A 109,186-nucleotide genomic window follows, 5' to 3' on the forward strand; every position below is an offset into this window, starting at 1 on the left:
TTTTCGGAGGATCAATTTTTGAAAATAAGGTAAGGTTATAGGCTTAAAAAAATCAAAAAAATTTTCGAAGATTTTTCCCTCTAAAAACAACTTGATTTTCTTCTTATTGATCATGATAAACAAGATATGTGCTCTTCACTGGCATAAAACCCCTTTTTTGAAAAAAGTAATGAGTTTTTTGGAGGAACAATTTTTGAAAATGAGGTAAGGTTATAGGCTTAGAAAAATCGAAAAAATTTTCGAAGATTTTTTCGTCTAAAAGCAACTTGTTTTTCTTCTTATTGATCATGATAAACAAGAATTGTTATCATCATTGGCATAAAAACCCTTTTTTGAAAAAAGTACCGAGTTTTTTGAAGGAACATTCTTTAAAAATAATGTAAGGTTATAGGCTTAAAAAATCAAAAAAATTTTCGAAGATTTTTCCCTCTAAAAACAACTTGATTTTCTTCTTATTGATCATGATAAACAAGATATGTGCTCTTCACTGGCATAAAACCCCTTTTTTGAAAAAGTAACGAGTTTTTTGAAGGAACAATTTTTGAAAATAAGGTAAGGTTATAGGCTTAGAAAAATCGAAAAAATTTTCGAAGATTTTTTCGTCTAAAAGCAACTTGTTTTTCTTCTTATTGATCATGATGAACAAGAATTGTTTTCATCATTGGCATAAAAACCCTTTTTTGAAAAAAGTACCGAGTTTTTTGAAGGAACATTCTTTGAAAATAAGGTAAGGCTATAGGCTTAGAAAAATTGAAAAAATTTTCGAAGATTTTTCCCTCTAAAAACAACTTGATTTTCTTCTTATTGATCATGATAAACAAGATATGTGCTCTTCACTGGCATAAAACCCCTTTTTTGAAAAAAGTAATGAGTTTTTTGGAGGAACAATTTTTGAAAATGAGGTAAGGTTATAGGCTTAGAAAAATCGAAAAAATTTTCGAAGATTTTTTCGTCTAAAAGCAACTTGTTTTTCATCTTATTGATCATGATAAACAAGAATTGTTTTCATCACTGGCATAAATACCCTTTTTTGAGAAAGTAACGAGTTTTTTGGAGGATCAATTTTTGAAAATAAGGTAAGGTTATAGGCTTAGAAAAATCGAAAAAATGTTCGAAGATTTTTTCGTCTAAAAGCAACTTGTTTTTCTTCTTATTGATCATGATAAACAAGAATTGTTATCATCATTGGCATAAAAACCCTTTTTTGAAAAAAGTACCGAGTTTTTTGAAGGAACATTCTTTGAAAATAAGGTAAGGTTATAGGCTTAAAAAAATCAAAAAAATTTTCGAAGATTTTTCCCTCTAAAAACAACTTGATTTTCTTCTTATTGATCATGATAAACAAGATATGTGCTTTTCACTGGCATAAAACCCCTTTTTTGAAAAAAGTAATGAGTTCTTTTAAGGAACAATCTTTGAAAATAAGGTAAGGTTATAGGCTTAGAAAGATCGATAAAATTTTCGAAGATTTTTTTTGTCTAAAAGCAACTTGTTTTTTTTCTTATTGATCATGATAAACAAGATATGTGCTCTTCACTGGCATAAAACCCCTTTTTTGAAAAAAGTAATGAGTTTTTTGGAGGAACAATTTTTGAAAATGAGGTAAGGTTATAGGCTTAGAAAAATCGAAAATATTTTCGAAGATTTTTTCGTCTAAAAGCAACTTGTTTTTCTTCTTATTGATCATGATAAACAAGAATTGTTATCATCATTGGCATAAAAACCCTTTTTTGAAAAAAGTACCGAGTTTTTTGAAGGAACATTCTTTGAAAATAATGTAAGGTTATAGGCTTAAAAAATCAAAAAAATTTTCGAAGATTTTTCCCTCTAAAAACAACTTGATTTTCTTCTTATTGATCATGATAAACAAGATATGTGCTCTTCACTGGCATAAAACCCCTTTTTTGAAAAAGTAACGAGTTTTTTGAAGGAACAATTTTTGAAAATAAGGTAAGGTTATAGGCTTAGAAAAATCGAAAAAATTTTCGAAGATTTTTTCGTCTAAAAGCAACTTGTTTTTCTTCTTATTGATCATGATGAACAAGAATTGTTTTCATCATTGGCATAAAAACCCTTTTTTGAAAAAAGTACCGAGTTTTTTGAAGGAACATTCTTTGAAAATAAGGTAAGGCTATAGGCTTAGAAAAATTGAAAAAATTTTCGAAGATTTTTCCCTCTAAAAACAACTTGATTTTCTTCTTATTGATCATGATAAACAAGATATGTGCTCTTCACTGGCATAAAACCCCTTTTTTGAAAAAAGTAATGAGTTTTTTGGAGGAACAATTTTTGAAAATGAGGTAAGGTTATAGGCTTAGAAAAATCGAAAAAATTTTCGAAGATTTTTTCGTCTAAAAGCAACTTGTTTTTCTTCTTATTGATCATGATAAACAAGAATTGTTTTCATCACTGGCATAAATACCCTTTTTTGAGAAAGTAACGAGTTTTTTGGAGGATCAATTTTTGAAAATAAGGTAAGGTTATAGGCTTAGAAAAATCGAAAAAATGTTCGAAGATTTTTTCGTCTAAAAGCAACTTGTTTTTCTTCTTATTGATCATGATAAACAAGAATTGTTATCATCATTGGCATAAAAACCCTTTTTTGAAAAAAGTACCGAGTTTTTTGAAGGAACATTCTTTGAAAATAAGGTAAGGTTATAGGCTTAAAAAAATCAAAAAAATTTTCGAAGATTTTTCCCTCTAAAAACAACTTGATTTTCTTCTTATTGATCATGATAAACAAGATATGTGCTTTTCACTGGCATAAAACCCCTTTTTTGAAAAAAGTAATGAGTTCTTTTAAGGAACAATCTTTGAAAATAAGGTAAGGTTATAGGCTTAGAAAGATCGATAAAATTTTCGAAGATTTTTTTTGTCTAAAAGCAACTTGTTTTTTTTCTTATTGATCATGATAAACAAGAATTGTTATCATCATTGGCATAAAAACCCTTTTTTGAAAAAAGTACCGAGTTTTTTGAAGGAACATTCTTTGAAAATAAGGTAAGGCTATAGGCTTAGAAAAATCGATAAAATTTTCGAAGATTTTTTTGTCTAAAAGCAACTTGTTTTTCTCTATATTGATCATGATAAACAAGAATTGTTTTCATCACTGGCATAAAAAGCCCTTTTTGAAAAAAGTACCGAGTTTTTTGAAGGAACATTCTCTGAAAATAAGGTAAGGCTATAGGCTTAGAAAAATCGAAAAAATTTTCGAAGATTTTTCAGTCTAAAAGCAACTTGATTTTCTTCTTATTGATCATGATAAACAAGAATTGTTTTCATCACTGGCATAAAAACCCTTTTTTGAAAAAAGTACCGAGTTTTTTGAAGGAACATTCTTTGAAAATAAGGTAAGGCTGTAGGCTTAGAAAAATTGAAAAAATTTTCGAAGATTTTTTCGTCTAAAAGCAACTTGTTTTTCTTCCTATTGATCATGATAAACAAGAATTGTTTTCATTACTGGCATAAATACCCTTTTTTGAAAAAGTAACGAGTTTTTTGAAGGAACAATTTTTGAAAATAAGGTAAGGTTATAGGCTTAGAAAAATAGAAAAAATTTTCGAAGATTTTTTCGTCTAAAAGCAACTTGTTTTTCTTCTTATTGGTCATGATAAACAAGAATTGTTATCATCATTGGCATAAAACCCTTTTTTGAAAAAAGTACCGAGTTTTTTGAAGGAACATTCTTTGAAAATAAGGTAAGGTTATAGGCTTAAAAAAATCAAAAAAAATTTCGAAGATTTTTCCCTCTAAAAACAACTTGATTGTTTTCTTATTGATCATGATAAACAAGATATGTGCTCTTCACTGGCATAAAACCCCTTTTTTGAAAAAAGTAATGAGTTCTTTTAAGGAACAATCTTTAAAAATAAGGTAAGGTTATAGGCTTAGAAAGATCGATAAAATTTTCGAAGATTTTTTTTGTCTAAAAGCAACTTGTTTTTTTTCTTATTGATCATGATAAACAAGAATTGCTATCATCATTGGCATAAAAACCCTTTTTTGAAAAAAGTACCGAGTTTTTTGAAGGCACATTCTTTGAAAATAAGGTAAGGCTATAGGCTTAGAAAAATCGAAAAAATTTTCGAAGATTTTTCAGTCTAAAAGCAACTTGATTTTCTTCTAATTGATCATAATAAACAAGATATGTCCTCTTCACTGGCATAAAACCCCTTTTTTGAAAAAAGTAACGAGTTTTTGGAAGGAACAATTTTTGAAAATAAGGTAAGGTTATAGGCTTAAAAAAATCAAAAAAATTTTCGAAGATTTTTCCCTCTAAAAACAACTTGATTTTCTTCTTATTGATCATGATAAACAAGATATGTGCTCTTCACTGGCATAAAACCCCTTTTTTGAAAAAAGTAATGAGTTCTTTGAAGGAACAATCTTTGAAAATAAGGTAAGGTTATAGGCTTAGAAAGATCGATAAAATTTTCGAAGATTTTTTTGTCTAAAAGCAACTTGTTTTTCTTCTTATTGATCATGATAAACAAGAATTGTTTTCATCACTGGCATAAATACCCTTTTTGAAAAAGTACCGAGTTTTTTGGAGGATCAATTTTTGAAAATAAGGTAAGGTTATAGGCTTAAAAAAATCAAAAAAATTTTCGAAGATTTTTCCCTCTAAAAACAACTTGATTTTTTCTTATTGATCATAATAAACAAGATATGTGCTCTTCACTGGCATAAAACCCCTTTTTTGAAGAAAGTAATGAGTTCTTTGAAGGAACAATCTTTGAAAATAAGGTAAGGTTATAGGCTTAGAAAGATCGATAAAATTTTCGAAGATTTTTTTGTCTAAAAGCAACTTGTTTTTCTTCTTATTGATCATGATAAACAAGAATTGTTTTCATCACTGGCATAAATACCCTTTTTTGAAAAAGTACCGAGTTTTTTGGAGGATCAATCTTTGAAAATAAGGTAAGGTTATAGGCTTAGAAAAATCGAAAAAATTTTCGAAGATTTTTCAGTCTAAAAGCAACTTGATTTTCTTCTAATTGATCATAATAAACAAGATATGTGCTCTTCACTGGCATAAAACCCCTTTTTTTTGAAAAAAGTAACGAGTTTTTTGAAGGAGCAATTTTTGAAAATAAGGTAAGGTTATGGGCTTAGAAAAATCGAAAAAATTTTCGAAGATTTTTTCGTCTAAAAGCAACTTGTTTTTCTTCTTATTGATCATGATAAACAAGAATTGTTTTCATCATTGGCATAAAAACCCTTTTTTGAAAAAAGTACCGAGTTTTTTGAAGGAACATTCTTTGAAAATAAGGTAAGGCTATAGGCTTAGAAAAATCGAAAAAATTTTCGAAGATTTTTCATTCTAAAAGCAACTTGATTTTCTTCTAATTGATCATGATAAACAAGAATTGTTTTCATTACTGGCATAAATACCCTTTTTTGAAAAAGTACCGAGTTTTTTGGAGGAGCAATTTTTGAAAATAAGGTAAGGTCATAGGCTTAAAAAAATCAACAAAATTTTCGAAGACTTTTCCCTCTAAAAACAAGTTGATTTTCTTTTTATTGATCATGATAAACAAGATATGTGCTCTTAACTGGCATAAAACCTCTTTTTTTGAAACAAGTAGCGAGTTCTTTGAAGGAATAATCTTTGAAAATAAGGTAAGGTTATACGCTTAGAAAAATCGAAAAAAATTTCAAAGATTTTTCCCTCTAAAAGCAACTTGATTTTCTTTTTATTGATCATGATTAACAAGAATTATTCTCATCACTGGCATAAACCCCTTTTTTCGAAAAAGTACCGAGTTCTTTTCTGGAACAATTTTTGAAAATAAAGTAAGGTTATAGGCTTAGAAAAATCGAAAAAATTTTCGAAGATTTTTCAGTCTAAAAGCAACTTGATTTTCTTCTAATTGATCATGATAAACAAGAATTGTTTTCATTACTGGCATAAATACCCTTTTTTGAAAAAGTACCGAGTTTTTTGGAGGAGCAATTTTTGAAAATAAGGTAAGGTCATAGGCTTAAAAAAATCAACAAAATTTTCGAAGACTTTTCCCTCTAAAAACAAGTTGATTTTCTTTTTATTGATCATGATAAACAAGATATGTGCTCTTAACTGGCATAAAACCTCTTTTTTTGAAACAAGTAGCGAGTTCTTTGAAGGAATAATCTTTGAAAATAAGGTAAGGTTATACGCTTAGAAAAATCGAAAAAAATTTCAAAGATTTTTCCCTCTAAAAGCAACTTGATTTTCTTTTTATTGATCATGATTAACAAGAATTATTCTCATCACTGGCATAAACCCCTTTTTTCGAAAAAGTACCGAGTTCTTTTCTGGAACAATTTTTGAAAATAAAGTAAGGTTATAGGCTTAGAAAAATCGAAAAAATTTTCGAAGATTTTTTCGTCTAAAAGCAACTTGTTTTTCTTCTTATTGATCATGATAAACAAGAATTGTTTCCATCACTGGCATAAAAACCCATTTTTGAAAAAAGTACCGAGTTTTTTGAAGGAACAATCTTTGAAAATAAGGTAAGGTTATAGGCTTAGAAAATCGAAAAAATTTCAAAGATTTTTCCCTCTAAAACCAACTTGATTTTTTTCTTATTGATTATGATTAACAAGAATTATTCTCATAACTGGCATAAAACCCCTTTTTCGAAAAAAGTACCGAGTTCTTTTGTGCAAAATTTTTGAAAATAAGGTAAGGTTATAGGCTTAGAAAAATCGAAAAAATTTTCGAAGATTTTTCCCTCTAAAAGCAACTTGATTTTCTTCTAATTGATCATAATAAACAAGATATGTGCTCATCACTGTCATAATACCTCTTTTTTTGAAAAAAGTAACGAGTTTTTTGAAGGAACAATTTTTGAAAATAAGGTATGGTTATAGGCTTTGAAAAATCAACAAAATTTTCGAAGATTTTTCCCTCTAAAAGCAACTTGACTCTCTTCTTATTGATTATGATAAACAAGGATTGTTGTCATTACTGAAATAAAAACATTATTTTTGAAGATATATCGACTTTTTAGAAGGAACAATTTTTCATAAAAAGAGAAGGTTATAGGCTTAGAAAAATCGAAAAAAATTTCAAAGATTTTTCCCTCTAAAAGCAACTTGATTTTCTTCTTATTGATCATGATTAACAAGAAGTATTCTCATCACTGGCATAAAAACCCTATTTTTGAAAAAGTGCCGAGTTTTTGAAGGAACAATTTTTGAAAATAAGGTAAGGTTATAGGCTTAGAAAAATCCAGAAAATTTTCAAAGATTGTTTCTGGTTAAAGAAACTTGATTTTCTTGTTATTGTTTATGATAAACAAGGATTGTGCTCATCACTGGAATAAAAACATTATTTTTGAAGATATACCGACTTTTTAGAAGGAACAATTTTTGATAATAAGAGAAGGTTTTAGGCTTAGAAAAATCGAGAAAATTTTAGCTACCTTACAGTAACTGAATAATAGAGCTCTGAATGAACGAATGGTCAACATTGTTTGAAAAGTTCAAGAAAACAAAAGTTTCAACGATGCTTGACATTGTCACCACTTTTCCTTTCAGACGTTATTTAATCTCGAGCAGATTTGGAAAGACAATAATTCAGATGGAAGATGAATCCTAGTTGTTGCAATCTAGGTGAAAGAAGACCGAAGATCAATCGCAATGACAATCTCGAAAAGCTAAAACAAGGTCCAATTCAACCAATTTTGTCATGGTAATTGAAAGGGAAGCTTCTTTTTGAATAGAACAAATAAAATTCTCTTTGTGTCATGCACTAAAACGCAGATGTAGCTTAGAGTAGAAAACTTTGATGAATGGAAAGTCGAGGGAAATCTAAGCCTGGAAAACTAGAAAGATATTTTCTTCCAAAAGCTATAAAGAAGGATTAGAAGCTAGAAATATCATACCAACAAAAAATGAAAGCTTGAAGTATTCCTGACATTGCCTTTAATTTCATGAAGAACCTGATATCAAAGACGAATATATTAATAAAACTTGTGTAATCAGTGGAACTGAGCATCATTTAGGCTTAAAAAGCTTCAAGGCAGTGATTCATAGTTTCCAGCAGATGAGAGGAGACCAGGAACGTGTTAAATACAAAAGTGAAGCAAGATATGATGATAAATAGGATGCACAAGGTTGAAATTGAAGCACAGTTGTAAGGAAATAACATATTATACCACGAACAGTGCTATGCCAAATTGATTTCAGACTAAAAGGCACAGCTCAGCTGCAGTTTATATTGTGTTAAATAAAGAGTTTCTATAAGCTGTTGATTTGAAGATGAAAGCTCTGGAACACGATTCAAAAGGTGTGTTTGAAAGCTTCTGAGCAAGATCAGATCTGAGCAAACCTATTCAAGATTTTTTAGTTGTCACTGAATACAGCACAGAGCACAATATCCTTCCCTTTTCTGTTTAATTCATGCAACTTTTTGTGCCAGCACCCATCAAGCAGCATCAAATTAATGCACCTTTCACAGCTAAGACAGATATTAAAGGCTGATGCACAACATAATTGGCTGCTACTTGTAAAACTATTTAATACTTTATTCACATTCTATAGGTTGCTTAAATAACGAGTCATAAGCATCGTAGTAAAGTTGCAAGAGTCTAATCCATTACTATTGGGATCAAACGAAAGCAAATGAAATCGTTTTTAGAAGGAAATATTTTTGAATGTTTTGACGATCTTTAAAAGCCTCAACCTTACAAAAATTTGTTTCTTTCTCTTTTTTGCGGTTGCACACTGTACGATACAGATCTGCGTATTTTTAAAACTGTATTTATAGAACAAACAGCTGTGTCCGTGATAATTCTTTTTAAAACAGTACAGAGAGAAAGCTTTGATAAATGGCAAACGACGTGAAATACCTTAAAACCACAAGGACAAAATCTTGCCGTTTTGGGCATTAAATAATGAATACTCTATGTCATTTTTATTGAAACGCTTCCCAGCACGGTTTCTTTGAAAATATGAACAAAATCAAATAGATCACATCTTATTGATGATTTTGTGGTATTGATTTTGTGGCAAGGCATACATATTGAATGTTCACCTTGTCGTACAAAATGATAGACAAGACAGACTGACATCACCAGTCTTTGTTTTGTCTAAGGAGGTGCGATTAAATCTGTACTTACTGGTTCATATTCTGATGCATTCTCCATTCTTAGTAGATCTTTAATCGACTCTTCTCTTCTTCAGTTAACTAGCTGGAGAAGTGGGTGAGCTTTCGGCTTCCTGTATAACAAAGTAACAGTATAACAAGTAAGCAAAGAAAGTACGAGACTCAGCTCGAGATGAATTCTGCTAACCCAGTTACGATAGACCAGCTGATTAAACTCAGGAAATTTGAACATATTGGCAAAAAGTATCTGGTAAGTTACGTTATCGTATGTTCTATGTATGCTCGTTTATACTCCAAGACATAGCGACATGCATCACTATGAAAATTTTCAATAAAAACGCGAAAACATAGTTTTTCTTCAAAATTTAAGTGTATCGTAATATAATTCATACATTCTTAATTGTAGACTAGTAAAGCTGCATTTTTAGATAGAGCTATATCTTTATAAAATATATCTTTAATTTCGAAGTACCAATAACTCAACACGGGACATTGATTTCCTTAGTCAGTATAAATAATATTGTTGGAACCACCAGAGTTGTCAGTTAATAAGAGATTTCGAGTCAATAACAAAATACAGTGATGTGTTGATTTATAACCACTCCTACTGCAATTCGCAGATGTTTATTGTTCTCATAGAAGCAGCGTTTGATCAGCGTTTTCTTTCTTAGGCAGAAGACGAATTTAATGCATCAGAATGGGACGACCGTGAAAAAGAACAGAAAACATTTAAGTTCTATCTGCAGCATCCAAGTGCGAGATTAGTGACTGTTTCAACCTTGATTATTCTCGATTTTTATCTTATTGCACAAAACCCAATTAGCTATAGTGGAGCTGACTGCAAAATTGATGTCATTGGAAACATCTACTCGTTCATCTTTCTTAAGTAAGTTTCCTGTATCTAATGCGTGATATTGTTTATTTTTGGTATGTTAAAACGATAAAATTAGTTAGAATATTACCAAGTGATATTAACATTCTTTAACTACATAGGTATGATATACTTGCTCTTCTAAACTCTAGCTTAGAAAGAAATCAATTACAAAAAACCACATGTGATGTAATGGTATCACAAATATGTTGTACGATGTCAACAAAAATTGCAATGAATTAGAAAATAATAATTTATACTTACAATAATGATAAGACGAACTTTTATCCTATGTTATATCCCGATCTGTTGGTTCCCTAGAAACAACATTTAAAACTGAATTTTGCCTATTACATGTCATTTCACTGACACAAATGCTAAAAAATCAATTTAATTAAATCTTATTGCCAGTATTTCGTACTTTGTTGTTTTAACAGATAAAGCAGTGCCCACATACAAAATCCAGAACATTTTGATTCTTCTGTAAAGTAGATTTTTTAAAACCCACCATGTTTCATTATCTATGTATTGTCCAAAAAACTGTCAAGCAATTTAAAAAGATTGACCTGCGCCTTCGGGTACTTTTTAGGTATCCCAATGGTGGTTTTGCTGGCTTGAAAGTTCTGCTCTGGATGTCTGGTGTATTGCTTGGCCTTATCATAGGCAGAGTGGTGATTCATAAGTGGATCCTATGCACAAAGCTTAAATCGCGATTTTTCGCCAGGGATAGTCAAGGAGCATGGATTATAATGTTTTTAACATCTATACTATCACTTTATGGATTCAGCTTACTGTATAATGTAATCCTGGACGCCTGTGGTGGATACATACTTTCTTATAAATGTGATAACAGTTTCAAAATAGAAAATAAATGTCTAATGAAAGCAATTGCTGCGTTTATTTGGATTGGAAATATCTTCACAATGTGGACTATTATTGACATGATGCTACAGGTAAGATACTTCCTAGGAAAATGGAAATGCTTTCGTAGAAAGATTAAAATCCTTTCGGAGGTACCTGTGAAAATTTTAAGGATAATTTTGTGTTGACGGTTACACAAGCTGTGCAGTGGGGCTCAAACAGAAATCCTGAAAATTCAAATGCACATTTGTAGCTTATAAAATACCAAGTGCAACTAAATCATTTCTTAAAAAAATTAATCGAGCAACAAACATCCTAACAGCTGACGCTACTTTGTAGAAAACAAATAAATTTTAAAGATAGGAGGAAATTGAATATCACGAAAGTGCAAGTCCAACACAGTGTTCCAAAAGTTTGAGCATTAGTTCTAGGTAGAGAGACATTTTCCAACATGTTTGAAAAAATAGCCCATTCCTGAGCTTCAGTTTTGCGTTTAAAATGATTGTCAATTGAATTCTAAATCGACTTCAGTGCGTCATTTAAAGCAAGGGTGTGAGACTTATGCCCTGGAAACTGTGATGTTTCAGCTAAATTTGAACAAGCGACAGCTACAGAACTTTTTGCATGCAATAGCCTAAACCTTATTCCTCATACTTTTTGTACCATCTTGTATATACTATCATAAAGTTGCATTAATCTCAATTGTACTTGCAATGATTGGATGCTTACCAAATCTTCTTGAATGTTCTTTTTGAGAAAGGCATTCATTGGATTTTAAATCGACCATGAAACGATTCTTTCGGTTAAGTGTGAAGTTTTATAGAAGATTGTGAATTTCAAACTTTACTTTTAGTAGGGATTATTGAATATCAAATATTCTTCTTCAATTTCAGGAGAAGAAGTATACCAACATGTTTGTACGTCTTCGAGCTTTTTGGTGCAAAGGTAATAAGAGATTGGTCATATTCTGGTTGATGACATTGGGTTCAACAATTTTAATTGTAACTGCAATCACAACAGACTTCATTCATTGGGATCAACTTCATAAACATTTTATAACAACGGATGAGTTCTCTAGAGCATGCCTAGCTTCAGCTGTTATCTTTCTGGAAATTTTAGTACTTATTCAGGTAAAATTATTACGATATTACTTGGTCAAAATTTGATAGGAACTTGATTGTTTTGAAGATATCAGACTCTTAACACTAAATGCATCACTGGCCAGAGAAAGCTCCATTTAACTTTTAAGTTCACGACTAAGTCTGAATAAAAATGGGGATTCTTCACTATTCAGTTTTAGTTTGTACTAAATATTGACTGCTTTAGCAGTTACGAAGTAACGAAAAGATATGTTGTATCATAAACTAACTTGTCAGATATCTGATGTCTTCTCAATATAACGAGAAGGATAATATGAATTTCAGACCTCTATTACCATCATCAAATGAGCCTTATTACCTGATAAAATCCTTTCCTTCAGAAGTACATTTAGACGATAAATACACTTGATTCTGTAGCGTCGCCACGGGGTGGACTGAGGTAGACATGTCCAACCTAGTTTTGCCAGAAGTGGATTTTCTAACTTCTCGAAATCCGTTGAAAAACCTTTTTTTTGGGGGGGGGGGCGGGGGTTGGTGAGGAGTTGGGCTAATCACATCGATTTCGATTTTCGCACTGGCAAAAAAACAAAAAATTTCAAAATGGATAAAAAATACTAAATAATGGTTTTTTAGATTCTGAAGGGCGTGGTAGAGAAAATTTGTTTTTGTCCACCCCAGTTTTTTCGAGCTGGCGACGCCACTGCTTTGATTTGCTCTTATGGATTTCTAACTAAATGAACGCAATATACGGCAGCCATTTTATTCATCTAATTCATCTGACACAAGAATTTAGAGATACATTCTCTGCATCAAATCTAGCGGGGCAAAACTTGTTTAATGTTAAAAGTTACTTTATCATTGAATAGGATTGGGATTTTTCACACTTTGCAAATAATGGGGCTGCAAAACTACCTGGATTCGGTTTTCCGTATTTGAGAAGCTCTGTGCCTTGTTGTTGTACACGATCGAAATGCAGCATCATAATTTCTGGAAAGTGGTTCAGCTATGGGACTATTGTCTTGGTCATCATTTTACAGTTTGTAATGTGGACAAGACAGATACATTACACGCCTACTGAATATGGTCAATTTACAGATAACGAAGGTTTGTAATTAATTTTGGCAAACTAATCATTCAATGTAGTGCTTTGGGACACAGATTTAATGTGCATATACCTAAAGTCCGAACTCTAGCAGACTGTCCAAATTTATGCAGAGCAGATCAATACTTAGGAGTTCATTTTACACAATACGCATTGGGAAAATTAACAGTTAATACACTTCACAATTGTTCGTGTGACATAGGGATACATTTTTAGTTGCAGCTGACATCGGCTTTTATCTTTTGTTTTGTCTTGTTTCTTCATAGCATGTGAAGGTAGTTTTCAGGACACTGAGCAGTGTCCCGGTCCTTTCTCTAGATTTGGCCACACCTCGTGATTCCTACGCCTGAAATTGCAGAGAGCTGGCGTTTTCGCTCACTCTGGGTTGAAGTTTATTTTTGTCTTGTTATCTGTAGCCTCACGACCCTAACTACTGATCCTTTCTGCCATTATAGATACAAACTCAAGCTTTCACATCTCGAACGATATTCCACTTTCTATCAGAGTTTAAAATGTGCAAGTTCTTAATCTTTGTTTTAGGTACAATTCACAACATTTTGGAAAAAGGATTTATCAAAGTACCCATACCTGGTACAGCTGCACACCAACTGGCATTGAACCATACAGTTAATGGTTACAATGAAACTTATTTGGCGCCATTCAATAATAAACGTATCTCAGTAACATACAAAGGGTATTCAATGAGACTAAAAGGTTACTTGCTCTCTACTAATTACATTCTACTAGTTAGATACAATCTAAGTTAATCTTCATATTGTAAACATCATTGTTTATATAAATGTTACATAATCCGCAAATTAAGTTAATCTCACAACTTACTACTTCTGAAACGTTATAATTCATTCATTTATTCATTCATTTATTTCCGCCATGCTGATTTACCAGTAGACTTGCTCCAGGTCTATTTCGTGCTTGAGAGAGGAGTATTTACTTCCCTCCTGTGGACTTCTGCGAAGGAGGGAAGTAAATACTCTTCTCTCAAGCATGAAATAGATTTGGAGCAAGTCTAATTTACCAGAGACAATACACATTTTTCCTCAGCAGTAGAGAAAAATGGTGGAAAGGTTCATGCAAGTAACTACCGCTTGTTGCTCCTTTACACGTCATACAAGAATGGGAAATCATGGTTGAAAATGATGCTACACTAAGAAAAGTCGCATTCAGTTGAATTCCGTTAGATCCGGCCTAAGGGTGTAAGGAAATGCCCCGACTTACCGAATTTCCGATAATTTTAAATGGCAACTTTTGGCTCGAACAAGGTAGGAAAATCCAGTGGAAATTGAAAATCAATCCGACTTAATTAAAGTTATCCTAGGTACGACTTAACAAGGTTCAACTGTACATGGATTTATGCTGCTTTGAACAAAGCCATTCAAAAACTCACCTTTCTTCTAGCACTGTCATTTGCACCTTGGATGTTTGGCGTATGCCTTTTCTTCTATCTTGCCCACCAGTATGGAAAACATGAAAGTCCTGATGAAAAAATGGTGAGAAAATGGAAACAAGGGAAGATTAAGCGTCGGAAAAGACGTGTCGTGCCAGCTAAAGAGACTTCTTTGGCATTAGATCTCGAAAAGGTAGGAGAATTGAATGCCTTGCCTGATCTTACCCAGCCTAGATCTTGTTAGTGTTAGTCGCAACTCGCGGCTTGATGCAAGAATTAGAAAGACTCAACTTTTAATATTTGATAATTATGCATATAAGAAATAAACGACAGGTTTATCGATGATATTTGAGATCTACTAGGTTCTATCAAGATTATCGATGCAAATGTATGGACATTTGGATGCTTTGACAGAAAATTGTAATTAAAACAAAGGTCCTAACGAGGAACCATCAGCAGTTAGCAACCCCAAATGAGTGATTATGTACGTCAAACAATGTTTTTAATTAGAAATGATAAAAGTTTTGTATCTGATTAATTCTAGTTTTACAGTGAAAAGAAATGCTTTCCTGCATCTCTGTACTGTTAGAAAGAATTCCTAAGACAAATCCATCGAATGACGATTTTGCTTTTTTCAAACAAATATTTCTGAAAATACCATCAAATGATAGGTTGGCTGTTGCAAAAAGATGTAAAAAAGTTCCCTCTCCTACTTGCACTGTATTTCTGTTATGGTGATATTTATATCATTAAGAACAAAATCGTCCACTACTGTTATCAAATTTCAGATTAAGACAGAAGATACACCAAGAGATCTTGGAAGAAAGAAATCTATATCATCAAAAACAAAGAATGCGTTGGAATTGACATCAGAGAAAGTGAATATGTCAAAATATGAGCATACCAACTTTGATTACTATTTCAAGCATCCAAACACAAGATTATTCATTGCATATTTTCTCGTTTTCTTGACTTGGTTGATGTTCGCCCAGGATCCAATTTCATACAGCTCAGCTGACTGCAGAGTGAAAGTTCTTGGTCACGCCTACTCATTCATATTCTTGAGGTTAGGCTAAACATTCTGCAAGCTTTGAGTTAAAAGTTTGAATTGTACTACAATAAATGATTTAAGTAAGACATATAAATAAAAAAAGCTAACACTTAATTAGGCTAACTCTGGTTTATCAATGAAATTTTATTCCCAAAAACTCTGCATTTGTTGTTTAAACAAATTTCTAAAATATCTGCATTTTTACCAATAAATTCCTCAATTTGACTTAGTTCATCGGACAAATATTATGAATCAACATACCTTAGCTTCAAGCAAGTATCTTTACTTTATAAAAAGATCCCATCTTTGTAGTAAATAATTGTTTGTACCCTTGTCTTTTCAAGGTATCCAAGCACGGGATATGCAGCAATGAAATTCTTTTTCTGGCTCAGTGCAATTGTAGCAGGAATGATCCTTGGTAAAACATTTGTACACAAAGTGCTCCTGTGCAGAATACTCCGCTTTAAGATATTTACATCAGACGGTGAAGGATCTTGGGTAATCATGTTTCTCACAACGGTTGTGTCCCTGTTTACATGGACTTTTCTCTACAATGAAACAATAAGAGCTTCCGGCAACCCTCAGTATATGGTTTCCAGTAACATGGAGATGAAATACAAAACGTTCATGAAAGGAGCGTTATCAATTTCCTGCCTTGCTCATTTTTTGACAGCATGGATGGTAACAGATGGCATGTTACAAGTAGGCCTTTTATTGTCTTAAAAAGAGAAGTAACAAGATTCTACATGAATTCATAAGTCTCTGCTCTCTGGCGATATTACCATTTTTCTAAATGAACACACCTAAATAGTTCTTTTGTACCCAAAAATTTCCAGTTACCATGAAAAGTGGATCTTTACTGCAGCATACATAAAATAAATCGCCGGTTGAAGAGCAAACAACGATCCAGGCACCGCGCAGCCATTGGGCTATAGCCCCTCCACTTTTTTTGCGATAATACGTTAGAAAACTTTATGGAAAGTTTACTCTAACATGGTCTAACGCAACATTGAATAGTATACTCCTAAGAAGTAGCAGTTTTTCTTGATTGGGAACCATTTTTGATCATTTTCTAGGCGTTTTTCTTGAGGTTTTATTATCCCCAAGCTAATTTTATCTATTTTTATAGCTATTGATAAGTTCTCTGAACCAGATTGTTTATGAAACCCCAGTAGAAATATACCAGTATTCTTAATAGGGGCGTTTTCCGGCGTTCTAGAGGGCGTGGCCTCAAAAAATTTCGGTCACGCCCTTTTCAGCCCTTCCACATTTAGACTGGAGCGCGGTCCCTGTAACGATCTGGAATTTAAGCCCAGGTGCGGACAAAAAGTGGTGTGAGTGGGTGACTCCTTAATAGGCACATATAAAGTCCTGCTTAAACGTCTGCTACCTTTCTTTCTAGAACGCTCGACATTTCGAAAGAAAGAAATGTCGAGTACGTTTGAAAACCTTCTCTGCACACAGTCGTAACCGTAAATTTTCTATTCAATTGCAATGTCAACAAATAAGTAAAACTTGGATGTACGGAGTTGTAAAGTAAGATGAAGGAGTTTTTGATTGCATGAACGAATAACATGCCCCCCCCCCCCCCCACATTTTGCAAAAAGCTTTTTAAAGAAATAAAAGAATAGAAGAAAAGAAATAGATGAAAAGAAAAGTGCGATAAATCCTAGGCTTGTCCAACGCATGGCCCGTCATGTTGTCTAATGTAGTTGTTGTTGTCTAAATGTGGGTCAAAGTTGATAACGAACTGAATTGTATTTATTAAGGTTGTAAGAGAGAAATTAATTCATATCATTCACGAGATCAAATAAAAGCGCACCCACTCACGCGCACGTACACTTGGCGATTTCAATTTCAACGCAGGGAACCCAACCCCCTATTCTGTGCCCAAATCATGAACACGCCGCGCTTGTTTGCAAAGATTGGTACAAGCCATATTTCTAAACAGCCGTGAAGAGGGAGAGTTAGTGAACCGCAATTTAAAATTATCGCGGACAACCGAATTTTCCGTAGCTCAGTAAAATTACTTTGTTATGTGCTTGATTTGTTTCAAAAAATCAGTGCGAAAGGAATACAACATTGCTAGGCATAATAACACTAAACATTCATGTTATGATAAGCTGGAAGGCCAGTTACATGTTGATAAATTAGAAGTTTCTTGTCAACAATCTCTAAGGAGATCAGGTTTTTCAGTTCGGATTGCGCCACAAAGGGCCACAAAGGTCAGCATGCCGTGGTCTACTTTTCTTTTTGGGAGCACAAACAGATACAAACAAAAATGGTTAAAACTGATGGCAGATGCAGATTAAGACCCGGTTCGCACGGGACGGATTGTGTACTGTTCCAATGACGTTCAAAATTGAACAAACGGGAAATTAACTGTTCAGGCGGGAACGGGACGATCACGTACCAATTGTTTCTTCTCTTCTTGAGGAAAGCCAATCGCTCCATTCTACTTTTTGTGCTAGAATTTCAAGAGTTTACCAATGCTCCTATGAGTATTCCCATATGAACAATGCAAGCATTTAGCCAAATCAGTAATCATTCTGTTTTTCGGACCATTTCACCTGTTCACAAGGGGACGGAACGAATGCACACTGTTCCACTTTTTGTATCACTCAACGGAACGATTCAAAGTGTTCTCACGTGCGCGCAACCCCTGAGTGACTCATTTTTTGGAATGGGGCGATATTTTTTTAAATTGTTGCAAGAAAATCACTGAAAGAAATATTCTGAAATGTTTTAAGCTTGGTTTTAAGTTCTTAAGGGTGTGATTGCAAAAAGTTTTCTCTAAAAATTTTGGGAAACCTCTTTTTACAGGTTTACTTATCGCCTACTACAACTTATCGCCGGTCCGTCCAATGTATCGCTAGCATAACGTTTGCCCCATAAAATCATAGGCATAAAATATCGTGGAGCATTTTAATGCGTTTTTCAAATAATGGTTTTTTTAGTCTAATAAAGCTATCAACTCGAGCCCCCCTTAATTTGAATTTCTTGGCGCCGCCCCTGTTTCTGCCTTTAAGCGCTAGTTTACGTACTTTCGTGACGGTTGTGCTAGATCGCTTGAGCTTTGATGACAAGGGTGCATCATTCTAAATTCTCCTATATAATCTATTTCTAGCAAAAGCGATATCCTCGTTGGGCCAAAGACCTCAGGTACTTCTGGCGCAGTGGCAATTTACGGTTGATTATATTCTGGGTTATTGCCGTGGCAATCACAGTCCTAACCATTTTGGCAGTTTGCTTTGACCTTTTAAGCTGGGACACAATGAACACAAACTTGCTCTCGTCGAATGAAGTATCGCGTTCGTTTCTTGCGTCATTTATCATCGTCTTTGACCTTCTTGTCATTATGCAGGTAAGCCTCTTTTCTTAAAATTCGTTTTCTTTATAGTATGTCTTAGAGCAGCCAAAGTAAGCAGATCTTTGTTTCAAGTTTTTGTTTCAACTTCAAGCCTCTTTTGGAATAATCGCAAAACCAAATGAAACTACAATGGCTTACAGTTTACGGTGTGTAACCTTCATCAAAAGACGCTGCTATTCGACGGACACTCGCAAAACGGACATAGTATACAAAAGCAGATGATCTTGATCTATAGTAACGACTAATTTATTAATTGACTGATTTTGTTAGCTGATTGATTGGCCGACTTACATGACTAAAGAAGGCTGAGTATGACACTTACAGTGTTGCGACAAAGCTTTTTTACAGAAAAGCTCTAATTTCTATGTTCACATTTTCTTTACAAACAACAAACAGCAAAAAACAATAAATCAAAACTTCTTCACTTCGACATTGCCTTGTATCATTAATAAATATCGAGACGGCTGCATTTTAGCGACCAATTTTTTGTACTAATACGAATGCCGATGAATCTAAACCATTGATTACCTTAGAATAATCTTCACCTTAGAAATGTATAATAATTTGGTAGAAAGTCGTACCTAAAATCAAAACATTTGATAACTCTTGATGAAATACTACCACGTTCTGCAGGACTGGCAGTTTCCAAATTTTGATAGAAATTCAAAAATCAAGTTACCTGGATTGAAAAGAAAAAATCTAGACTTCCGAATGTTCTGTGTCAACGTGAAGATAAAAGGCAAGTGGCTTTGTTATGGCTTGGTGGCAATAGTACTGATTATCGACACATGGACTTGGAGCAACCAGTTGTTTTATGAGCCGGCGAAGTACGGTCAGTACGTAACTGGATCACGGCAAGTCTACAGTATAACTGACGCTGCGTTTATTCGAAATGCAAACGAGACAATGGCCTCCTTTAGATACAGATCAAGTTGCTTTGTGAATGGCCGCAGCTTGTTCTCAGATGATTTTGACACCAACACAAAGTATTTTGGGGATAGTTTAGCAAAGAAATCGGCAGCTTTTGTTCCCGCACTTGTGACATTTATATGGTTCGTCGTGAGTGCAATAAAAGCACAAAAGCCAGTTGAAACTTTCGTAGAGAAATAGACCATCAATAGGGAAACTTTACTGAAATAGTTCTTTTAGTTAGGGAAAGCTTGTGGTACTAAGAGCAGACTAAAAAAATTGTTCCCAGTGTTCACGTTTTGTGTCCAGTTGACAATATCGTGAAACCCTTCATGCCTAGCCTACCAATGAAATCAATTTTCAGGAAAAATTAGGTCATACAAAATTTAAAACATGGCTTTAAAAAAACAAATCAGTTTGTGACTCTTCCCTTCCCTAAATACATATACATCCAAATTTGTCAGCAAATCGATTTGCCATGTCTTCGTGATGTGTTATGTGCACACTTTTGATATTGATTTTAGCTTAGCTAGACATATTTTTGACTTACTTATATTTGAACAACATGTATAATTGTAACAATTAGTAGATTTTATTTTCTGGTCACAATTTTTCTGATCCTTGCCTTTGAATTGCAAATGTTACAGATGAAAAACACAAGATAGGCTAATTTCAAACAAAGAAAGACAATCTGTTATGCAAATTTACTTTCTTGCATTTGGTAACAATTACATTACATTTTTGATAGTCTTTAGCTCATTTTAGCTTTCTCGGCTAAACGACGATCTCTTTCTTCTGCAATAGAGAGCCTGATACCTTTTCCACGTGGTAGGGAAATCATTGCCTTTGTGCCACGACCAATGACAAAAATATTTGACAAACGAGTGGCAAATGCATGGCCAGTTCCATCTTTAACATGGACAATATCATGAGAGCCTAGAAAATAATATACAATCCTTCAGTCTTTGTTCACGTAAACAGCTATTTTAACTAAAAAACTAGTCAATAATAAAAGACAAATGAAGACACATTCAATGCCACACACATAGCATTATTAAAGATCAGCCACACCTGACCTAATGTTATCACATTGGGAGATTTGATACTTTATATTTATTTATTTATTTCTTTGTTTATTTATTTATTAATCACATCTGCTTTAGGGTTGACAGCATAAAACTTCAAAACTTTTTATCTATAAAATCTGCTATTAAATAAGCATTGTTACTTAAAAAAGATACAATCAAAAATTCTTATTCTTGTAAAATGTACAATACATTGAAAAAGCATCAGACAGGAATTTCTGCTGGAATTTATTTAGTTCATGAACTTACTTGCATGCCTTTCTCTGTGAGTGATGGTGCCAATTCTTCCTGTGTTACGTCCACCAATAACCATAACAGTGTTTCCTGTGTCAAACTTGATGGAGTCTGTGATCTTACCAGTTTTCAGGTCAATAACAACAGAGTCATTGGCCTTAATGGCTGGGTCTGGATAACGGATGGTTCTTGCATCATGGGTGACACAGTATGGGATTGAGTGCTGTCCAACTGCAACTTTTCTTACCTTTGCAAGTTTGTAGGTTGCCTCCTCTGGTGTAATTGGGTGGCAGATGAATCTACCCTTCACATCATACAGAAGCCTAAAGCATTCTCCTGTCTTTTCAATGGTGACAACATCTAGTTGCAAAGAAAAATCAAATGAAACATAAAACGAAGGGCCTCTCCAACTAAAAATTGCAATTTTTGTTTTGGTAATTGAAAGTAAAACTGATCAAGAGCTTGTTAATTGCTTCAAACTTTCTGTAATTACAAGAACTTCTATTTCAAAAATTAATTCAAGTTTTAAGGGCAGTTATTAGGACACCTAGAAGCTATGCTTATGAAGTTTGTCATGTCAGGCTCTGTAGTTCGAGACCCTTACTACTGAACCATCTTTGGACCTATTATGGTGGACCTAGGCTTAGCAGAGGTTTATGGCCTAAACCAAACTGGTGGGTCTGTAGGATATTTCACAGAGAAATGTTATCAAATGAAATGGGCATGTTGGCTTTACTTGACTGACAACCAAATTGATTGGCCCAAATCAACCGATATCATTTATCTTATAATGCTGGTCTTTTTCATTTTACAATCTCACACTCCTTTTTCTGCAAAATTTAATTGAAATATATTTTGCATTGCAACCCTGAGAAGTTGAGTGAAATTCTTGAAAATATTTCAATACAACACAACAACATAAAATAAATTTTGAAGCCAAACATCCACAGTTCCCTTATTGCCCACAAGTGCATCGGAGTTTTGTTCAGTGTCTGGCCAAACTGTACATTGCTTAACAACACCTCAGTAAACAGAATGTCCACTAAACAGAACAAGGTGGCTCTTTCTCAACATTACATCCAATTTTTCATCTGCTTGGCCATGGCTTTACGGTGAAGCTTTAACCCAGGATTGATATGATCACAACTATGATCAATAACATCAAATCAAATCAGACATGTTTTTATATCTTATATATATAGATTTAAATCAGGTCTCTCCATAAGGCTTTCTGCAAGTTCATTAGTGATAGCGTGCCTCTAAGCAAAACTTTCCATCAAGATGTGCAATCCATAACTTTGGTTCAGTCAGGGAGAAGTGATTTTATCGTACAGCTTTTGCACGCAATCTTGATCAATATGATCAAATCAAATTGTGTGCCCATTTTGTCATGCATCTTCTTCTAAAAAATTATCATGCTAAATTGCTAATGCTGCAATTTAAAAATGATTCCCAGAGCATTTAGACAAAGTTTCTGTTAAAAAGAAATCTTTACAAAATGCAAATGGCTGAGCCATGCTTTATGGCTACTTTTTCAGAAGCAGGTGCATGACAAAACATGCACCTTGTCTCACCTAAGTGTGTGACACCAAATCACATCCCTCAAACTGTGAGGTCACTGGACTCAAATGCAATATAAAGTTCTAAATTGTAATCATAAAAGGTAACAAGGTCAGCAATAAAACAAATGTTTGGCTAATTGCAGCATGCTCACTTAGATTTAAAATGTTTCATCAAATATTCAAGTAATCTGACATACCCATAAAACCAGCAGGATAAGTGACATCAGTTCTGACTTTGCCATCAACTTTAATGAGTCGCTGCTTCAAAATTTTCTTCACTTCAACACCGTTGAGGGCATACTTCAATCTGTTCCTCAAGAAAATAATCAATGGAAGACATTCTCGCAATTTGTGGGGTCCTGCAGATGGGCGTGGTGCCTAAAACAAAAATATATATATACATTATATAACTATTGCAAACCCTGAGAAGTTTGACTTCTGCAAATAGTAAGATTATGTCACATTGATCACAATATCCAGTGCCAAAAACAGCTGACATTTTTGCAAGAAATGTTTTGCAGTCAATGATATATAAATCATCTTTGGCCCCAGGGTGGAATCCATGTAACTTAGGCAAGAGATATCTGTGGATGGTTTGGAGATGATAATTTCCTTGGTGTACTTTAGTATGAAGAACATGTTAATGGCCCACACCAGGCCTTGTGAGGAGAAGCGCTCAATCGAGCACCATCACCTCCACATTCCCCTCGCAAGTTCTAGGCGCTTGATTATATGAGCACCTTCAGCGTTTCAGAAAAACTATTTGCCATTAATATTGGGTATATATTTACAAAAAAAATGGTAAAGTTAGCTGTCAAATTACTTGGATATGTAAAGAAATTTTCATCACTCCAAGTTTTTAAAGAAAACAATGAAGAATTAAAATCGTCTCTTAGTGCGTCACCACAATAACTTGAGCTGTGGTCACGCACTAAGAAACAACTTTTTGGTTCAACCATTACAGCCGCATTGTTCTCTCCAACTTTAATAGATGAGCCTTATTTTCATAGAAGCGTGTGTCTTAGGGAAATGGCGGTTTCGTTAGTACAAATGTGAAATAAACTGTGAAACTCGCAAAGTTTAATAATGGGAAAGGAGGGCGTAATTGGTTTCAAAACCAAAAAAAAAGCGACTGCTACCAAGTCATGAGGAGCTTGAATGAGCCCCTTGATCAGTTTGGGGGCTCATTTATCTGCTCTCCTGTTGTTTGCTCATTACAAGGCCTGGCCTACACTAGATACATAAACAGTAGAGCTGAGGGCAAATTTTGAAACCAGATATTAAATTATATAGTAGAAATATTGATAGTGCTGGGGCAACTACTCCTGAGGTTGGGGCTCTAAGCTGTCTCAAAATTGGGCCAGCATATGACTTATAAACATCTCACTGCACTGTATCATACAACATTTTTGTGGTAGCTTTGAGGTGTAATGCTTTCAGTACAGCTTCATAATTTACAGGCCAGTATCTGGCATGCTATTAACATGGATTCCACATGAATTCTTCTTGGTAGAAATGTTTGCTTACTTGTAGGGAATATTCAAAGTTGAGATGATACTGTACATCATGTTTAAAAGAGGTTGTGTTCTAAAACCCTTAAAATGCACAGAGGTAACAAAGCCAAATTTTCCTGGACAGACAGAACAAAAAATTGAGAGAAAATAATAAAACAAATGAATTTTGGACTGTCAAACAGCAAAGAAACTCGTCCAGAAATGTTTATAAATCTACAACTTAGTGGAGGGTAGCAATATTTGAATGTTAAATGATATTGAATGAGTTACTCTCCATCAAAATTGCTATTTTCGTGCGGTTTTGGCTCTATGCTATGCAAGGTTTTCATATCAATAACATTTTATAAACTAAAGTAAAAAAACATCCACGTTTCCCGGAAAAAATATAACAAAATCTACAGACTATTAGCATCGTCAGTCTGATTTGTATAGGTAAAAAGTTCTTACAAGGGCAGTTAAAAAGCCAATTTTTCAAAATTCATTTTCCTGGCCTCAAAGAGAAGTCAATTTTCAAGTTTATAATTTTTTAGTAGCATTAGGAGAAGCGTAAAACTGGTCAAAACATGTATAAACTAGCCATTATGCATACTAACAGACTGCATGTAAAAATATTCAAAAAAGAGGCTTTGAAATAGAAGAAGCACTTACGAAAGAGCCACTGAGTTTGTCCAACATCCAATGTTTTGGGGCATGGAGCCGCTTGAGATGCTTTTTTGGTCCACGAGGCTACAATTCAAAAGAACAGATATCAAAGACATTTTACAGAGTCAATTTCAGAAAAATTCCTCAGAGATTCGTAAGATTATTCCAGATTTTTCAACGTTGACTTTCGACAACTTTACTCACCATTTTGGCTAGTTTGGGAAAGGCTTGCGGAACGGTGCGCGAGGCTGATCTCGATTTCGATTTGTTGTAAATGAGGCAAAACTGATATGGTTTAACCACTGATCTCAATAAAAGATCAGTACCAAATAACGCAAAATAACGCAAAGGAAGGCAAAACAAAGGGTAGTCAAATTTGTTTAGAAACAAATCAAGTTTATCGCATTATTTATTTTATGCTCGTGCATTAGTCAGAGGCGATCTGAAACTTAAGATTACAAAAGTTCTCAAATGTGAATGACAATGTGTCGAATAAAAGGGTGTGCGGAGGGAGAGTGATGGGACGCCTTCGCTTCGAGAAAAGAACTATGGCGTTGCGTTGGATTTGCTTTTGCAACGGTAACTTGTTCAGATATGCGCAGCCTTTTTCAAATAATCTAGGCCTACAGTATTCATCCCCAAAGTGTGGTCAAAAGTTGGAAAAACACTTCAACTTTTGAATCATAACTATAGAAATATTGAATTCTTACAATTTTCCAATGAATAATAGCAAAATCTGCAAAAGTGTAGTATGGCCTAAAAACGGCAAACTCACACGGCCTTAGAATTTTTTTTAAAAAAATTAAATAGATTCAATTTTTTTAGATTCACATTAATCATAACAAAATAAATGGCAAAGAAAATTGCAAAATCAAAATATTAAGTTTAAAGCAAAGTCTACAGAAAACGTTACAAACAATCTTTTCGTGGTACAAAATTTAAGAATGCAATTTATGAAATTAACAGATTTAGTCGAGCTACTTTTGAAACTCCGTAACACTATAAGGAAAGTCATGGTACTCGTCGGCCAGTAGTAGCTCCAGCCCGGGATAAGTGCGAGGGAAAAAAGGGGGTCCGGGACCATGCCCTTTTGGGTCAGGCCCTTTTTCCAGCGAGAAGCATTTTCTTCCTTAGGAAGCATCCCTTGTCTCCAAAGAACTGTCATTTAATTAATCTTTGGCAATGAACACTATTGCCTGAAACTTAATTCCAGAGTTTTGAAATTAGACATTTTACGTGTGTAGAAATCAAGAAAAGACCTATGATAAAGTGCTACTAGTAAAAACTTTCAAAAGCTACAACTTCATGAAATCTAAGCTAAAACGAGCTGTTCAAGTTACAAATAGTTCACAGAAGTTTTTGAGGGGACACGAAGTTCTAATCGATAAACCAAGTTTTTAGTTGTTTATATTATGGACTATAAGATCAGCTTTCTCGATTTGATGGTAAATTATTTTCAAGGAGTTGATAAGTCAGTTCTGCTGGAAATATCTCCCTCGCTGCTTATTAAAAGAAGATTTTATAGCACTGCAGATTTTATAGCATTTGAAGACACCTGACTTCTGTTTTGGTTTCAGATGGCCTACGTCTTTCCGCATTCTTTTTCTCAAACACTTTTGCCTATTAAACATCAATAAAAATAGGTTGGTAATTATTCATTTCCAGTTTCTCATACACAGGTGAATTCATATTATTCAAAAATTTGAATTTCAAATTGACAAAAACTGGCTTGAAAGTTTCATTGTTCGGCCAATATATTGCAAATAAAAAAATTAGGCAAGCATTTCCTCAAATTGCTGAATTGTCGGCTGCTTATCGGTCTGCTCAACAGCAACAGTTTTAAGTAGATGCACTAGCAGGATCTCCCATGCTCTTGCAAGCTTCGATTGCGACCTTTGAAAGTATTTGAAGAAGTCATCCTGGTCTTATGAATGTAAAATGATATTTCATTTCCGAAAATGATATTGCGAACTACGAACTACAACAAAACGGCGTAGACAACTTGACTAAAGCCGTCAAAGTTTATTGTCCTATTGAATTAAAATATATGACACCTCCCCTTAAAGCTAATAAAGCTAAAATTATTTTATTTCTACTACGTAGTCATCTTGCCAGGATGAAGCTTTTATTGTTCTTTTAGACTTTCGACTTGAGGGCACTGTGTTCTGTCTTTTCCTGTAGATTTTCTTGCGGAGACTCTACTGATTCTGGTTGCATTACAAATGATGAAGGATCTGGATACGGTGGATTAATCTTAACTCTATCACGTGAATTGATTAACATACTTTTGTTCCGTCTGATTGTTTGTTCCTTATGTGTGGTAGCAATATAGCTTCTTGGTGTCCAATGTTGACGTTCTATCTTTGCAAGTACCCACTCTCTTCCACTATCTACTTTTACTCTTACAGAATCTCCACTCAGTGGCGGCGCCAGGGGGTGGTATGGGGGGGGTAATTACCCCCCCCCCCCACTTTTTTCGAAACATGGTCTACATATTTCGTCTAAAAACGGGTTAAAAAGCACTAGGTAGGGGTAGATCATATTTCCTAAGGAAATTTGACCTGGTACAATGCACTGAAACGAGGCGATTAGGGCGTGGTCTCACTGGCCACGCCCATTACCCTCCCTCTCGGCAGTAGCTGGCGCCGCCACTGTCTCCACTTCAAATTCACAACGTGGTTTTGACCCTTTATTATGGTATTCTGCTTGTTTGGTTTGCCTGTAAAGCAACTGTTGCTTGATATTGGAAGCAACTTGAGGCTTTAGTAGACTATTATTGATTGGTAAATTGTCTCTAAGACGTCTGTTGAATAACATTTGAGCTGGACTGCAATTCATACTTGTGATTGGCACATTTCTGTAGCGTAATAATGCTAGGTTTGGATCAGTTCCATCCTCCTTGCATTTGCGCAACATCATCTTCACTATCCCTACGTACTTCCCTGCCTCGCCGTTACTTTTAGGATATCTTGGACTTGACGTAGTGAGTGAAAATTCCATAGTTTTGCAAAATCTCTTAATTCATGCGAATTAAACGGCATATTGTCAGCAACGACTGTCTGTAAAATCGCATGACGTGCAAAGCAATCTTCATTGCTTGAACAACTGAGGATGCACTCTTATTGCGAACATTGGCAATTTCTGGGTACTTAGAGAAATATTCCACAACTAAAAGGTAGTCTTTCCCAGCAAAATTGAAAAAATCTTCCCCAACCTTTTGCCACTCTTCAATATTACTCTTCGAAGCTGGAAAATACATCATTACTGACTGGACATTCAAGTCAAATGAGATATCTTTCGTAGATTCATCTCTAACAAACGCTCTTCTCAGTGTATCTGCGATATGCATCTGGTTTCCAGGCCTGTATACGATGTTTAGCTTATACCCCAGAGGCTTTAGCAACATGCGTTGCAACCTTGGTGAAACTTTATGAAGATCTTTCTTTTGAATAGCTTCTAAAGGTTTTTTATCAGAATGAACAGTGATATCATTACCAAAGACAAAGTAATGGAATTTTTGTGTTGCAAATACAATAGCAAGTAACTCTTTCTCAATCTGTGCACAGCGTTGCTCGGTGTCGGTTAATGATCTAGACGCATACCATATTGGTTGACCATCTTAAAGTAAACAGGCACCTAAGCCAACTTGACTAGCATCTGCTTGAATAACGATAGGTTTTGTTTCATCATAATAGTTTAACATGATTTTAGAACTTAGTACATCCTTAAGAGCGTTCATAGCCTTGCTCTGTGCTTTAATGGCTCTGTAACTTGGGCTTTGTTTGAAATGAAAGGCGACAAGTAGTTAACCATGCCGAAAAGACGCTGAGCATTTTGTTTATTCTTTGGGTCTGGAATTTTCTGAATGGTTTCTGCTTTACTTGGATCAGCCTGTATACCGTCAACTGATAGCTTTGTGCCACAATACACTACTTCCTTTTTCTTAACCTGCAACTCACGTTCATTAAACCTGATATTGTTGAGATTTGCTCGTTCTAGTACAGCCAGCAAACATTCATCATGCTCTTTCTCTGTATCTCCTACGATAAGCATCTCGTCTGCGACGATGTGCATGTTATTGGTGTCACCCAAAATTTGAAACGCTTTCTTTTGAAGTACCTCACTTGCACTCAATATACCAAAAGGCATACGTTTGAATCGGTATCGACCAGAGTTTGTCTGGAACGTAGTTACGTCTCGACAGTCTTCTTCCAGCTCAATTTGCCAAAATGCCGATGATTGATCAATAATTGTTGTAAAAAAACGAAGCTTTCGTAATTTTGCAATTATCTCTTGAAATGTTGGAATCGTAAAATGTTCTCTTTGATATACTTGTTTAGTTCTCTTGGATCTAAACACAATCCTATGGTGCCATCTTTCTTTGCCGTGCACACGATAATGTTTACCCATTCTGTGGGATGTTCTACTTCTTCGATAACCCCTTGCTTTACCATGTCTTTTATTTTCTCCTCTAGTGGTTTGATAAGCTTATGTGCAACTCGTCTTGGAGCATTGATCTTTGGTTGTGCATGCTCTTCAAGTGTCACATCGTCTCGTGTGAAACCCTTGTAGCTCTCTTTGCAAACTGTATCTATTGTAGCGCTTGCATTGCTTCCTCTTTGAACTAGACCCATCTGGACAGCAGTTTTCAACCCAAGAATAGGGCAAGTTTTATCCTCAGTGACAAAGAGCTCACCCTGTACTTTGGTTTTTTTTATTCCAAACTGTATTTGCAAACTATATACACTACCAACATTTCGAAGCTTTACACCATTTAATGTCTGTAATACAGCCATTGAGACCTTAAATGGAATCTTTTGAGGTAGCGTGTCCCATCGACTTTTCGAAATCAAGTTGACCTCAGCGCCCGTATCAACTTTGAACTTGATGGCAAAGTTATTGAGCTTGAATTCTTTCCACCATGTAGACTCAGCATCATCCTTGGATTGTAGCCCGCCTAAAAAGAATATGTCGTCGTAACTTCAGTTTTCCTCATCGCCATGTGTCACCTTGGTAGTACCTGCTGCTTTTTTCTTCATACTGCGACAATATTTGGCGAAATGATTTTTCTTGTGACATCTATGGCATTCTTTTCCATAGGCTGGACAACTTTTGGTTGGGTGTTTGCTACCACAATTTAAGCAATTTTTTGTATCAGCGCCAGATCTGCTCATCTGACTGGTTGTAGAATGAGGATTCTTCTTTTGGTTTTTTACTGCTTCTATTCTTTTCTCCTCCTTCACATCATGTGCCATAAGATTAATTTCATATCTAGTAGTTTCAGCAGCAATGATTTTATCTTTAATACTTTCCAAAGAATGGTTTTCCATTTCGAGAAGCTTTTCTTTCAATTCTTTGTCGGTCATCGAGAAAATTAGTTTGTCCCATATCATTTTTTTTATTTTCAGCAAATTTGCACTGATTTGCCAACTTTTGTAAATTGGTGACAGGGTCGGATCCCGCAAAAAAATCTGACTGCGTTTCTGGCAAAGGCTAGGGTCTTTCAGGTAATGCATTGATAATTGTGCCTAAGACAACATTATTATTCATATTTATGCATTTTGGTACCATTGAGGGGGCTATAATAGCGGTTGCAAAAGCCTCAAAACCGTGCTAAACACAGCAAAAAGCTACAGAAAACAAATTGTCTAATCCGTAGGCCACAGGAGGAAAAAGGGTTGAAGCCGTAAAGTCACAAAGCAATAATAGTCCCAATAATAAACTAATAATTCATCTTAACTCATTGCAAGATTCACAGAACCCGATTCACTAGAATCTTCCTTCTAAAATATTTCTTAGCTTTTTGGGAAAATTTTAATTTAGACATCGGCAACAACAATTCATCGACTGTGAAATTGAACTTTCTGATAAATCACGATTGTTGCAAACAGCAAATGTTTGAATTTTATATTTGAGGGGGATTAAAAGCTTAGTTACATATCTTGATATTATAACAACAGCACTGAAACAAAGACTGTCAATTTTGATGCTTCAACCATCTAATAAAACGAAAAAATACTAAGAAACTTGATAACTTTCTTTTATTGCCCTAAAAAGATAAATTTCAACAATTGGGTTGGTATTCCGTTGATGAAAAATTATGATTAAAAACTGATGTCTATCTCGTGCCATCAAAGCTAAACAACATCTGTTATTTTGTCTCATTATTGAATGTGCAAAGTGAATTTCACATGTGCAATGTTAGATTCTAACCATTCTTCTGACGCAACTGCAGCAGATCCAACAAGGAGATTGCTTTTTCAGAATGCGTTGGAGGTCTCCTGGCAACCTCTATTAATGTACTGAATAACCTTAGTTTACATATTGGGTCTTTTGTTTCAAAGCATTATGGAGCCGGATACAAGAAATGACAACCGAAAGCGTAAAGGTAAACTTGAAAACAAATTGTAGGAAAGATATTGACTTCGGATGCGTGAGCATTCCAAAGGAACTGGCAAAGCTGTGTAAATAGTAAACGAAACTCGTACAAGCGATCTAGGCAATTGCAAGTAAAATTTGAGTGATTGGATAAAAACAAGATGCTTCCTGACAGTTACGAAACTGACAGTTAATTTGTGAAATGATTCTGGTGAGGAGAGGTGCAGATGCTAGTGGTTGGCTAGGAAAGAATATAGTTGCATTTCAAAACAAAATACCTATGATACGATAAAACTATCTAACAAGATAAAACGATGTAACAAGTCTACACAAAGCTGTATACATTTCACGGGAACAAAGCAAGACGATATGACCAAAATGATGATGAAGTTGCTTATACTCATTCTTTCTACGGTTTTCAGTTCAGGTGAGGGAATTATCTGTTTAACGTAAATAGCAAAATAGCGAAATAGCGAAACTTTTAGTAGCTTCAAGAAGGACTTGTTCTTTATATGCTGCAGTCAAGGAAAGTCATGAAGATCTTGGATCTAAATTTTCCGATAAAAGTTTGCAGAGAATTCTGGCCCACTTTAAAGCTTTTTAGCTTGATCTGCACCGTTCTAGCCAGCTAAATCCCTCTTTATCCAACATTAAAAGGATTTCCTGAAAGAAATATTTTATAAAAATAGCTGATATTTACAGCTTTTTCCAATCGTGGAACCTCGGTATGAAGAGCAGAACTTATTCACGATAAGGGTAGAGGTCAGATGATGACGAATTTTAGGATGTTTTCAATAGGATAAAAAATCATTTATATATCCAGATTTCTGCAATATGCTGAAACAAAACTGTGTCTCACGGAACTAGATTTCTGGAAGCTGAATTTTTAGTCTATATTTCTAGGTTCTTTGTCCATAGAAGAATTCTCGCCAAATGTTTTTGAAAACTAATTCTACTCAGTTTCAAAGGCAAATTCATCCATCCTCCTCTCCCTGCAGGAACAATGTTGGTGTACTATAAACAATGAAAAAGATTACGGAGTACACAACAAAATACAGAGAAAAATTGAAAACTTAATCAAATACACCTGTCCTAAAGACAACATTTGTCAAAGATCTGATTAGTTCTTTAATGTGAGTGAAGTCTATTCTTTTGCTTGCACAACAGACTGTACGCACAAAGCGTTTGAATAAATGACTGCATTCAGTGTTTTTCTAACTCTGTTTTTATGGTATCTAAGTTCCAGCGATAGCGATTGAAGTAACAGAAAACTCTCCTTTAGCTAGACTTTGCATAAAGCGTAAATTATTTTGTACCAAATATCTTACTCCTATTGCATAACAATTTATCAATAGAAAGCGTAGAAAAATGAATATCAACACCCTTTTATAAAAATCAATATCAACGCCCTTTTACATCATCAAGATGATTCTTGTAGGTTATAGAACTTTGCTTTTGTTAGGACTACTCCCATGGCAAAGAAAACAAAATGCATTCTATTGGTCAGATAAGAGGCTAAGGCATTTGATATGCATCAATTTATATCCTGATCACTCATTTTGCAATTAATTGGTGATTTTTAGACTATTCATATTTTTTATATTAAATTATCGCTTTTGGTTAACGCTGAAGGGTTTATCATGTGAAAAAAATTGAATATGAGCATGAGCATGAGCATCTTCCACATAATACTCCAGTAGTTTTGTCAAAATGGTCGACCAAATTAAAAGCTGTTTGAATTTGAGAAAAATGTACTCCGGTTTAATTCGAAGCTAACACAACATGCAGGAGAGAAAGGTCTGTTCCTGCTAATAATAGAATTTTCTCCTTAATTCAAATGGGGTTAGTCTAGCAATTTTCAACCAAAGAATGATTAAAAATTTTCTTGACAACAGAAATCAGGGACTAGTTCTAGATAGGAAAGCATATTCTAAGAAGCATTTTTTAACCGGTGTTCCTCAGGGGTCCATTTTCGAGTCTCTTTTTTTTCTTTTCTACATTAATGATCTTGCTGAAGGTGTATACTGTGAAGTGAAACTTTTCCTGACGCATTTATGTTCCAAGTAGTTTCTAACCTTCAATTCACAGCAAATTACGCCAAACTTAGGACGTAATACCAAACTTAGGACACCGATGGAAAATGAGTTTCAACTCTGATCTCACAAAGCAAGCAATGAAAGTAATATTCTCGAAAATGGGCAAAAAGCAAGGACACCTTCTTCTACGTTTTAATAATCATCTAGCTGTTGCCAATTCCAAGTGAAAACAGAATTTGGACGCAAAGGTTTTTACTATCAGGCAGGACAGGAATTTAATGACTTGCCACTAAGTGCCAGAAAGATTGAATCTAGAACTATTTTTAGACGAATTTTAGAAACTCATTTTATTTGATGTAAAATTATTTTATTTTTAGATTGGACTGTATTGAACTCTTGTAATCAGTTTTTAGATCTTTTACCGTTAATTAATTAAGTATTTATTAAGTATCAGGACCCTAATGATAACAGTATATTTTGTACTGATAGGTTATCCTGTTAAAATATTCGATTATTATTATTATTATCATTATTATTATTATTATTATTAGTATTATTAGTAGAACAAACTTCACAAAGCATGTATGGAATCGTGATAATGACCCTTCTTGCCCCTTTTGCCATCAGCACACGGAAAGTGTCGCACATCTGATGAATGGATGTAGAGAGTTTCACAACTTTTATAGTCGACGTCACAATCGAATTGCTGACAAAATATTTGAGGTGATCTCAGGAAGTATAAGTGGTTTCCAGTGTCATGCAAACAAACTTGCAGAATCAATAATAACGGAATATGGTGATGAATTACAGCGTATTACGCATCGTAAACCTGACATCATTATCATTGACAATCAGTCACGTAAATGCATTATCTTAGAGGTGACTGTCTGCTACGATCTGTATTTTGAGCAAGCACTGAACACCAAAGAGAATCTGCTGTGCAGTCTGCTGCAGTCATTAGGTTGGGAGGTGGATCTGAAAGTGCTTTGCTTTGGCTCACTTGGTTGCATAAAAAAGGATGTTTGGACTGTTATGAGGTCATTGTCAGTAGATAAGTTGATTGTAAAGAGCACATTACAGTGGTGCTCGATATCAAATTTGATAATGGCCAACTATATATGGAGACACAGGGTTAAGAAGTTGTTCATGTGAATCTATTTTCTCTCGGCTCTTGCGTATGATCAGATACAATAAGTTCTATATTATATTTTCACATTGGATGACTTCTAAATCTTGTGTCTCACAGTTTATATGAAGTTATTATGTATGTAGTGGATAACACAAGCCTAGTAAACATACCTTTCATGTTAACTGAGCTTTTAGCTCGGACACTAGGGCAAATACGAATATTATTATTATTAGTATTAGTATAATCTAAAAGTACCTTACTGTAGCGGATCTTTCAAAGACGTGGGTTGTCGAGAATCTTGACAACCTCGTATCCAAATACATCTGCCAGTGGCTCGACCTCCCAATAAGTGCTACCTTGAGTAGCATTATTCTTTCTAAAAACCAGTTTGGACTCAGCCTAACTTTACCATCCATCAAATTCCTACAGTGTCAAACAGTTTTACGCAACGCAATGAAATCTTCACCAAACGATAACATTCGCGCTTTATGGAAAAATACCAGCAGTAGCACAAATATACAACATGATATATATAGGAACACGAAAGAAGCATAAAAGGCTGTCCAGCATGAGCATAAAGATCGTCTGTAAAACATCCTAACCTCTAAAGGATCTTTATTATCACATCTCTTTAACCAGAATCTTCCACAAATAAACAAACTTTGGTCCAAGGTGCAAAGTAGCATGCCTCAGAATATTTTCAATTTCACCATAAGGTACCTGAACAATACCCTTGCCACACAGAAAAACCTGAAAAAATGGAACTTGAGCCAGACCTCTGACTGTTCTTTCTGTTTTCTGCCAGAAACCCTCCTTCACGTTGTTGCTGGCTGCAAAACATATCTGGAACAAGGCCGATACACCTGGCGACATAACTCTATCCTAAATTTTCTAGCTACGTCACTCAAAGCTGTCAATGAATCTACCATCTACGCTGATATACCTGGCTTTCTTTCACCATCAATCATAACTAGAGAAAACCTTCGCCCTGATCTTCTCTTGAGGACTAACAACAATTACCTCTACATTTTAGAGCAAACTGTTGGCTTCGAATCCAATCTTAACTCAAATGCTACAAGAAAACACAGCAAGTATGCTCCTCTTTTATCTGGTTTACAGCGGCAGTTCAAATGTATCTCCTTTGTTAATCTTTCTATGAGCTCTCTTGGCATCTTCGGCAATTCCTGCGATTCATTCTTCAAAATGTGTGACTCTCTCTCCATCGATCAGCAACAAAAACGGTATCTCATTTCTAAACTTTCCAACATTGCCATCCGTACTACGTACTACATATTTTGATGCAAAAATAAGCCATGGACAAATTCCGGAATTACATCCTTTTTAACTTTGGTTGTTTCTTTTTCTCAGTTTTTCCTTTTATCTTACGATTGTTATAGTTTTTTCGTGTAAAACCAGGCTAGCCAATTGCAAATTACCTTGTAAAAGTGAGATTTGCAATTGTAGTTTAAGTTGAATTGAAAATGAAATGTTTCTATTATTATTTTTATTATTATTATTATTATTATTATTAATTCCAGTCACGTGTATTTCGAACTAGATTTTGATGAAAATCTTACTTTTGCTAATCATGTGAAAGAAGCAGATGTAAAAGCCCAACGGGAAATTGCAATCATATGTATTTTATCAAGACCACATCCGGTATTGTAATGTCGGCTGTGGAGGCAACTCGATTTCGTCATGATTTTTGCCTTAAGTTCAACAGAAATTAAATATGAGATTTTTTGCTTAGTTTCATTGATAATAGATAAAGAGGCCAATTTTCGTCTCACGCCCTCTTCTTGAAATATTTCTTATTTCAATCCCTTTAGCTATTAAAACATGCAAACTTTTGAAGACTTGTTGTTCTGTTGTTGTTGTTGTTGTTGTTGTTGTTGTTGTTATAAACTTGACGACCTCTTTGCCTTAATAAAAGATTCATCCAGATGCCACTGCTTACTAATTCTTTCTTCCACTGATACAAAATACTCAGCTTTTACATGATATCTTGATGATAATAACTGATCGAATCAGATAGTGTAACATTGATTGCTAATGTAAATGTATACTGCTTTTAGCGTGGTATTATTCACATCAAGATGTAGGAGAAGTGAAGATCGCAGGAATATTCAATGTTCATCTTAAGGGCAATCTTGGAAAAGGCTACTTCAAACGCTGTGGTATCATCGATCCTCAATACGGAATTATGTTTGTCGAAGCCATGCTATTCGCGTTAGACCGTATAAACAATGATACTTCAATACTTCATGGATTGAAACTGCGCACGCGGATTTACGATACGTGCGGGGACAAGCGGTACTTGCGCAATGTTCTAGTGTATGTGGCAAGGTACTCTCCTCAAGGCGTTGTAGGCCCCCAATATTCGGACGATGCAATAACAACCGCAACGGTTATGAACATCTTCGGTAAAAATACCATCAGCTACGCTGCAACAAGCCCGGATTTAGAAAACCGCATCCGGCATGGCTATTTTTACCGCACGGTACCATCAGATTACAACGCTGTAAAGCTTTTGGTGAGTCTGGCGTTGAAATTCAAATGGAATTACATTGCACTTATCAGTTCAGAAGGAAACTATGGTCAAAGATCATCGGATCTTTTTCGAGATTCTGCAACAAAACAAGGAATTTGCATCCCTATAGACATGACGATATCAGAGGATGCCAACACCGGTGACTACGAATACATACTGCAGATGATTAAGAAGCAAAGCGCTATTAAGGTTGTGTATCTGTTGTTGACAGACAACCATCTAAAAATTTTCTTTGAAGTTGCTCAGAAGTTGAAAGAAGATATCGGGTATCTGCAGTTTGTCGCAAGTGACGGGTGGGGAACAAGATCTTTTGTGGCATCAGGAAAAACAGTTGCAAATGGAACAATTACTTTTCAGGTGGATCACAGCGAAGTTAGGGAATTCAGAGAATATTTTCTCAAACTCAAGCCTGCAACAAACAAAAGAAATGTTTGGTTTGAGCAGTTCTGGGAGGAAACGTTTAACTGTACGTTTAAGAACTCAACAGTCCAGAAATCCTGCACTGGTGATGAAGAACTTACGGACGGAGTAGGTTATTACAGCCAGACACCAGTCCTATCAGTTATAAATGCCATGTATGCATATGCTTATGCGTTTAAGAGAGTTATATGGTATGAATGCCTGAAGAAAAACAAAACAGTCGATTACTGCAGCAAGAATAACGCCATGCTACAAAAGCTTACTAGTTACAGAGCAATATTATTCTATGTTCGAAATACGCGATTCAAGGAGCCATTCAGGAACAAAATCTTTAAATTTTCAGCATCAGGGGACTACGATGAAGATTACAAAATCTACAACTTTCAAATGCCAAACAACACAACTCAAGGAATATTTAAAGAAGTAGGGAGGTGGAACAACGTTGACAACAAAACAGTGGTATTTAGAAATACTGTGCAAAACATTCCCCTTCAACCAGAGACGTGGCGCCTGAACATTGATGCTGATAGAATAGGCTGGAAATCTAACGCATTGCCAGTTTCAGTCTGTAGTAGACCATGTGATCCGGGACACGTCCAGCATTTCAGATCAGCCTGCTGCTGGACCTGTGTTGCATGTAAAAGAAATGACGTCATAAGGAACAACACTTGCCTGTCCTGTCATCTGACGGCAGCACCAGACCCCTCCAGGAGATACTGCAACGCATTGCCTGTAAAAACAATTGCTATGTACAAACACATATCGGTAACTATTCTCTCCGTATCAATCCTCGGAATATTTGCTACGTCTGCAGTAGGGGCCTTGTTCTTGAAGAACTTCGACCGGCGCATCGTCAGGGCATCAAGCCGTGAATTATGCCTTCTAATGCTTCTAGGCATAATTTGTGCGTATGCCTCTCCAATCGCTTTCATTATCAAACCCAGTTCAATGGTCTGCAACTTACAACGAGTAATTGTTGGCATTGGTTTAACTTCGTGCTACGCGCCGCTGCTGTTGCGGACGAACAGGATTTATAGAATTTTCAAGAGTGCCAAGACCACAGCCTCTCGTCCGTCCATGATCAGCCCTCGATCTCAAATTGCCATGTCAATGGGGACCTCAGGAATCGGCATTTTGATCGGCCTCGTATCGATTCTTGGGCGTGATTCACAGATAAACACCGCATACCCAAGTCACAGGGAATTCGTCGTTCAGTATTGCGAGTTAAATGCACAGACAATGATCGTAAACTTGTCCTTTAGCTCAGCCTTAATGATTGCTACAACATGGTTTGCCTTCAAAACGAGAAACTTCCCAAAGAACTATAATGAAGCAAAGTACATTGGGTTGACAATGTACGTTACATGCCTTGTTTTGGCAGTTGTATTGCCGCTGTTCCTGTTTATAAATGACGAAGAAGGGAAATCACGTACATTGACTTTATGCTCCCTTTGTTTGATAACAGCGTCAGTCAACTTGCTTGGACTGTTTGGCAATAAAGTGAAACTGCTTGTGTCGAAAAATGCCGTCGAAATAGATACAAACATTGCGACGTTGGAAACCACAAGAACCAATATGCAAAGAATTGGAGTTACGGTCAGTTTTAATGACAAGACTGAATTTAGGGGTGAAACAAGCTGTGATCGGACAACAATTACGCCAACCGCGTAACTGTGCTCGAAATTTCAGAAGAACGATACTGGGCTTAGCATCATTTTGCAATCAGTAACCATCTGTATTAAAACTGAGCCCTAAAAGGACAACAAAATTAGCAAACCATAGTATTTTTCTTTCTCATCCTTATGAAACTGCTCGAAAATCTTTGTTTTAAAGATGGGTTTGAATGATTCTTCTCTGCGATTAGGCACCAATTTTCTATTTTACAAAGATGAACAAAAGAAGTGTTTCTTTTGACTTTGTAGGTGTTCTGCTTCGTGTTGTCTCACATTAAATGTTTATTTCTTAAAAAAATATCTTTTAATGATTTGATATTTAAGGCAACTTTAAGAAACTTTTACACTGAGATTAACAAAAGAAACTGCGAGCTTATCCCGAGTTCAGTTTCTTATAAAAATGAATAACACAGTTAAACATGTCATTGGTTGTTAAGATAGAACTATAGCCTTTTAGCAAACAAGTATTGATGATATGAATGCTGTTCAACCGGCATCTTAGCTTACTTTGTACCAAAATGGTAATGAGCTAATGAGGTATAGGCAGCGATGATCACAAAAACCTTCTTCTCCTCATATATAAGAAGAGGCATATAAAAATACTACTCGGATGTAATTTGATTTTCTTTTTCATTTACGAAATACTTCACATCAATAAACTGCATCTCAAAGATCTTTATCCTGCCATCATTATTAGATAAATATGAAATTTATAAAAAGTCTAACAAGAATATGTTATAGCAATACATGAATAACCAGTAAAAAAATTACCCCAGTGACTGCAAAAAACTGAAACAACACACAAACTTACTGAAAAATCTTCAGTACAGACATCTAAGTCATTTACCAAAAAATACTTTAAAAAGGATGAAATCTTTTAGGAGTGATTTTGGAATGGCTACATTTTATTGCATTTTATCATCAAATCGACAACCTCACTGAAAAGGACTTAATAAGCAATTCAAGTACTTCATAAAGGCATGAAAACTGTTCGAGGCTTATTTAACTCGCTTTATTAAAAACAGGAAACAGAGTTTATAAATCCTTTAGAATTCCATGGAAATAAGCAAGCTGTTTCTTGTATTACACGGGATCTACAACGTCTGTTTGTCCAAAATATATTGTAATATAGGAACTTATTTCATTTTAGGTCAGTCTTGCGTTTATGCTTATATTTGTTCATGCTTATATTAGTCTGTCACGTGTTAGTTTTTCATGTTTTCCGGTAACGTAATATTTTACATGCCCTTTTACCCTACAAAGTTTCCCCGCGATTCTTAATATATCTAACACCTCCTACTAGTTCATTTACCTATTGCACGATAGATACCGACAATAACAGCAGCAATTATTGATGTTAGTTTGCTTTATTGTAATGATGTTATATAAAGTAGAGTAAGGAGAAACAGAGTTAGTTAGAGAGAAGCGTGGTGCTTGCGAAAAGCCACTGCTGTCAAACATGTAGACACTCACTCGCACACACACAAAGAACAGTCATGGATTGAAAGGCTAAGAAAGGGCTGATGACATTCAACCTGAGTGGCTTGTGAAAGCACTCGAGGTTTCGTTTCATATATATATAATTTAATGGCGTAACAGTTCTTGTGAAAGGCTGTTTAGTACCTAAGTTTCAATATTGTATAAAAGGACGTCTTAGCTTTGGATGGAATAAAAGGAATTGATTTTGTGTGTCAAAACGTGTCGTTTATTCGCTCGGTCAATCGCTCATACAACGGATGGTGTCAGAAGTTTTACAATTATGTATCAGTAGCAAATTTTACAATGGTGTCAGAGATGGGATGCACAAATTGTACGAATTGTTCGGGATTCACGGATTGTTCAAATTTTACGAGATCTTTGATTGTGCAACATGTACGAAGCGTTCGAATGGGGCTGGAAACAGACCCGAACCCAAACTTTTGAAGACTCAGCTCGGAGAAGCATTCAGCTCTTCATTTACTAAAAGCGACGTCTATATGTCATGTGAGCATACCAAGGTGAATACCCTAAAACAGCATTTGAAGAATCTGTACGTGAAGAGAGCATGTGTTTTTACGATGGAAGGCAACGAACAACTGTTCATAGAGACGATGGTTCACATACCCTAAATACCATCCAGAGATGCATAGTCAAACCAAACAGTAGCTGGCAACTATTTCAATCACGGGACTTGTCGATTTCTATTTTACGGATACAAAATATTCATTGGACGTTTAATTAATTTTTCATTAGATTCACTTTAAGAATCGAGGACGATTCATTTTCCTTGGTAGGGAGGTATGTAATATAGGTACTTATTTCATTTTAGGTCAGTCTTGCGTTCATGCTGATGTCTATCTCGAGCCTTCTTATTCTGATGTCTATCTCGAGCCTAAAAAGCTTAACAACATTTATTATTTTGTCTTATTATTGAATGTGCAATGAATTTCACAAATGCAAAGTTAGATTCTAGCCGTTCTTTGGAAGTTGCCTGGCAACCTCTATTAAAGTATAGGATAACCTTCGTTTGCAATATTAGGTATTTTCTTTCAAAGCGTTATGGAGTAAGATTAGAGCCGGATACAAGAAATGACAACCGAAAGTGTAAAGGTAAACTTAAAAACAAATTGTAGGAAAGATATTGACTTCGGATGCATGAGCCATTGAATTTTTTAGGGAACTGGCAAAGCTGTGTAAATAGTAAGCGAAAATCATGCAAACGATCTAGGCAGTTGCAAGCAAAATTTGAGTGTGTGGATAAAGACAAGATGTTTTTCTCATACCAAACTGACAGTTAATTCGGTAAATGACTCTGTTGTGGAGAGATGCAGTTACAAATGGTTGGCTAGGAAAGTAATAAGTAGCATCTCAAGACAAACTACTCATGATAAGAGATAACGTTGTAACAACTCTACACATAGCTGTATCCATCTCAAGGTCACGGGAACAAAGCAAAGCAAGACGATATGGCCAAAATGATAATAAAGTTGCTTATACTCGTTCTTTCTACAGTTTTCAGTTCAGGTAAGGGAATTATCTGTTTAACGTAAACAACGAAATCTTTAGTAGCTTCAAAAAGGACTTGTTCTTTATATGTTGCAGTCAAGGGAAGTCCTGAAAATCCTGGATCTAAATTTTCCGATAAATATTGCAGAGAATTCTGGCCCACTTCTAAAGCTTTTTAACTTGATCTGCACCGTTCCAGCCACAGAAATCTCTCTTTGTTCAACACAAAACGGATTTCCTGAAAGAAATATATTATGAGGATTGCCTATATTTACAGCTTTTGTCAATCGTGAAACCTCGGTAAAAGGAGCAGAACTTTTTTATGATAAGGGTAGAAAGAGGACAGATGATAACGATAAAGAATTTTTAGCATGTTTTAAATGGGGAAAATAATCATTCATACATCCAGAATTCTGCAATATGTAGAAACAAAACTTTGTCTCACAGAACTAGATTTCTAGAAGTTGTATTTCTAGTCTATATTGCTAGTATCTTTGTCAATGGTAGAATCCTTGGCAAATGTCTTTGATAACTAACTCTACTCAGTTTCAAAGGCAGATTCAGCCGTCCTCCTGTCCCTCCAGGAACAATATTGATGTACCATAGGAAAACGGAAAAGGATACGGAGTACACAAAAAATATTGAGAGAAATTGAAAACTCAAACATTTTGAAATCAAATACACCTGTCCTAAAGACATCATTTGTAAAAGATCTGATTGGCTCTCTATGTAAGTGAAGTCTATTCTTTTGCTTCCACAACAGCAAAACTTACTGTACGCAAAAAGCGTTTCAATAAGTGACTGCATTTAGTGTTTTTCTACCTCTGCTTTTATGGAATCTAAGTTCCAGCGATAGCGATTGAAGTTACAGAAAACTCACCTTTAGCTAGACTCTGCATAAAGCGTAAAATATTATGTATCAAATATCTTATTCCTATTGCATAACAATGTATCAATAGAAAGCGTAGAAAAATCAATGTTAACATCCGTTTGTGAAAATCAATATTAACACCCTTTTACATCCACAAAATGATTCTCGTAGGTAATAGAACTTTGTTTTTGTTAGGGCTACACAAAGAAAGCATTTTTTAACCGGTGTTCCTCAGGGGTCCATTTTCGGGTCTCTTTTCTTTCTTTTCTACATTAATGATCTTACTGAAGGTGTATACTGTGAATTGAAACTTTACCTGACGCATCTATCTTCCAAGTAGCTCCTAATCTTGAATTCACAGCAGAAGCCCTTATTTATAATCTAGATATTATACAAAACTTAGGACACCGATAGAAAAAGGGGTTTCAATCTCTGATCTCACAAAGCAAGCGAAGAAAGCAATATTCTCGAGTATAGGTAAAAAGCTAGGAAACCTTCTTCTAAGTTCTAATGATGATCCAGCTGTTGCCAATATGTGTCAACACAGATACTGGGTCAGATTTACAAGTTATGCATAAGACCACATCCGGGATTGTGATGTCGGGTGTGGAGGCAGTTTGACATCGTCATGCTTTTTGCCTCCAGCGCAACAGAAATAAAATTTGAGATTTGTTTTTGCCAAGTATCATTGATAATAGATAAAAAAGGCCCATTCTCGTTAGTGTTCGGTCCCATTTTAAATCAAACCCTCTCCTTTAGAAATTTCTTATTCGAATCTCTGAATCTATTAAAACGTGAAAATTTTGTAAGAATATACTTTGATGAAGGCCCGTATGACAGGGCGAAATATTAGTATTCGTTTTGTTTAATCTATTTTGAATTACATTGGATTCTCGTCACCGTTTTGCTTTTTTTCTGAATTTTATCTTCGTATTTATACTCATTGCAATTCACAGAATCCGGCGGACAGCCTATCCTGCTGTTCATACTTCTTACACATTTTGTAAGACTTGTTGGTCTGCAAATCAATATAGAGTTGACGACCTCTAAGCATTAATTTAAGACTCACCCAAAGATAACTGTTTTTTCACTGATACAAAATACTCAGCTTTTACATGATATCTTGATGATAATAACTGATCGAATCAGATAGTGCAACATTGATTGCTAATGTAAATGTATACTGCTTTTAGCGTGGTATTATTCACATCAAGATGTAGGAGAAGTGAAGATCGCAGGAATATTCAATGTTCATCTTAAAGGCAATCTTGGAAAAGGCTACTTCAAACGCTGTGGTATCATCGATCCTCAATACGGAATTATGTTTGTCGAAGCCATGCTATTCGCGTTAGACCGTATAAACAATGATACTTCAATACTTCATGGATTGAAACTGCGCACGCGGATTTACGATACGTGCGGGGACAAGCTCTACTTGCGCAATATTCTAGTGCAAGTGGCAAACTACCATTCTCAAGGCGTTGTAGGCCCCCAATATTCGGGCGATGCAATAACAACCGCAACGGTTATGAACATCTTCGGTAAAAATACCATCAGCTACGCTGCAACAAGCCCGGATTTAGAAAACCGCATCCGGCATGGCTATTTTTACCGTACGGTACCATCAGATTACAACGCTGTGAAGCTTTTGGTGAGTTTGGCGTTGAAATTCAAATGGAATTACATTGCACTTATCAGTTCAGAAGGAAACTATGGTCAAAGATCATCGGATTTGTTTCGAGATTCTGCAACAAAACAAGGAATTTGCATCCCTATAGACATGACGATATCAGAGGATGCCAAAACCGGTGACTACGAATACATACTGCAGACGATTAAGAAGCAAAGCGCTATTAAGGTTGTGTATCTGTTGTTGACAGACAACCATCTAAAAATTTTCTTTGAAGTTGCTCAGAAGTTGAAAGAAGATATCGGGTATCTGCAGTTTGTCGCAAGTGACGGGTGGGGAACAAGATCTTTTGTGGCATCGGGAAAAACAGTTGCAAATGGAACAATTACTTTTCAGGTGGATCACAGCGAAGTTAGGGAATTCAGAGAATATTTTCTCAAACTCAAGCCTGCAACAAACAAAAGAAATGTTTGGTTTAAGCAGTTCTGGGAGGAAACGTTCAACTGTACGTTTAAGAACTCAACAGTCCAGAAATCCTGCACAGGTGATGAAGAGCTTATGGACGGAGTAGGTTATTACAGCCAGACACCAGTCCTATCAGTTATAAATGCCATGTATGCATATGCTTATGCGTTTAAGAGAGTTATATGGTATGAATGCCTGAAGAAAAACAAAACAGTCGATTACTGCAGCAAGAATAACGCCATGCTACAAAAGCTTACTAGTTACAGAGCAATAATATTCTATGTTCGAAATACGCGGTTCAAGGAGCCATTCAGGAACAAAATCTTTAAATTTTCAGCATCAGGGGACTACGATGAAGATTACAAAATCTACAACTTTCAAATGCCAAACAACACAACTCAAGGAATATTTAAAGAAGTAGGGAGGTGGAACAACGTTGACAACAAAACAGTGGTATTTAGAAATACTGTGCAAAACTTTCCCCTTCAACCAGAGACGTGGCGCCTGAACATTGATGCTGATAGAATAGGCTGGAAATCTAACGCATTGCCAGTTTCAGTCTGTAGTAGACCATGTGATCCGGGACACGTCCAGCATTTCAGATCAGTATGCTGCTGGACCTGTATTGCATGTAAAAGAAATGACGTCATAAGGAACAACACTTGCCTGTCCTGTCATCTGACGGCAGTACCAGACCCCTCAAGGAGATACTGCAACGCATTGCCTGTAAAAACAATTGCTATGTACAAACACATATCGGTAACTATTCTCTCCGTTTCAATCCTCGGAATATTTGCTACGTCTGCAGTAGGGGCCTTGTTCTTGAAGAACTTCGACCGGCGCATTGTCAGGGCATCAAGCCGTGAACTTTGCCTTCTAATGCTTCTAGGCATAATTTGTGCGTATGCCTCTCCAATCGCTTTCATTATCAAACCCAGTTCAATGGTCTGCAACTTACAACGCGTAAGTGTTGGCATTGGTTTAACTTCGTGCTACGCGCCGCTGCTGTTGCGGACTAACAGGATTTATAGGATTTTCAAGAGTGCCAAGACCACAGCCTCTCGTCCGTCCATGATCAGCCCTCGATCTCAAATTGCCATGTCAATGGGGACCTCAGGAATCGGCATTTTGATCGGCCTCGTATCGATTCTTGGGCGTGATTCACAGATAAACACCGCATACCCAAGTCACAGGGAATTCGTCGTTCAGTATTGCGAGTTAAATGCACAAACGATGATCGTTAACTTGTCCTTTAGCTCAGCCTTAATGATTGCTACAACATGGTTTGCCTTCAAAACGAGAAACTTCCCAAAGAACTATAATGAAGCAAAGTACATTGGGTTGACAATGTACGTTACATGCCTTGTTTTGGCAGTTGTATTGCCGCTGTTCCTGTTTATAAATGACGAAGAAGGGAAATCACGTACATTGACTTTATGCTCCCTTTGTTTGATAACAGCATCAGTCAACTTGCTTGGACTGTTTGGCAATAAAGTGAAACTGCTTGTGTCGAAAAATGCCGTCGAAATAGATACAAACATTGCGACGTTGGAAACCACAAGAACCAATATGCAAAGAATTGGAGTTACGGTCAGTTTTAATGACAAGACTGAATTTAAGGGTGAAACAAGCTGTGATCGGACAACAATTACGCCAACCGCGTAACTGTGCTCGAAATTTCAGAAGAACGATACTGGGCTTAGTTGAAGCATCATTTTGCAATCAGTAACCATCTATAATAAACTGAGCCCTAAAATGAACACAAAGTTAAGAAACCATAGTACTTATCTCCTCATCCTTAAGAAACTGCTTGAAAATCTTTGTTTTAAAGATGGGTCGGAAATGATTCCTTTATGCGTTTAGATACCAATTTTCTGTTTGACAAAGATAAACAAAAAGAAGTGCTCCTTTTGACTTAGTATTTGTACGAATTTGGTATTTAAGGAACCTTTAAGAAACTTTTAACATTGAAATTAACAAAAGGAACTGCGTGCTTATCCCGAGTTCAGTTTCTTATAAAAATGAATTACACAGTTAAACATGTCATTGGTTGTTAAGATAGAACTATAGCCTTTTAGCAAACAAGTATTGATGATATGAATGCTGTCCACCAGGCATCTTAGCTTACTTTGTACCAAAATGGTAATGAGTTAATGAGGTATAGGCAGCGATGATCACAAAAACCTTCTTCTCCTCATATATAAGAAGAGGCATATAAAAATACTACTCGGATGTAATTTGATTTTCTTATTCATTTACGAAATACTTCACATCAATAAACTGCATCTCAAAGATCTTTATCCTGCCATCATTATTGGATAAAAATGAAATTTCTAAAAATTTTAATAAGAATATGTTATAGCCAGGGGCGGATCCAGGAGATTTTTTGACCTGTGACCAGTTTAAGGGAACACACCCAACAAGTTGACCACGCCTATTTCCGGTGGCGATGTTAAGTAGCGTATTTTTTTCAATGAGCGTCCCTCTCTAATGCACGCCCCCCTTTTGAGCAAAATTTCTCTAATCAACAACCACTCTCCAATGAGCGCTCCCCAAATATTTTAGAAAACATATAGAGACCAGCAAATGTTTACAATAGTAATCAGTTTAAATATATTGAATAAAACCTATGCTGTTTCAATTCGGAAACTCTTCTGCAACTACTGACAGAATTACATAAAAATACATTTGAAGGTATTTAAAATTTAAATATTCAAGATGCCACACCAGTATGTTAAGCAAATCTACTAGGATTTTGACTCGGATGAAATTGAAATCTTGTAATTATGATGGCCATAACAAGTGTGATTGATTTTTCTAAAAACAATCATTGTTTAAATTCCAAAGCTCAATTTTTTATTGGTGGATTTTTATCTTTTTCTCAATAAACCCCACTGTCTAAAGTGGCCAAAAATAGAATAGAATACGGTAAACAAGTGTAGCTATGGAAGCAAGGAAAGTATTGTACAAAATAAGGCAATGTATTTCATGAGAATTTAGAAAATGTTTTACGAAATTCGTTACACTGGTTGAAAGCTATCTTTTGCAGCTTGGAATTGTGTTCTTAAAAAATGAATTTTACTTCTCTTTCATTTATCTATTATGTTAAAACTTTTGTTGATGTTGCAAGAATTTTGACAGGCATTTACACGCCTCTTTGAACTATTCTTCCTTTAGAAAAATCACAAAGGAGGGCTGCGATGCCATTACTCGCGTAAAAAAACAAAGCGAATATCTCAACACTTCAATTAACGCTTTGTCGTAGTATCACAATTACCTCAAGCAAACAGCATTGATTCGCGTTTGCGAAACTCAAATCAACTAATAACAAACATGGCTAATAAAACGCAACCTGGCATGTCACCCTATTCCTCAACCAGATGCATATAATATTTTCTGATGTCTTGCAATTTTTCAAAACGATTGTGTGTTACCACTTACCTGATAGATAGCTATCTTAGGCCGTAGCTTTTCTACACTTCCGGGAAAGAGCTGTGAATCAGTGAACGAGTCGGCGCTTTTGTCGTCCCAATAAAACTCGAAAACTCCACAACGCCCCTTCTCTATCATTTCTTTGACCAGGCTTTTCTTTTGCCATAAATATTAAGGCAACGTTTCTGTTCATGCACCCCGTAATACCAACGAGAGTTGCCGCAAATCCCAAAAGCCGATGCCAGTTCCCTATCCATCAATTTCCCTGAATTTTTATTGGCTATTTCGTCTTGACCGGTGCTCAGATGACGTTGAACACCGGTGAAAAAGCTAATGATTGGATAATGCTAAATCTGAGCACCGGTGAGAAAGGAGTTGATTGGCTGGCTCTGTTCGTGACAATTCTAATTTACGAACCCAGCGGTGCTCGGAATAGCATTGAATAATTGGATTTCTTTGGAGGATGATTTTGTCATCCGCAATCTAATTGGTCAGCATTTGCATTCTACCAGAATTTTGTTCCGGTGAATATGCCACGATTGTAAACATTAACACGACAAAAGAAAATTCTTTAGATAAAAGGATATTTTTCATGCAAAATAGATGAAAACATCGAATCAGTAGAAATCCTCAGCTTTTTTCGGAAACACGCACAGGAACAGGTACCTGAAACAGTACTTTGACAATCTGACCGGTGCTCAAGCACCCTTTGCACCCCCTGGATCCGTCACTGTTAAAGCAATACATCAATAACCAGTAAAAATAATCAGTACAGTACAGACATCTAAGTCATTTACCAAAAAATACTTTTAAAAGGATGAAATCTTTTAGGATTGATTTTGGAATGGCTGCATTTTATTGCATTTTATCACCAAATCGAAAACCTCACTGAAAAGGACTTAATAAGAAATTCAAGTGCGTCATAAAGACATGAAAACTGTTCGAGGCTTATTTAACTCGTTTTATTAAAAACAGAAAACAGAGTTTATAATCCTTTAGAATACCATGGAAATAAGCAAACTATTTCTTTTGAAGAATCTGTACGTGAAGAGAGCATGTGTTTTTACGATGGAAGGCAACGAACAACTGTTCATAGAGACGATGGTTCACATACCCTAAATACCATCCAGAGATGCATAGTCAAACCAAACAGTAGCTGGCAACTATTTCAATCACGGGACTTGTTGATTTCTATTTTACGGACACAAAATATTCATTGGACGTTTAATTAATTTTTCATTAGATTCACTTTAAGAATCGAGGACGACTCATTTTCCTTGATAGGGAGGTATGTAATATAGGTACTTATTTCATTTTAGGTCAGTCTTGCGTTTATGCTGATGTCTATCTCGAGCCTTCTTATTCTGATGTCTATCTCAAGCCTAAAAAGCTTAAGAACATTTATTATTTTGTCTTATTATTGAATGTGCAATGAATTTCACAAATGCAAAGTTAGATCCTAGCCGTTCTTTGGAAGTTGCCTGGCAACCTCTATTAAAGTATTGGATAACCTTCGTTTGCAATATTGGGTATTTCCTTTCAAAGCGTTATGGAGTAAGATTAGAGCCGGATACAAGAAATGACAACCGAAAGTGTAAAGGTAAACTTAAAAACAAATTGTAGGAAAGATATTGACTTCGGATGCATGAGCCATTGAATTTTTTAGGGAACCGGCAAAGCTGTGTAAATAGTAAGCGAAAATCATGCAAACGATCTAGGCAGTTGAAAGCAAAATTTGAGTGTGTGGATAAAGACAAGATGTTTTCCTCATACCAAACTGACAGTTAATCCGGTAAATGACTCTTTTGTGGAGAGATGCAGTTACAAATGGTTGGCTAGGAAAGTAATCAGTAGCATCTCAATATAAACTACTCATGATAAGAGATAACGTTGTAACAACTCTACACATAGCTGTATCCATCTCAAGGTCACGGGAACAAAGCAAAGCAAGACGATATGGCCAAAATGATAATAAAGTTGCTTATACTCGTTCTTTCTACAGTTTTCAGTTCAGGTAGGGGAATTATTTGTTTAACGTAAATCGCAAAATAGCGAAATAGCAAAACTTTTAGTAGCTTCAAAAAGGACTTGTTCTTTATATGCTGCAGTCAAGGGAAGTCCTGAAGATCTTGGATCTAAATTTTCCGATAAAAATTGCAGAGAATTCTGGCCCCTTCTGAAGCTTTTTAACTTGATCTGCACCGTTCCAGCCACAGAAATCACTCTTTGTTCAACACAAAAAGGATTTCCTGAAAGAAATATATTATGAAGATTGCCTATATTTACAGCTTTTGCCAATCGTGAAACCTCGGTAAAAGGAGCAGAACTTATTTATGATAAGGGTAGAAAGAGGACAGATGATAACGATAAAGAATTTTTAGCATGTTTTAAATGGGGAAAATAATCATTCATACATCCAGAGTTCTGCAATATGTTGAAACAAAACTTTGTCTCACAGAACTAGATTTCTAGAAGTTTCTAGAATTTCTTGTCTATGTTTCTAGCATTTTTATCAATGGTAGAATCCTTGGCAAATGTCTTTGAAAATTAACTCTACTCAGTTTCAAAGGCAAATTCAGCCATCCTCCTGTCCCTCCAGGAACAATGTTTGTGTACCATAGGAAAACGAAGAAGGTTACGGAGTACACAAAAAATACAGAGAGATATTGAAAACTCAAACATTTTAAAATCAAATACACCTGTCCTAAAGACATCATTTGTAAAAGATCTGATTGGCTCTCTATGTAAGTGAAGTCTATTATTTTGCTTCCACAACAGCAAAACTTACTGTACGCACAGAGCGTTTGAATAAGTGACTGCATTCGATGTTTTTCTAACTCTGCTTTTATGGTATCTAAGTTCCAGCCATAGAGATTGAAGTAACTGAAAACTTTCCTTTAGCTAGACTTTGCAAAAAGCGTAAACAATTATGTACCAAAAATCTTATTCCTATTGCATAACAATGTATCAATAGAAAGCGTAGAAAAATCAATGTTAACATCCGTTTGTGAAAATCAATATTAACACCCTTTTACATCCACAAAATGATTCTCGTAGGTAATAGAACTTTGTTTTTGTTAGGGCTACACAAAGACAGCATTTTTTAATCGGTGTTCCTCAGGGGTCCATTGTCGGGTCTCTTTTCTTTCTTTTCTACATTAATGATCTTACTGAAGGTGTATACTGTGAATTGAAACTTTACCTGACGCATCTATCTTCCAAGTAGCTCCTAATCTTGAATTCACAGCAGAAGCCCTTATTTATAATCTAGATATTATACAAAACTTAGGACACCGATAGAAAAAGGGGTTTCAATCTCTGATCTCACAAAGCAAGCGAAGAAAGCAATATTCTCGAGTATAGGTAAAAAGCTAGGAAACCTTCTTCTAAGTTCTAATGATGATCCAGCTGTTGCCAATATGTGTCAACACAGATACTGGGTCAGATTTACAAGTTATGCATAAGACCACATCCGGGATTGTGATGTCGGGTGTGGAGGCAGTTTGACATCGTCATGCTTTTTGCCTCCAGCGCAACAGAAATAAAATTTGAGATTTGTTTTTGCCAAGTATCATTGATAATAGATAAAAAAGGCCCATTCTCGTTAGTGTTCGGTCCCATTTTAAATCAAACCCTCTCCTTTAGAAATTTCTTATTCGAATCTCTGAATCTATTAAAACGTGAAAATTTTGTAAGAATATACTTTGATGAAGGCCCGTATGACAGGGCGAAATATTAGTATTCGTTTTGTTTAATCTATTTTGAATTACATTGGATTCTCGTCACCGTTTTGCTTTTTTTTCAGAATTTTATCTTCGTATTTATACTCATTGCAAGATTCACAGAATCCGGCGGACAGCCTATCCTGCTGTTCATACTTCTTACACATTTTGTAAGACTTGCTGGTCTGCAAATCAATTTAGAGTTGACGACCTCTAAGCTTTAATTTAAGACTCACCCAAAGATAACTGTTTTTTCACTGATACAAAATACTCAGCTTTTACATGATATCTTGATGATAATAACTGATCGAATCAGATAGTGTAACATTGATTGCTAATGTAAATGTATACTGCTTTTAGCGTGGTATTATTCACATCAAGATGTAGGAGAAGTGAAGATCGCAGGAATATTCAATGTTCATCTTAAGGGCAATCTTGGAAAACGCTGTGGTATCATCGATCCTCAATACGGAATTATGTTTGTCGAAGCCATGCTATTCGCGTTAGACCGTATAAACAATGATACTTCAATACTTCATGGATTGAAACTGCGCACGCGGATTTACGATACGTGCGGGGACAAGCTCTACTTGCGCAATATTCTAGTGCAAGTGGCAAACTACCATTCTCAAGGCGTTGTAGGCCCCCAATATTCGGACGATGCAATAACAACCGCAACGATTATGAACATCTTCGGTAAAAATACCATCAGCTACGCTGCAACAAGCCCGGATTTAGAAAACCGCATCCGGCATGGCTATTTTTACCGTACGGTACCATCAGATTACAACGCTGTGAAGCTTTTGGTGAGTCTGGCGTTGAAATTCAAATGGAATTACATTGCACTTATCAGTTCAGAAGGAAACTATGGTCAAAGATCATCGGACCTTTTTCGAGATTCTGCAACAAAACAAGGAATTTGCATCCCTATAGACATGACGATATCAGAGGATGCCAAAACCGGTGACTACGAATACATACTGCAGATGATTAAGAAGCAAAGCGCTATTAAGGTTGTGTATCTGTTGTTGACAGACAACCATCTAAAAATTTTCTTTGAAGTTGCTCAGAAGTTGAAAGAAGATATCGGGTATCTGCAGTTTGTCGCAAGTGACGGGTGGGGAACAAGATCTTTTGTGGCATCAGGAAAAACAGTTGCAAATGGAACAATTACTTTTCAGGTGGATCACAGCGAAGTTAGGGAATTCAGAGAATATTTTCTCAAACTCAAGCCTGCAACAAACAAAAGAAATGTTTGGTTTGAGCAGTTCTGGGAGGAAACGTTTAACTGTACGTTTAAGAACTCAACAGTCCAGAAAGCCTGCACAGGTGACGAAGAACTTACGGACGGAGTAGGTTATTACAGCCAGACACCAGTCCTATCAGTTATAAATGCCATGTATGCATATGCCTATGCGTTTAAAAAAGTAATTTGGTATGAATGCCTGATAACAAACAAAACAGTCGATTACTGCAGCAAGAATAAGACCATGCTACAAAAGCTTACTAGTTACAGGGCAATACTATCCCATGTACGAGAAACGCAGTTCAAGGAGCCATTCAGGAACAAAATCTTTAAATTTTCAGCATCAGGGGACTACGATGAAGATTACAAAATCTACAACTTTCAAATGCCAAACAACACAACTCAAGGAATATTTAAAGAAGTAGGGAGGTGGAACAACGTTGACAACAAAACAGTGGTATTTAGAAATACTGTGCAAAACTTTCCCCTTCAACCAGAGACGTGGCGCCTGAACATTGATGCTGATAGAATAGGCTGGAAATCTAACGCATTGCCAGTTTCAGTCTGTAGTAGACCATGTGATCCGGGACACGTCCCTCATTTCAGATCAGCCTGCTGCTGGACCTGTGTTGCATGTAAAAGAAATGACGTCATAAGGAACAACACTTGCCTGTCCTGTCATCTGACGGCAGCACCAGACCCCTCAAGGAGATACTGCAACGCATTGCCTGTAAAAACTATTGCTATGTACAAACACATATCGGTAACTATTCTCTCCGTTTCAATCCTCGGAATATTTGCTACGTCTGCAGTAGGGGCCTTGTTCTTGAAGAACTTCGACCGGCGCATCGTCAGGGCATCAAGCCGTGAATTATGCCTTCTAATGCTTCTAGGCATAATTTGTGCGTATGCCTCTCCAATCGCTTTCATTATCAAACCCAGTTCAATGGTCTGCAACTCACAACGAGTAATTGTTGGCATTGGTTTAACTTCGTGCTACGCGCCGCTGCTGTTGCGGACAAACAGGATTTATAGGATTTTCAAGAGTGCCAAGACCACAGCATCTTGTCCGTCCATGATCAGCCCTCGATCTCAAATTGCCATGTCAATGGGGACCTCAGGAATCGGCCTTTTGATCGGCCTCGTATCGATTCTTGGGCGTGATTCACAGATAAACACTGCATACCCAAGTCACAGGGAATTCGTCGTTCAGTATTGCGAGTTAAATGCACAGACGATGATCGTTAACTTGTCCTTTAGCTCAGCCTTAATGATTGCTACAACATGGTTTGCCTTCAAAACGAGAAACTTCCCAAAGAACTATAATGAAGCAAAGTACATTGGGTTGACAATGTACGTTACATGCCTTGTTTTGGCAGTTGTATTGCCGCTGTTCCTGTTTATAAATGACGAAGAAGGGAAATCACGTACATTGACTTTATGCTCCCTTTGTTTGATAACAGCATCAGTCAACTTGCTTGGACTGTTTGGCAATAAAGTGAAACTGCTTGTGTCGAAAAATGCCGTCGAAATAGATACAAACATTGCGACGTTGGAAACCACAAGAACCAATATGCAAAGAATTGGAGTTACGGTCAGTTTTAATGACAAGACTGAATTTAAGGGTGAAACAAGCTGTGATCGGACAACAATTACGCCAACCGCGTAACTGTGCTCGAAATTTCAGAAGAACGATACTGGGCTTAGTTGAAGCATCATTTTGCAATCAGTAACCATCTATAATAAACTGAGCCTTAAAATGAACAGAAAGTTAAGAAACCATAGTACTTATCTCCTCATCCTTAAGAAACTGCTCGAAAAACTTTGTTTTAAAGATGGGTTTGAATGATTCTTCTCTGCGATTAGGCACCAATTTTCTGTTTGACAAAGATGAACAAAAGAAGTGTTTCTTTTGACTTTGTAGGTGTTCTGCTTCGTTTTGTCTCGCGTTAAATGTTTATTTCTCTATAAAGTATCTCTCAATGATTTGGTATTTAAGGCAACTTTAAGAAACTTTTAACATTGAAATTAACAAAAGGAACTGCGTGCTTATCCCGAGTTCAGTTTCCTATAAAAATGAATTACACAGTTAAACATGTCATTGGTTGTTAAGATAGAACTATAGCCTTTTAGCAAACAAGTATTGATGATATGAATGCTGTTCAACCGGCATCTTAGCTTACTTTGTACCAAAATGGTAATGAGCTAATGAGGTATAGGCAGCGATGATCACAAAAACCTTCTTCTCCTCATATATAAAAGAGGCATATAAAAATACTACTCGGATGTAATTTGAGTTTCTTTTTCATTTACGAAATACTTCACATCAATAAACTGCATCTCAAAGATCTTTATCCTGCCATCATTATTGGATAAATATGAAATTTCTAAAAAGTCTAACAAGAATATGTTATAGCAATACATGAATAACCAGTAAAAAAAATTACCCCAGTGACTGCAAAAAACTGAAACAACACACAAACTTACTGAAAAATATTCAGTACAGACATCTAAGTCATTTACCAAAAAATACTTTTAAAAGGACGAAATCTTTTAGGATTGATTTTGGAATGGCTACATTTTATTGTATTTTATCACCAAATCGAAAACCTCACTGAAAAGGACTTAATAAGACATTCAAGTGCTTCATAAAGACATGAAAACTGTTCGAGGCTTATTTAACTCGTTTTATTAAAAACAAGAAACAGAGTTTATAAATCCTTTAGAATACCATGGAAATAAGCAAGCTGTTTCTTGTATTACACGGGATCTATAACGTCTGTTTGTCCAAAATATATTTTGGAATGTCATATGTATATATCTTATTTTAGAAGGAAGGATAAATTTATATACCAAAAGCTATACCTCGGACACTACAACGACAAAGTACATCGGAACAACAACTACCTTGGTCACGATTAAACGTGGTACAAACCTTCAACCTAGAAAATCCATGAAGGACTATCACAAAACATAGATATATACAAAATTACGCACAAATACAACAGGTCTTCTAGCAACTACAAAATGTTCTAATTTGTTCTAAGTAGCTCATTTCTTACCCCAACTCATGAATTTAGCTTTCCCTACTCTTCTCTGATAAAGATGAGATGCGTTTAGTGGCTCTAAAGCCTTCGTGTCAGGTGACTTTTGAAGTGCAGTGAATGTGGCTTTGACCGCTTCCTAAAAGGGAAAAATGACAGGTGATGTCATGTATCTTCAGCAAGATAGCAAAAGAGGAAATCAATATGGACAAAGAAGAGAGGTAAACGCCCTCTTCTCCCCATAAAGCGCAATTTGGCATGCTCCTGAAAATCGAAAATTTAAAGAAATGAGGCAATAAACCAACGTTCCAATGTCTTGAAACAGCGTATCGATGTCGTCTCAAATAACTGTTTCATTGATTTGTAAAATATTAAACATAATGACTTAGGCTCTGCAAAACTGGTAACGGTATTAACTGTGTTATTAAAATTCTGTACCTAATACCTATTCTAATAATGTCTAATTTATTTTCGCGAATATTATTGATAATATTACTGTAATTAATATTGTAATTGTTTTAATTATATACCTTGATTCGTGATGCTGTTTCCATGAACTGAATTTTCTTATCTGGCAAAGAAAATCGGCCTCTGACCCAAGGATGCTTCAAAACCTGGAAGGAAATACAATCATTGCAAGAGCGAAATTTTGAAAAAATTATAAGCCGGCAATATAAATGTGAGAAATAACTGGCAAATTCTTTACCATAAAGAAGAATCAATTGAATGGTAATATCTGTTTGACGCAGAGGCCAAAGCTATATTGAGCGGAACACTATATTGGCAGGGTGGATGCAAGTTTTGATAACTTAATCTTTGGTTGGAGTTGTTCACGGAGTGAGACGTGAACAAGTCGTTAGACCTATTAGCTTGGTCCTATTGGTCTCAGCAAATGATGTGATAGCTTTGGTATATTCGATTTTAGACTCAAAAGTTTCCCAGGTAACAAAAGGTTAAGCATACCAGTCACTCAGGGAATAATAATAAACAACAATTGCATACCTGCGAAGCAGTGATCCTTTGTCTTGGATCAATATGGAGCATTCTTCTGACAAGGTCCTGAAAAAAGAGTGTACATCTTTCTGACACAATTCTATTAACACAACGCAAGTCAAAAATATTTTAACAGAAGTGTCAAGTCTCAAGAGGTTCCCTAATAACATTGAATATATATTTTAGAAAGATTAAAGAGTTAAAACGTATACTATTATTGGTTTCTTAAGGGGTCTAAAGGATTACGTTTTGGTACATGGTTGATTAAGGGTGGTGATACAAAATGAAAAATTCTGTTCTTGCAATCAAGATTGCATGACATACCTTGGCTAAATCAGTCACCCCTTCCCATGTTCCACCAGTTAATGAAATATTCCCATCGTTTATTCGTGTTAAAATCCTATTTGTGTCATCTTCTGGACCAGTTGCGAAGGGGGTTCGCCTAAGAAAAAACATGCTCGTAAGTGCTTGTCCATTTAAAGGAAAATTGACAGATGAAATAGGGCTTAAAGATTCCAAAAAATGAGATTCGGAAGCTGTTGAAAGCTGTTACATTTTTACATAAAAAGACAGCAATCTCAATATTTGGAATGTCGTATAGCTTGCTAAAACGCCATTCCAGATATCGAATGTCACAGAATATGTCGAATGTCACAGTTTCTGATCCATTTGTGAAACGTGATTCATACGAAGGTCCTTAGCATTTTGTAAAAACTTTCCATAAAACACAAAAATTTGCAAAGATCTGTGATAAATCAGTTCGAACCAAGAATATTCGAAAGATAATGTCAAAGGGCAGTTTTACCCCAAACTTAAAACTTATACTATACTAGGATTTAAGAATGCAGGTAACTTTTCAATTTTTAAAAAAGGTTTGTATTTCAACGCCAAAATAGTAAAACTCCTCCATATAAATTGACCGTCGATATATCAACGACACTTAATATTACCTGTATTATCTTTTCTTCAGTTTTAAATGAAATATAATATCAAGTTGGATTTTAAACAAAGTGCATTAATTACCCAGAAAGCATGATGTAAAGTAGAACGCCTAAACTCCAAACATCACAAGCTGCATCGTACCCTTGTTTCTTCAGAACCTTGAAAACAAAAATTTATATACGTCACGTTATGAACATAAACGTAATTATAAAATCCAAATTCACAATTAATTTCCTGGAAAAAACGTCAAAAGTAGAATTAAACCGTCAGTAGTCTCTCAACTACGGCGAAAATGATTGTACCATTATGTTTGTACCACTGAAGATTGTGATTCATACAATGCCAAAGAGGAACAAAAAGAATTGTTTGCTAACCAAAAATCTTGCTATTGATATGATGACACATTAAACCAAGCTACCAAATTAGACTTATAAAAACAAATTGGCATGGCAGCGAGGAATGCATTTTGTTCAAGGGCAGCAAATATCCTATCTGATATTTGAAAGATTAGTTTTTCAACCGTACAATTTTTATTCAATTCTGAAAAACATCTTTATATATGCAGCTATACTGTGCAATGGCCCCTTCTTAACCTTCTGTGTAGCCTATACATCAAGTCGGTGAAAATTCAACATTCGTTGATCATTATTCGACATATTAGACCCTTCCGTATTTCATTAAGGCAATATTTGACTTAAGCACTGGCCAAATGAGTCAAACTTCATGTATGTCCAAAGTGTCAGAAATCGCGATCTGCGTTTGATTAATACAGCAAGTCAAAGAAGTTTGTTTTACAAAGGAAAAACCAGATCTATTTTATATTTGCGGCTTTTCAGTTCTGGCGACATGAGGGAAGCAAAACATAACCACTGTGAAGCTTTTTATTTTACTCACTTCTGGTGCAACATAATTTGCAGTGTAACACGGTGTCATAAGCAGCCCATTTTCAGCTCGTATCTGCTTAGCAAATCCAAAATCAGCGATCCGGAGTGTTTCAGGGCCACCTCCATCAACGGCATAGAGAATGTTACTTGGCTGCAGATCTCTATGTACGACCTGAAAAAACGTAATTATTGTATCAACCATAACAGCAACCACAATATTATCTATAATATCATTTATGATATCAACAATCATATAAACCACAACATAAACCATGATATCAGTCATAATAATATCAACCATGATATCAAAAATGATGCCAGCCATGATATCAGAAATAAATAGCAACCATTAAATCAACAATAATATCAACCGTAAAATCGATCATGATATTAGCTATAATATCAACCGTAAAATCGATCATGATATTAGCTATAATATCAACCGTAAAATCGATCATGATATTAGCTATAATATCAACCGTAAAATCGATCATGATATCAGCCATAATATCAACCGTAAATCGATCATGATATCAGCCATAATATCATCCGTAAATCGATCATGATATCAGCCATAATATCATCCGTAAATCGATCATGATATCAGCCATAATATCAACCGTAAATCGATCATGATATCAGCCATAATATCAACCGTAAATCGATCATGATATCAGCCATAATATCATCCGTAAATCGATCATGATATCAGCCATAATATCAACCGTAAAATCAATCATGATATCAACCATAATATCAAACAAAAATAAAGCTTTTCCAGTTCATTTTCAATACAATAAAATCTAGATAATGAAATCAATTTCATCTTTTCTCACTATCGGGAAAAGAAAACAATGATATTTACCCCCTTTTGATGAAGGAAATCGACGGTCTTTGTCACCACCTCCAGAATCATTGCAGCCTCTCTTTCAGATAAGTACTTTTGTTTCTGGATCCGGTCCAACAGCTCGCCACCTTTCATTAATTCCATTACCACATACTTATATCTAGCGTCATCAAAAACCTTAAAGAACGAAGCGTACAAAAAATTATTGAAAAAATATTGTCAAATCAATCTAAGTTCTATAGGATATTTGTATATAAAGGGATACTTGTAACCCAAAATAGCAAAAATTCTTACAGTTTTAGAAAGCGTTTTCAGTGGTGGAAGCAAAGTCCCCCATGATCAGTGAAGAGTAATAAATACATTTCACTTGTCAAAGCCTTGTGACGTCATCAAGGAAACAGAGACAGGTTCAAAACCTATTGAACCAAGCGTTGCAAACCACAAAAGGCCCAGCAATTTTTTGCTTTTTGTCTTAAACTGGCCTATTTAATCACTCGAGGGAAGGAGTTAGTCATCAAGGAAACAGAGACAGGTTCAAAACCTATTGAACCAAGCGTTGCAAACCGCAAAAGGCCCAGAAATTTCTATTTTTTGTCTTAAACTGGCCTATTTAATCACTCGAGGGAAGGAGTTTAGTCATGGGCGTTAGCAATTAAACGTCTTTAATTGCAGTTATATTACATTTATTCGAAGTTATCCATAAAAATGAGACCACTTGTTCAAGGCTCAATATTTTCATCAAGAAGAGACTGGCATAGCCCGTGACAACGGCAAAGACAGCTTCGCCTATCAAATACAGCAATTTGTTAAAAAAGGTTCAAATCCACATTCAAAGAACAATACCAAAGTAATACAAATATATCTTAATACGCTACAAATCGCACTTACGTCTCGTATGCTGATAATATTTGGCCAATTTCCGTAACGTAACAAAATCTGCGAATAACAAAGAAAAATACAATTACTCTCGCCCCTTGTCACAAAACCATTGTGTTTTAAACATATGCAACCAACCTAAATCCTTCTTGCAATTGTATACCAGGCAATACTTTTTCACAGAATATCAACACATTTCACTCTTGGCCAATAAATGGCTGCTTACCTCGATTTCCTCAGATGGATCCCGCTTGCTTTTATCAATAATCTAAAAGCAATAACAACAAAACATATCATGCATGCATGACTGAATTGCAAGGAAGAAAACTTTGATGTACCATTATACGACATCATCAAACGAGATAATGCTGTAGTTAGCAAGACATGTATTAGAGGCAGTCCAAGAGAGCAAGGCCACAAATACATATGACATCAAGTCTAAAAGGCTTGGGTGCCTAAAGAAGTAACAGCTATGACAAGGAACATATCAATCATGATAACAGTAATTAAGATTTTACAGCATTCATTGTCAAATGTGTTAAACAGCTATGGCAAGTCTCAACTCTCTACCTTCGCGCCTAGTTAGATCTTAAAGCAACTTAGATTCTATGACGCATAATATAAGATAAGAAATATAGCTTTCTTTATTCCCATGGCTGACTGATAAGGTAACCGAACAATTAAAGCACTGTCAGAAAAGAGCAGAGACTATAAAAAAGCTGTACATTGTCAAAAAACGAATAGTTCATTCTTTCCTATATTGATTTAGATTTAGTCTTGCGGGGTGGCAAGATTTAACCCTTGAGCTGTGTAACATATGCCACGATCTGATGGTGATTACGCTGTTTGGTGTTTCTTAAAGTAGGTTTATACTTTGCTTAATTGTGACAACATAAAACATTAAGTTTTACTTCTGGAGTTAGCACAGCTATGTCAACATACCAGCAAACACTTAACAGTTAAAAGGACTTGTATTCAACTTTAGACCAGCAACTGAACACTAAATGGACTCATAAAACGAACACCAGCAACCAGAGATGCTGTCTGATGTTAAAGATGTGTCCATTGTTCAGAGATAAGTTCCATCAGGCTTTACCCTAAATAGTTGGAGGTGTTCACTACGAGGAGGTCGTGGTTACTTGGCGCTTCATTTGACGATATTACAGTTGAATTCCGTTAAATTAGATCTTCAGGGGGGGGGGGGGGTTGAAAAGGAAATGGTCTGACTTAGCGAATGTCCGATATATATGGGGTGCCAAGCTTTTCGACTTGAACGAGGTAGAAAAATCCAATAGGAATTGAAAATCAGCTCAACTTAGTGAGTTATCCGGGATACGATATAACGGGATTCGAATTTTAGTTTTATGAATTACTGTAAAGAAACAATTCCAAACATATCACCATTAGAAACAGTATTGTTAGGCTTACCTTAACGGCATATTCATGACTGCTTGCTTTGTGGACACATCTTTTACAAACCGAAAATGCCCCGACGCCGATTTCCTATAAAATACATACATTTCCATAAAAATATATTTGTCACAACTTAACTTTGTGACAATAAGATAGAACGGTATTTGACAAAAATAATTTTTCCTATTTCTTTCACGAATAGTTTGAATAAGAGCTAGTTTTTGACAAAACAGATCTTGAAAATCACAGCCAAAACCACTTCCAACAAAAACTATTAAGGTCGAATTCAACGACTCCAACTTTGCGTTTTGAAACAATTTTGATTTACTACTAATAATGCCGTAATTGGTATGAAACAAATATGTCGTACGGGGTATGGAGGTTTTTTCATAGGGGAATAGATGTAGTACACAAACAAGAATCGAGCAGTTTTCAGTTCAAAGTAAATTCGGTAGGCATTTAAAGGCATTTTACATGCATAAATACAGCGAAGAATAAACTTAGGCCAAATTGATCAGAGCACGGCACGCGCGTATTTAAGGAATTGGAAACTGCTCACGTGAAACCACTGTGCGCTGCTCTAGGATTTTGCCGATTTGCAGAAAGGCGGAAGCTGTTCATACAGTTTGATTGGTCAACCGCTGGTGGTAAAGTGGCTAAAGTGGCTTTTACCTAAGTCAAATGTCTTCTGCACTTTGTCTCTGGGGATTATTTTTTATTTTTGGTCGCTGAAGACAAAGTATTAACAAACTTTGGCGCCTCGGTTATATCGCCCGAGATTTTATACGAGCAGTTGGGTGAACAGGTATAACAAGGAAAGAAACTCTCCTATTATTCCGTTGGCCGAGGACAAGCACCTTTTTTACACACACTTCCCTTTGCACTTACGCCTTAATGTACTAAACTTCCCTCCCATTCGAAATCCGACAGAGACGTTTTTAAAGGATTTGTTAGTGCTTACGAGCCAATAAGCTCTACGTGCATAACTGATATTTTTCTATTGCATCCTGCTACAGAAAAAGAACTCGTATAGAAAAATGTTCGTTTCTACAAAGATAAAATTAGTGTACATACCTCCTTTATTTCATAGTTGTCAGTGATTGACTTTCCATCATTAGCATTCGGATCCTTGAAAAGAGATGAAACTGCTTACTATTTTAGTTAAAGAATTGAAAAACGCATAAATTACATGAAGAAGACAAAAATCTTTTAATCAAAATCAAAGGTTGCATAAATTTCCTCTTAACGTGTCGTAAAATCCTGCGGTAATTCAACTATAGTTGAATTAGACTCAGAAACACATACAAGACTCAGAAAGAATTTGAAAAAAGGTACAAAATTATGAAGCATTCAATAAAATATTATTGCTTTAATTTTTTTTTTCTTTTTAAGTTTATACAAGAAAGGTATAACTTTATGCTTTTTGTGGTATCATTTAAGTTGACTTGGTTAGCAGAAAACTATGAGTAATGTACGGCTCAAACGCATGTGTAACTTTATACTTGAATACAAACAAGATTCAGGAAGAGAGTTTACCTCACTGGGCATATCAATCTCCATATCATTTTCATTCTCCTGAAAAAACAGAAACAGAATTATGAATAAATTCAAATACTTTGCTTAAATTAAGTTTGACTTTACAAAGAACAATGTCTTATGCAGTTGATGACCGAAAAATGGGATGAAAAAGACAAGGTGGCGTTGAAAATAAAACGCATTAGTTACTAAAGACCAAAAATACAATGGCAGATCCATTTATCAAAGACTTTAAAGTATTCCTAAAAGACTGGGTTTTCCTTTTAAAACATCAATGATTTACAAATATGAGGTATTACAAATAAAAACTATGACTGCCAAACGCAAAGAAGCTTTCATGCCTGAATTAATAGTTTACAATGTAAAGATAAGAAGGACATACTTCATAGACGGTTGGAGCAACATAGCTGAATCCCCTGAATAGCTGATTTGAGCCTGCACTTGGTGGAACCGCAGGGGAATCTGTGAGAAGCAAATGTTCGCAATTTACGAAAGAAGCCTTAGTTATAGCAAAATGTCAACATGGTACGGAAAAGGAGAAACGTTACATGTTAAAGTAAAGTGCGACAATGCGTCCGCAAAAACTGAAACCTAAGATATTCAAGTCCAGGTACGGATCGAAAAGTATTTCAGTAGAGCCAGTAATGTTTCTCCAATCTTGAAATTCTGTCTTTGAATTAATTTTGATTGATCTAAAACTTTTCATAAAGTTGCAGCATACAAATAAAGACGATTTTCGGGGTCAAAGTTTTAGTCAATCACACAGTTTATTTGATTATTTAAGAGTAAAGGAGACCGGCAGCAGCTACATCTCGATCGTTTCCAAGAGGCCTAAACGATTTTAAGGAACTACACTTTAAAGGCAAATATACATTCTACTCGAGATACTATCAAGGCCAGCTTGTATGCGTAGCAAAACAGCATTTTCGACAAAGAAAAAATTTAAGTATAGTATAGGTTTTTTAAGAAAAGTATAGGTTTTTTAGTACTGTACATTGACACATGTTTTGTACTCATTAAGATCACGCTTTATCATTGTCTGCGCATCATCAAATATTGGGGTTTAAAATCTTATGAAAAACAGCAGCTACACCTCATTCAGGTATAATTGTTCACAAGTACTGCCTGCTCTGCAGTCTAGCACTGGAGGCGAATATATAAAGGCTGGACAGGAGGCGATGACCATATAACTGTGAACCCTGTTGCATACCTTGCAAAAATGTTATTTAGGAGCTTAAGTGGTAAATTTTTTCATCGCTATCAAAAGTTTACAATGCTTCCACACCGGAGAATGTTGGATAGCATTGACAACAAACCTTTTGGAGTTCTTGAAGTATACTCTTTATCAAAATAGTAGGTATCGTCTGCTTTTGTCACAGCAGGTTGAAAAGGAGGAGCCAGTTCCTTCTTCACAAGTCTCTAAAATGTAAGATACATAAAGAAATGATGTAGATGCCGACAACGGGTTTCCGTATGAGGCTGTAGCTCTGGGTGAAATGATCAGCGCATGGGTACTGAAGGACAGATAATATTTGGAGAAAACGTTAGAATGGGAATTGAAAACTCTATAACTGCTAGTTTACCTCATGCGAGGATTTTTAATTGCGATGATTGATTTTGGTACTTTAAAAGCATAACAATATGGGTTAATAATTACATTTGCCATTAAATTTTCAAATTCACTTGGTGAAAGGTAAGATCGAAGTGCATTACATATTTGAACACATCACGTGACGATTCCAATAAAATGTTGCAACTGATGTCTTGAATAGAACGACTAGTTCTAATAATAATACAATGTAATGTTTATATCTGATGATGCAGTGCAGCAATACTTACATCAAAATCGATAGTCTTGAAAAACGGCTGCTCTCTCATTTCATCGAGTCCACGATTTGCACCTTAAAAGCAAATTGTTGTTGAATGGTAAGATAATGAAGGATTTGACTGGAATAACTGCAAGCAAAATCAACATCTTAAATATGATACTTTAGTCAGAAGAGGGAAAATCGGGTAAATCTTATTATAAAATATACAAAAATGCTAACATTTTTATAGAAATCAAAGCTACTCCCCAAATGAACCTCTTGAAAATGATGAATGATAAAACGATAAAATGAAAAAAAGAATTTCATATCTTCATCTGCTTGTTTGCTAAAATCTTTAATAAAATTACCTAGTCGGTTTGCTGGATTTCTTTTGAAAAGCGCACGAAGCAAAAGCTGAGCTTCTGGGCTAATAAACTGAGGCATTCCAAGTTTTGCTCTAAGGTAAGAAAGAACACATTATAAAATATTGACAATGAAAAATGATATGTTGACAATGTACCGATGGGCCTATCTTATCTTTTCATGGCGATATTTTCACATAATATAATCAAATTCAAAAGGAATTCCACCTTTTCCCTAAAGTAAAAAGGAACACAACTACAAAAGCTCGCAACGAAACAAAATATTTTGACAATGCACTAATGGGCCTATCTTATTTTATCATGGCGGTATCTTGACACAATGTAATTCAATTCCTATAGCATAGATAAAAGACAATAAGTTACAAAAAACCTCTGCCATATCATCAACTGCTTTCAGCGTTTCTTACAATGTTCAGATATTATCTAAAAATATTATCCTATTGTTGAACAAGACATAAAGATAATTTTAAGTAGCCCATGGGCATTTAGAGATTTTAGATTATTTTCAAATATATTAATAAGAATCTTTCAAAACTTATCATTCTGCTACTTATACAACACCACTTTATTGGTTTTAAGTGAATTTCTTAAAAATGTAACCAGGACCAACTCCATCCTCTATTTACTCTCAAATACCAAAATGCTTGTCCGTCGCTGGAGTCAAGAAGTGCTACTTGATATCAGAACATCGTTATCAACCGCAAAAAAATTTCAAGCATGTGTTTCTCCTCCCATTATACTTATTAATTAGCAAATGATTGTCGTAGCAAAAGAAGGCCAGCCTTTTTTCCATCCCAACAAAATCTTAAAAATGAATACAACAGAGTTCCCACATCTGACAAAGAAGTGACAATTCAAAGAAAATACAAGCTTCATTATAAAAAAAACCTGTACTTTACTCACTTCAAAATCATATTGATTGTCTCTTTCCTATTTGCACCTTGAAATGGCAACGATCCTGTAAGCATCTCAAACTGCAAAAACGGTGCAGCAATTAATAAAGGAAACAGCATAATCGCACACACTGAGGAATCATTAGCAGTTCGTTCTTATGCTAGCAAGTGCGACGAGGCAACCTAACGGGGTTTGTTTGACAATAGAAATCTATTTAGATTACAGGAAAGGCACACAAATACTTCCAGGCGAAACGCAAACAGAAACGCAAACGTTATTACAAATTGGAACGTGCACTAAATTAGCCATAACTAAATAATAATAATCTGCTACCAAAGTTTGCAGAGAGGTGGTGTGTATAAGTTTTTTTTCGATGGGTAGGGACGGTAGAGATAGCCAGCAAGAGCATTTGCTTTAAAGACAAGCAAAATATAACAAAGTGGCCTACGCCAACTGTCAATCAACAATTGGCCAATCAGTCAGCGTAATACCATTCATACGACTATTGATTGGATAATTCTGATTGACAGATGACTTAAGCCACCTGTTAGTTGCCTTTAAACTAGATCCTTTCCTCGCTGTCTGTCGAGGCCTATCTGTTGCCCATTGGATAGCAGACCAGTCTCCAAATTACAGACTGGATCTAGCTAGATCTTAGACCCCGTTTATAGGATCAAAAGAGTACATTTGTTTTGCTTCTAACAGTAGACTCTTTGTGAATCTGTAACTAAATCATATCTGATTAAGTCATTTACACAATATCGTTTTAATACCACAATATTGTATTGGTAAGCGGCATAATTACTTTATATCGCCATTCATCGAAGTCTCCGTGTAAAGGTAAGGCTTATAAGATTTGATATCAATTTAATACGGTGTCGTGTAAACGGAGCCTTTTTCTTAAGAAAAGTGATCTAGCCACAAATAGCCAATTACAGCATATGCCTAAACCTATTCACAAAAGCCCAATCACAATTGGTTCTTGTTAATGGACATAAAATATTAAAGAAGTAGAAACCTGTTATAAGCACAGTCATTCAGTACAGAGGCCTTAGGCATTTGGGTTTTAAAGTATTAAGTATATACCATTAAGACTCCATATGACCACCAGTCAGCTGCCGTTCCATGCCCACGGCGATTCACAACTTCTGGTGCCATGTACTCAACAGTTCCACAAAACGAAAACGCCTTCTTCTCGTCATAAATTGACTCCTTGCTTAGGCCAAAGTCTAGAAAGATGTTCGCATAAACATAAATAATTTTTACGACTGAAAACATAGTAATCTACCACCTTACTTGAACAGTTTTGAATACTTAGTGTATAAATGGAATAGCAAGCAAGCTTTTGTTGTAGGGCAGGCTTGCAGAGGTTATGCTATGCTATAACCCCATGCCCATCTGAGGAGAACCATAACTTTTGCCCTCTTCCAGAGACTCCCCTCAAATGTTCGAAGAGAACTGTGATTGCCCTCCTAAACCGTTCAAAGAAGCAAACTGCCTTCGTTAAAAACAGTGCTTTTTTATTTCTACTTTCATATTTACAAATAGCTCACCTGGAAATTACTAGGAGAGCTGTTTACTACTCCCATGTTTAAAATCTTATGGCCAAGCCTGATGACATGTAACTTGAACTTATTACTGACGACATGTAACATTATCATTTGTCACCCAAGAGTACAATGTTTGATTATTTTCCCAAACTACTAACTTTTAGGACTTCCATTTCGAGTGTTTCTAAAGTTTACAAGTTTTAATACTGTCAAAAAAGTTTAGTTGTGGTGCAGTTTGGCAGATTAAAAGGCAAATGTAAGATTGATCATTTAGTGATTATATCATATCAACAATTAGTCAATTCACAAAATTTGTCTACTTTTTGCAATCAAGAAGTTATGTGCCATTTAGTTTCAAACTGAAAGTAGGAAAGCTTGCCAAACTGAGCCCTTTAATATGGACAAATGAGGCAAGTTATGAAGTTGATTCTTTGGAAAAAGACATCACTGGGTATTTAAGCTTGATTCAAAATCTATATATATATACTAACCTGTCAGTTTAATATGCCCATCATAGTCGAGAAGAATACTAGAATGGATAAATCCAAAATTATATATTTCTTAAATGAGTGACTTTTACAGCATCAATAATTTCAAATTGTGTTTTAAAATTGCAAAAGCCAGTTGCTCAAACTGTTTCTGTTTAAACAACAACAAAACTGAAAAACTACCAACTAATGGCTGAATCAACTAAAGCTACATAACGCTTAACTACATAATAATAGATCAACAACAAGCTAATATATACATTAGTTAATTTTATAACATTTACTTACTTTTCTGGTTTCAAATCTCTGTAAATAATCCCTAGTTTATGCAAGTGGTCTAATGCCATTGCCAGCTCAGCTAAGTAAAACTTGACATCCTCCTCAGTAAACATAACCTGCAGACAAGTGAATCATTTAATAACTTAAAACTAAAGGTGACTAAAAATTGCAATCCTGTCAAATATATTTGTTTCTACAAAATTAACTATTTATGATATTGAAAAAATAACATGATTTCACACCTTCCAATTCCAGGATGTGCTCGAAGTACCAAAAATTGAAAAACTTTACCAATGGACCTTGTATATTCTCATCTTACGTTCAACAAAAGGAAAATGTTTGGTATTACCTCTTTAGACAGTCTTGTAAAAAGGTCTCCACCTCTTAAGAATCCAAGCACAAGATAAAGTTTCCCTTCAGTCTGGAAAGCTAGAAAAAAGCAAAGAAGTTCAAACAGAGCATCAATTTCATGTTATTTGGTTAGTAAATATTTGTTAATGAACTTCACTAAATCTAGGTTGCACGATTCTTGCATAACCATATAATTTTATCATTATCAAGTATTTTTCTGTGAAACACTAGAATGTTATAAAAGTGTATACCTTGTTCGAAGCAAGCAGGAAAATGATATGAGGCTTCTGACAAGGGTTTTTAGATTTGTCTTACAAACTTCAAAAACAAAAAAAGTGGACAATTTCTTAACATTTAGAACTTAAGCAATGGACTGTTCAGCTAATCAGAACCAAACAATTTAAGCTGACAGAACTTCACTTTAAAAGTATATCCTGCTTGTCAACTAAAACAGGGTAGCTTAAAAGTCTACAATACTTTTAACACTGGATATAAAAAATTTGTTTAAAACATCAAATTACACTTTAAAATGTCTTGAATAATAAAGCCTCTACAGTTGAGTCTTAACTTAACGGTTTTTAGCACAGGTGACAAAATTAACTGGCATAATCTTATTGCAAAAAACCAAACAGAGTCATTGGTTGATTAAGAGATACCCATACCATAATGAAGTTGCACTATGAATGGATGTTCCATTTCAGCCAAAATATCCCTTTCCATTTTTGTTCTCATTTTATCACGCACTAAAAGATAACCAACCTTGCATTACTTGGAAAATCTTCTAAGAAAAGGCAATATAATTAACTCAGAAAAACCAATGTACTTCAATATCATTTATGTAAATGGAATCAAGCATATCTGACATAATTAGTCCTGAAATCTGATCATACATAACCTAGATTTTACCTGGCATAAATGTAGAGTAGACAATTTGATGAAAAAAGCTTGAAAAGGAAAGTCTAATGAAATTGTCAAAATATTACAAATCATGATCTGACCAACTAGCGAGGATAAGGAAAGCTTTATAAATTTTTCATAACTTGACTATTTTTACAACCTAGGTGTAAAAAAAGATATATATATACATATTGAAATGAAAAATAGTTTGGCCTTCATTTAGTTTACTCTATTTTGAAACAGTTTTGAGAAGTTTGTTGAAATAAAAAGATGCAAAACTAAAACAAAGTGGTTTTAATGTAGCCTAATTTTACAATACATAGAAATTATTCATATTATCATCAAATTGAGGGGCAATTTAGGTATTACCCTAAATAAAACACCTGACTTAGTTAAAGTAAAAAAGAAAAAATCTGTATTACAAGAAACAGCATGAAAGTCATGAAAACCTGATTGTATTACTGAAATGAAGCCAAAAATCTTAGAGATAAATCATGATTAGCTTCGAAGAGCCTCTTTAGCAAATTCCAGTGAGAGTGCTGGTATAATGTTCAAACAATTATAACCATGCAACTGAAAGTTCAAGTTCATTATAAGATTTTATTTCAAGTTTTCGAAAACCTTCATGGATTGAGGTGCAACTAATAGACAACATAAATTTGTTTTATGACTGCGAAGCTTAAATACTTTTGAGAATGTTGTTAAAATTTCAGATGAAGACGTATACAATATAAACTTTTGCTAAAATTCTTAAATTCCTTAACTTTATACAAACCTTTTAGTGTAGCTTTTTTCAAAACTTTCATTGCATATATTTTGCCAGCATCTGGGCCAACAACTTTCCTCACCATGAAAACCTAGAATTAAAGGAAGTAAATGATGAGATTATATAAAAAACAGTGGCTATCTTAATGCACATAAGTTCATTTGTCATTTTCTTATTCATATGCACAGTTCAATGTTTGTGTGGGTAACTTTTGCAGGAATAGAAAAAAGCTGATGCATGCAAGAAAAATACAACCTAAACATTGACATAAAAAACATGATCAAAATAGCCAATACCCATTAAAAGCAGTTTACCGCCCTGTTTATTAGCTATTGTTTGTTGAATTTAGAGGATCCTCAAAATTAGAGAAACATGAAAAAGTAGTATAACTGATCAAGCAAGTAGGAGATATTCTCTGTTAAGAAATGAAAAATCATTGAAATAGAAATTATGTTCTTTGTTTCAGTAAACCAATGCATGGCAGGCCAATACTGCCTTTAAGTTAGATAGAGAAGTGATGGTGTGAGAATGATGGTGTTAGATAGAGAAAGGCTGAATTATCAGGGGTACAAATTTGTGGGATTCAACTGTAAAAAGGTACTGGGCAAGCTGAATGAACATTTTGTGCAACATGATTTATGTTACCAAAGTGATAGTTATCAAGGGGTCATATTTTAGCTTCTTGACATGTTGTGTCTTGTTACCTCAATTCATGTCTATCCTTGTTATGATATCTCAAAATGCACTTTTCTTTTTTTTCTTTAAAAGTTTTGGAACATGCTATATATATATAATCTGCTCAATTAATCCAAAGATTTTTCATACTTGGAAAATGAATGGCTTTTCACCCTCACCACAACAATATATAAAGGACAACTGTAATATCAAATTCTTATCAAAGAGAACAGCACTTGGCAGAAAGATCTGAATGGATAACATACTTTCCCAAATGATCCTTGTCCTAGCACCTTTAGCAACTCAAAATGTGATGGTGTCGCTTTGACTACTTTCGTTTTCTTGATTTCATTTTCCAATTGAATTTCATGTTCTTGTACCTCAGGCGCCTACAAAGTAATTCTCCTTTCAGAAATTTGTTTCTGCATGTAAATGTATCATTATATTAAAAAATAAACAAACTTCAACTTCGCATGTGAAAAAACTAGTTCAAGTCAGATTTGCCAGTGAACCAAGTTAAAACCTGTGAAGGGTCTATATATGATTTGAAGAATGTGCTTTAGTTAAAGGGGGTACTTTCTCCATCAGTTCAGTTCAGTTCTTTATACTTCAAATTTCACTACATTAGTTGAACTATTGGGATGTTTATAATTTGGCAGTTATAAATGGTCACCTGCTGTATCTTTATTCTAACTAACTGTACCAGATTACAAAGCATTGTTTCTACGCAGGGAACACCAGAACAATAAAAAATTAAATCTGTGGATAAAAATGTATTACAAGAATTCATGTGCTGAATTTGTGGAAAAGGTTTTTGAAACATTCTTGTATTCTTTGTTTTTTTTTGTAATCAGAGCTCTGAAGTTTTAATGTTGGATAATCATATGAAACATGACAAGATAAAACAAATATTATGCCCAGGCTCTACCCTAGCTTCTTAATAATGCACAGGCAGAATAAGGGATAAAATTATTGTGTGGCAAAACAAACTTTACCATCAGGTAACTGGATACTAGTTTTAGAGAGATTATTGTTAAAGTCAAAAATTTATGTTTCTGTTATGGAGATAAAATAAATACATAAAATAGGAGATAAAATACATTTAAGAAAATAAAAAATGTAATTCTACCAAAAGAAATCTTTTTTGTTGTGAAACTTAGGTGTCTGGATAACATTTGGAAACACTTCAAGAAAATTTAGGCAAATGGAATACCACATTATGGCACAGGTCTTTAAAATATTCATAGTTCAAGGTTCGAAATTCATAAAATCTATATGTCTTTTCTTTTTGATAAAGAAAAATTAACTGCAGGGGCAAAGTGTACTGTGTGTAATTCCCCTAAACAACAGATGATTGGAGGTTGTTAATAAAGTTAAAATATATCCTACATAGTTATTGACCTACATACAGTACACTTCAGGAAACAATGAACTTTCATTCTTCGATTATCATGAAGTATCATACAGAAGGTTTTGTAAAATAGGGTTAGAAAATAGCTATTAGGGAATTGCCTTTCATAACCTAAAAAAGCATATCAATTTATCTCAGAACTTGCCATAGAATTACCACCTTTACACTCTCTGATGTATGATTTACCAACTTGCATGAACGCTTGGCAGCTTAAGGGACACAGGTAGAAAGGAAAGGAGCATGATTTGAAACTCACCTCAGCAGTCAGGTCTTCTTGTGAACCCGTAAACTATGGTGTAATAAGATGAATATAAATATCGCTGTTAGTACAAAAGTAAGACACCGATAAGAATCAAATAAAACACTGACAGAAGTTAGGGAAGCATTGACTAGGCTTTGGGGCATGGCTAGGCCCACTCATCCAAATCAAATTGGCAACAACTCACCTCAGCTTCTGTAGCGACGGGTAGTCTATGCCAAGGGTCTGCATTATTTGCGAGCGGCATGTTGGTAAATAAGCTTCGCTGTTTTGTTTATAACACTTTTAAGTTGGTTATAGCCGCTTTCTGTCTAAGAAGTTCATTACCCTGCGCTGGTATGCGGTTCAAACGTGAATCACTCTGCATCAGCGGAGATTCATTAGCATATAAATGAAGTTTGGCTTCCCTTTGTAACAGGAAGTTCTAGAAATAATATGAAACCAATAAAACAAAGGCGGACCAAACAATAAGCAGACTGAAGGTGCTCGAGTTTCCCCACCTGTGCCAAATGTAACTTTTTGTGCACCAGTATCGCAAAACGGGAAATAGAAACTGTGGACATAAAATCTAAACAACTTGTTGTGTATGCACAAAATTCAGAGAGAACCTGTGCAATTGAGAAAGGCTACAACCCCTTGTTTTGTAAATGGCCGGAGGGCGAGTGTCTGAAAGTTGATAGAAAGCTATATGTTGAAAAGGGTCCAAAATTTAGCAAGATGAAAGCGATTTTCTGTCAAGACAAGTAATATCCTATTCCTTCAAAAAGGAATTTTTTCAGGAAAATCAAACACTAAAGACTCGCCAAGCCATAATCAAGAAAAAGCGAACCAATAGTCTATTGTCTCAAAAAGGAAGGCTTCTAGGGCTGGAGGGGTAATTCCCTCCCCCCAAGGGGCAGAGTGAACGGGGGGGAGGTGAGGGGTGTCAACCCCCAACTTTCAGAGAACTCGTCGGTCTTTCAGAGAGCCGAAAATTGCATTTATACCAAAGAATGTTTATGCCGAATGTAACAAACGAATTTTTTGTCGGTAAAATATGGTTTCGCATCTCTTACACTCCCCAGAAAGAAAGGTCACGCTGTGCCACTGCCCCCCCCCCCCCCCCCCCTCCAAGATGTTATGTAAAAATGATAGTAGACTGAAGTAATAGAAATGATGTTTGCCTGCGTCGGTTCCGATTTCTTCATGTAACGATGTCTTTATATTTAATGGCTATTCGAAATCTTTGCCTGAAGCCTCTAATCTGCTGGCAAGGCTCCACCGTAAAAGAAATGCAGACTCCAGCCTTGAATGGATGGATGAAAGCCGTAATAATCAAATCGGAGGCACGAAGCTTGTACTTCAGTTTCACGCACAGGCGGTGAAAGAAAAGAAAAAGGAACCAAGCATCTCGCTGGTGACTATATGTGCATATATTAAATGAAATTCTGTGGTAGATTAAAAATAAAAGGCTTGCATACGTGTTACAAGGATGATATATATTGCAAAAAGGGATACTGTCTAAAACACAAATACTTCTCACGTCAATGTAGTACAAATATAATATAAAAATGGTGAGTTATATAAATTGAAGTCCAAGTAACAACAGTACTGAGCATACTTCAACGATCAAAATGATTATACAATGCCTGTATTGCAAAATTTATGTCTTTACGCAACATTATCAAACATATTCCATATCAAAAGCAAATGTAGAATGATGCAATGAAATGATCTCATGAGCCCTGTCCGTTATATTTCGATTTTAGCCAATCTCCTTCTCAGTCTGCTAGTCCCACTGAAAACCAACTTCGATTCGGGGGTACATTCATTCTTACATACAATGCTCAAATTTTGCCAAATATAATCATTATCTTCGATTTTACCATCCATCTGTAAACATACAATGCTCAAGATCTACCATTTAGAAATGAAACTGTAAACTTTGTCGAATCTTTAATCCAACTCTAGGCATTTTAGTCTGCACATGTGAATAATACTTCATGAATGGTAAATTTATTATTTCTACATTAGTTTTTGTTGGTAATGTTTGTTAATTTTACTATTACTAATACTTTAATATTGTTTTAATATTACTAATAATAATTGGTTTAAAGGCAATGATTCCATATAAAAGGGACACATATACGCTTGGCCTAAGTGCTAACAAATCGCTAACCTATGTCATGAGAGTCAGGCAGACAGTAGCTATAGAGGTACGTGTTTGTGTTCGAAATATGACCAGCAAGCCTAATTTATCACGTGGAATATCATACAAAGTTCAAATTCCCCAAGTGATGCTGTTTCTTTTATCTGGGCTCGTTGCTTTTAATGCTGGTTGGCGTACATTTTCCGACAGTCCCTCAAATGATTAAGCAATGGTTTACATGCCCCTCACACTTACGAACGTGATTCAACAATTCCAGAAAGTAGTGATAATTAAAATCAAGCAACAATAATAAAATAATTTAAGCACAAAATTAATATATCATTTTCGTAAAATATTATTCTGAAAGGTTCCCTTGAAACATCAAATTCTGTCCGCTACCATGTCCTATGAAAAAATCTATCTATGTGGCTTAAATAACCTTTTTGAATAGACTCAAGCTGACCCTCTATTAAATAGCCTCCAAGCTTGTAAGAAACCTTGAACAGTCTAGACTCTTTTCTGTGTGTAAGTTTTCCCTCATAAAATAGAATTCCATTTGCTACTTTCACAACTACCTACTTTGTCAGAGCTCTTATAGGTATAAAAACCGTTTGAAGTAAAGGTCTGACTCTAAAAATTTCACGAGAAGCATGTGACCTGGTAAAACCTGTCGACTGTAGTCTTGGTAGAATATTCACGCAATATTGATATAACTATTCGAAAATCTTGTTGCTGTTTAGAACATAACATTTAGAAACTACTCACAAATGACTCATGATTGTCTATAAATTACTCAATAAAGATTATATCAATAAATATAATAGATATTGTATTATGCTATTGAAATATATTTATTCCGCCCTTGCTAAGCATATTAATCAATTAAAATATTATAAATTTCTACCGTTTTTATAACTTCACATAGTAATGAGAGCTTGTTATGACGTTTCCACGACGTGTAAATCAAAAATGCTATTAATCGCTGGAATCACAAGATTTATTTGAGCGATATTCAACCTGAATGAGACCATCTTCATTCTTCTTTGGAGGAATTATCTTCACATATGAAAACTGAAAGGCAATGAAATATTTTATACAATAAAAAAAGGAATACTTTCGCCAAGGCACCTAATTCCGCTTGAAGTTCATTTCAGGTATCCTAAGCTCTCATATATATTCATAGCAATTATATTTTAATTCTAGCCAAAAGATTTAGTGTGATGAAGAAAAATTAAGTAAAGTACTCTTTTCTAAATCAACACCAAAGACTGCTCTTTCAAGTCTTCATTCAGTTTTCGGTTACTTAAAGCAAATATATTATGAAATATAAATGAAATATTCAAAATGTACAAACTTTTAGGTCTCTTCTTTAACAAATTTGTTTGAGAAATATTAAGAAATAATGGGCCGCAGCTTACAAAACTGATCGTTTTGAAACAACGGAATTTGCTAGATAAAAACCAAGGAATGTTTGAAAGGCCAATGTTACTTTGGTTTTAAAGGAAATCAAAATAAGTACAGGAAAACTCCCTTTTCATCTGTAGTATTGAATTTTGATCCAAAAAATGCCAACGAAAAAAAAATGAAAATAAGGTGCCCTGCAAAACTTACATGCTCGCATAAGTCAATCCATGTGCCACTATTTACGTAATACATATTCTTAAGTTTTCCAAGAAACTTTGCATTCCTAAACATATGCGTATGGCCGAGAACAATAACATCTTCACTCATCTCCAAAAGAAAATCTTCAAAGTTGCCAAGTGAACCTTCCAGCATGCTGAACACACGAGATGAGCCATACTGGAAGAAAGGAAAATTTGCATATACGTTCACCCATTGAAAGTTGAAAAGCGACTTTTTCGCTTCTTTGTTTAAAATCAAGATTTATCTCCTTCTGAGATTCGTGCTTACCAAAGCTCTTACCAACGTCGAGCTTTTCTTCAAATGCAACTTGCTGCAACTAATGCTTAATATTATGTACATTGCAACAAAGGTGTGGGGATTCTAATCTACAGAAAACAGTTATCAGAAAAGTGGATCAAACGAATAACAACTACCATACTTAGAGATACACTTATAGAAGATAAACTTAGAAAGAAGAAACCCCAATTCAAAACGTCCTGTGAACAACGTGCTGGGTCTCAATATTGAAAAATTAGAAACCTTAATCCCTTCCAGCTTCTAGCAATGATATTATACATTACAAACATTCCATATATCACTATGTTCAGATGCTCCATTAGACAGCGTAACGTACCTTGTTGATTGCCAGCTTTATAAACGGATATTTAATCAAATCCACGATTCGAACACATTTTCCATCATTCATAAGGATACATGTATCATCTGTAATTTCCAAGTCTAGAGCGTTTTCAAACATTGTGTTGAGCAGTTTCTTTTGAAAGAATCCTTTGCTAAGTATTTCTGCAATAGTCGATCCAACAATCTTGTTTGGGATTATAGATAAGAACCACCGAAGTGAATCTTGAATGACCTTAAAGTGTAAAGAAAAAGAGTATAGTTAAGTAGGATTTTGTTTAGCCAGCATCCCTGTCTAACGATATGAGCAAAAACATGTTTCTTGGGGAAGGGCCTGTGATCATGTGGGCAAGTCAATTTACAATTAATTTAACTTACTTTGTACTTTAAGGGTAATTCTAGGTGTTCTTTCAGGTTTTGGTACAAAAGTTAAAAATTCAAAAAACAGATTTCCTAAAACGTCGCACTTTAGCACTCTATGAATCCATCGATTGTTGACACTTTTTTATATGGAAATGATATTTGACTTGAATCAGAAACCAATCCATTACCAAAAGATAGATTATCCGCTCTCTATGTTAATAGTTAAACTTGATACAAATCAAGTTAAATCTGCACTGAATCTCAGACTTTTCATGGTGGTTTTCAGCACGATTTGCAAACAAGTCTGGCACAATGAAATTTGTACCAAAAGGGCAAAATCGCAAATGCTGCTTATAATACTATTTATAGTTAGTTCATAGACGTACCATTTCTGTATCACTGAAATAGGTCTCTTTTGACGATTGAGCACACCTCGAAACATAGTAACCAATTGGCCTCCCTTGTAAGGGACTTTCCATCGGAGCGAGGTCCGTGCAATTAAACAAATCGTAATCATGACCATGTTCAAAGCGAATTCTGTACTCTTGAGACCCTGTGTTGATAATATAGATCAATTTTCCAGGAATGAATACGACCTTTTCACCAAACAACTCTTTCACCATCTCTTCATCAATATCAATATCATGGTTGCCTCGAACATAATAGACCCTGACGTCATCATCTTCAGCCATCTTTTGAATGGCTTTCATTACCATTACAACTTTCTAAAACGAATATTTTTCTGTAAAAATTCGGCAAAAATGTTATAAAACGACTGTAGGATTGTCATACCAACATTACAAGCATTCTTAGGTAAGAGAGGCATGTGAAGAATTCAAAAAGCAATTTACTTCTCACTTATTTGTTGTATAGAACAGGATGGTTTTAAGTTGCTACTCAAGTTTCACGCATAATGCGATCACCAGGAACAACTGCGTGCCGATCGTATCATGCCGTAAAACTCGGAGTTGCAACCAAGAACCATTCTGTTCTTTACAACAATAAGCGTGTACAGCTCTGCCCATACGGCATCGAGCGCTTTATGATAGACTGGTAAACAGTGATTTTGTTATCGATTTTTACTCACAAACATTTACCATTGTACAATGCGGAAAACCATTATCGCAAAGACCATAATAAATACAAAAATAAATCTGTATCTTTATTTATGAAATAATATATGAAAATGGCAGAAAATAAGCAAACATTATCAATCCTTATATAGTAGTCGCTTCTATGTTTATTGGATGACCGTTACAACCAGTGGCATGAATTTGCTCAATTCTTTTTCGCAACCTTAGGTATATCAATTTTAGAACTTGACCAAAGAGCTAGTCATCAACACACCTCATTTTTTTTCAGGTATTCCAACATTTCACTTTTTGAAGGTGGACTGCATGTGATTGGTGTCATCCACATCTCAAAGACGTCCCCTAGTAACACGATCGCATGGACAAACCTCTCAGCTATTTTAGCTAGCGTCACAACAAAATCCTCCAACTTCTTAACAGTTTCTTTACTCCATTCACCACCTAAATGCATGTCACTCAGGACGAAAATTTCTCGCTTCTCAGTTTCGTCTGACATCAATACTTTTTTCACCACGATCTTCTCACAAGAGTTTGGATCACTAGTTGGGAGGTGATATCTGCAATGCAGAAGGAATGCACAGATTTTGATACAGATGAAATAGACTTTAAAAAACAATGAACCCAAGGATATAAAAATAGGCTACAATAAAACATGTCCATGATGAATAAACGAATCCTAGACCTTAAACGAATATCAAATCAAATTAACCCTCATCATCAAGGAATGGATATCTGACCCATCTGGGCGAAAATATTACAAGAAAAAGAAAAACAGACATAGAGTAGTAAATTTAGGCTTTGAGAATACACAAGTATTTTTTGCATATTCATAATTACCATAAATGATTTTCGTATGGGTGTAATCAAGTTATGTTACAATGTTATAGCAACTATTGAAAGTAAGTTATGCATCACTATTATCATAATTATGTAACTGAAGCATTTGTTAAACATATGCTACCTTACTTAGAATCGTCATGGTCTGGGGTCATTTAACACCTATCTCCACAACCAACCTTTAGTATTACGCGGACCACGTAATTACTGGCTATTGGAAAGTCTTATTTCAATAGGGTATAATACTGGAATGTGGACAAATGATGGAAAGTTTTTATTTTTGAAAGGCAATGGTATACAACAAGCAAAGATTAAGTATAATAAAAATGTAACAGTAAGCAAAAAATAACATTTTCATTTCAACTCATTTTTCATAAGAAACCCAGGTCCACGTTGAGTACTCCAGTTTCTCAACAGCCTGGAAAATTTTAATGCACAATGCTTCTAATAAACAAAAAAGGCCTATTTTATTATAAATTTCTCCAATTATCAGGCAGCAAACGAATATATCTTACTCGGGAGGCCTTTGATACGAGCATTTCACAATCTTCTTCCTTTGCCAAATGATAGCCTTTTCATCAGGCAAGATGTTTGAGAGTCTTCTGCGTAAGGCAGGAACTTCATCGGGGCTTGCATCCTCGAGGTCGTTGTCGCTAGCCTCGCTGTCAGAGTCGTCCGATTCCGGTAGCGGGTTAGAATAAGACAGTACTTCCCTTTCTGCAGACACTGTCGGAAATTCAATTTTTTTCGCCTCTTTGCTCGCTTCTGCGAAAGAAAAATAAACGGAACCATTTAATAGAACACTTTCCTGAAAGCCAATCAGACCGTTAACTAGGATATCCTTGTAAGGGGTCGTCTCCATGGCAAAAGTAAGGTCCTGATACTCGTAGACAATATCACTGTAATTGTATCGCTACATAATGTACTTTGTATTCAAATACAACGGTGGGTTGAACCACCAAAGCTTAAAGGCACTATGTCTCATCAGTCAACCCTTCAGAGTATAGGTCGGGACATAGTGCCATTAAATTAATTCAAAAGTGGTTTAGTTTCTTATACGGGCACTTTTCAAATCGAGGGGTGTATCACTCCATGAAAAGGCGTACGAGATATTTTCAGATTGAAAAATCCGTCAATTTTGGGTCCGGGTTTACGGATTTTTTCAGATCTTTAGCAAATTTTTCGGATTTTTCCTCTGAAAATCTTAAAGAAAAGTCATCTAGCTTCATTATGCTTGATTGCTTGACAATTCCGATTATCGCCAACATTATCAAAACAAGTTATTAAGCCGTGTCCTTAAAAACATTACTCGACGAAGCAACTATATCAAAAGTATAACAATAATGCAGGGTGGACAGGGTGTCAGAAAAACTCCGCCCACTTTTCTTCGGGATTCTTAAAAAAATGATGACATTTGAATTCATTTGATGCATACCATTTTAAAATATATTCTATCTTCATTGCAACGATATCAAGTTTTGGCACTTTCATTAAATCATATGTTACTTAATGGACCATTCAACGGGAAGTCTCTGTATTCACTGTTCCAAATCATCCAGATCATCGTCCAGATCATAAACCGTATCTTTCGATGATGTCGTTGATTGATCCAAAAGATTTTCGTCCAAAATGTAAGCCCATGATTCAACGCTGATGTTGCCAGAGTTTGGCCTTATTCCCTTGTCTTGGTACCGGACATTTCTTGCACATTTTCGAGTCTGATTGGATTCACGGAATTATATTTTCTTTGTGGATCTCTGGATTTTTGAAAGGATTTTAGTGGATTTTTGTGGATTTTTAGCAGGGTGTACGAGAATTTTTGAAGTGATACACCCCTCGTTTTAAATCGTAGTGTAGTTTCGTATCTTAGCATGGTTTGTAGTGTGATTATTTTTGCGTCGTTTCATGTGAAGAATTGTGCTTGATCAGCCAAGCCGCGATCGTTCTCCAAATTACGAAACCACATAACGATAAAAAACCACACTAAGATACAAACGACCCCCTAGTACCTCATTACCTCATTACAATCTAAAACCAGGCTACGGTAAGAAACAACGCTACGATTCAGATTTGAAGCGACCCTACAAGGTGAAACTTGGCCACAATAAAATTACAATCACAATTAACCAACTATCCCCAATAAGTTGAACAACTACTAACCAGATAGAAAACAGGCGCACAAACTGTTAAACAGAATCACATTCTTGTCCTAGCACCGTACAATTCAGCAGATCGTGCGACTGATAAACATGAGTCACACCAAAGTAATCTTTTAAGGAATGGGAAGTTTTGGCTTGTTGGCGAGAGGAAGGTTAAAAATTTCAAATACCTTAAAAAATGTCACCATAAAAAACTGGCAAAAAACAAACCTGAGCGACCTTGTGTAACCATGTGCATTTTTTTTATCGCCTTTTTCAAACCTTTGACTATCTTCTTGCTTTTTGCTACGTTGTTTTCGGCATATTTGTCTAAAAATCGAAGTATGTTAGGCCATACGTCATAGCACGCATTCTTCCCAATAAAATGATCGACATGCCCATAGCCTGGGATGACATCCATCCCATAATCCTGATTGGGGTTCACCCTCTTCAATGCTTCATACATCCGCTTGACACTGTGAAGGTTGAAAGATTCATTTTCGCTCCCTAGAACAAATAGTAGAATATAATGGTCCCATCCAACATCAACAGAAAAGGATAGAATGGGTCAGTGTGTGAGCTCTGTCAAGCCACAACACATTTAGACAAAACTTGGCAATAAATGAAAATGAAGATGAGTTAAACGTTGTTGCAATGTTGATACTGCCAGTCCATCAAAAAAACTAAAAAGATTGCAGACAAACCAACAAGAAAGGTTTTTAAGAGCTTACCGCTAAACAAATAAATAGGAACGTCGACATTCTTCACCCACTCCAATGCAGTTGGATCACAGGTACAAAAACCAGACTCGTCGAGGCCAGGTATGTACGCGTCATTTCCGTCTTTGTCTACGATGCGCTGCCGCCTGAAGCACTTTGAGAGATGGTGAAAATAGCCAGCTGCAGCGGTGCCAAAGATCTCGTGTAGTATATCATGGGTATCGACATTGAAGTTGGAATGCTCGTAAATCAAGCCATAGAAGAACGTTATCCTGAGTTAAGTAAGATGTCAGTTTAGCAACCAGGAATCAGTAGAAACACACAGGCACCGCGGAGCAGGGGGGCACTTTTTGCAAAAAATGGCAAATATTAAGTATCAAACAACCAGAAATGCATCTTTTTATACGGTTTTAGCCCCCCACTTTTTCAGACCCCCCACTTTTCTCAACGCTCCGCGGTGCCTGACACATGCAAAAGACCAACTGTATGACGATCGCTAGTATAGCCTTTTCGGTTTATATACAGAGAAAGATATTTGCTATTGTCTTAAACAATGGAAGTTAACTAGGGCTAAACGGGGAATTGCCCCCCCCCCCTGGTAAGTATGTCAAAAAAGCTCCTGATCATTAGTTTAGGACATCACTTCGTTGACAAACTAAAACAAGCTTGTCTAACGCTTTTTCAGTTCAAATACAATTGAGGGACAGTGACGTTAATGGTCATAGTTTATATTCCAGTGACAGAAAAAAACATGTGACAAGAATCAAGCAAATTATATTTTTGTGATGGATATGGAGGCTTATGACAATTTCACAGCAATTTCACAGCGTTTTAGTGCGTTTTTCAAAAGATGGTTCTTTAGTCTAATAATTCTATCAGCTCGAGCCCCCCCAAACCCCCCCCCCCCCCTATTTTGGACAGCTTAAATTTAGATAAGATAGTGGAGCAATGGGCAAGTCGTAGAAGGAGAAAAATTAACACCTGATTTTTGGACTACATATGTTTTGATGCACTAATTAAACTAACAGTCTTTATGCTCGACCTTCCCCAAATTTAAGAAATCTAGAAACTTTATCACACAGCTGAATAACTATTAACGAGACAATTTATAAGGTTTTGTTGGTAAGAAACTATTAAAGTTTAGGCCCTCAGGCAAAATTAGCTTTGATCTTTGTCAGTCGGAAATTTTGAGCCCTTCACCCCCCCCCCCCCCCAAATATCTACCAATTTACGGGTATATTTACTTAAAAATCTTACAGGTATTCAGTTGCCAAAGTAATGAAACATACCTATGGCATACATCGCTTGAGCAATGCTCATTTTTGCTTGTCGAAGCTCTCGCTATCTTCCTGGCAAAGCAATTCATTGCGTTAGATTTCTTCTCTTTGTCCGTATACGCAGACACCGTCTTAACACCCATGCTATCAAGGAATTGGCTAAGGTGAGCTTTAGACTTCAATTGGTTCATAAAAGACCCTTCTGGTATTGCAACCGCCTGGCTGATTATTGCGGTCCGGATTTTACCTTTCACCTTTCCGGACAGTAATGATATCCAAAAACCAACTGCTGAGACACAATGCACCAAGATTTGTACGGATTTCTAGAATGAGGAAAGTGCGACATTACCGTAGGGCTATAAAAAAGGTCGACATTGAACATTGGGATTGATGGAGCTATCAAAGGGATCAAAAAACATGATCTTTACTTAATATTATGAACGTTAATCTTTTAACGAGGAAGCGATGAGAAATCAAAGATATTTTTAGAATTAATGATAAAAGAAAACCAAAAATTGTGATTTACCAATTGAAGCTGATATAGTCTACATACTTCTCAAAATTGTGAGAAGCATAATAAATTTGCACCAAGATTAAACCCAAATGAATTGGGCAGCTCAGGGAGGCATTTATAAAGCAATGCTGAATGTCGACAATGCTTAATAATAATCAACAGTTGTGAACTTACTTTTCATCGTGTCCTATACTTTCAAAAGTGGACTGTTTTCAACAAAACTAATTATGATGACAGAACAGTAGACTTTTAGCGCTATAAGGGACTACGTCCTGACGCACTTTGATGGTCCTTCAAATTCCCATTGGTTGTACTTTACAATGAACCTCTTGTTACGTATCCGATCGGCAATGTAAGGCTCAATCATAGACGTTCCGTAGGTTAACACTGGATGTCTGAATGACGGGATATAGTGCCTTTAAGGTAAAAAAGGAAGGATATAGGCAGATTATTAACTCACCTCGTTAGTAACTTCTAGCACCTTATCGACAGCTGCAGGAAAATCATAGAGACCAATATCATCAATGCTGTATTTGTGCAAAGAAGACACCCAAGGACAAGCCGTTGATAGCCTCGTATCAAATAGCCAGACATCATATTCTCTTTCGACAAAGTATTCAAGGAAATTGACTGGAATCGTGTCCAATGTAAAAAGGATTGTGTTTGTTCCCATTCCATGGCATGCCACAAGTGGCCCCTTTCCGCCACCGTTGTAACGCGTTATCCGCAGTTCCACCTGCAAAAAAAGTTCAATTGGTTTAAATGCGTTAACTATCTTTTTGATAAAATACTCCACTGTATACATGGATGACAAAGTTATAAGTACCCATGTTTTTTGTGAAGAAAAATTGGTGCAAATAAAGACACAAGTGTGCGAATAAAATAAACATGTCTGCGAAATAAACATGCAAAATAAACAGCTCTAAACTATAAAAAGTGCATTGAAAAAGCATACATTATCATCGGTGGTAACTTTGTACACTTCAGGGTAGGCATCACCAAGCTTCAAGGGCCTTTTCTTTCTTGGAGGAGCGTTTGGATCCAGGTATTTGCATTCAGCTATTCCACTGTAGGTATTCCAAAGGACATTGGCAAAGAATTTACCAAACTTCACTTTCCACTTCATCTTCTCGAGTATGCCTTCTGTGTTCAAAATTTCCATTGTATCTAGTTGTTTTGAAAAGTCTTTAAATCCGATTTTTAAGACTCCACTTGCAATCAATGGGCCAGATTCCTCTATTCCTTGAAAGATTTCAATAAACAAAGTTGTTGTGTCACTCAACCCAGTTTCACCAACTTTATCAGCTTTGATAATCTTCTTTCCAAAAAAGCGATATTGTTTATTCTCTTCCGAAGTTAGGATAAACTTATACAGCATTTCCTTAGCATTGACGATCGATGTACTTTCAATAAACAAGTTGAAAACACCTAAAAGAATTGCAACAAAATAAATCAAAAATTATATAAATACACATTTTCCATATTAAATATATGTATAAACAATCTTTCCGTGGTACAGAATTTAAAGATGGCTTTGAAAAAAGCAAACATTCTGGAACAATTTACTAAAGTTATTAGTTACTGACTGTTCTTAGTTCAACTTCATCTTAACTATGGATATTTTTGAGCTTCACATCATCAAGAATGGTCACGTCAAAGGTGAGACAGTGCGTTACTTAACCAGCTCACCTTTATGATAACCTAAAACTTAGCTTCGGACCGAATTTTTCATGTTTCATAGAAAAAAAAGATTGATACCTCACAATCTATGTATAGCTGCCTTGTCGTTCTTGATTTTGATTTTCAGAAGTAATTGTGAATTAAACAGCAGACTGCAAACTCAAATTTTACAAAAATTTACAAAAACACCAACTGAAAACAGAAAGGCCCTTTTGTTCAAAGTAATAGGAAATTTCCAGTTGGAACAAGGAATGATATTGGAGATAAACAAAATTCCAAGAAATCCAGAGCAAAGGTGTACCTGAAGAAATTGTAAGTGGTTCATCTGACAGAGCTGGACACGTGACAGTCCCAACAATCGAGGCCTCGTGATTCGAATCATGATACAACATGTGATCAATGTCATGTGACTCAACTGTCACAACAAACTCACAGTTAGACAGTTCCCCCGTTTCTTCTACTGTCACCTGGCCAGACATTCTCTCAGTGAAACGAATTCCTGGTTTTTGATCTGCATTTGCGATAGTACCTAATAAACAAAAAAGGACAGTGAAGAATGCAGAATTTGGACTAAGTTCTCAGGACAGTTAAGGTCAGTGAAGTATGCAGAATTTGGACTAAGGACAAGTCTTGATCGAGATTACAAATTTACAAAAAGACTTGAGCAGAAACATCAAATCTAGTCCAGTAGGTCCAACTAAGAAAAACAGTAAGGATCAAATGTAACTTAAACTGAAAAAATTTGTAATAAAAAGGCACAGGCTGTGTAAAATTCAAAAGTCCATTAATTTTAAACGACGCAAAAAGCAGAAACATAATGGTACTACCAGGTGTTACATGTCCATGTTTCATGTCATTTTGAACTTTTTTTGGGTAGGAGAGAGCAGGAAAAATCAATCTACTATTATAAGCATTATATCTTAAGATTAAGAAAAACATACTGAAGTCTTTAACTGAGTTGTAGTCAATTTTCCATTCAGCATCTTCTATAAGCAATCTGCAGCATCGTTCAGCAAGGATTGAAATGGTCATCGCAGGATTAACCCCAACCGATGTTGGTATAATAGCACCATCCATTACATAGAGGCCAGGGTGAACATCGTCAGAATCCCCTGCAACGAAGAATCAATCAAAATTGATGAATGTGAATAACAAACAGAGCAGCCAGTTTAGCATTTTCTGGATAAAGTTGTATGTGAACTTATATCAATATTTTATGGCAACTAGCCTGTAGGACTGCGTCTTGAGAGCTCTTTTCTAGTAAGTAGTTTGGGTTCAAAAGCCCTTGTAAGATCATATGATGATTCTCTTAATATATAAGCTTTGAAAAATGAAGTGAAAGTGCGTAAATACTTAACCAAAACATGAAAATGCTCTAAACATTTAAGACTGAATTCATCAAACACGTAGGCAGTCTACATGATTGACGGAACTCAAAAAGCAGAAATCTCTGACTATTTTTCAAAGACATGACGAAACAGAAAGTGGTATAACATGTAAAATTAAGACATGAAATTACCCCTTTATCTTACCTATAAAAACCTGTCCCTTATGATTGACAACACCATTTTCCCCATCATCAGCCATAGGACATCCGCCCAAAGGATGAACAGTAATAAGCTGTTTGTCAAAAAGATTGCTCCACACTGGGTTGGCAAGAAACGTTCCACCAAGCTCCGTTGTTATTTGGTGCAAACGCTCGTTTATTCTTTCAAATATCTTTTGATGCCCAACATCTTCCCAATGAACATACGCACCACCAGATTTTGGATCCAGCTTGACAATTCCAGCCGAGTCATCGTGACTCATGCACAGAAAAGATAGTGTTTTCTTGATTTCTTCGTCTTTTAATCTCTAAGAAAAATTTTGTTGATTTTAGAGCATGGAAATTTGTTGCCAGAGGAAGGATCACTGGCGACACTTTCTCTTTCTACTATTAAAGAAAGAATGCCTTTAATGTGCTATCGAACGCCAACATTTCAATTCCTGACATAAAATAACGCTATCTATGTTGACGACAAAAACATTGTATGAATGCTTCATTTTCATTTTCTGTTAAACATATGATTTTTAATGGCCTAAATAATAACTATGCCGTGTAATAACTGGCATGTTAACGTTGGGGTTAATTAAAAAGAAATGGGCTTATACGAAGGGGCTCAATTTGAGGATATATGGTATCTTAACTAGCAATCTACTCTAAACTTTCTTTTATAGAAGTAGCTTTCTATCCAATAAATATTGAAAACACACTAATTGACAAATCTTACGTAATAGCTCGTGCCGTAAGATCGAAATTACTTTGAAAAATAAACTATATTCGTGTTTTCTAGCATATTGAACTTGATATTTTACCCTGATAACATGACAATATGAGAAAGTCTCCAATGAGGGAAAAAACTTCAGGGGAATCCGAAAAGCTCAGCTTATCAAAACATAAGAGTTCATAGCTTCTTCTCCGTCAATTACTTTCTTCATAAATAACATAGAGGAATTTAAGATTTCTTAGAAACTCTCAGACATTACTTATGACTATATTTTTCTAACTGACACGCTATCGAATACTTAGACAGTTTAAAGAGTAAATGATGGAACATTAAAAACATGTGATGTTACGGACCTTCTGCTTAATATTTGCTTAAACGCAGGCATCTTAATATAATAGCTCCAAAAAAGGATTATTAAGGGTACTGATATCTAGCTTACAGGTAACATGTAGGAAAAAGCAGAGCTAAAATACCTCAATAAATTTCTCAAACTTCTTCGAAGCAGGGAAAGTCTTAACACCAAGCGTCTTGCTAGCAAACGACAATGCTATCTTGAGAATAGTCTCTGACGCACCAGGTGGAGTTCCGTCTTCGATAATTATGCCATCTTTGCATGAAACTCCAGGAAGTGATCTGAAATCGATGACTGAGGTAATGGCTGGTCCGGGACATTCTTCAGTGAAATCATCAAAATCACCCGTTTCCAATCCAATCGAATTCACCTCTTCGTTGCCATGGTAAGAAAACCCAAGAGCGTCACCATTCCCTGTAAATCTTGAACCAACCTTCTCTGATATTTCTAGCCCCCGTTCTTTTGATTTCAGCAATATTTTGGTAGATCCAATGGAGCCTGCTCCAAGAATAACGTAGCTTGCACGGACAACTTGTTCCGCTTGGTTGAAGCCTTTATGATCAACTTGACGTTTATAAAAGACTTTCCAGAGTGAGGCATACGGGTCCCTTTCAACTGATACTACAGACACCTAAACCCAGAAAGAACAAAGTCTTTTACAGGAGTCTATTACAAGAGGAAAACAAGTTAATCATCTAAAGATGAGGCACAAAATTCACTACAAAGAAGGCTAAAGAATGTTTACAAAAAGGGGACAATACAGCTATATATATCATTAAGAAATTACTTTGAATATCAGGCAGTACTCTTTTTAGAAAGTGGGAGTGATGAGGGAGGCGAGAAGCAACCAAAATACAATCACAAGTACCAAAAAGCATTAACATATCACACAACAGCTATGCCAATATTCAAGAAGACAAAATTTCAAATTGAAATTGTCAAACATTTTTACAACCCTCTGCAGTTTGCAGTGTTGAATATCTTACAGTGTTTGCAGTGTTTAACATTCAAAGGCTGATAAATCACAAACACATATCAATGTTTGAAAACGTTCTGATAAAAATCTTATCAAACCAAAAATATATAAACACCATTTGTGTGTTGTCTTTAGTTAATGCCAGAAGCAATAATGTTATGTATATTTTGACAAAGAATTTCTACATGAATTGGAAAAGTATTGGAAAACTAGCTATTAAAACAGGTTGATAAGGGGAAAACAAAGTTACCTCAGTGAAAATCTCAGCACCATGTGCCCTGGCATCTGGCAAGTAATTCATATTCAGTGTGTTCTTTGCACCAGTATTGCACCCACTGCAGCAGTTTCCACAGCCGTTGCAAGCTGGCTGGTTGAACCTGTGCTGCCTTGTATTTGATTTTTCTTTTTCAAAGTTAACGAATCTGAACACAAAAACAAGGAAACGTTTAATTTTGGAAAGATAAATTGCATAACTGGATTTTAAAATAGACAATAAAAAGTCATGCAGTACTATCTTGACTTGCAAAGCTTGATAGTCTATGTGATAGCTCTGAGTTTCAACAGACAATTCAAAATTATCTTCCAATTCGATTTTTCTATGATGCAGGCTAAAATGGCTAAATACTGTAGATGTGTTGTCCGGTGATTTAACTAAAAGTGGAGCTTAACAGCTACAACGCAAAAATGTCTGGTTTCACCATTCAAGTTTCAAGTTAAATGAACCTGAACATACAGTGGTGCCTTTCTGAAAATCTTTCCAATATCTTCAATGTCAACAAGTCCAAGACTTTTAGCTGCTTTCTCCATTGCCTCAAACTTCTTTAGCTTTGGCAGACTATCAGGGTATTCAGTTGGCAACAGCATCTCATTTACATGTTTACGGTCAATATCTATCATGCCTTTCATATCATTTTTTATCTCCAGTGGCCACCTTTCATCCTCAAAAACCCTTGGATCAGCATCCAATGCAACATTTGCATTAATCAATGATGTCCCACCAAGACCACAACCCTGAACTACAGTAATATCCTTGCTGACAACCACCTCAAACAAATCTGTTGGATCACCTAGAAACAAAAAAACCAAATCACTCAGGGAAGTTGGAAAAACGTGTGCATCAAAATGCTCCTTTCAAAAAGTCCTCTCTTTGAAAAAGTGTCCCTTACCCTAAAGCAGTGCCCCTTCTACCTGTGCCTGTCCAGCTTTGAAAGTCTTCCAGCCACCTTGAATTTAGTAAATGATTCTAACAAATACATGAAAATTGTAGCAGCAATCTTTATAGGGAAAACGCCTCAAAAGCAATATTATTGGTAATAGTTGCCAGATAAAGCCATTTTCAGTGGACGCTCTAGATCCCAGGAAGTCTTAAGTAAGGGACAGGGTAGAGTTGATGACACCTGCTGAAAAAAAAAGATTACAAGGTTTTAAAAAAGCTTGTCCAATTTTCTCAGGCCACACCCTTGTTATCAAATCACGTTAACAACAAAAAGAGTGCACTGGAGCATTCTGGATATGTATACCGTAAATCCTCAAATTAGCCCTCAAAATAGGCTTATTTATTTTTGTATATTTTTGGATGGGGGCTAATACGAGGGGGGCTTATAAAATTATTGTAGACAATAAGAAGACATTATCAAAAGACCTTATTTATTTTAGTAGGAATTTCTTTATGAGCATTTAATTAATTACTACCAAAAGTACGAATTTGTCATGGTAATTCAATAAAACACCATGGGCAACCTCAGATGGCAAAAACCGTCAAATTGAGGAGTCCAATTCGAGAATATACAATAGCAGTGGGGGCTTATTGGAGGGGAGGGCTTTTTCAAGGGAGGGGGGGCAATTCAAGGATTTACGGTATATGTACAATTAGAGATGTTGAGCCAGGTGTGGGCAAAGGGCAAATGACCTCCAACTTTTGAAAAAATCATTTTACTAGAAGTAACCTCTTTTAAAAAGTGTCCCTTTATTTGTGATGTGGTGCCCCTTCCTGTCTGTGCCCCTCCAACTTTGAAATGCTTCTTATATCTCTGTGTACATTGGAAGAGCCTTGAAATGCTTCCAAACAAGAAGAAACTTCCAAACAACAAGAATAAGTTACTTTTGAATACCCAAACCACATTTAATGCTCTGAATAATTAGCATTGCATGAAATAAATTAAGCTATACTAGACTTTAGACCTATGCTTAGATTGGCTAGAAGGGCAGTGAAAAATTTATAATTTCCAAATGAAATCTTAGCATGAAAACTTGACAAAGTCAAAATATCAAGCAAAAGGTAATTACCTATGACATGTGGTTTTCCTTCATGATTGATTTGAAAGTGTTTTCTTGCTTCATTGAATGTTTCTGGAAAATCTCCAGGTAGCCATTCTCGCCCTCGTTCCAAGACACAAACTCTTTGTCCAGCACGTGCACAACGGCTTGCTGCAATGGAAGCACCATACCCGGACCCCACAACTATGACATCATAAAGTGAGTCAATTTCACTGTGTATTGAGGAGATGCGTGGAAATGCAGTCTAAAGAAAACAATTTGACAATGATAAAAAACTGAAAACTGTCAAGTTGCTCAATTTCTTATGAGGAAGCATGTTAAGATTAGCACTTATCATTTGCCAATGCCATAATAAGAACTATAAAACAAACATATTTCTAAATTACACCTAAGGCCACCTATTAAAGTTTAAGGGGGCAAATTATGGACTAAAAAGATTTTCAAGACAAAGTGTCTTGGGTATTAAAAAAGAAGAACAGGCAATATATCCTTTGTTAATAAAATTCTAAATGCATCCTTGGGGCAGCATTGTACAATTTTTAGGCATAATTTTATGTGTTATTAATTGCTTTTTTGAACTGAAAACCTTGAGGCACCCCCTGAACCTTGAAGCCCTAGGGCAGTTGCCCCTATCTTTTGGTGGCATTCTTTGTGAGTTTGTAGTTTTGGGCTTTTGTTAAAGCAGATTGCACTTAAAAAATCTAGATCATCACCCAACAAAGTCACCCTTTCCCCCAACACTCCTTTTGCTCATTTTGTATAGCATCTAAGCATTCAAGGGTACTTTTTGGCTATGCAGTTGGCAAAAAAGGACAGATTGGTAAGGTGCAAAAAGGGCATTTTACCTTGAGCTTTTAAAAAGTGAGGAGCACATGCCCCCTGTGCCAAGAAAACAGGGCAAAGCGACAGCAAAATAACAAGAAGTTGCTTAAGTTTACAAGGGTAAAGGGGCAACTGCCCCCTGTGCCCCAATGATCTTGCGTCTTTGTTCACTTTCTCAACAACAACAAAAGCAGACATTTATGGCTAATCAAGGAAAAATATGGTTGTCTATGAATAGTTTCCCAGCATTAATAAGCGTTTCAAAGGGGCCTAAAAAGAAAACTTATAGTCTTAATCTCCGGAAGACTCCCAATTCAATTGTTACGGCTACAGTGTAAATAATTTATGCATAACTATGAGGCTCTATAAGGGGTGTTTGAAATATGAAATGATTGAGATCTTTAGAATGCAAATATAAATATTTAGGTTTTTAAGTCTTGAAATATGAAATAACTTTGGTTCCCAGTATGAAATATGAAACAACAAAATAACTGAATACCTCTTTAAATGTTGTGTTAGAATTATATACTTGATAACAGCATTGACTTTTTATACATTCTAAAAAGTTACCTAACAAGTTACTGTAATACCTTAACTACACCCTACATTACATACACTACAAAGACAATACCCTGGGGAGCATTAACTTTGTCTACCCCAGGGCCATAACATAGAGAGGAAAAAATGCACGTTTGTAATTACAAATACTTGAAGATATTTTATCTCAAGCATCGAGACTATTGATCTCAATCATTGACTCAAGTGACTATTGATCTGTAGACCTGTTAAGATACCAACCATATTAAGCAGGGTTGTTCCTTTAATCTTTTCAATCTTTCTAGGGGTTTAAAAAGGCTTTTCATACTTTACGTATAGGAAAAATACCAATAGCATAAAATCTAACGCAAATACTTTTTGCTTATATTATCTCATCGAAATAGACGAGAACATCAAATAATATCATAAACATGTTTTTATCTATTGCTTGTCCCACATATACTTACTAGGAATTGTTCCTAAGACCACTAAACCACTGTTTTGTAAGCCATTTAAGATGCAGGATTGATTTGCTGATATTAATATTCAGAAAGTTATTGTTCGTTCTTCAATTCTTTTATCTAAAGCGAACATGTTCACCGAAAAGTTATTCTTATCTTGAAAATTTAGTTTCTGACCATACCTTTGAATTCAGTATGGCGCCAATAGGTAATGTTAAAAGTGATTATAAGTTACGCAAAAAGATCAAATAATAAGGCAATATTATGAAAAGCCACAAACACGCAAGCGCAAAGGGAATTTGGTCAACTCCAACTGTTTTATTTTCAAACTCGTTGGAAGTTTAAATCATAGAAATAAAGGCCACCACTGATCATTTTAAGCCTTGCAAACATTTTGGTAATTGACCAGAAGTCGCTTTACTGAAAGCATGAAAAATGCACGGTCAGCAAAATTGCGACATTCGAATTTTTCAAATCAAATCAAATCTCATCAAAAAAGCTTGTAACGTGGACATGACTTCCGGTCTTCTGTCAGAAGGTTCCCAAGGCTTAATGATTTAAACCTTAAACATTTCGGTAAGGCTGGTTGGTAAATATATACTCTTTAGAATCATGTAGTCAATCTGCAGCATTTATTACGATTTCTTCTTGACAACATCGTAAGAGTTCATTTCACTTAGCTTTAGCTTCGCATTGACATTATTTTGCATTATTTCTTTTTATTGAATGCACCCAAGACTGTAAGTGGCTAGAAATAACAGTATGACTGTAGTATGAAAAATCCATTAAACAACTGAATTTACTGGTTGTTAGGAATAAAATATGAAATAATTGCAAGATATCATGAAATATGAAATAATGTCATCCCCCCTTATAGGGCCTCGACTATAGAAGTGAATTCATCCCGTGAGGATGTGTGCAACTCATGACACAAACTGTGCAGTTTTGGAAGCTCCTATGTCTGGTACTTCTCTAGCACAGGAGCGGTTATTGGGCTTCCAACACTACATGGTCCTTAAGTTCACTAAAAACGCGTGGACTGCGATCGAAGGATCAAAGATGACAGACTCTCCAAACTTCAACTTCAACTTCAACATTTCATTATCAGTATATTTTAAAAAATTATAAGTGATACGATAGTGCTAACATAAACGATTAGAAGATTTTAAAAGCATATTTTACATTAAATTGTCAGCAAGGAAAAATTAAATACTGAAGGACACGGTATTCAAACAAACTTTACCAACAACAAGCATCTGCAGATACCCATTCAACAAAGAAATTTCAAGAGTTTTGTAAACAAGTCATGAAACAAGAGGTGTAAGGGCTATAGAATCGCTTAGTTTCCCGCGTAAACAAGTTGCTGAACAGGAGCGACGTTGTTATCATAAAAGTTTATACCATGATTGACAGTAAATATCGGATTTCACGGGATTTAGTCCTAACTTTCAAGCCCAGAGATGATTGATTTTGTGAAAATTCGTCAACATCTGACAATAGCCATTTCAGTTTGACCAAACCAGCAGTTTTCAAGTTTTAACCCCTCCGTTAAATGCAAGCCAGTTTGACTGAACGTATAAGTAAAGTGTAAATTATATTTATCTGAGATAAAATGTATGGAATTAAATAAGTTTTTACATATATTATATACGACCAATATCTACGACCAATCCCCGCAAGTTTAAACACTGTTAAGTAAAAGAAAAAAAACTCACATTATTTGCTGAATTTTTTCCTTTCGAACCCATGCTCATTCTAAAACTCTGGCATCGCTCAAATGCGGATGTCTTTCACGATACGGAATACTCACACTTCTTGGGACAGGAGCGTTGATAACCTGACAACAACCATACATTGTTTTCCTGATAATACAGTACATGTCGTCATGGCAATATAAGCAATAATGTAAACCACCTTCCATTGTACAAGGACAACAACGTCAAAAATAATTAAACAGGTGGGTTAAAGATTGTTCACGAAGCACTTAAAAGTTACAAAGATTTCTTTGTCATCAATACACACTATAAAAATACTTTTGTTTATTGCTGAACGTCAATAATCTATTAAATCAGTGGTGAGGAATCAAGGGGGTCAGGGAGGTCACTGACCCGGGGGCCCTTTGCTATAGGGGCCCATAAAAATAATTCAATTGAAAAAAATTGTAAGTGATAATCCAACAATTCCATTAGTAGAGACAATAGTGATAAAGTCTATGAATGAAATAAGGTAGAAGCAGTTTGAGACCCTGTTTACACGAGACCGGTTCCACAAAGATCTGTATCCACTTGAGTTCACCATGGGCTCCGACACAGGTTGGAAAGTGGAGGGGCCAAAAGAAATATTACAATCATAACAAAAGTTTTTAAAAAAAGCTCTATTGCTTTGCAAAATGTGAGGGGGCAATGGCCCCCCGGCCCCCCCTTCGTCGGAGACCCTGTTCACTTCCTCCTGTTTAGACGGGACCGTCTCCAAAAAAGTTCACTTACGCTTTCTGTTCACACGAGACCTGAACTCAAGATCGTTTGTGAAAAAAGCTCAAAACACTCAAGTTGAAGGCCCCTATTACCGTGACAACAAACGTGAAAAGGTGCCAAATTCACTTCGCTTTCGCTTTATTTCTAAAGTTTCTCCACAAGGTTTCTGTTCTCCCATGCCTCGTCCAGAAGGCTCTTCTCTTCTATTTCTTTTCAATTCTCAGCTTGTGCAAAACGATCATGTCATTTGGAGCTCTGCTCTGCTAACGCAAACAACCTGTCTTGTCGAGATCGATGAACCTTTGACATTAGGGTTGCGAATAAGAAACCACAAAAGATCCAGTTTCGAGTGTTTACACGAGACCAAATGAGACCGGCTCCAAATAAGTACGCTTTCGAGCCCTTTCGTAGGTGAACTCAAATGTGAGTACGGCTAGGTGATCTCAAATTAGTACGGTAAGGCAGGTCTCGTGTAAACAGAACGCCCAAGTGAACTATAAATGGATACGGATCTTTTTGGAACCGATCCTGTGTAAACAGGGTCTGAGTCTTTGACTGCCTGAGTGTTCAATATATTTTTGTTGAGAATTTTTCATCTTTGCGGTTGAAAAACTTGAAAAGCTTCTGAATGAAACCAAAAAATGTTATTGCAACAGGGCAACATACAGCAATATGTATGTCATATAGATTTACACTATGGCATGCGCATCTATTTGCAACAGTGTGTCGGTTGTGATTAAATTTAGTTAACGAATTAAACATTTTCTATTTTCTAAGACTTTCAAAATTTCTAAGAAATTTCTATTTTTATGCATTATGGTGTTAAGATATCATTTATGCTCAAATTATATCAAACAGCCAACAGAAGTAACAAATAGCCACTAGACAATGGCGTAGATAGGAATATTCGTAGGAGGGTGAGCAACTTAGATTTTCCGACAAAAATCTAACAAGCATTTATATTTTTTCATAATTTTTAACATAACATGACGACTTCGGAACTGGAATAAATAAGCTAGATTCTTTGGTTATGTTGCGTGTTAATGTCACATGTTTGTTTGTCGCTTTCCGGGAAATTTGCGTCACTGTCATCTTGTTATGTGATGTTTCACAGTGTTCCTTCGTTTGCTATCTATTAGGGGCTTTGGCTCGTTGGCCTAGCCTATTGGTTTGATTACAAAGACACCGTCTTAAGAAGAACCTATAATTGTTACATACGCCACTGCCATCAAAACAGTTTAGCCACCATAGCAATATTAGCAACCAAAATAGCCACCATCGCAATTTTCGAGAGCAATTTAAGCAATCATCAATTTTGAAAATTCCAGGGGGAGCATTCCCCGTACCCCTTAGAAGCGTCTGCCTGTCCTGACCCGGGGCCCATAAATCCTCACTGCGGCCCTGTATAAAATAATTTAATTTGGGCTGTGAAGCAGTTGTGGCGCAAGCAACTGAAGAGTTGGAGGACAATGGGCGTGGCTGGTGAGATCACGCCCCTTTTGTCTCATTTCAGTGATTTACACCACCGGGTGAAATTTCCTTAGGCGAAAAATATGATCTAGAGCATTTTAATCAATTTCTAGAAGAAATATGTGGACCATCTTTGGACAAAAATAGGGGGTCATTATTCTCCATACCTCCCTTAGCGCCGCCACTGCTAATTTTCGTTCCTTATTAAATCTAAAAAGTTTGCAGCTACCACCTAAAGACTTATTCTCGTTCAGTTGTTGTAACCTTAAAAGACCTTTTTCAATGCTTGTACTGAACAGAGATATCAGTATCACACAAACCCTAAAACACGTCATTGGCAGGAAATCATAATCTTGCTGATTTCCTAAAAATCTTTGTCGTTGAATAGAAAAACTAGCTCCAGATGCTATAAACCGTTTTTTCAAGATGCACACATAAGTAAGTCATAAACGCACACTAACTGGCGATGATATCTTAAAGTTGAAGTTGTATACTGAGTCCATTTTATTTTAAAATAGCATGACAGAATAGCGATTGATTTTCCTCCGCATGTAATGAGGCTTCCTGTTCTAAAGTTTCTTAGTTCTTTCTTATGGTCCATTAGTTACTCAATTCTTTTAAAGCAATTTTCTAATAAAAAAATAGTGCATTACACAAGGCTGGGATTGGGCATTCGCTTTTCGTTGAAATACATTTTTCTAATTCTGATGCTTCAATTTTAAATGCTTCCATTGGTATTTTATGCTGCACTTTATGAAAATGCACTTTTTGCAAATCCGCACTTTCTGCAATTACAGATCCAAAATATTAAATTGTAACTCCAAAAAGTGAGTAAGTTCCACGCGTATTTTGGGCCCTGAAATATACTGTCGACCAGTGATTCTTTTAATTTATGCAACCATCAAGTTTGCCGAGTAAGCACCAAAAGTGCCAAATCTGCCGAGTAAAAAACCAATTCATAACTCTTGAGGGGAGTCACAATCAGGGAAGGATTTAAGCAACAATGATGGGGGGTGTTAGACACTAAATGGATTTTGGTGCCACACCCTTAAGGTCACTGGAAAATGATGGAAACATCAATTTTCAAAATTCAGCTTTTAACTTTAAGGTAAAGAAGAAGAAAAAAATAAATAATATATATATAATTTTGGCGTTGTTTTGTTACTATTGGCTACCAAAAAATGATTTTTCCCAAATGGAAGCAAAATTTAACGAGGAAACACAGAAATATTAGGGGTTGTCACACCCCCCTACACCCTCCGTTAAATCCGTCCCTGTAGACAATCGCCGACACTCTTACGATAGCAACCAGGCTTTAAAAAGAAGATAAAAAGGTATCAGTTCTTTGACTGGTATACTATAGCTAGGCGTTGCACCAATTTTTTCCCGCCTTAATTCAATAACATATTAGTTCCTCACCCTGTATTCCGCATGACCTTCTTTTTGCAAAACTTCATGCTTATGGTTTTGATGAAAGTTCTCTAGTCCTTATTTACTCCTATTTAAAAAGGCGCTTTCAAGCAGTTCGAATAAATGATACTGACAGTGATTTTCAATCTGTTTTATCAGGGGTACCGCAAGGATCAGTCCTTGGCCCTATTCTTTTCAATTTCTACATCAATGACCTGTTTTATTTCATTAAAAAGGCGTTTCTTGTGAATAACGCAGATGACAACACTTAAACACATTTTTCAAAAGATCTGCCTCAATTAATTTACGTCTCGGAAAAAGAAGCAAGCATCGCCCTTGCCTGGCTCAATCAGAATAAAATGATTGCCAAGACAGAAAAATTTCATGCTCTTCTCGTCAGAAAGGATAAAAAAAAGTACCATTGGACATAGCATTTCTATTCAAGGGAAAACTATAAATTCTGAAGCTTCAGTAAAGTTGCTTGGCGTAACTATAGATCACAAACTTAATTTTGACATTCATATATCCGAACTTTGTAAAAAGGGAGCAACCCAGCTAAATGTGCTCAAAAGACTTAAATTTTTTATTGGCTTTGATGAGAAAAAGGTATTGGTCCAAAACTTTGTTTTCTCTAACTTTAACTACTGCCCTTTAGTGTGGTTCTTCTCCTCTGCTAGATCTATGCTTCTATGGAGAAGATCGAAAAAATACAGGAATAAGCCCTACGATTCCTTTACGATGACGATGATTCATCTTATAATAGAGATCTGCTTTGCAAATCACAAAAATGCACAAATGAACCTCTGTATTGAAATTTTCAAAACTGTAAAAAGGTTAAATCCTGAATTCATGCAAAATATTTTCGAACAAAGAACCTCTGATCGATCCTCAAGACTTGCAGCACTACAGGCCCAACCAAACAACTTTCGGTACAAACAGCCTCAGGTCTCTCGGACCACAAATTTGGAATGGCTTACCACAGGAAAAAAAATCTGCAGAAAATCTGATCCAATTCAAAAGATTAATTAAAAACTGGGACAGACGCAGGTTTGAACAGGGGGGGGGGGGCCAAAACGAATGAAAAGGGCACGAATATTTTTTCCCGAAACATTAGTAAGTTCCAAAATATGAACTGAATTTCCAGTCCCTATCTCTTTATAAACAAAGTTTCAGCCCTATTCGAATAATGATTTTAATTTTCCTACTTATATATTTAAACAATTTAGTCCCCCTTGGTATTCGCACCCTCTCATCCCCACTTAAACACAAATTTGTTCGCCTCCATGGAATATTTTTCTAAAAGCTACAAATTTTATGGTTAAGTAAGTCATCTTCACACAATCGGCTGAAGGTGCCGGCACATTCTTCACTGCCATAGCAAATTCAATTTGTAACATTGATTAGGTTTATCCCATCAACCTTATGAACGAAACAAATTTTTATCTCTCCTTAAAGTTGATCTCGGGCGGCTCAGTCACTTGGTCAAACGTATAACATGTGAGTTCCCAAAATTTAAAAAAAGCTAGAATTCTGGGACATAGAATCTCGAAAATTGGGTTGCATTCTTAATCAGTCAGAGGAAGCACAAAAGAGGCAGGAATTTACTGATATGATGTTGCATGTAATTTTTAAGTAGATCAATGGCATATTGAAGTACAATAAATTTTGCAATACGTCTAGTCTTGTATATTGTTCTAATCCTAGATAAGAAATTTAAGTCTTTGTTTAAGTCTTTGTTAGCATGTACTCGTTGCAGGGACACAACTTTTTCATTTCTTTATAGAAAACATTGAACACAATGTTGTGAAGCAAGCAATATGTCGCAGCTTTAGTTTTACAGATGTCTGATTTTGTTGATATATATGTCAAGAACCATAAGGGATTGTTGTTAAAATCAAATTTAGTGAACTCTGCTTTTTGACTTGCCTAGACATTTGTTTAAGAAAAAGAATGGCTCTAACATGCTCAGTGAAAAGCTGAGTTCAATAAATTTGATTTTAACAAAAATTCCTGAATATTCTCAGTGAGAAGATTTACACAATTTTAGCAAAGGCACAGAATAGGGTACATTTACTCAACCCAGAATAAGAGAATAAGGGGTCCAGTTTTTGCTTTCAAGAACACACACGATATACATTGGACCAACTGACTGTGCCCACCGGGGACTTGATCGGACCTTTCACTAATGATTTTGTTGCAGAAGAAATACTATGGAAAATTTCTCGCGAAACTGGCAGTCTCCTTCGCAGTTGATATTGTTCATCACAGGAGCTTGCGCTTCTTGCATCGAGACCAAGTAAAAAAATTAAAGGAATTTTTAGGGAATGGTCCTCCAACAACGTCCAGAGTTATTAAGGCAGAATATCTGGCAGTGAAAAAATACACGCAATATATTTTTCGAAAAGGGGCACTTGTTTATACTTTTCGCAAACAGGGTGCCCCCGTGCCCCCGTGCCCCCCCTGGCTCCGGCGGCCCTGAGTACATGCAACGTATGCAAAACTTAATGTTTTTATTGTAAATTTGTATTTAAAAACTATTAAAAATTGATAATTCAATTTGTATATTTTGTAAATAATCGAATTAGACAAGTTACGGTTGTGTAGCTTAAAATTATATATATTCGATTAAGAATAAGATTACAAGTACAATTACAACAAAATCTTTCACAAGCATCTTGCCACACTAATTAATCGTCGAAAACCTAAACATACATAATATTAACAAATCTTTACCTAATCGCTCTTAACCATGAATCTAACTAACTCTGTAAAATAACGCGCTCAAAATATAACCTAAAAAAGAACTAATTGAAATACTACATAGCTAAGCATTTACAAAATAATAGTGATTACAAAAGATACTACTCCCAAGATTAATTAGATAAACTGAGTAAAGATACTAAAATCCCAAATGAAATAATTAATGAACATAAAGGTGCAATAAGATAACAAAAGGAATTATAAATTATCGAATGTGCAAAAGGTGCTAAATAACTAAGGTTACAAGTTGCAAAACAAACTAAATTCAAACTAGCACTATTACAATTTTTTCCGGGCAAAAGAAACAGTTTTTTTTACTTACCCTGTAACCTTCTTGCAACAATTGTAATGTATTAACATTCCTGTAGTAGCTGAGCTTTCAAAGTATTACATTAAAATATCAACTTTGAAACAGAAATGCATAAAAGCAGCATATAAAAGTACTTATCTTTTGACCACGCCAGCCACGTAGCTGCAGGAGGGGCACGGGGGGCTGTGCCCCACAAATGAAAATTTTGACAACAGCTTGCCCCCTCTGGCTACAGTTTTTCCAAATGATATTTTGAAAATTTGGCATATTCATAATTCCATGACCTTGATTTTGTCCAAATATATCTGTTTGTTATAGATCTGTTTTCTTGTTTCAAAGCCTGCCCCCCCCCCCTGAGGTATATTTCTTGCTCGAGTTTGCCCCCCCCCCCTAGCCGACAACTACAGCTACGAGGTTGGACCACGCTCTTAAAGAGTGAGACACATCCTTTTTCGTCAGCAAAAAAGCACTTCTTTACCCCTTCAAAAATTTATTTTGCTTCGCCCCTAATTGCAGGCCAAATCACTCTTACAAAAACAGCTGACAAATCACAAAATTATAAACAGCTACACAAACTTAAACTTCTTGGTTGCTGTTGTCTATACTTTTTTCAGTCTTTGGCTAGCCTTTCGTGTAAGAACAGAGGACATAAAATGTTCTTCACCTCCCTGAGAGGTATCCTTTGCTGTTTTATCTTATGAATATCAAACTGGGAAAGGTTGGATTACTTAATTTTCTCAAAATAAGGCAATATTAAATATAAAATTTGTTGACTTTCAATAAATCTAAGACGGGCCGGGAATTTATATGAAAATATAGAATATAAAAAAATCAAGGCAGTGACAAAATATGATAGGGGGGATGATTGTGATTCTGGAAATAATAATAGTAATAATGTGAATCAGCCCTTGTGCATTCTGTTAATTTTTAAAATGGCAGCCTTTGGAAGGTTAGTACGGGTTTCAAGAGCTCTAGTCAATGCAGATACAATTCGGAAAACAACGAAACAACGGACAGCTATAGAATGTTTAAAGACTTCAGGCCTTTCCATTCCACAATCAAAAAGATACTTCAGATCCTCTATGGCAGTTGCGAAGAAAACGTGAGATTTTCAGGCCTAAGGCCTAGTTAGTTAGACTAGTTCCTTGAAAAGATTTTTGCAAATACAGGATTGCTACAGGCATCATTCTGAGATCTTGCTTACTGAAGGCTTGTATTTGATTTTTTGATAGGTTTATACCGTTATTCTTTAGAAAGCATTTCTATTTCAAACTGGTTACGTAATAATACAGTGAGCTAGATAGGCAATAAACATTCAACGAATGAGGGAATAAACTCTATACGAAATAATTCTAATAAGCAACAATGAAAAGACTGAAAAATGTCAAGGACATTGTTACTAAGTGCCTGGCTATGACTGTGACCTTAGACTAATTATTGATTGAGACTAATTACCATAAAAACAAAGTATGTAACTTTTGGGTATACATTTCAGAGAAAAACATTAGTAACATCATTAGTGGTGATAAAAACAATATAGCATGAAAACATTTTTCATAATTCCTAAAAATAAAAACGAGAGGGACCCAACCAGATAAGAATAGTTTCCGTAAACCAAAATTTGCTCAAACTTTGAAAACTTTGTGCATGGAAATAAATTAGATCACCTGTCCCATGTGTATTTTACTCCTAGAAATGATAAAAATATCCTTCACATGTTTGCTGTTATTTAGCATATGTAGGTATATACAAAAACCAGCCTTGTGTGTACACAAGCAAAAAGTAATAACAACCTAGAAGATCTGCAACTCTGAGGGTCTTCAAATTCAAATTTCATTAAAAGCCTCAATTATTAAGTACATACAAGATAAGTTTTTTAGTTAAAAAAAAATCCTGTGCAGCTGATCCTGTAAAGAAGATCAGTTTAATAGACATTGCGCATCTGCAATTGAGCTGATACTTGATGTGATTCTTGCCTGGCTGCTCATTGTAGCCCCCTTTTAACATTCAGCAAGATAAAATAAAATGAACCCTCCAGCTTACATTACTTTAAAGTCAATCATAATGTTTCCTGGTTGAGGTAGTTACCTGAATTTTTGTAAAAAAATGAAAATAAAAAACAATAAAGATTTTGTGACACTTAAGTAGCTGTACATGTACAGATTTTAGTAATTCTTTGAATTCTTTGACAGGTGATGAGACAAGATTTATGGCAGGGTAAAGTGCTGTTAATATGAAATAGTGCAAATAATGTTTGATATATCAGCAAAATAATAGATAATGAGCAGTTGGAATTTACAATAAGTAGTTAGACAGCTTGTACCCTTAATTTTGACAATGCCTTTGCTGTTTTTGAGTAAGGTTTACATTTTGTCTTATTTTGTTGTTGTTTTTTAATTGATACCTTGAGGTTCTGTTGGATGTTTTTTGCAGATGTTAAATTTTATTTTGAACTATAACTATTACTATAACTGTGCTAAGGACTAAGAGCCTGTCACAGATCTTTGGAGTGAATTCACCCTGGACAGACCATGACAGATCACTCATGTCAAGCCAATCTCGAAATGATAGCAAGTGTAACATCCAGTTGATCGATAATGGATGTCAGAAAAAATATTTTTAGAAACAATCATTGTTTCAGGGCTTCAAAAGCCAAGTTGGATTAATCTTCACATAGAGAATAAAAAATTTTGGTTTTATTAGAAATTTTAGTTAGCCTAAACATTCCTTTGTCAGACTTTGGGGAAATATGTCTGATCATCATGCATCATGTATCATTTTTTCAAATATCAGTTTTTTGTTCTTTTATTTTCCCTGACAGCAAGATATTTTTAGTTAAACATTGAAGTTTTCATTTAACATGCATACTGCTATTTTTTCAGAGTGAGCATTACATTTATTGACCGGGATGGAGATAAAAATGTTGTCAAAGCAAATGTAGGGGATACATTACTTGATGTAGCTAAAGATAATGACATTGATCTAGAAGGTAACATGTTTCATGTATGCTGAATATACCCTTCAAATTTTGATTTTGAAGTTTTTTTGTATAGCATTCCAAATTTTAGAACAAATTATCTGTCCACATTTACCAATTTTTTCTTCTGTTCACATGGGAACACTTGCACTTTTTGTGTCAGTTTTCCAATGGGTATGTCCCTAATTCCATACAAACAATGCAAGCATTTAGCCAATTCAGCAATCATTTTGTTGTTCTGAAAAGTTTACCTGTTCACACGGGAACAAAATGAGTGCCTGCTATTTCACTATTTCACTATTTCACTTAAATCTACTATTTCACTTTTGAGATCATTCCACTTTTTAGAAGGGAACTATATGACTTGAAGTACCCCCATTTGAATGCAACTCCTAAGCATTCTACATTTTGGAACAGATCAATATGGATCGGCAGGCAATCATTCCTGTGTGAATGAGGCTTTAGAGAGCTGGTGACTCTTCTCACTTCTTAAGTGGAAATTCAGTCATGGCAGGGTCTAAAACTCCAGATCCTTTGAACTAGTGTAAGCCGCAACAAGGTCAAGTATAATTTCATGGAAGTTACAAAGCAATAATGTTTTAGCAATTAGCAATTAAAGACCTTGTTGCCTTGTTTGGTTTTGGTAGATACAAGTGTTGGTAAATGACAGTGGAATCAAATCTAGCAGAGATATGACAGCAGAGATACCTTGGGGACCACTATTGGCTAGAAAGGCTAAACCAAGTTCTATTGAGTAGAGCATTCACAGTTCAGTAGTATGAAAACTGACATATGTATGCAGCTAAAAATGGGCAAACCAACTGCCATCCTTAGAGCTTAAAAAAGAAACACTTATTGAAAGTTAACTTGTTGAATTTTCAGTGCGCTTGTGCTGGCCATGCCTTTTTTTATTATTTATCTTTAGTGAACAGAAGTTTAATGGCTCTTGAAAAAAATAGACATTGGATATTGAATAATAAACATGAAAATTATGTTTAAAAAGCTATTTATTTTTAAGCAAGTTGTCTGTATTAAATTTAATTTTTCTGACAAGGCAGATAGCTTGGCGTTTTAAAAGTATCTTTAGAAAACTTCTTAGAAGACAACAGAGACAACAGATCGGTTTTTATACCTCCAGATAAGAAAAAATCTTCTATGTATGGCAGAAAGTCTAGTCTTACAGTTTGTAGTTAGGTTCTAATGTTGCTACACTGATAAATTGAGACTGGGGGGTTAACCAGCCAGTCATTACAAACTAAGTTCAATGTGGGGAAAGGAATAAAATTGAAGGTAAGCCACCTCAAGATGCAAAAAGCAACCCAAATTTTAAAATGGGATGATTTTTTATTAACGGGAAGTTTTCATGGAATAATTTCTCTAGTCATTTGTTGATTCATTGCATTCTTTTATGTTTAAGGAGCTTGTGAAGGGACACTTGCTTGTTCAACTTGTCATCTTGTATTCCAACCAGAGCAATACGATAAAATTGATATAGATCCACCAACAGAAGAAGAGCTGGACATGCTTGATTTGGCTTATGGTTTAACTGACACGTGAGTTTTGATGCTTGAATTATAAACAGTATACTAATTAAAAATACTTTTTCCTGGACTGGTCAGATTTGTCATAAAAATAAAAATGTCTCAGATAAGAACTCCTTAAGGTAATAATGAAGACAACATTCTCAGTATGTGAATCTAATCATCATTTCTAAACTAGATTTGGGAAAAATCTTAAATTTGGAATTCTAGAAGAGGCTGACTTTCCAATATATTCTTTATATTCAAGTAACTTGATACCTTTATTGTGTTGAGAAAACATGATTAAAAAGACACATATATACATCATACACAATAAAAAGAACCAAGTTACCTAAATGTAGTTTGTTGTATAAGACACAGGATCTCCTCAGATCAGTGGCCCAAAATACCACATCGTTTTCCTGAATCTTATTCCAGGACAGGTACCATATTTTCAGAATTTTATTATGTAGCAGGTATCATTTTTTCAGAATTTTATGCAAAGAGAGGGAAGGAAAATGTTTTCTGGTAGGCACATCTACATCATTTTTCCCCAAGGAAGATCCTGTAATCTCTAATGGAAATAGTGAAAAAGTATTATATGGCATATCTTAAAATTTTATTCAATAGTAAAAAGTTTAACAAGATGAAAGTTTTTATTTTGTTGACTTTATTACGATATTTTGTTAATTTGTTCATAGACATGTTGGTTTTTCTGTAGATCAAGACTGGGTTGTCAAATTGAAGTAACAGAGCAAATGGATGGACTTATATTGACTGTACCTGTATCAGTTGATGTTAGAAGTTAGTTTGTGTTATTTTGTGATAAATTTCAAGTATTTGCAAGTGAAGGTTTTAAGCTTTGTCAAACATAGTGCTAGAATTTTATGCTGTTATATAATTGAAATCGGATAGCAATGTAGTTTTGTACATTTTGAGGGATTTTATTAAGGCCTTACATCTTCAAATCATTCTTATTGCAAGCTGTATTAAGTACAATAAGCCATCCGTTTTCCGTAAACATTGTCATGCAAAAGTAACAAGCTTTTAAGTTGCTTTGCAAAATAGTAAAGCACTTCCATTACGCGTTGGATAACTGTGATTGCTTTAGTATGAATAACATATATATTAATAGCAATCCACATACTAAAGTGGCTTAAGCCATCTGTCAATCAAATTTTGGCCAATCGATGAGCGTTTAGTGATATCACGCTTATTGATTGGTCAGTTGTTGATTGACAGCTGAGTTAGCCACCACATTATCTATCAGCTACCTTGAACATGTATCATAACGAGCACAAAATAGGATTAGAGACCAAAACGGTGTTAAAGGGCAGCGATATTTTTTATAGTTTATTGATGAAGGTAATAAAAATGAAAAGGCGGTGAATATATTTTTGTGGTCTTAGTTTGTTGCAAAAATGGTCCTGGTATGGCTGCTTGTCCAGAAAAGTTTCAATCAAAGTTCCGTAGGCTGAAAATGTAGGAAACTCTCACTAAATGCAAACAAAATCGAAATGGCATCTGGAAAGAGAATCTTCTTCGAATCGAAACTGATGACAGGATAACCTTAGTAGCCCAGATAAAGTATATTTTTTCCAAAAAAACCCAGCTGAAAAACGACCTGCCCAAGCCAAAGGCTACTATACATTTTGCAAAGAGTATATTGTCAAATTTGAACTATCACCTCATTACGATTAAATAACTTAGAACTGTCTGGGTCTATACACCATATCGTGTACAGCTCTGTCTTCACGGCATCAAGCACTATATAACAGACTGGTTAAAAGTAATTTCCATTACTTCTATTCATTTAGCTTGTTTCAGTAACAAAAACTTGCGCTTGGAGTCGTTTACAAGGATTATGAATCCCTCTTAGAGACACCTGCTCACTACCTACTGCCAGTAATAGTTTTCATATACCCAATTATAA

At 35.5% G+C, this 109,186-nt stretch overlaps 8 protein-coding genes across 10 annotated transcripts; 5 read left to right on the forward strand and 3 right to left on the reverse strand.

Annotated features, from left to right (window-relative positions):
- The first annotated feature begins 8,218 nt into the window (after positions 1-8,218).
- Positions 8,219-20,655, forward strand: LOC135685599 (uncharacterized). The gene is made up of 11 exons (XM_089112770.1): positions 8,219-9,344; positions 9,766-9,980; positions 10,555-10,918; positions 11,720-11,956; positions 12,793-13,030; positions 13,569-13,742; positions 14,445-14,626; positions 15,222-15,499; positions 15,829-16,186; positions 18,612-18,848; positions 19,488-20,655. Exons 1-11 carry the CDS (start codon positions 9,267-9,269, stop codon positions 19,962-19,964), a joined length of 2,838 nt encoding a protein of 945 aa, XP_088968896.1. The 5' UTR covers positions 8,219-9,266; the 3' UTR covers positions 19,965-20,655.
- LOC135685587 (small ribosomal subunit protein eS4) lies at positions 20,458-25,042 on the reverse strand. The gene is made up of 5 exons (XM_065201571.2): positions 25,005-25,042; positions 24,807-24,884; positions 22,842-23,022; positions 21,098-21,442; positions 20,458-20,699 (listed from the first exon to the last, which is right to left on the reverse strand). Exons 1-5 carry the CDS (start codon positions 25,005-25,007, stop codon positions 20,515-20,517), a joined length of 792 nt encoding a protein of 263 aa, XP_065057643.1. The 5' UTR covers positions 25,008-25,042; the 3' UTR covers positions 20,458-20,514.
- A 5,920-nt stretch (positions 25,043-30,962) lies between these two features.
- On the forward strand, positions 30,963-41,309 carry LOC135685600 (metabotropic glutamate receptor 3). Of its 2 annotated transcripts, XM_089112764.1 has the most exons (3): positions 30,963-31,605; positions 35,377-35,434; positions 36,419-41,309. In XM_089112764.1, the coding sequence occupies exons 2-3, from the start codon at positions 35,413-35,415 to the stop codon at positions 38,983-38,985; spliced, it is 2,589 nt and encodes an 862-aa protein (XP_088968890.1). In that variant the 5' UTR covers positions 30,963-31,605; positions 35,377-35,412; the 3' UTR covers positions 38,986-41,309. The 2 variants fall into 2 exon arrangements, with proteins under 2 accessions (XP_088968890.1, XP_065057655.2); XM_065201583.2 differs by lacking the exon at positions 35,377-35,434 and having other exon boundaries at positions 30,966-31,605.
- Positions 41,310-41,398: 89 nt separating this feature from the next.
- Positions 41,399-47,266, forward strand: LOC135685389 (metabotropic glutamate receptor 3-like). The gene is made up of 2 exons (XM_065201320.2): positions 41,399-41,990; positions 44,037-47,266. The coding sequence occupies exons 1-2, from the start codon at positions 41,933-41,935 to the stop codon at positions 46,601-46,603; spliced, it is 2,625 nt and encodes an 874-aa protein (XP_065057392.2). The 5' UTR covers positions 41,399-41,932; the 3' UTR covers positions 46,604-47,266.
- Positions 47,267-50,047: 2,781 nt separating this feature from the next.
- On the forward strand, positions 50,048-55,561 carry LOC135685390 (metabotropic glutamate receptor 3-like). Its single transcript, XM_065201321.2, has 2 exons — positions 50,048-50,384; positions 52,453-55,561. Exons 1-2 carry the CDS (start codon positions 50,327-50,329, stop codon positions 55,005-55,007), a joined length of 2,613 nt encoding a protein of 870 aa, XP_065057393.2. The 5' UTR covers positions 50,048-50,326; the 3' UTR covers positions 55,008-55,561.
- Positions 55,562-55,624: 63 nt separating this feature from the next.
- LOC135685392 (ribosomal protein S6 kinase 2 beta) lies at positions 55,625-74,032 on the reverse strand. Its single transcript, XM_065201325.2, has 26 exons — positions 73,822-74,032; positions 73,632-73,664; positions 72,231-72,353; positions 71,299-71,380; positions 70,289-70,369; positions 69,625-69,704; positions 69,285-69,391; positions 69,000-69,037; positions 68,045-68,187; positions 66,968-67,038; positions 66,050-66,138; positions 65,713-65,774; positions 65,190-65,292; positions 64,256-64,335; positions 63,874-63,912; positions 63,412-63,465; positions 62,353-62,427; positions 61,151-61,192; positions 60,937-60,984; positions 60,067-60,225; positions 59,212-59,373; positions 58,399-58,475; positions 57,700-57,817; positions 57,385-57,441; positions 56,913-56,996; positions 55,625-56,521 (listed from the first exon to the last, which is right to left on the reverse strand). The coding sequence occupies exons 1-26, from the start codon at positions 73,879-73,881 to the stop codon at positions 56,390-56,392; spliced, it is 2,199 nt and encodes a 732-aa protein (XP_065057397.1). The 5' UTR covers positions 73,882-74,032; the 3' UTR covers positions 55,625-56,389.
- Positions 74,033-75,024: 992 nt separating this feature from the next.
- Positions 75,025-97,296, reverse strand: LOC135685385 (uncharacterized). The gene is made up of 20 exons (XM_065201312.2): positions 96,899-97,296; positions 96,048-96,194; positions 92,522-92,756; positions 90,969-91,302; positions 90,486-90,657; positions 89,381-89,890; positions 88,173-88,494; positions 87,582-87,752; positions 86,942-87,169; positions 85,916-86,388; positions 85,421-85,696; positions 84,459-84,769; positions 83,182-83,441; positions 82,682-82,957; positions 80,828-81,077; positions 79,732-80,032; positions 78,771-79,109; positions 78,020-78,256; positions 77,374-77,562; positions 75,025-76,833 (listed from the first exon to the last, which is right to left on the reverse strand). The coding sequence occupies exons 2-20, from the start codon at positions 96,084-96,086 to the stop codon at positions 76,738-76,740; spliced, it is 5,019 nt and encodes a 1,672-aa protein (XP_065057384.2). The 5' UTR covers positions 96,087-96,194; positions 96,899-97,296; the 3' UTR covers positions 75,025-76,737.
- On the forward strand, positions 87,695-108,185 carry LOC135685395 (uncharacterized). 2 transcript variants are annotated; one of them, XM_089112766.1, is made up of 4 exons: positions 87,695-87,831; positions 105,639-105,745; positions 107,151-107,286; positions 107,975-108,185. In XM_089112766.1, the coding sequence occupies exons 1-4, from the start codon at positions 87,779-87,781 to the stop codon at positions 108,060-108,062; spliced, it is 384 nt and encodes a 127-aa protein (XP_088968892.1). In that variant the 5' UTR covers positions 87,695-87,778; the 3' UTR covers positions 108,063-108,185. The 2 variants fall into 2 exon arrangements, with proteins under 2 accessions (XP_088968892.1, XP_065057401.2); XM_065201329.2 differs by lacking the exon at positions 87,695-87,831 and adding an exon at positions 103,655-103,858.
- The last annotated feature ends 1,001 nt before the right edge of the window (positions 108,186-109,186 follow it).

This window comes from Rhopilema esculentum, chromosome 15 (assembly GCF_057945365.1).
Source record: "Rhopilema esculentum isolate cy_ngs chromosome 15, ASM5794536v1, whole genome shotgun sequence".
Taxonomy (NCBI): domain Eukaryota; kingdom Metazoa; phylum Cnidaria; class Scyphozoa; order Rhizostomeae; family Rhizostomatidae; genus Rhopilema; species Rhopilema esculentum.

What these genes read in the sequence shown, in the direction of transcription:
- LOC135685599 (XM_089112770.1), top strand. Translation starts at nt 9,267, where the DNA reads ATGAATTCTGCTAACCCAGTTACGATAGACCAGCTGATTAAACTCAGG. An exon ending in GTATTCAATGAGACTAAAAG is followed by an intron (nt 13,743 to 14,444) that starts GTTACTTGCTCT and finishes CCTTTCTTCTAG; the next exon opens with CACTGTCATTTGCACCTTGG. An exon ending in TAACAGATGGCATGTTACAA is followed by an intron (nt 16,187 to 18,611) that starts GTAGGCCTTTTA and finishes ATCTATTTCTAG; the next exon opens with CAAAAGCGATATCCTCGTTG.
- LOC135685390 (XM_065201321.2), top strand. Translation starts at nt 50,327, where the DNA reads ATGGCCAAAATGATAATAAAGTTGCTTATACTCGTTCTTTCTACAGTT. An exon ending in TTCTACAGTTTTCAGTTCAG is followed by an intron (nt 50,385 to 52,452) that starts GTAGGGGAATTA and finishes TACTGCTTTTAG; the next exon opens with CGTGGTATTATTCACATCAA.
- LOC135685389 (XM_065201320.2), top strand. Translation starts at nt 41,933, where the DNA reads ATGGCCAAAATGATAATAAAGTTGCTTATACTCGTTCTTTCTACAGTT. An exon ending in TTCTACAGTTTTCAGTTCAG is followed by an intron (nt 41,991 to 44,036) that starts GTAAGGGAATTA and finishes TACTGCTTTTAG; the next exon opens with CGTGGTATTATTCACATCAA.
- LOC135685395 (XM_065201329.2), top strand. Translation starts at nt 103,689, where the DNA reads ATGGCAGCCTTTGGAAGGTTAGTACGGGTTTCAAGAGCTCTAGTCAAT. An exon ending in ATGGCAGTTGCGAAGAAAAC is followed by an intron (nt 103,859 to 105,638) that starts GTGAGATTTTCA and finishes CTATTTTTTCAG; the next exon opens with AGTGAGCATTACATTTATTG. An exon ending in TAATGACATTGATCTAGAAG is followed by an intron (nt 105,746 to 107,150) that starts GTAACATGTTTC and finishes TTTATGTTTAAG; the next exon opens with GAGCTTGTGAAGGGACACTT.
- LOC135685600 (XM_065201583.2), top strand. Translation starts at nt 31,548, where the DNA reads ATGACCAAAATGATGATGAAGTTGCTTATACTCATTCTTTCTACGGTT. An exon ending in TTCTACGGTTTTCAGTTCAG is followed by an intron (nt 31,606 to 36,418) that starts GTGAGGGAATTA and finishes TACTGCTTTTAG; the next exon opens with CGTGGTATTATTCACATCAA.
- LOC135685587 (XM_065201571.2), bottom strand. An exon ending in ACAAACTCAGTGGCTCTTTC is followed by an intron (nt 23,023 to 24,806) that starts GTAAGTGCTTCT and finishes TTTTTGTTTTAG; the next exon opens with GCACCACGCCCATCTGCAGG. An exon ending in TTATCCTGCTGGTTTTATGG is followed by an intron (nt 21,443 to 22,841) that starts GTATGTCAGATT and finishes CTTTGCAACTAG; the next exon opens with ATGTTGTCACCATTGAAAAG.
- LOC135685392 (XM_065201325.2), bottom strand. Translation starts at nt 73,881, where the DNA reads ATGCCGCTCGCAAATAATGCAGACCCTTGGCATAGACTACCCGTCGCT. An exon ending in CCGTCGCTACAGAAGCTGAG is followed by an intron (nt 73,665 to 73,821) that starts GTGAGTTGTTGC and finishes ATTACACCATAG; the next exon opens with TTTACGGGTTCACAAGAAGA. An exon ending in AGAGATTTGAAACCAGAAAA is followed by an intron (nt 69,038 to 69,284) that starts GTAAGTAAATGT and finishes TATCCATTCTAG; the next exon opens with TATTCTTCTCGACTATGATG.
- LOC135685385 (XM_065201312.2), bottom strand. Translation starts at nt 96,086, where the DNA reads ATGAGCATGGGTTCGAAAGGAAAAAATTCAGCAAATAAT. An exon ending in AGTTTGAGAAATTTATTGAG is followed by an intron (nt 88,495 to 89,380) that starts GTATTTTAGCTC and finishes AATTTTTCTTAG; the next exon opens with AGATTAAAAGACGAAGAAAT. An exon ending in TCAAGCGATGTATGCCATAG is followed by an intron (nt 83,442 to 84,458) that starts GTATGTTTCATT and finishes TACTTAACTCAG; the next exon opens with GATAACGTTCTTCTATGGCT.